Genomic DNA, 106,986 nt, shown 5'->3' with positions numbered 1-106,986 from the left:
ACGACCTAGACTGGTGAATGAAACATCCATGTAAACACATTTTGATGTGCCGATCAGAGTTGCATAGATCAACATCAACATGGAAAATACGTTCTTATATCCTGTGGCATGGTAGGGATAAACCAAAGTACGATCTGGGACTGATCTAATCCAATCAAATTCATGATGACCTTGTGAACATCTCTTGATTGATCAACTCTGTTTCTCTGAAGTTTCGAAGTTTCCATATGATCGACGCAATTAAAGATAGAATTGTATCGAGAACGAAGCACAAACAAATCTACAGTTAAAAAAGATCAAAAGGGACATGCATATGTTTTAAGCCTAATGACTCTCTCTCTCTCATCGCTAATGACGAAGATCAACTCAGAGCCACAGGGCTCCTGCCTGCTTCAAGACCGGCACGAGCTCGCCGGCCATGTGCATGGCCATGAGCCGATCGAGCCCGCCCACCAGCCTCCCGCCGATGAACACCGCCGGGAATGCCACCGCCGCTCCGCCGCCTCCGTCGCCCGCCGCAGCCTTGTCGCCGCCGTCCTTGCGCCGGCGGGCCTGCAGCGCGGCGTCGACGAGCGCCGCCGGGTCGGCGTCGTCGCCGACCTCGAGCACCGCCGGGTTCGCGCCCTGCCCCAGCAGCAGGCGCCGCGCGACGTGCGCCATGCAGCACCCGCGCCGCCCCACCACCACAACCGGCTTCTCCTCCACCGCCCTCCGCACCTCCCTCTCCTCGTCGGCCGCCGCCGCCGCCATCGCCGCCGCCGACCTTGCTCCTTGCATTTGGGAGCGAGGAGGGGATCGATCGCGCGCGCGCGGGGCGGCGAGTGATCAGGGCGGTGGTCTACTTGTCGAGGTGTGAACGCGTCGTGGACCGAAGCGACCGCTCAGATATGGAGCCACGGATGGTTAACTTGGTTAGGTCAGCCTCCTTGTCTTGGTATGCACCAATGCACATAAAACATGGAAATCATTTGTTTACTCCTTAATTTCTGCTCGATCTGCTTCATTGGAAATTTTTTTTGGAATATATGCTATTATCTGGAAATCCGGCCATTAAACGTTGAAAACACGGAAAGTCATTAAAGAAAAAGATATCACGTTGTGAGAATGATTTGCTAGATTGATGGACATTATCACACAGGTTTTGTATTTGGGTTGAATATGTATGCATTTTCTTTCTTTTTTTTAAAAAAAAAAGAATGTGAGATTCAATTGTACAAGTCGATACTACGATGGTCAGGTGCTACTTGGTTCAAAAACAAATGGAATTGCCTAGTTGTACTACATATGCAAGGTCAGCAAAACTGTTGCCACCGAGCACCAGGGTGTTAGCAATCGTCACTGCCATCATCATCAGTTGAAAACTCCTCGTCGTCTACTCGTCTTCGCTCGGCTTGCCTCGGTGATATCCATGTACAGTATGTGTGGTGTGTGTCACATGTGCGTAATTATGTACTACTAGTCCATTCGTTTCGTCATCAGTGATGCGTTCCGATCCATCTCGTACTTAATGACGAACATGTCGTCTTGACTCCACTAGACCCAAAGTACAGATCAGCAGGACCACGTAGATCAATACGTAGACTCTACTTCCAAACCTGAGTACATAATTAGTACTTTTTTTCTCTCTCAAACCCATACCGGCCAGTTCAAGCTATGGTACAATAAACGCATGTAAAATGTTTGGCAAGTCAATCTTTTTTTTTCCGAGTTTGGGTCGTGGCAACTAATGAGCAATTACACATTTCCTTGCATAGCTAGAAGTTGATTTTTTTTTAATAGAGGGAGTAGCTAGTTTGGTAGCGAAGTCGTTCTTAAATTTCGTTCCCTCCCAACGTGCGCATAACAACATCTTCAATAGCATTTTCAAATCAGACTCTCCAAACACTCATATAGCTAACTCCCCATCTGATTTAGCTAGTCAAACTAGATACTCACTCCAACAGATCAATGCTCTCCAAAATAACAACGGACCCACATGTCAGCCTCTACTCTTCTTCCTCTCTCTCCCATTCTTCCTTATGTTTCCTTCTTTTCCCCTTTCCTTCCTTCCCGTCGATCACATTGTTGCCGACGACGGCCGACGCATGGCGCATGGTGGTGCAGCGACGCGGGAGGTGGAAGGCAGAAGGCGGCGCGGGGAAGTGGGAGGCGGCGCTGGGAGGCGGACGGCGGTTCACCAACGCCGACGCTGCCGAGGTGGTCCCCCTCTCCCCGCCGACCACTCCCCGCAGCTGAGCGCCGTTGAGCTCCCCTCGGGTTGCCAGATCTAGAGGCCGCCGCCGCGAGGTGTTTTGGCTGGCCAAATCTAGCTAGCCAGCGAGCGAGTTTGGCCATCCGGTTGGTCAGTCTGTTGGATCTCTTTTTTGTGCTTGAATGGCCAAAATTTGGCTGGAGAGACTGTTGGAGATGCCCTAAGGTCGTCTGGTCCTTGGCATGTGATGTGCACTAGGGTTTCCGATCTTTCAAAAGGTTCTGATAAACAACGATTTGGGCGGAGTCGTAACAAAAATCGATCCAGCTTCTTGAATGCGCACGCTCTTGAGCCTCGCAATCGTAGCACCACGTCTCCTCTGGTTATCACCCGTGTCGAAACGCGGATGACCTCGCTGAGAAGGCTAATCCCTGTTTGCCAATCGAAGAACACAAACAAGAACGAGATAGAAAACAACCAAAATTGCAGATGAATGATTAAGCTCACGAGTTGGGGTCTTACAAACCGATCTAGCGACGAAACTGTTCTCGACAGAATAATCTAAGCAAAACCCAAAAACCTAAAGATGGCGGCGGGTACTGATATATAGAGTTTAGGGTCGTGCAATCCCCTCTCGACGCAACCCTAATGGGTTCCAACACGATACACGGGCCAAAGGCCCAAATACGGTGACGCAGCACCAGGACAGATTCTGGACGTCAACTTGTTCGGTCAATTCCCATTGACCCGGAGAGAATTTGGACGTGGGACCAAAACCATTGGAAAGGTTATCTTCTTAGCTTTCCATCCATATAAAGAACGCCCCAATCCGAGCATGTATGCGACCTGAGCGTCCGTTTTAGTGCAGACTAGTCCTGGACTCCGAATTGCACTCGACGTCGACTTGGTTTGGGCCTCCACCTTGACTTAGACGTCCTTGATGATCCTCCATGGCTCTAAGTCCTTCTCCAAGTGTCTTCTTGTCTCCTCCATTATTTCTAAGCACAATATAATCATTAGGTAACAATCTATTCTCGAATTCATACAAAGAAGAACATAGGAGCGAGCTCGTCTCTAAATTCAATTGTCGCGCACGAGCTCTTGTTATCGGTTCTTGAATGACCGTTGGAGGATTGTTGTGTGTATTCGAGGTAATGATGTCCGCAGCAGCATGTGACAGCCAATGCAAAATACAGTGCTTTATTCTCGATTCATCTCTTCAGTCAATCTCTAATTATACGAGACTGAATAAATGTGTTGGTCGTGCAAAAGCGGCCAAGAGCAGGGTGGTGTAGTTCGCCTATTGCGCGTTCCGCGGGGTGTACACGTCTCAATAGGGATGGAGCTATCGTCCGGCTAGCCCAGACAATCGCCCCGGCTCACCGGTGAAAATTCCATTAAATATTACTAATACTTTTGAATAAACTGATCAGGAAATTTCTATAGCAAATGTAGCTATAGTGAAATTTGCCCCGTTTCAAAAGTTTTTCTAACTCCGCCACAGGTCTCAGTCAATGTGCGCGTCTGTGGCAAACTGGCAATGTGGCATGCATGCAGCTGGAGGACGACGACGATGACGAGGAAGCGCGCGTGATGCGCGGCGCGCCGCACGTCGTCAGGGCCCGGATGATCGATGCAGCGTGATGCAGAGTGCAGGGTGCGCGCCGACGATGGCGAGCGCTCACCTACCTAGCTACCGTGTGTTTCGTACGCATATGTGGCTACCTACGTACGTCGTCGTCGGTCGCTGGCGTACGGTGTGTGCGTGTGTGCATCTCGCATGTGGCGCGTAGGCTGGCGTCGGGTCTTTATCTGTACACATAGGCGCGGCGCTGGCGAAGAATGAAGCGGCCATCGATGGGGATCGATCGATCGAGCTGTAGGCTGGAGCCTGCAGGATGCATACATGCGTGCAGTGCACACATGGGGAGCGACTTGCGGACGGTCGGCATCGATGGTTAAGAGGCAGCATGCAAGCGAAGGACCGAATTAAGGGGCCCCGTATGGAAATTTTGTTGCTTTGGTTGGATTTGATCATCTGCTCTGTTTTAATTTGCCGGACAGAATGTGCTGTTAATTCTTGGATCCCCACCTGGACTCCTGGAGAAAAGGAGTCCGGTCCAACAATTCGGCCCTGTCGTCGTTGCTGGCGAATTTTCAGTGAAGCTCATGAGCTGATGTACGTTGGGGTGTGGGTGATGGTGTTGTCATTCAGTATTTCAGTGTGCCCGTTGGTTTTGCGTACGCCTACATATACATTGGTTTTGGCTTGTTTGCCTCCATCGTTTTTCTCTCAACTTTTGTTATTGCTGGTCCAATAAAACCAGTATCTCTATACAGAGTGCCATGTTAGAACGTAGAAAAGGGTTCTCCAAAAATTTCTCAGGACAGTACATATAAATTATAAGAAAAAATAATTCAACCAGGGTCCCGTAGCTCAGTTGGTTAGAGCGTTGGTCTTATGAGCCGAAGGTCGCGGGTTCGAGCCCCGCCGGGACCAATTTTTGCTGAAAATAAATGCAAATCATAATATTGTTAAATACATTTTTTTTGCTGAAAATAAATGCAAATCATAAACATCTGTATGAAGTTTTTTTTATTATTTAATGCAAATTAAAATAAGTTTTTGCTGAAAACGATTGCAAATCACAAACATCTGTATAAAGTAACTTCTAAAAGTATTTAATGCAAATTGCGACCAAATTTTGCTGAAAATGAAAACAAACCATAAACATCTCGGGTGTAGCTGCTTGCCTCTTCGGCGAACTATGGCAGCGAGGTCGAGGAAAGAATATTGTTAAATGCAATTTTTGCTGAAAATAAATGCAAATCATAATATTGTTAAATGCATTTTTTTGCTGAAAATAAATGCAAATCATAAACATCTGTATGAAGTTTTTTTTATTATTTAATGCAAATTAGAATAAGTTTTTGCTGAAAACGATTGCAAATCACAAACATCTGTATAAAGTAACTTCTAAAAGTATTTAATGCAAATTGCGACCAAATTTTGCTGAAAATGAAAACAAACCATAAACATCTCGGGTGCAGCCGCTTGTCTTATCGGCGAACTATGGCAGCGAGGTCGAGGAAAGGCGGCGGCACATGTAGGGAGGGGAGCACCGTCATCGGACGCCTCTCTGCCCTGGTTGCTATTGCCAGGATGGAAGCCACCGGCTTCAAGGGCTAAATTGACACAGCGGTAGTGCAGTGGAGGAAGGGAGAAAGAGGTCGCGGTGAAAAGGGAGGATAGAGGACTACTAACGGTAAAATTTGGCATATTCTATTGAGTAAGGAGAAAGCGCAGAGCGGTATTGATGGCGTGATTTTGGGATCCAAAGTTAGAAGATTGCATCAGCTAAAGCGTATCGGCGGCAGAGTTATGAAAGTTGCCGATAGGACATGGACGATAACCAGGAATCGACCCCTTGTCGGACTCGGTATGGGAAGATTTGGTGACGTTACCAAGGGGAGGTCGAGTTCTCGATAAGGATACAACATCTTAACTTATTTATTAAATAGATTGAGTTAGTTATTTCCTTTTATGTTTTAGGAAAGTTTGTTTTATAGTTCGATTGGGCTTGTAAATTTTTTACTTTATCCTTAGGAAAATTTGAGTTATATCCGATAATAACTAGTATTTACTTATGGTATAAATATATACATACAGAGTCTTTGTAAAAAACAACAGTTCAATAATCACTTTTCGGCGCATTCCTACCCTAGTTTACAAGGTTTTCATCTCAACGAGTTCTTATATTCGAGTTGAACTGTATCGGCTTAGTCCGATCTCCGACAAGAGGTGAGTTCCGTCAATAGTTTGCTTGTATCGGCGAGGCTAGGGCTTCCATCGATTAAGTTCGATACTCTAAATCAGTCGATACAAGCGCTAATTTATCATATACATTGTTCAATCTAAATTAAACAATGTTATTTACCCATATCAGGTAGTTCAACTCAGGGCCACCTTCTATTGTCTAAATTACTCTTGTAAGGTTTTTTTAGATCTTACGATTTCTATCACAGCTTGGTGCTGCATCAGTTAGTTTTGACCTACTAAGTTGTACTTGAAATTGTAAGAACTAATTTGCTCTTTGATTGTCGATAGGGTCACCGGGGTTTCATTCGGTCTTACCTGATATAACTATTCTGATTTACTGTCTTTGCTTAATATATTATATCTATCATCTTATCTAAGACTATCAAACATTCAAATCTATTAAGCTTGTAATTGGTCCCGCAACATATCAGTTAAGTCCGATATGTTGGGATTAAGACTTGTTTAGTATATTTAACTGGAAACATGATATCTGTTGTATCAGAGTTCTAGCTGATATGTTATCTCTAAGAACCTAAGTTACTTCATCAGCTATGATATAAATTCATATATTAATTTATTTCCTCTTGAGTACAAGCAACTAATATTGTCTCGGTTAGGTCCGATCTATCTCGATTGCTCGTATTTAAGGCAAAGATCGAATTAGTAATTGCATGATAATTACCTCTACCGCCGATTGCAAGTAATTTAGGTCTAATCCACAAACATATGTTCATCGACTAGTTATTTCAGTTATAAAATTATTCTATGATTGACTTTAACTTTATTAATTTTATGCTATATAAATTGTGTTTGACATATATTATTGATTTTTCTAAGAAAAAGTTATTTATAATTATATGTAATCTAGATCTAGCTTATGAACAAGTATCCTTCATATTTATAGCCAATTCATTTGTACAATAGTTTACGCGATACAACATCGGCCTATCGGCTGATTGGCTATCATTTACTAATTTTTGCTATTGTCTATCTTATTAATTGCAGGATCACACCAACCGGCACGCCTTTAAACCAGTAGTTTTAGACCTGCATTAAAGTTAAGCAATTTTTTCAGAGCATCGTGTTTTGCATCAATGAGGACACGGAACGTGCAAGGACACGTGAGCTTAGAGCGGTGCCAGCGACAATGCTCCAGTTCCATTCATGTCTTCTTGGGCTATGGCGGCAGAAACGAGGGAGCTCAGCAGCATTGGGCGCCGCCGATCCCATTCTACTGGACTGCTGCCACTGCCGGGCATGACCATCCCTGTGCTCCTTCTGAACGGTTGAAGCTCGAGCATTGTTGTCAGCTAAATATTTCCTAACTACCCTACCTAAGCATTGTTGCCACGTCATCAAATACCGTCTACAATACTGTTATAGAAGTCAATCTGTACCGGTTTTAATAATTTGAGTCTTCCATCCCGATTTTATGGTTACATTTTAAGGGAGTTAAAGTGGACTTTTTTCTAAATAAAAATACACACCAATTGCCTATTGGGCCTGTCCCTAGAATGGGCTCAGTGGGCTCGCTGCGAGCAGTTACAAAACGGGAGAAAAATTGGCGAGCACGGCGCCTCCGCTTCATCCTTTTCCACCTCTCGGCCGGCGTCGCCAAGGTTTGCTGCGACTGCGAGGCACCCCGGAGCCACAAATCCTCCCCGCCTTCGCGCGAGCTCGCCGGGGGGAGAGATGCTGCTGGACGAGCCCCTCGACTTCGAGAAGGAGGATCCGCTCCTCCCTAAGGCGCGCCCCGCCAAGAGGTGGCAATCCGTCCCCATTCTACTCCGCTTTCTTTTTTTTTGGGTGCCGATTGATTTGAGGGGTTGGAGTGGATGTCAGGTTTTGAGTTCCATTTTTGGGCAATTATATTTCTGGCGCGTATGGTCGGGTCTCGAGTAATCGGGGTGGGTGTGATTTCGCTGGTTGCGGGGGTTCCCTTCTTCTGATTTTTCTAGGGTTTTAGGGGATAAAGTGAAACTGCAATGTCGTTGCTTTGGCTGGTTTATGTTTGGTAGTAGGATTGAAGTAGTAGCAGTAGCACTCAGTCGATGAATCCGTGGTGTTTGCAGAAGATTCGTTTGATGAGTGGTCACTGGTTAGCTGACAAGATGTGTAGTGATGATATATATTGTTAGTTACCATTGGAATCGTTTGCCCTCAAGGTGTGTAAATGTGTTAATAACAGTTTGGTGTAGGTAGTACGACCATTTTAGAGACATATTTAATTTACCACTGCCCATTTTCTTTTCAGGAAGAAGGTTATTGGGTTGGACGATCTTTTAGAGGATTTCTTTGCAAGTGGTAAGGATGACCTTAAAGCTTATGGTATTGAGTCCAAGCATGGATCCAAAGGATATAATTCAGATGATGAAGACAAGAAAGTGAAGGAGAAGGAGATTAAGTTTCGCAAATTTGTTGAGGAGTATGAGGAGCAGGTAGTTTTCAAACAAACATCTGTTCATAAAACTTTTACATTTTCTATGTATATTCCTGTCTCTAAGATATTATTGAATTTACAGTCGAAAGAGTTGGATGCTGGTGATGATGTGCCCCAATGGGGTCAGAGAGTTTTTGGTTGCCAGGTTAAATGGCCCTACATTTATTCAGTTAATGTTGAGTGCGACAGCTAAGTGATTTTTTCTATTTTTTAAAACTAAATATCCTTATGTACTGTGCCTGCAGAAATCCCCTTCTGTTCTTACTGTCACAGGAGTTGAAAATTGTCAACTTCTGAAATCATTCTGTGCAAATGAGCATTTAGGTTTTGATCTAAACATTGAACAAGGTTAGTTCTGTTACGAGTGTCTAAGTATCTGACTTGCAAAAAAAGATGATATTATTTGACTTGTCTTTGTTTCTACTTGAGCTTTTCTTCTTCTCGACTGTACCACTATGGCATAATATTCTTTTATCAGTCACTTCAACATTTCTCTATTGCTATTTGTGTAGGAGAAGGGTTTCTAGAAGGCTTGTTGGTGGATGGATGGCTTTTGAAGTTGGTCCTCTTGCATGGCTCTGTTGAAGATTCTATAGCATCTTGGGCACTAACCAAATGTAAGAATTGATATATGTGTGTTTTTCCAGTTATTATTGTTTGATTAAACTGTACTGTATGCTTAACACCACTAGCTACCAGTGTTGTACTCGTGTAATAAGAAGTTTCGAGTTGCTGCATCTGACTTTTGGGACAGTGTTCTTTCCCTAAATGAGGTAACGTATTTATAAGCAAATGTATGGTTTGTGTTATACTTTGAAGATTCTGCATGTAAATTTTTATTCGTTACAGGCTGACAAACTCTCAGTTGACATTGGACACTTTCCAAGCTACTCTGTTCTAAAGAGTGCCATACTCAACTATGGATATATATTTGATAATTGCACTGAAGTTTCCACCTCTGAAAGTGTGATTGCAGGTTGGTTCCATCCAAATTGTTCTTCCTTTATTTACAGTTTACTCAATTTTTAATTCACTAATTTTCAGCCTCGTGATTATGAGCATTCATGAAAAATTCATGTTTATTTCGTTATTTCTGAATTAGTACCCAGTAGTTTGGACATTCTGAAAATTAAGCTTTTCCTATTTATTATTTGATACTTCAGATGATGGCCCACCTCAAAACATCATTGAATGGTTAAAAATTACATCTGCTTGCTGCAAAATCAGGTAAGTGGAAGCTTCTGAAGCTATTATACAGAGATTACATTGCCTTAGGTGTTTCTACTTTTCTGTCATTCACAAAGTCTAAAACAAAAGACACTATTACACACTAACAATTTAACATCAACTGATCTCTGTAACTTCATATTTGCTTGTTAGTTTCAACAGAGTTATTTTGTGTTGTAATCTCTCAAGTTTTGGCTAAAACAAAATAATCAGTATAAATTTGTGTGTTATTGCTTATATAGATGATAGCTCATAGTTATATTATATTAGGACTGGATGTTTCTAGCTCTGTCTGTAATACTGATGTTATCCCAGTATGATGCAAAATTCTGCCCAAATCTGCGGTCACTATATTTTGCGATGATAACATTCTAGAATTGTTCTACTGCTACTTAAGGGACATTTTAGTTTCATGATTCTGTCCTGTTCTGATGTTCAGGCTTCCAGTGTGGCTTTGTTGTTCCACTATTTGTGATAGCGATGTCTTTTTGTATGGTGAATGTAAATCTCTGTATTCATTTAATCCTTCTAAAACAATAAATATTATGATATTAACCAGTGTTTCAGTAATTCTGCTATTCTTTTTGTACCAAGTTAATTCTATTTGAATATTTATTTGATTTACAGAAATGTGCATTCCATATTCTCATCTTCCGAGGCAGAAGAACTCCTTGTTATTGTTATTTCCTTATTTTTGGACCGACAACTTGAGGGCCTGCTGCTTATTTTGGGAGACTGTCTGAGTTCACTTATCTTGTACTTCAATTCAAGTGAATGGGAAAGTAGCTGTCTAATAGTGGCTCAGTCCATTTCCCAGAGGTAAATTTTTTCAAAACGTCTTATTTTTAAGACGAGATCTGTATTGGTGATTTGTAACCATTTACCATTTCATGGTATACTGATGCCCAATTGAACAAGTGCTCGAGTAATTTATGGGTGAATACATTAGTTAGATATTGACTAGGATGCAATAATGCTTTCTCAACAAGATATGTCGGCGATGAACCTTGTTATGCCGTTTGCTCTACGTTGAGGACTTTAGCTTCTGTACAATTCTATTCCATCTCTTGCAATGTTTCGTGTACAGTAACTCATGGTATTTTGTTAAAGAATAGCTCACATGGCTTTTGCTTACGATATTTGCCCATCTGAAATCAACTTCATAACATTGCAGAGTCACAATGGACCTGAATTGTTTAAGGATTGTTGACTGTATCACTGGGACTGATTACCGTAGCAAATTCTTAAGGAGCCAGCTGGCCCTACAATTCCTCAAAGTTAGCTTTGGCCTTAAGGTAAGCATGATTGATGAGCATGTCTCTTCAATATACCTTTTGGTATGGTTGTGCTAGCCCATAAATTTTTGTGTGTTCTGCGTATTCAGGTGGCAAATGTTGAGAAGATCTTGAAGTCAGTCATGTCCATAAATGTGAAGGATAAAGATTGCAACTTTTTCAGTCTGTACGTATACCTAGTTTTGATGGATAACTTACTCTTCTCAAGTGATGCCTTTAGAGATAAGCATGCGATCATTAATTCTTGGCGTAATTATCTGCGGAATTGTTCAACCCAAATAGGATGCACAGACTGGAGATTATATGCCTCAAAGGTACTAAAACATTGCATTCTTTCAGTTGGTTTTTACCCATTTCTCCATCTTGGTTATACCGGACCATTTTGTTTCATCCAGGTTCGGAACAAGGCTTCTTATCTTCTGCAAGGTGCGGTCTTGAGAAGATCTGCTGGCGGTGCTAGCTTACCCGTTCAGTAATTTGAACTTACTGAACTGGATCAAATGGTGCTGTTGACAGTATCTATATTTAAACTACTAGCACCAAAAACTGCATGGCAGGGCAAACTTTCAGGTTCTTATATTTGCTTTAGGAATTGTAGGCCATCTTTTGTAGACAGGGGCAAAATGCTGGCAGCTTGTTTATGGTATCATGGCTGACAGCACATTTGGCCCATGTATAGCTTGTTCCAGTATGTGGAACCTTTCAAGATTTTGAGACACTTGTAGCTGATTAGTGATTACCCCTTACCGTCGGTTTTGGGATTTGCCATCCGGTATGGAGTGCACGTGCAGCTTCATCAGATAGAGTCTCCTCGACTGATCGCTGGAATTGGTCAGATTTTGCGTGAAGCGTGGAATTCATCAAATGTTTACCACTCATATTTATGAAATATTGTCAGCATTCAATGAATCTGTGTTAAACAGGTCATACTAACTAATCTTTAAACGAGTCTATTACAACGTCCTTGTTTGGCTGAACCGATCTTAATTGTCAGTTTCTCCCGTTCAATTAAATGGCTCGTATCTCGATGAGTCCATGTTACGTTCTGCTGCTGCAGCTGGTGCTTAACATGGCACAAAAATACGGCGAGTCGGCCGCAATCGGTGCCGATTCGAGTTTGCTTGATCATATTCATATCTGACATCTGATGATGCGTACTGTATGCTGTTTGTCATTGGATCTCTCGTGTTATCGGCGCCGAACTGTCCAGATTCCAAACATTGTTTTTGGACTTGCCTGCTGGTAGCCAGAAACCGGCACATGGGGATTGGCCGGACAACCAGAGGTATGCGTCGCCTTGCTCTCCTGCTATGCTAGTATCAGCCAAAAACTCCTGAACAATGGTTAGGAATAGCAACATTTTCACTTGAATCGTTGCGTTTCCTGATCCAAGGCCCCAGAATTTTGCTATATTGGCAGTAACATGGATATAAAATTCCCTTTTTGGTCAAGATTGCCTTGCTCTCCTGCTATGATATCAGCCAAAAACTCCTGACCAGTGGTTAGTAACAGCAATATTTTCATTATGTTGCCTGATCCAAGGCCTCAGAATTTTGCTATATTGGCAGTAACATTGATATAAAATTATCTTTTTTTTGTCGAGATTATATACTACTCACGTTGGCTCCCTTGGAACCTCTGAATTCTGCAACAATTTCGTAGGAAATGAAACATCCACCCTTACTAGTTACTAGGATAGTTACAAGCAGTGGTGTTCCAAACAAAATTTGTGCGAGAATTCATGAGTTCCAAATGGAGCCTCTCAGCATTATAGATTGTAAATCCTTTCATTTGGGTATTAACAAAAAGAATAGGGCGGTTGCCGCCATATTATTCATAGATCAACCAAAGGAGGATATATAAAGAAAAACAAAAGGTGGGAAGAGCACTGAACATCTACCTAGATGGAGTATCACCCTCTTGGATTGGAATGGAATTTGCAGGCGAAAGTAACAAAACTCAACTACTGAAATGGTAGTAGTATCATCGAGTTGGTGCTTCTGGTTTCCGCGGTAAAAAAAAAAAAAACTCGTGTGATCGTGTGTCTGGTCCGGTCGACGCCATGTATCGATCCGATTTTAACACTCTTGTCGGACGTTGCACGCCACGGCCTGCGCCCACATCCGAAGCTGGTCCTTCATCTCCGCCGCCGACCTCGCGTCCGCCTGCTGCAGCCTCATCGCCGCCGCCGCCGGTGATCGGGGCGCCGGCCGCCGCACGTGGTACCATGCCTCCGACAGGTACGGCCGCCGCACGGCGGCGACGGCGTCGCTGCCGGTGGCGGTTGTGGCTGTGTTTGCGTCGTCGTTGTCGCTGGCGGAGCCGGAGCCGGTGGGGGTGGGCTTGCCGCGGAGGCCAGGGAGGACGTCGGCGAGGCTCTCGCGGAGCTCCTCCTGGTCGAACACGAAGCCCAGGTCCCTGAACCCCTGCACCTCGATCGACTCCAGGTCGCTCGAGCTCTTCCACTTCTTGTCGTGGAACAGGCTCTGGTGCCGGACGAGCGGCTGCTGGTTCGCGCTGAACGACCGCAGCTCTCGCCGCGGTGGCTGCCTCCGATGGCCGCCGTCGCCGCCGCCCGACGTTCTCGGCGTCCGGTCAGCCTGCAAGGATCAATGGGTTAAACTCGATCAATCATCATCCATGGCGGTCAATGGCGTTTGGGGGTGGGCGGTGCGTACCTTGGTGGTGGGCGTGTGCGAGCGGCAGTGTCTCTCCAGCGTGCTGTGGGCGTGCCTGAGCCTGGACATGCCCGGCGTCGTGGACCCGGTGGCGGCCGCCGCCGTATCCTCGCGGCGGGCGTCGTCGTCGCGCCCCGTCGCGGACGACGTGACGGGCATCGACGGCGCGCGCCGCAGCGCCGACCTGACACCTTCCTCGGCGATCCTGGTGCGGAGCACGCCCTCGTATATCGAGCTCCAGTTCAGGTCGTCGTCCTCCGCGTCGGCTTCCTGATCGCCACCACCGCCCGCCGCCGCCGGGGCCTCCTCGACGACCTCCTCGTCCTCCTTGGCGATCTCCATCCCGACGCGCGGCGACGGGAGCGACGGCGTCCGGAGGAGCCTCCGCCCCGCGGACGCGAACAGCCTCGACGTCCCCACCGCCTCCACACCTTTCCCCGGCCGCCCACCACCACCACTCACCGTCGACGGCGACCTGGGCAGCATCGGCGGCCTACCCCCGCCGCCGCCGCCGCCGCCATGCCTCCCGTTCTTCCCCAGCGTGTTGCTAAAGAACCAGTACTCATCCAGCAGCTCCAACGCCGGCGCCGTCCCCTCGCCGCCGCCGCCGCCATGCCCCGTCAAGCTCATGCCCGCCTGCTGCGTGGCTGCCCGGCGACTCCGGATTGGCCTCAAAGCCGGGGTGGGTGGTGGGGTGGCGTGGCGTGGCGTGGCGCGGCGCGACGCTGAGCTGATCGAGAGCGATGCGAGGACGCCGCTTTCTTGTCCGTTTTCACTCGCTCGAGTGGCTCCGGTTTTGTTGCGAGGCGAGGCGACGGGGTGGGGCCCGCTTGCGGCGGTGGGCCAGCCACATGCATATGCCAGATGACAATGCATCATTCATCGCATCGCTCATTATTGATTGGATCAGTAATTGATAAGCTTGATATATGTACAACCACTGCTATCTCCCTTTCATATTATACGTGATTTTGATTTTTTTTCTAGTAAAACTCCTTTAAATTTGATTAATTTGTAAATGATATAGCAATATTTTTTATACAAAACAAATATATTATCGAAATATATTCAGCGTTATATTTAATGAAACTAAATTGATATAGTAGATGCTACTAAATTTTTTTTATAAATTTGATCAAACCTAAAGGATTTTGATTAGAAAAAAATCGAAACAACATACTAATATAAAGTGGAGGGAGTGGCTAACAATAGCCTAATACTACCAATAATTTCATTTCGTTTTCTTCCGGTTAGTTCCATCTCTCGTGCAGTAGTACCACAGCCAGATGACGTGACACATATGATAGTTGCTAATTGATTTGTTGAAAGTTTTGAATGCTGGTTACTTCGGCGAGAAGAACCGAATCCGGTATAGCAACGGGGAATTCAGTGAAACGTACAGATGCAGGGAATATATGTTTCTCGAGATGTGTCATTTAGGGTGCCATTTGTTTACGGTTCAGGCTGCGACCAAATACATCGCAATCGAGAATCGACCACGCTCGCCATCACGTACGGGTTAATCACCACGTCATTGGTTAGCATCTCTAGAGAAGTCGCCGTCTACCATGATCACTCGTGATAAACATGTACACACATGTGTCACGAAACCTAGCGATCGCAACACGGTGCGAGCGCTATCGAATAATCGATCGATCCCATATTCCCACCACGTACAACGTCACCTATTACGAACTCCCTCATCCCAAAATATAATACTCCCTCCGTCCTAAGATATACTTTCTCCGTTTCACAATGTAAGTCATTCTAGCATTTCATATATTCATATTGATATTAATGAATGTAGACAGTCATTAACATCACTATGAATGTGAGAAATGCTAAAATGACTTATATTGTGAAACGGAGGGAGTAACAACTTTCAACCCTCAGAAAATATAACTACTTCTCCATCAGCATTATTTTTCCAACCAATCACAACCCTCCACTAGTTACTTTTCCCACCTACCTCCACTGATCATCCAATCACAACTCCTAATATAAGGGATTTTGATATTTAGTGCAAGCAACTCCTAATATAAGGGATTTTGATATTTTGCTTGCACTGTTTGACCACTCGTCTTATTAAAAAAATTATGCAAATATAAAAAACGAAAAGTTGTGCTTAAAGTACTTTGGGTAATAAATAATAAAGTAAGTCACAAATAAAATAAATAATAATTTTAAAATTTTTTGAATAAAACGAATGATCAAACAGTGCAAGCAAAATGTCAAAATCTCTTACATTAGAGAACGGATGGAGTACCTACTTTCTTAATATCGTGTCTAACTCTAAAACTTATAATATTCTGGGACGGATGGAGTAATAATTTAAAATCAGATGAGACATATCTGGACTCCTGTGCAGATACATTGTACAGAAAATATATCTCGTTTGATTCTATATTATTATGTTTTGGGACGAAGGTAGTATTACGTACGTTGGAAGTTGAGAAAAAAAAGATGGGATAAAAGAAACACGGCCGTATCAAGTCGATCATTTGCTAGCTATACAAGCTAGCTCATCTCGCATCACCCAAGCAGTTGATTAATCCGGTCGCAATCATGCTTAGCGTCGGTTGGGTGTGCTGATTAGGCTCGCCTGGTTTGGTTGGCTGGCTAGCCAGCCGATGCTGTGTTGGTCAATTTAATTTTATTGGCTTCTTTTTTTTTTCTTTTAGTAGCTGATCAATTGGACGACGAGATGTGTGTGTACATGAGCTGCAAAATGAAAAACTTGAGCTGAGCTGAGCTCGTGGAAGTTATGACTTAGCGCGAGAAACGGCATGTGGGGGAGAGCTGGCTCTCCATGTGCGGTGGGCCCCATGGGAAAACTCGGGGCGTTTCCAGTGATCGATCGATTGATTGATTGGTTTGTGCTGCCGTTGCCGAAGCCGTTTGGATGGATCGGTGGCCGTCAAAAGGGGGGGCCATATGCCCACGGGTTGGTGGGATCTGACGGCGGGGATATCCGCGGGCGAAAGCTGGTACTGAGATCCAGTCGTCCAGAGATTTGTGGACAGGGTAGATGACACAACAAGCTAGTCGTAGGTCATCCACGCACGTAGGTACAGTAGTAGGGGTAGTAGGGTTCATGCTCCACATTGGGTGATTTGGTTAATTACCTTTTTAGGGCACTAAAACTTTGCACCCATACTCCAACAAAGGAGTTTAGGCCTCTTTAGATTAGAGGATTTTCATGGAAATTTCGGAGAATAGTACTACTAAGGATTACTCCCTCCTTCCCAAATTAATTATCATGTAATGAAATTTAAAATTTCTCAAATTGATCATCATATAACTATATGGACACGGATTTCATCGGAATACAATCAATGCAGAATGGGAGAATATGTGTGCATGCTAGGGGTATAATTGACACGGTGTTCTAATCGATACATGTATTATGGGAGAACGTGTACATGGTGTCTTGATTGATGTGATTTAAATTATCATTGGTCTTGGTACATAAACATATATGATGATCAATTTGAGATGGAGGGAGTATAATTCTATATGGTTATTTGGGTTTAAGGAAAAGGCTTAAGGAAAATAAGAGAGCTCATGTTTTTGTTTCCTTTGCTAAGTCCAATGCAGCTCTCCCTTTCTCTCTCTACTTCCTCTCTCTTCTACAAGTGATTCCTATAAAATTCATGTGATCTATTTCCTGTGAACCATCCAAAGGCACTAGCTCAAATATTATGTGTTTTAAGATCCATCAATATTCAAAAGAGCATGACAATTCATTACTACGTTTTTCTTATTATATTTTTTTAGTATCTTGCATTTCAAAGGAGGCCTTAAAGAGGTATGATAAGAAAATTATCGAAGAATTCATTGTCACTCGATAAAGAGAAAACAATTGATCAAAATTTTGACTAGAATGTGCGCAAAGGTTCTACTCCAACATCACCAGATGAGGCGTGAAATTCGAGTTGAAAGCATGAAGTCGCCAAGTGATAAAAAAGTTTATGTTCCAAATCTATCAACCGTAGCTATATTTGATTGAAGTTATACATAATTGTTTCAAGATTTTGAATTGGTGAAGGAGGTTGTAGGTTCTATTGTACAATGAATATTCTTGATACGATAAGGATTAGAAACGGGAGGTCCATACTATAAAAGGAGGTAGGATAATATAGTGAAATGGTAATGGTGCCAGATAGCCGGGGGTAGCAAGAACAACTGCAGGTAGCCAATATTTGTGCACGGCTAGTTCTTATGGGTGGGTGGAGAAGGTAGAGCCAAAAGCATAGCAAGCATAGACAGTCCTAGAGTGTTTGATGCCACAAGTATAAACAAGACAGAGTGGATATACCGATGGGTATTTATCTAGCTGAAAAGGACTCGAAGATGCGAGAGGTGTAAAGGTTTCAATTGGGTCTATGGGCTATGGAATCTTATAAAAAATTGGGTGTATAGTAAGTTTCCATCTTTATATTAATTGTATCGGTCTAGTTTATACTTCATATAACTATAAATTTTCTTGTTAACGTATTCTATTGTAGATATATTGGACAAAAACAAAGCTTTAGGTATAACGCGTGAACTGTTCGCAAAACAACATCATTAAATCATGCTCAAACCGAACTATGACAATTCGAACCATAGAATAAAACATACATGTATCTGAAATAATATAAAACTAAGACCAATATACTAATGCGAAAGAGAGGTAAAGTGGGGGAGAAAACATGGATATTATGTTGGTTTTAATATCAACTCTTAGCCCAAGATAAAAAGAAATGTTGCTGCCTGAGGCTGGCCGGTGAACTAATTAACGAGATGAAGAGCTTTTAATAATCTACAGTCTCACCTGTTGACTGTTGTAAGGGATAATCTATCGATGACGTGTACTGCTTTAGCTGTAATAACAAGCTCAATTATTATACTTGTCCTAAATACATACTCCCCCGCTTCATAATATAAGTCATTCGAATATTTCCCACATTTATATGGATGTTAGTGAATAATAACTAAATATCTCGTAAAAAATATAATATGTAGACGTTTAGCTCCGATGAGCAAAAGATCGAAGACAGTAGCCACTGGCGAGTATGGCCCTGCACCTTGGACCTTGGAACAAAAGAGTTGCACGCGTACTTGTTGTTCCGGATCATCCTGGGCCGACGCGCCACCAAGCGCTCAGTTTTGGAGTGGAATCAACGGAAACTAATCAATCCTAAGGTTGGCGCCACACCCACATGCATCGGTCGCGCTCCTGCCAGTCCGGACCCGTGTCCCAGCCGCGTCGGCCCGGGCGCGCGGCACACACGTACGCGGGCTTCGTACGAGGCATCCAGCCCTCTAGCTCAATCGGCGCAGTCCTCCACCCAAAGTCCTAAGGAAACCCATCGGTCGCCGTCTCGCCGAGAGCCCACCAAGACGTACGGTCTCGGTGCGGTCTCAGAAGGCAGGCACACGGTGCTATCGTTGAGTCGTTGCCACACGCGCGCTTGCGCTCGGTCCCCGTGCGGCGCGCGCCAGTAGCTGTGTAGCACGCGATCGCAGGCGGGGCTCCCTCCGCGCGGGTGATGTGCTCGCGTTTGCATGGCCTTGCTGGCTTGCTGCGCCCAGTATACGTGCACTAATCGGTCGGCCGAGCTGGTTTCTTGGGTTCTTTACAAATGTTGGGGAGCGCTATAGCTTTCCACGAAATCTTTAGCTCCCCAAATAATTTGGATTGTCACATATATTCTGGGAATACAGTTGTAGAATTCAAAAAGAATGAACTAGAAATCAGAAACTGAAAATCTTAACTTCTCCAAATTCTACGAGCTGACATTTTACCGTGATCGACCGATCAATAGTTTACACAACAGTGCGTGTTTGTCTCGTTGAAAAGGACAAGGAAGGATGGATGTTCCCTTCTTCTGAAACACAATATATATGAACATAAATATGTACACTTTACCGTTACAAGCACATTTAAAGACTGTACCGACGTAAATAGATTAATAAAATCATCGTATATGTCGATATGTTAACGGATATATCGCCTACAAAGAAAATAATTAACTGTAAATATGAACACATATGTCATACCTAGAATTTGATCTTGAATAATCAGATTCCACCACAATGAATCTAACTAGTTAAATTACGCTATTAGGATCCCCGTACCTATATTGTTTTCATCTAATTTATGTCCTCTATATGTGTAACCGAACTATATTTATATTTTGGTATAGTTGTTTTATTGCATAGATATTTGTTAACATGTGTTGGACAACATAAATTAACTTTACCAACTGATATTCTTACTTTTATGAAAAAAATATATGTGGCGTTATTTGTAAAACCGATCGAGGTACTAGTACTGATTAAGGTACCCCAGTTCCCCTCCAGGCCTGGAAAAAAAGGGTTGTGCTAAAAAAAAACTGTTGACAGTTTTTTGTTGGGAAAACTTTCGATTTTCTAGCCATTAGATGCGCTCTAGGATTCGTGCAACATATAAAGCCAGAATAAAAAAAAATCGCATGGGCAAGGCAGTCATCGAACATGTTAAGCTAAGCCATGCAACTTCTTATTAGCAATAACTCTTTTTTATTTTATATCACTTACACCCTAGTTATATATCACTTACATCTTAATTATAGAGTAGTTACATAACACTTATACCCTAATTACAGAGTAATTACATGATAGTTATAGGGTAGTTACATTGTATAAAATTATGATTTGCAATTTTTTTAGGAGCACATATTACTTTTGAATTTGAAAATTTTTTCCCTTCTACATGTAAGCCAATTTCTTGTTGTTCAATCAGCTTGGACACTAAAATTTATGGTTTGTACTAGTGTGGATTGTCCCCCTATAACCATTGATGACAAATCCTGTAGTCAAAAAAGTTTTGGACCTCAAAAATTGTCGACAACTCCCTGGCTAGTCCCGGAAAAAAAAAATCCTTCAGCAGTTCAGTTCAGCTCTAAATCATTTACTATTCAGAACGAACAACAGCAGCAAAATTTGAACCCGTAGTCCCGTACGTAGCATAAAACCGTAAGTAACGTGCGTATGTTTAGCGTGCGCTAAGCGAAAGACCAAAGTACAGTATAGCCCTGTAGCCGAAACTATAGTCCTGCGCCTCGGTACACGATACGATGCCCACAGAGAATTCCGTATCAATCTGGGGCTGGCACGCAACACGCGTCCAATTTTCACCCACGCGAGGAGTGGTGGTGTGGGCGCGCGCGGGCGCGCGGTGCATCGATCGGTCGCGCGCTCCTGCATGCCGGCCGACCCGTTTCGCGGCCTCCCCGCGCGCGACGTTAACTCGGCACACCGCGCACACGCACACGCACACGCAGACGTATGGGTTTCTAACAAGTTACGACGATCGTAGTCGTACTCGTACACCCAACACCCAGTCTCGGCGCACCGACGCGATCGAGCTACCGCGCGCGCGCGCGCGCGGAGAGGAGCGGAGAGGGGGCGCAGAGTGCTCGCTCGCTCTCGCTGCCGCGCAGACGCGTTTGCTCCCGTGCGGCGCGAGCCCGTAGCAGCACGCAATGCGCGGCTCGAATGCACGACCCGTGCTCGCGCGCCGTTGCTGCTGCTGCTGGCCTTGCCGCGCCAAGTACGTGTGCACTGCTCGATTACGGACGGTTTCCTGGATTTTTTTTCGTTTTATACGGTACGGAGATGGATAGCAAAAAGACTCCACACATGCACACGTCGGCTGCTGTCTGCTGATAGTCTGACACATCTACTGAATCAGCAGTCAGTCACTACGACCATCTCCAATTACACACAGCTGAGTACGGGCGCAGCGCAAACTTGTACTTGTTGGAATAATCACAAGCTGTTTCTATCTGGATCAAATCTGATGATCAAATCCAATCCAGGCGGTCCTCGAATTTCCTCCCTTGTTTGCACCGTCGACGCGTTCCCGCTGGTTTCCGTTTGTTGATCAAGATGCACCAAGTATTATTCAGTACAGCGACAGTCCAAGATTAAAACAATGCACAGACCTTGTTTTCCTCACCCGACCGTCTGCAAGTTTGCTTCCAAGACCAGCCAATTATCCGTGCAAGTACACGCTTATGAGAAAATGGACATTTTACCATCTTCAAAACTAGGTTTCGCTATTATGCCATCTTCAAAACGTGATTCGATAAAATGCCAATCTCAAGCCTACGCTACTCGTTGGATTGTCATTTTCTCATTTTCTTTTATTTCCGGAATCTTTTGCCTCTTCCTCATGGTGATCGGACGAAAATGCCCCTGGGGCCATTGGTGGAGGTCAAGTTGGAGGGAATTTTCGTCAAGTTAGATGGAAGGCCACCGGGGCTGCTCCCGGAGGCGCAGTTCGCGGCGTTCGTGCGACGGCACTGGCGGGAGTACTCTGGACCAGAGGAGTACGCGTGGCGGCTGCGCGTGTTCGCCGCCAACCTCACCCGCACCGCGGCACACCAAGTGCTCGACCCGACTGCGCGCCACAGCATCACCCCTTCTCCGACCTCATCCGGGAAGAGTTCGAGGCGCGGTTCACGGGCCTCGCTGCCAACGGCGACGACGAGGCGGCCGATGCCGGCCACGGAGGAGGTGGCCGTCCTCCCTGCTAGCTTCGATTTGGCGCGACAGGGGCGCCGTGACCGACGTCAAGATGCAGGGCACATGCGCCTCCTGCTGGGCCTTTAGCACCACCGGCGCCGTCGAGGGCGACAACTTCCTCGCCAGCGGCAACCTCCGCAACCTCCTCAACCTCAGCGAGCAGCAGCTCGTCAACTGCGACCACACGGTACATCACATTCACATCACACTCACGCCACTCCTAATCTCATCTTTGAACTAATCGAGCTATTGCTTGCCGTCCTCATCTTTGAACTAATCGAGCTATTGCAATGCAGAGAAGAAGACGGAGTGCGGCTGCGGCGGCGGGCTGATGACAAACGCCTACGCCTACCTAATGAGCTCGGGAAGGTTGATGGAGCATTTTCCAATGGCCATAGGGGCATTTTTGTCTGATCACCACGAGAAAGAGGCAAAAAGTTTTTGAAAATAAGAAAAAAATGAGAAAATGGCAATCCAGCGAGTAGCGTAGGCTTGAGGTTGGCATTTTATCGAATCACGTTTTGAAGATGGCATTGTAGCGAAACCTGGTTTTGAAGATGGCCAAATGTCTATTTTCTCAGCTTATTATATATAGATGATGTGTTTGTTCCCGGCAACGAGACCTGCAAGGAGGAGAAAAAAGAAGGCGCCGTAGTCAAATTATTCCATAGAAACAGAAACGATATACTCTCCCTCTGTTCAGTTTTGACAGAGTTTGCTCATGCTATTTTTTTCATGCCTAAATGTAGCTTACAGTGCTGTCCATTTCGCTCTTCATTTTTTTTAACCCTTTTAATTGGTAAGCAGTCAAGCATCAGTAATAATGAAGCATATATACACAATGAAGGGAGTAGAATGGTGAATGATTAATTGTTTAACACTCACCAACTTATCATCTTCGTCCCATATTTTTATTACTTCTAAAAAACAAAAAAAAAACAGAATGTTAAATACAGTATCTCTTTTCACCGCCAAAATAAAAAAAGTCAGAATATTCTTATCTTTTTTTTTTCAAAAGAGCAGAATCTTTTTATCATCCGGCTACTCCTGAGGCATGGACAATATGACAGTTTGCCCAATATTAGTTGGATACTTAAATGTCAGATGCCGCCCCTACAAATACCACAATAGGATCCTTAATCCCGTGGCATCAGTTTGCTCAAACGAGTGGTTTAACCACAAAAGGTGAACATATTTAGCATGGAAGAAAATCATGTTGAGAGTTGAGACCCATCCGCTCTATCTGCCCACACTGGCTAGTCTGAACTTAAAACCATACTACCAAATGAAAAGATAGAGACTGGAACTCATAACATCTTTATACCATGGATTTCAATGACATCGTCAAGAAGCCTGGATTCTAAGGCTTTTCCTCAACATATGATCCTTACCTAATTTAAGAGCCAGAGAACATATGATCCTTACCTAATCTAAGAGCCAGAGAAGCCTAGCTTTCTGAATGTTGATCAAGAACTAGAACTCTGCATATTCTGAATTGCTCTGACTTGTTTTCATACTCGTTGTCTGTCCATTGTCCACTAGCTAGTCCCTGATATTGGGGACTGTAGAGATACAAGTCATTTAGTCAATAAGAGAGAACTAAAACTTCTTGAACATATCTGAATGAAATGGATGTATTCCTAATTCAGGACTGTGCTATTGAGGTGATCTGAAGTTCTGAACAACTAGCCATCCGTTCCCCAAAGCTGCTTGAATAAGAGAAAGCTCTACTTGTTTAAGGCCAAGATCTTCAAAATTTAAAATCCTGGGAGAAAAGAGTAGAAATCTACGGGTGGATATAGATTTCTTCAACAGAAAGATCAAAAGCTGCAATTCATAGTGACACCAATTGAAGTATCTGAACTGTGCCTCCTCAAGCTTATCCAGGCCAACCTTTGGATGCGTTTCCTACAGCGAGCCAGGGAAATCCTCTTCAAAACGTATATCACTGTCATGGATTGTTCGGTCCTGCAATTACGAACAAATAAGAAGAAAATCACAAAAAATGCAGATACGGATTCAGATGTAACAAGATGGCAAACCGATCGCTGAAAAATTAAAATGCAATTCAGAGTGGGTTTGCTGGTATCAACCGTCACAAGGAACTTCTTCAGATTAGGGCGATGACAACTCTTGAGGAACACAAAGATGTTGCCGAGGCCAACGGCCTTGAATTCAAGCATGGTTAATTCTAGCATTGTCAGACTCTGGAAGTTATCGAGGATGGCCATATCAAGATTCGCTCCAGGATGCCGCAAGAAAGACACGACCTAAACAATAGTGTTAAATGATCAAAATCCATGAATCGATCGAGCTAAATGAAATGTTGGAAATCCAATATATACCTGAAGGGTATTGCTACAGATGGAGAGGGAGGTGATGTTGGAGAGAAAAGGTAGATTGTTCCTGAACCATTCTCTCAACACTTGATGACCAAGTATCGGGGGATTGAAGCAGAAGAGGAGGTCGGTAAGCAAGCGGGCGCCGCCGGAGAGGTTGAACGGCGAAAGGGGGCTCCCCATGCAATGGAAGTTGTGGAGGGGAGAATCCGGCATGACGACCACGCCGCGGACGTTGTTGCACTCCACGATAATGAGGCTACTCAGCTTCCGTGATGATGCAATGATCATGGCGAGGGGGCCATTGCAGTAGAACAACGTGAGGACGCGGAGACTGGGGGAGAGGATGACCATGCGGCGCAAGGCCTCGTCGGTGATTCTGACGTCGTTGAGGTGGATCTTCGCAAGGCAGGACATGGGATGGACAACGGCGAACATGGGGACGTTGAGGTTGAGCCAGCACAGCGTGAGGCTGGTGAGGTAGATACAAGGCGAATCAAAGACCATTCAACAACAGACCATGCGAATGAAAAGCAATTACATGAAACAACGCATATGATTCTCTATTCTCCTATCCTGTAACATATGATCCTTACCTAATCAAATAGAGTAGCTATAGAAGTTAAGCTCTGAATCTGATTAAGAACTCAGACTCAGCATATTCTGGATCACTCTGTTTATTGTCCACTAGCTAGTCCATAATGCTAAAGACTAGAACTCTAAATTTTCCATTAGGTAGTCCACCGGAACTCAAACTCAACTACTCTGAATTGCTCTATTTATTGTCCACTAGTTGATCTTTAACTAACGACTAAAACATCTTGTAGATCTTTGAATGAATTGAACGGTACGCAGAATAATGATCTTTCAAGATACCGATAACAGTGACACGTAGTTGGCCACTAGTTAAATCTTCTTGGATACGAGAAATGTTTTCTTGCTGAAGATCAAGCACCGACGACGGCATCCTGACGGAATCCTTCTAGGAGAAACAAGCAACAGTCTATGGTTGCGGCTAGCCTTCTTCAACAGAAAGATCATGAACTTCAGCTCGTGCCGACACCAATTGAAGTTCACAATCTTTACCACCTCAAGATTAGCTAGGCCATCCTCTAGCGGGTTTTGCCTCTGCTCGCCACACCTCAAGATTAGCCAAGCCATCCTCTAGCGGGTTTTGCCTCTGCTCATCAATTGGATCATATTCAAAGAGACCATGATCACTGGTTGTTGGGAGCTGCAATGCAAGCATGAACCATGATTTGTTCAGAAGTCTAGAACGATCAAGGTGAAATCAAGATGCAGATACAAATAATGGAATCAGACGCAACAAAACAGGAAAACACATTACTACAAAATACAATTCAGAATGGATTGGCACCTACACAAAGAGCTCCGTCAGATTGGGGCGGGTATGTCCTGAGGAACTCATATATGTTATCAAGGTCGACGGCCTTCAATTCAAACATGAGAAACTGTAGCACTCTCAGGCTCTGGAAGTTGGCAACCTTAGCACCACGCAAGGAAGACAAAATCTAAAGAGAGAACAACGTTAACGAAAAATCCATCATCGATGAGCAAACGAAATAGCAACAAATTAAGCGAAATGAAATGGTGGAACGGGGCGAAGAGATCGATCCAGCATGCATACTGACGGAGCGTGGGGCTCCTCACCGGGAGACCGCGCGGGCCCCCCTTTGCCGGTTCGGCCGGGGGCGCTAAGTGAGCTTCTAAACCCTTGATCTGTGGAATGGTTCGCGAGAGAGCAAACGCACAAGACACGGGCGATGTAGACAGGTTCGGGCCGCTGAGAAGCGTAATACCCTACTCCTGTGTTCTGGCGGATCTGTCTCTGAAGGAGTTACAAAGAGCTGGAAAGCAAGAGCCTTCTAACTCTAGAGACGCTCTCCCTACTCTTTTTCCCCGTCCTTTCTACGAGCTTCCCTTTCTCCTTCTTTCTTTTTTTCCCCTTTTTCTTGGTAGGCATGGTCCTCCTTTTATATCTCAAGGGGATACCACATATACCATTTCTACCTACCCTTCTTTTGGGTGGGGACCCATCCTACTTTGAGCAAGATTTGGCTCGTACTTTTATCTGACACCGGGATAGCCCTGTCCTCCCTCATTAATGGGCGGAGATTTGCAATGGCTGCTGTTTGAATGACCCTCCGATGGGATGGGTCATACCAACCTCCACTCCGTCGGAAGCAGGTGCAACGTGGAAGCACGGTTGTTTGCCGATGACATGACAGGCGTGTGACCAGTCACAGACCGGTCACTCTCGTCCACCACGCGTCAGTTTGGCAAGCTGCATGTCTGCCCTTCTTCATACAATGACTTCCTTACAATGGTTGGGATGAAGCCTGGCATATATCTGACCGGGACCGACGTGCCATCTTCAGGAGCTGGCACGCCGTCTCCGGCTAGGGACAAGTGCCTGGAGGCTCTCATCAATCCGACGGGACGGGGCGAGGCGTGTAACAGGCCACCTGCCACCACCTAACCCGCGATCTGACCGGTCTGTGACCGGTCACACGCTGCGCCCGGTCACGGACCGGATAAGCGAGCGCGCTGAGCTGCATTACATGCGGCGTGACGCGCTCATCCAACCCGCAATATATGCGGTTAGGTGAGCCCCGCTGTGCTCACCTAACCCATATACGTGGCGCCAAACCCACAGGGGGTCGGGGCGCCCCGGCCCTCGGGGTCGAAACGGGAGCAGTCCGACCCCTCGGGGAGACAAAGGGAGGGGCGGCCACATCACCCTCGGGCCCGACCCCCCCGAGGGGGTCAGGCCACGTGGGTGATCGCGGCTGCCCAAGCCTCTAGTCATGATACTCCCGGTCCCATGTCACCGACAGTAGCCCCCGGCGTTATGCCAGGGCGATCGCCCCCCCCCCCCCCGAAGGAAGCGCTCGGGCGTGACGCCACTCCTTAGGCCTGGTGACAGGTGGGGCCGGTCTCTACAGGCGGGCAGAAACCCAGCGGTCGCAAATCGCGCACATCGGCAACGGAAAACCGACTGTCTATAATGAGCGGTCTCTTCAAGACCGCTACATTACTCGAGTAGCACGCGAATCGGGACGAGCCGGTTCGTTTTGCCTGGAGATATGATGATGGCGCTTCGGTCGGCGAGCGTAGTTAACGCGCGCACGATATGTTCCATCTCAACTGCCACAGCCGCGCATCCACCTCGTGCGCCGCAAACGGGCGAGCGGAATTAGTGGCGACGTGGGCGCGAGAAACGAGGGGGCGAGATAGTGGGCGCGGGAAGCGAGGAGCCGGGCATAGCGTTGGCAAGGGTATAAAGACGCCGAGGAAGAGATTCGCTTCCTTCCTCTCGTCATTATTCCCCTTGCCTTCGCCGCTTGCGCCCTAACTCCTTGTTTCCTGTGCCCTACCCTCGCCGCACTCACTCGTTTTCAAGCTCCTTCTCCGCCGGCGTCATGGCACGGGGCTCCGCACCGCTCGACGGTAGCGTGCTGCCGCCTTCCCGCATCGTGAGCGAGAGGCAGGCCGGGCTGCCGCGCCGATTCATGCCGGCATCTGCCGCCGGCCGGGAGGTGGTCGAGCTGGGCGAGGGACGCCCGGCACCACACTACCCGAGGCGGTCCGTCTTCTTCCTCCCTTTCGCAATGGCAGGGCTGGTCCCGCCATTCTCTTCTTTCTTCATGGATGTTCTGGAGTTTTATGACCTCCAGATGGCGCACCTTACCCCCAACGCGATAATGACGTTGGCCATCTTCGCGCACCTGTGCGAGATGTTTATCGAGGTGCACCCATCTCTTCGGCTGTCTCGGTGGTTCTTCACCGTACAGCCAGTGTCGCCGCCGTCGGTAGTTGGTGGCTGCTACTTCCAGCCGCGGGGGCCGGCGCTGAGCCGCTACATTCCCTGCGTCCTCCGCAAGAAGTGGGACGACTGGAAGAGTGACTGGTTCTACACCCCCCTCGCCGACGAAGCGCGCCTCCAACTTCCGAGCCAGCCCCCAGCGCAGGAGAAACAAACGCGTCGCAATCTGGAAGGTGCCAGCGCCGAGAGGGCCGCACTGGATCAGCGGGCCGCTGAGCTCGAGGCACGGGCAAGGGAGCTGGATGCGAGGGCGCGTAGCGGCGGGGCGGCCACGGGCGACGGCGATCTAGCCGCCCGCCTCGCAGCTGCCGAACACACCATCGCCGAGCTGCAGGGCGCGCTGGACTCGTCCGCCGGGGAGGTCGAGGCCCTCCGCTTGGCAGGCGAGGTAGGGCCCGGCATGCTTCGGGACGCCGTCTCCCGTCTAGACCGCGCCGGGCGGCAGGCGGGCCTCTGGGGCGGGCGGATCGCGAAATATGCCGCCAACCAGGGGGGCCTCGCCCAGCGCCTCTCAGAGATGGCCGGGACTCTCCAGCGGCTCCCCGAGGAGCTCGAGGAGACGATCAAGTCATCCTCGAGAGACCTCGCCCGGGGGGCAGTGGAGCTTGTACTGGCAAGCTACCAGGCCAGGGACCCGGACTTCTCCCCGTGGGCGGCGCTGGACGAGTTCCCTCCCGGAACCGAGGACGACGCGCGCGCGCAGGTCCGGGACGCCGCCGACCACATCGTCCACAGCTTCGAGGGTACGGCCCCTCGGCTCGCGTTCGCCCTCGACTCCGACGTGGAGGGCGGCGACGGTGGTGTGGACGACAGCAACGACGAGGCCGGCGACCCGGGAGCCTCGAAGTGAGCCCCCAGGCCCCCGCCAATCTTAAATAGTTTTTCCTTTCTTCTTCCGAGGCCTTCGGGCCCCCTTCTTGTACAAACTAATTTAATCTGCAATCAAATAAAGAGGAAATTTTTGTGTCAGCTCTGTTTGTTGTGTGTATGAGACGAGGATGGTCTGTGCCGTGGTCCTTCTGTGTCTTGGTTTGAACGAGGGCTCATGCCCAGGTCCCAGCCTCAAATGGCGCGGGTCGGGGCTAGTGCCTGGGGAGATCCACGTGTCGAGACTGGCCAGGCCGGGAACGTGGTGACCGAGGGTTATGGATGACCCGATTGTGGGCCTTTGCCGATTCCCCCCCGGAGTTCACCACGCCCCGGGGCACGGCTCGGTTCTGGGCCCCGTTTGGCGATTTCCGCCGGCCCGGGCCACCGAGGGCAGGGTCGAGCACGAGCATGCTAATTCAAGCCAAGACTCTTTGAAAGGAAACAATGGCACAGACACAGTCCTTAGGAAATCGAAAATGCTTTTATTGAAATACGGAAGAGAAAAAAGATAAGTATATGCATGTGGTAGCCCCCGGCCAACCCTGCACGCCCAGGGGGGGTGCGGGGTTGGCCCGAGCACGAGACCTGACACCCGACCCCTACTAGGGGTAGAAACGACGAAGGTGTTCGATGTTCCACGGGTTAGGCAGCTCTGTGCCGTCGCCCGTGGCCAGCCGAACGGAGCCCGGCCGGGGGACGCCGATCACTCGATACGGACCCTCCCACATTGGTGAGAGCTTGCTCAGTCCAGCACGCGTTTGGACGCGGCGTAGGACGAGGTCGTCGACGCAGAGTGATCGGGCCCGGACGTGGCGCTGATGGTAGCGCCGCAGGCTCTGCTGGTAGCGCGCGGCTCGGAGGGCCGCGCGCCGCCTTCGCTCTTCCAAGTAGTCGAGGTCATCTCTGCGAAGCTGATCTTGATCAGCCTCGCAGTACTTGGTGGCCCGAGGGGACCTCAGGGTGAGCTCGGATGGGAGAACCGCCTCCGCGCCGTAGACGAGGAAGAAAGGCGTTTCCCCGGTTGCTCGGCTTGGCGTGGTTCGGTTCGCCCAGAGAACCGCTGGCAACTCCTCGATCCACGAGTCGCCGTGCTTCTTGAGGATGTTGAAGGTCTTGGTTTTGAGGCCCTTGAGGATTTCCGCGTTGGCGCGCTCCACTTGGCCATTGCTTCTGGGGTGGGCGGGGGAGGCGAAGCAGAGTTTGATGCCCATGTCTTCGCAGTAGTCACCGAAGAGTTCACTAGTGAATTGGGTGCCGTTATCCGTAATAATACGGTTAGGCACCCCAAACCGGGCTGTGATGCCCTTGATGAATTTAAGTGCGGAGTGCTTATCGATCTTGATGACCGGATAAGCCTCGGGCCACTTAGTGAACTTGTCGATAGCGACATACAGATACTCGAACCCGCCCGGGGCCCGTCTAAACGGACCCAGGATATCGAGCCCCCAGACGGCGAACGGCCATGAAAGAGGTATTGTCTGCAGGGCCTGGGCCGGCTGATGGGTTTGCTTGGCGTGGAACTGGCACGCCCTGCACCGCCGGACCAGGTCGACCGCATCGTTGAGAGCCGTCGGCCAATAGAAACCCTGGCGAAAGGCCTTGCCAACCAAGGTGCGTGAGGCAGAGTGGGCTCCGCACTCGCCTTCATGGATATCGGCAAGAAGCTCGACGCCTTGTTCCCGAGGAATGCACTTCAGGAGGACTCCGTTAGCCGCGCGCCGATAGAGGGTCCCTTCCACCAGTACGTAGCGCTTGGAGATGCACTGGACGCGTTCACTCCCTTCGCGGTCCTCGGGTAGAGTCTTATCTGCGAGGTACGCCTGGATCTCAGCGATCCAAGCAATCAATCTAAGGGAGCTGGGAGCGCTCCCCTCGGGTCCCGAGGCCTGGACTCCGACGGGCCTCGGGGGCCGTTCAGGCGCGTCCGTCTCCCCTAGGGGGTCGGGTCGCGCCGATGGCTGGGCAAGCCTTTCTTAAAAGGCGCCCGGTGGGGTCTGGGCTCACGAGGAGGCGAGCCTTGAGAGTTCGTCGGCGACCGTGTTATCCCGTCTGGGCACGTGCCGAAGCTCTATCCCGTCAAAATGGCGCTCCATACGCCGCACATGGCGCACGTAAGCATCCATCTGCGGGTCAGAGCACTGGTACTCCTTGGAGACCTGGTTAACGACCAACTGAGAGTCGCCTAACACCAGGAGGCGGCGGATCCCCAGTCCAGCCGCCACTCTGAGTCCCGCAAGGAGTCCCTCGTACTCTGCCATATTTGTTGGTTGCCCGAAAGTCGAGGCGGACCAGGTATTTGAGGACATCTCCGCTCGGCGAGGTCAACGTGACCCCCGCACCGGCGCCCTGAAGAGACAGGGAGCCGTCGAACTGCATCACCCAATAGGCGGTGTGAGGCAGCTGCGAGGGGCCCGAGCTGGCCTCGGGGACGGAGATGGGCTCAGGGGCCGGGGTCCACTCTGCCACAAAGTCGGCGAGGGCCTGGCTCTTGACTGCGTGGCGTGGTTCAAAGCGCAAATCGAACTCAGAGAGTTCGATTGCCCATTTCACCACCCGTCCAGTACCCTCTCGGTTATGCAAGATTTGGCCGAGGGGGTAAGACGTAACCACCGTGACCCGATGCGCCTGAAAATAATGGCGCAACTTCCTCGAAGCCATCAGAATAGCGTAAAGCATCTTCTGGGCCTGAGGGTATCGAGTCTTAGCGTCCCGGAGGGCCTCGCTAACGAAGTAGACGGGCCGCTGCACCTTTCGGCGGGGCCGATCTTCTTCACTAGGGGCCGTATCTCCAGGGCGCTCTTCGTCCGAGAGGCCTCGCGGGGCGCACTCGGCTTCTGTGCCGACGACCTCGGGGTCGGAGGGCGATAGGCGCGGCCTTCCCGCAGTGGCCCCGGAGCCATCCTAGGGGTCGGGGGCGCCTGGCACCGTCGGACAAGCGGGCGGAGGGCCAGCTCCGGCCGTCGGGGTCCTTGGGCCACCGTTCGGCTCGGGGGCCTCTCCTCCCTGCTCTCTCCCGGGTCGAGTCGACACAAGGTGGGGATGCGCGGAGCGAGGGTCGTCCTCGTCACGCTCCGAGAGGCCGCGCGGGGCGCACTCGGCTTCTGTGCCGACGACCTCGGGGTCAGAAGGCGACATGCGCGGCCTTCCCGCAGTGGCCCCGTGGCCATCCTGGGGGTCGGGGGCGCCTGGCACCTTCGGACAAGCGGGCGGAGGGCCAGCTCCGGCCGTCGGGGGCCTTGGTCCACCGTTCGGCTCGGGGGCCTCTCCTCCCTGCTCTCTCCCGGGTCGAGTTGACACAGGGTGGGGATGCGCGGAGCGAGGGTCGTCCTCGTCGCGCTCCACGACCAACGCCGCGCTGACCACCTGCGGGGTTGCCGCCAGGTAAAGTAGCAACGGCTCATCTAGCTCCGGGGCGATCAGGACTGGGGGAGAACTGAGGTACGCCTTCAACTGAGTGAGGGCCCGTTCAGCCTCCTCCGTCCAGATAAACGGCCCGGAGCGTTTGAGAAGCTTAAATAGGGGTAGCGCCTTCTCTCCCAGCCTCGATATGAATCGACTGAGGGCGGCCATACAGCCAGTGACACATTGCACATCCCTAAGCTTGCTGGGGGGGCACATCCGCTCTATAGCTCGTACCTTCTCGGGGTTGGCCTCAATGCCTCGGGCAGAGACCAAGAACCCGAGAAGCTTGCCCGCAGGCACGCCGAACACGCACTTGTCGGGGTTCAGCTTTATGCGGGCGGTGCGGAGACTTTCGAAAGTTTCCGCTAGATCCGAGAGTAAGGTCTCTTGGTTGCATGTTTTCACAACCAAGTCATCAACATAGGCCTCAACATTACGTCCTATTTGGCTACCCAAAGAAATTCGAGTAGTACGTTGAAAAGTAGGACCTGCATTCTTTAACCCGAAAGGCATTGTCGTATAACAATAAGTTCCTATGGGGGTAATGAATGCAGTTTTTTCCTCATCCTCCCTAGCCATGCGAATCTGATGATAACCAGAGTATGCATCTAGAAAACACAAAAGGTCGCACCCCGCGGTGGAGTCGACAATCTGATCTATGCGTGGCAGGGGGTAAGGGTCCTTAGGACATGCCTTGTTAAGGTCGGTGTAGTCGATGCACATCCGAAGCTTGCCGTTCGCCTTGGGAACGACGACCGGGTTCGCCAACCACTCCGGATGGATAACCTCTCGGATGAATCCGGCCTCCAGAAGTCGCGCCACCTCCTCGCGGATGAAGGCTTGACGTTCCGGGGCCTGCCGCCGCACTTTCTGACGGACCGGCCTTGCGCCCGGCCGTACGGCGAGACGGTGCTCAATCACCTCCCTGGGGACCCCGGGCATGTCCGCCGGTCTCCATGCAAAGACGTCAGCGTTTGCCCGCAGGAAGGAGACGAGCGCGTCTTCCTATTTGCCGTCCAGCAGACCACCGATTCGTGTGGTCTTGGACGGGCCGTCGCCCAGGGCAACCTCCTTGACCGGGACCTCGTCGCACGTGGCCATCCGCTGCCTCGGGGCGGCGGGGACGGAGGTGCCGAGCCTCTCGTCGCCACCCTCGGGCTTGGACGCGGCGGCGAGGTGGTCCGCGCGCTGCTCCATACAAGCAAGCGCGACTTTGAGGTCGCCATGGACAGAGATGGGGCCAACGGGGCCCGGCATCTTCATCTGGAGGTAGGCGTAGTGGACCGCCGCCATGAACTTCACCAACGCGGGCCTCCCCAGGACCGCGTTGTAGGGCAGACTGAGGTCCGCCACATCGAAGTTCACCCGCTCCGTGCGGAAGTTGGCGGATCCACCGAAGGTGACCGGGAGGTCGATATGACCTAGCGGCCAAGTGTGCCCCGGCGTCACACCGATAATCGGCTGGGACGGCCGGAGCACCATCCCCGGGGCCTTGATGGCGTCAAAGGCTGTGGGGGAAAGGATGTTGAGGGCTGCTCCCCCGTCTATGAGGACACGCCCCAACTTCACGTTGCAAACGGTGGGGGAAACCACCATCGCGATCTGTCCTCCCCGGGCAACGCACGGCGGGTGGTCGGTCTGGTCGAAGGTGAGGGCAACCTCCGACCACCGCGCCCGCCGCATCGCCTCATGGGTAGGGGCCGCGGCCAGAAGCTCTCGCTTCATGGCCTTGAGGCTCCGGCGAGAAACGTGAGCGCATGCTCCCCCATCGACGGTGGCGATGGTGGCCCCAGGCTCCTGGAACCCTAGGTCATCGTCGCCATCGTCAATGTCCTCGGCGGGGGCCTTCTGCTTGGCCTCACTTCGCCGGTTGCCAGAGGGAGCCGCTGGGGCCTTGCCCTCACGGCGCTCCTGCCTCCTCTCCTCCTCCCACTTCCTCGTTCGCTCAGCCAAACTTTTGACCGCGCGGCAGTCCACGAGGTCGTGGAGGGAGGTGTTGTGCACGGTGCACCACTTGCCGGTCGGGCGCTCCCTGCTGGGAGCGCCGGCCTCCTTCTTTTTGTCGCTCGCAGGCCTCCCCTTTCGGGTGGCCCGCGAAGCGCCCTCGATGGCGAGGACGTGACCCTCGTCGTCGGAATGGGCCGACCTCTTCTTCCTCCTCCCGTCCCGCCGCCCTGACCGAGCGGCGGATCCGGGGGCGGCTGAAGCTGCCACACCGGAACCGGTGGAGTTCCAGGTCCATGCCTCCTCCTTGCGAGCCACACGGTCCGCGAGCTGAAAAAGCTCCGCAGTGGTCTGGGGCTCCTTGGAGGCGATCTTCTCGAGCATGCGGTTGTGCCGCACGCCCCCCCTGAACGCGTAGATCACCGCGTGTGCAGGGATACATGGTATGGTGTTGCGGACTTGACAAAACCGCTGAATGTACGAGCGAAGAGACTCATCGTCCCCTCGCTGTACCGCGTGCAAGTCCGCTTCTTCACCTGGGCGCGGATATGTGCCCTGGAAGTTCATGGTGAACTGCTGGCACAAATCCTCCCAAGAGTGGACCGACGCGGGTGGCAAGTTCATTAGCCAACCCCGCGCCTGTCCTCTCAGGGCCATGGGGAAGAAATTCGCCATGACCCTGTCGTCACCCCTGGCGGCCTCGATCCCAGTCATGTAGATCTGGAGAAACTCGGCGGGGTTGACGCTTCCGTCGTATATTTCGGTGATGGTGGGCCGGAACCTTGGGGGCCAACGGACGTTCCGAAGGCTCGCCACAAAGGCTCGACAGCCGGCACCGCCAACCGGGGACACGGGGGGCTGGCCTCCGTGCCCGGACCGAAGTGGCGCTCCGGACGAGGAAGCGCCCTCCGATGCGTGGGCAGCACGGCGATCATTGCGCCGGCGCTCGATATTGAGGCGGGCATCCGGCCCCTCACGCACATCTTCTTGGGTCGGAGGCATTGACGAGGGAATGGCGGACGAACGGCGGGCAACGGCCGCCGCTCGCCGCGCCCTCCGCCTCGACGATACGGAGCCGGCAGTAGCAGCACCAGTGGCCTTGGTGGCGGAGGACCGCCCGCCGGCGCCTAAACGCTGCTGCGCCGTCATGACCAAGTTGGCCACGTCATCTAGCCAACGTCGAGTTGGAGTCTCTGGATCAGGGACGACGGGCGGGTGACGCAGGAGCGCGCCCGCAGCCTGGAGCGCGCCCTGGGGCGTCGTGCCATCACCGTAGATGAGGAGACGACGCTCCCCGTCTCGCCGTCCTTCTCCATCGCTCGTGGACGGCGAAGTCGCGGATCTTTCGACCCCCTCGAGCGCCTCCTCCCGCCTAAGACTTCGGCGAGAGGGGGCGGCGGAGTACGAGCTCGACGACGCGGGTTCTGCTCGCTGTCGTCACCGCTAGCGCTCGGAGAGAGGTTGTGCGCTTTTGCTCGTTCGGCCATTGGGCTGAACGGGAAAAGCTTGGCGCACACGAAAGAGGATGAGAGCTTAGAAAAACACACGCGCCCCCTACCTGGCGCGCCAGATGACGGAGCGTGGGGCTCCTCACCGGGAGACCGCGCGGGCCCCCCTTTGCCGGTTCGGCCGGGGGCGCTAAGTGAGCTTCTAAACTCTTGATCTGTGGAATGGTTCGCGAGAGAGCAAACGCTCAAGACACGGGCGATGTAGACAGGTTCGGGCCGCTGAGAAGCGTAATACCCTACTCCTGTGTTCTGGCGGATCTGTCTCTGAAGGAGTTACAAAGAGCTGGAAAGCAAGAGCCTTCTAACTCTAGAGACCCTCTCCCTACTCTTTTTCCCCGTCCTTTCTACGAGCTCCCCTTTCTCCTTCTTTCTTTTTTTCCCCTTTTTCTTGGTAGGCATGGTCCTCCTTTTATATCTCAAGGGGATACTACATATACCATTTCTACCTACCCTTCTTTTGGGTGGGGACCCATCCTACTTTGAGCAAGATTTGGCTCGTACTTTTATCTGACACCGGGATAGCCCTGTCCTCCCTCATTAATGGGCGGAGATTTGCAATGGCTGCTGTTTGAATGACCCTCCGATGGGATGGGTCATACCAACCTCCACTCCGTCGGAAGCAGGTGCAACGTGGAAGCACGGTTGTTTGCCGATGACATGACAGGCGTGTGACCAGTCACAGACCGGTCACTCTCGTCCACCACGCGTCAGTTTAGCAAGCTGCATATCTGCCCTTCTTCATACAATGACTTCCTTGCAATGGTTGGGATGAAGCCTGGCATATATCTGACCGGGACCGACGTGCCATCTTCAGGAGCTGGCACGCCGTCTCCGGCTAGGGACAAGTGCCTGGAGGCTCTCATCAATCCGACGGGACGGGGCGAGGCGTGTAACAGGCCACCTGCCACCACCTAACCCGCGATCTGACCGGTCTGTGACCGGTCACACGCTGCGCCCGGTCACGGACCGGATAAGCGAGCGCGCTGCGCTGCATTACATGTGGCGTGACGCGCTCGTCCAACCCGCAATAAATGCGGTTAGGTGAGCCCCGCTGTGCTCACCTAACCCATATACGTGGCGCCAAACCCACAGGGGGTCGGGGCGCCCTGGCCCTCGGGGTCGAAACGGGAGCAGTCCGACCCCTCGGGGAGACAAAGGGAGGGGCGGCCACATCACCCTCGGGCCCGACCCCCCCGAGGGGGTCAGGCCACGTGGGTGATCGCGGCTGCCCAAGCCTCTAGTCATGATACTCCCGGTCCCATGTCACCGACACATACCTTCAGGGAATTTCCGCAGATGGTGAGGGCAGTGATGTTGGAGAGGATAGGCAGGGCACTACAGATGTAAAGGCCGGTGAGCCTACCGGCGCCGGCAGGAATGTAGAACGAGCTAGGGCTGCCGCCGTAGTGGTAGGAGCGGAGGCGATTGCGTTGTAGGAGAACCAATCTCGAGATCTTCACACTCCACTATGGTGAAGAACCGCTGCGTTGGTGCCCAGATGGAGACATCGCGAAGTCTGTGCAGTAGAGCACCTTGAGGACGCGGAGAACGGGCCGACAAAAGGAGACCATGCCAACGAGCAATTCGTCGGTGATGCGGATGGAGTTGAGGTGGATAGTCGTGAGGTGGGCGAAGGGCGGGGGGCGGGGAGACCCAATAGAACAATCGAGCGGAGAAGTTGATCTCGCGGAGCGTGTGGCTCTGAAGGAGCGGATTCAGATAGTGGAAGGAGAAGGTGATCCTGTCCCTCGCCGAACTGCTGCGTAGGTGGATGTAGAGGTGTTTGACAGTGGACTGCTCGGCGCCGACGAGGAAGCGCCAGACGAACTCGCCTCTCGTCAGGCTTATGTAGTGGTCGACGACAAGGAAGAAGATCTTGAGGTGCCTCGCCGACCGCTCCACCAGGCACTTGAGCTTCTCCAACTGGGTGTCGGGGGCTGAACTCGACTTGCACAGAGTGCCCCACCAACCGCCGCTGCACGGCGTCACGCCACTACGGGGAGAGCACCGACGTGTGGATGACATCGTCAAGCGGAGGAGATCAAGTATCTGCTCGTGCATTCCCGCCGGAATCCTCTCGAAGTGGTTCACTGGACATCAGAAACCTTGCACACCGTCGATGATTCTAATCCATTGCCGTACCGCCCCTGGTTGCCGACCACCTCCCGCTCCGCCACTCTCTCCCTTTTCCATCTTCTCAATGAAACTACACGTAATGAAATTGTGTGTTGTCCATTTTGCTTTCGAAGCAGAGGCCACAGGGGATTAGGCCATTTAAATGGCTGGCGACTGGAGAGGATGTGCCTTGCCAGCTACGCAAAATGGACCTGGAGCTTTGACCGGGTGATGACTGCTGGGCCCACCTGCAAGTGAAAGATAGCAAATGAGATACAAAGGTTGCGTTCGAATATTATAAGATTCACATTAAATACATGCACGTAAAATAAGAAATCTATCAGCGTATAATTAATTGACTTTTAATTACTACAAGGAAAATGCTTTACATACGACCACGAGCGTCCGACTCTCGTACAACCACGGCGACGGCATATGTGACATCCGCGAGCTGACCTATTAGGTTGTGATCCGAATCTCAATCTCATTGGGCCTTCCAAAAGCCTAGTCACAACCGTGGCTAATTACGATGTCTGGCCGGGTCCCTGGAATCAGCAACAATACTACCAACAGATTCCTCGTGTGCGTGGAAATCACCGTCTTACATGAGCTTTTAATGGATCTTCTTCATGTGCTAATTTTCAATTCTTTTCTTAGTTTCTTCTATTCATCATTACATTGTACAAGTCTGTCCAGATAATTTGTTTGTATGTTACGGCTGTGAGAGTATAAGTGGGTTTTCACATGCTATTGGAATGCTTATGGCCCTCAGTTAATTGTGCATAGCTTAATTGTTTGACATAAGCACAATCGATAATTGGTAAGCTAGTTATATGAACTGATCTTGGTGGTTATAGTATATAAAAGAGTAAAAAAAGAACTTGCTTTACCTAGTTATATGAACTGATATTGGTAACATCTACTACACTGAAAATAATACTAGAATGTTGAGATCAAGTTGACAGTTAGTGGATTCAGCATTTCAGATTGACCTAAAGCTCCGGCAGAAGCAGCGTGTGACCATGTTGACATGATATGGTGGTTTGGACTTGTACATGGGCCTATGTATATGATATGAGAGTGTTATGGGCTTGTGGCGTAGGTCCAATCTACAGCATCACTTTACGCCGTCGCCGTTTCAGTCGTACGCTAGTCGTATAACTTCATCGGATTATATAGGTCACTTATTACAAACTTGAAAATGGATATATTTGATATTTTAAAACAACTTTCATATAGAAAGTATTCACATAAAACACATCGTTTAATAGTTTGATAAGCGTGCTAGTGGAAACCAAGATAAAATCTTTATCTTCATATTGTCACAGGTAACCAACACAAACAAAATTTTAGCATAGTTTAATCCTTAAGATATTATTTAAGATATACTTTCTCAGTCTCAAAATAAACCAACCTCGTAGGTACGAGATTGGTTCATGACGGAGGGAGTATTAACAAGATACTATAATGACTTGGTAAAGTGGAAAAATATCTCGATCATGTCAACGATAACAATGACTTATGGCACCCGCAATGGTTATCTATAGGCTCTCTACAAGAGATCCATGTCAGCATATTTTTCTACTTGGAAGAGATTAAATGAAGAGAAAGAGTAAAGCTATCTACTAACTTAGAGATAGTCTATAGAGAAAAACGAGGCAATGGATGAGATAGCTATAGATACCCATGTAGACATACTATTGAGGTGGTTTACTATTAATCTAGTCTATTGCTGAGATATAAATGTTTTATAGAGAGCACCTTACTTTACCATTGCGGGTGCTCTTAGTTCATGTCCAAAATTTTTTGAAACAAATGCATGCGTTGTGTAAAAGATTTTAAAAAAAACTCGATGTTACAAACAAAATTTCAGAGCTTTTCTTGGAGTGTCCATGGCGGAGCGCATAAATTGGCTTTTTCCCGTGATATTCACGCAAGCAGAAATTTGTTAGACACATACACAAGTTGCCAATTTTGAGCATGCAGTACCACAAACCATAATCAAGAGGAGCATAACATGAGGGCATAGTAAAACTGCAGAGTTAAATTAACATAAGGGTCAAAACAGTTTGCCTTCAACAGTAATACCGTTCACACAAGTAAAGCAATTCATCGCCCCTCACAAAAAACTTAAATTAAGACATCACGGACAGGAATAAGCAAACACTGCAGCCATTCTCAAGAGGGAGGCGAAGAACATTCCAAATGCCAACGGGCTATCAGTCACAAGGACCCACTCTAGGCTCCTTTGGGATCAGACGGCAGCGAAGTCGGCGATGCAGATGGCACTCCATCATTCACACCATTGGCAGCACCTTCCTGGGACAGACCTTCAATCAATGGAAACATAAGTTTTTGAACATAATGGAAATGGAAACATAAGTTAGTCAAAATTCTGAACAATATGTAATCGATTTGGTAAAAACTAGCTAGCCTGTTGTTATGCATTGGAGAAAATGAAGTAGAACTTAACTAAGGGGTAAAACTGTCATAGATCACCTGCTGGCGATTTTCATTTCACAAAGATTCTATGGTAAAACAAAACTTATCAAGTATTTGTGAGAACTTACCAAACTAGAAATGTATAGTAAAACAAAACTTATCAAGTACTAGTACTTTCTCAAACTTTCCTGGGGAATATATGGACATAAAACAGCAAAACAGGTAAACAAAAATGGCAAATGCAAAAGTCAAAACAGGTAAACATCCAAAAAAAATTTTGTAGCTCTGCTTGCGCAAGAGATGTGCACATAAGTGTCAAAAATGCCAAATCCAAAAGTCAAGATATATAGAAGATGGTCACTATACATTCTAGACCAAAATTTGTCCAAATCTATCGAACTCTAGGAACCAAACAGCCAAGCAAGCAACTCAAATGAACGCCGTTCCGCTGAGAATTCACAACTGCATAGTTATCATGAAAAACATAGGCATTACACACATGCCACATACACACGACACACCAATCAACATGACACATCAAACACACGAATTAACCGATCAAGCCATGACATTGAACGCAAAAGCAGATATAATTGATGATATAATCTGTAGCTGCTCAACACTGACACGAGCAATTGGATCCGTACTGCAAACCAGAACATTGACAGGAAAATGTGAAGCTTGCGGAATCGCATTACCTGCGGAGAGCGCGGGTGGGAGTTTCCATGGAAGAACGCTTTCAGAAGAGTCGCGGGCCTCGTACTCCACGACCTTCCTCGCGCGCACGTCGACGCCCAAGATATGCTTCTTCAGGAAGAAGTACAGCACGTCCGGGTTCATGGGGTGGACGAACGCGTTCCTGAGTTGAGGGGCCTTCTCCGGCAGCTCGGTCGCCTTGTAGCTCTCGCTGGCCCAGATGTCGGCGAAGCTCACCGTGTACTCAGGCGCCCACTCCGCGGTCTCTGGATTAACCAGCGTGCGCATGGAGACCTCGGGAGCGGCGCCGTGGCTTGGAGAGCTCACCTCCACACACCTGAACTTGCCGTCGATCAGCTGCACGATGCGGCCGGTGGCGAGCACTCTCTCGGCGCAGTAGCCGCAGCCATCGTCATCGTCTTCGTCTTCAGATTGGAGGTCGTCCTCCTTGTCCTCCAGTGGAACGTACTTCATGTCCGGCTCATCGGCGAACGGATCGCACAAGAGGAGGCCCGCCGCGGTGTCCACCCACCAGAGCTTGCCGTCGTGACAGATGATGTCATAGAAGGTCCAGATCCAGCTCGGCAGTGGGTTGCCGACGTCCTTCTCCTCCCACTCGCCGGTCACGGACGAGAAGCAGAGCAGGGTGGCCTCGTCATCGCCGACGATGGTCTGGAGCTCGACGACCATGTAGTTCCCCCGGCCTCCTCCTGGCGCGGCGATGACACCGAGGTCGTTGTTGAAGATGAGGCGCTCCGGGTCGGGGACGTGGGAGGCGGTGGCGGCGGCGACGTCGCAGACGAAGTAGAGCGGGCGCGGGATGAGGCTGACGCGGAACGTGCGCTCGTTGCCGTCGCGGTCGGTCCAGGACCGCAGGTCGCCGGAGTCGTCGGGGGACGGTGGCGGCGGCGCGACGAGGAGGACGAGCCCCGCGGAGGGGTCGAGCGCGAGGACGAAGGGGGACTTGCACCTGGCGCAGGGGTCCACCTCGGCCGGCGAGACGCGCCGGGACACCGAGAGCACCGCGACGCGCGGCGGCGCGGCGAGGGAGAGGGCGACGTCGGCTCCCTGCGGCAGGACGGGGTCGTCGCCGCCGCCGCACACCCGCGGCTCGCAGCTCAGGATCACCCACGACGGAGGCGCCATTCGGGCTTGGTGCGAGTTGGAGAGCGGCGAGCCGGCGATCGATGAGGAGGAGTACTAGTAGAAGCTAGGGTTTGAGGAGGGGATGAGATGAGCAAATCGAATCAATGGGAAAGATTGGTGGGACGAGTTTGAATCAATCCTTGGTTTTTGTGGCGTGGCGGAGACCAGAAATGCAGAGCTGGAGCCTGGAGGATGCATGGGTGATCTTCCTTTTTTCTTTTGGCACTTGCCGTTTCGGTGTGTGCGGGGAGGGGCAGCTCGGGGAAAAGGCAGACGAGCCGCATCGACGTGAACGGAAATATTCGCCGCAAGCTCCGGACCACTGCCCGTGTCTACTACGCATATCATCACAGGTCGTAACCTCATGACACGAACATGGTGTCGTCGTCCTCCCCGTCGTCGCCTAATACTGGCTTGAACTCGACCACCATGTAGTTCCCCCCGCCTCCTGGGCCCTGGCGCGGCGATGACGCCGAGGTCATCGTTCAAGGTGGGCTCCCCCGGTAGGGGACGCGGGTGGCGGTGCCGGCGGCGACGTCCAAGACGAACTGACGAAGTAGTACTAGTACGGGACCCAGGGCATGCAGCGGCTCGTCGGAGTCCGGAGGGGATGGGGGCTTGGACGAGGACAAGCCCCGCGGAGGGGTCGAGCGCGCGAGGACGGAGCGAGACACGCGGGGACACGGTGAGCACCGACTCGCGCGGCGAGCTCGAGGGAGACGTCGGCGGCGCGCTGCATTCGTGCGTGCGTGAGCCGAGCGAGACGTGACTCGTGTAGCAACGTGAGCTTTGCTGCTGCCGGCGTGCCGAGCTAGTCGGCGTACGTGAGTCGGACGTCGCGCGCGGCAGCACCACCGCCACGCCAGCGGCCGCGCTGCTTCGACCAGCTGAACACAAATGAGCAGCGCACGAAACCTTCCGCTAGGTTTTAGGTCCACGAGCCAGTGAGAGAGATTAGGGTAAGAAAAGAAACAAAATGCCAAAAGAGATGCACGTCGTCGCATGCAACATGACGCGAACAAAATACTTTCTACTAGGCATAGCATAGCTTAACCCTTGAGATTTCTTAACAACATACTAGAACGATAATTACTTCACAATGTGAAAAAAATTGATTCACCGGATACAATAAGCACTCCAGAAAAATTCAAACAAATGCATGCCTTGGTGAACAATCTAATGATTTCGTAATCTGTGTTTAGGAGCGTTTAGTATTTTTTTAAAAAAAAACAGAACAATTTAATCCCTTTTCGTCAAGATGTAGATTGAATTTATGGCTTGCAATTTTTTTTCTAAACTACTACACGGGAACCCGCCTTGATGGGGATCAAAAAGAAGAGCAGCAAATGGAGACCAGGTGTGCAGGCAGGGCAACTTGACAAGTACTGTGTGATTTTCACTCAAAGTTGATTCCAGGTTCCAACTTTGAGGATGCAGCAGCAGAAACAATAATCAAGAGGAGCATAAAAAAAGGCAAATTAAACCTGCAAAGTTAATTTAATTATCCAGGCATGCGATCAACATACTACTCGAGTACTAGCGCAATAAGTGCAACAGTACTATCCGACATAAGCACAACAAATCATGAAAAGGAATAGCAGCATTCTACAGTCATTCTCAAGAGGCAGGCGAAGAGAACTCCAAAATGCCAACATTTGAAAGATCCAATGCAAAATGCCTACATCCAACTGGTTATCACACGCACAGGTAGCTTCTTCACTTGAGCTTTGTGGTTCCCTGGACGAAACAAGAACAACCCACTCTAGGATCCATTGGGATCAGATGGCGGGGAAGCCAGTGACGCAGATCTCACACCACTCGAATTATTGGCAGCACCCTCCTTAGACAAACCTTCAATCAAAGAAAACACAAGTTTGTCAAATACTAACGAACATGCATGTTTGAGTGACAGGAAGTGGTACTAATAATCTTGCCCTAAAAGTGCATTTGCATGGTTTGATAAAAACTAGACAAATTTCTGTTATTATAGGATAAAATGAAGAGGAAGCGATAACTGATAGAACAACTTGATTTGAGTGACAGGAATTGAAGTGGTAATAATCTTGCCCTAAAAAGTGCTATATGGTTGTCAATATTCACATATATGAATAAGAGAATATGAAGAGCAAGAGGAAATAATAATCTGAGACTGCAGCAAGAAGTTGGTGCAAATGTTAGGAATAACAACATACAGCAAAATAAACTACTAGCAGTAACGTTTAAGTGATGAATGAAAAAGAAAACATGAATTGATGTTTGTAGATGTATCCATCTTCAATACAATGTGTACAATTGTGTATATTGTTCTCAATGATAGGTCTTTGTGTCTTAACACCTTATTAGTACATTCAGAAAAATTCAGGGCAACATAAATGTTCTTTACATGAACAAAAATGAATGTATTGCAATTTCAGCGTATGGATGCAAGATGTGTAATTATACATGACACATATCACACGGTTCATGCAGTCACTTTCAGTAGATAGTGGGTATGAATTAAGCAGCAGAACTGAACTTTTTATCATACTGAGTAATGCATATTTATGTGCAAATTAATGTTTGTGAAAACGAACACCATAAATAAAGTTCTAGACATTGTCAAAATTTAATGAATTTCAGGAACCATCAAGATCAACATATGAATGGCCAAATAGATATGCAAGAAACTCAAATGAACACCAATCAACATGGAACACTGAACACAAAAACTAACTAATCAAACCATGAGATTATAAACGCGCGCAAAACGGACAAAATAGCTAGAACATACTGCTAGTAGTATAAAATTCATCAATACTGTCACTACACGACCAATAGGAGCAATACTTTGAAACCGCAGTACCATGTCCCGTTCTAATTAGCAGATTCGAGAACATTGACAAGACGAGCACTAGTAATATCAAGGAAGTGTCGAGCGCACAGAACAATTACCTGCGGAGAGCGCGGGCGGGAGCTCCATTGGAAGAAGGCCGTAAGAAAACACACGGGCGTTCTCCGGCACGGTCATCTTGTGTGTCTCGTACTCCAGGACCTCCTTCGCGCGCAGGTCGACGCCGACGAGCTGGTCCTTCACGAAGAAGTACACCATGTCGGGGTTCTTGGGGTGGACGAGCGCGAGCACCGGGGCCTTCTCCGGCAGCCCAGCCGCCTTGTAGCTCTCGCTGGCCCAGATGTCGGCGAAGCTCACGGCGTACTCAAGCGTCCACACCTTGGTCCCTGGATCAACCAGCGTGTGCATGGTGACCTTGGTAGTAGCACCGTCGCTTGCAGGAGCCCATGTCCACGCACCTGAACTTGCCGTCGCTCAGCTGCACGTAGCGGCGGGAGGCAAGCGCTCTCTCGGCGCAGTAGCCGCAGCCGCGGCAGTCTCCATTGTGTTCTGGCGGGAGGTCGACCCTGGGGAGCGGGACGTACTCCATGTGCGGCTCGTCGACGAATGGGTCGCAGAAGAGGAGGCCCGCCGCGGTGTCCACCCAGCAGAGCTTGCCGGCGTGGGAAACGACGTCGAAGAATCTCCAGATCCAGCGCGGCAGGGGGTTGTTGACGCGCTTCTTCTCCCACAGGCCGGTCTCGGACGAGAAGCGGAGGAGGGTGGCCTCGTCGCCGCTAACGATGAACTGGAACTCGACGACCATGTAGCTCCCCCGGCCTCCTCCTGGCGCGGCGATGACGCCGAGGTCGTTGTTGAAGATGAGGCGCTCCGGGTCGGGGACGTGGGAGGCGGTGGCGGCGGCGACGTCGCAGACGAAGTAGAGCGGGCGCGGGATGAGGCTGACACGGAACGTGCGCTCGTTGCCGTCGCGGTCTGTCCAGGACCGCAGGTCGCCGGAGTCGTCGGGGGACGGTGGCGGCGGCGCGACGAGGAGGACGAGCCCCGCGGAGGGGTCGAGCGCGAGGACGAAGGGGGACTTGCACCTGGCGCAGGGGTCCACCTCGGCCGGCGAGACGCGCCGGGACACCGAGAGCACCGCGACACGCGGCGGCGCGGCGAGGGAGAGGGCGACGTCGGCGCCCTGCGGCAGGACGGTGTCGTCGCCGCACACCCGCGGCTCGCAGCTCAGGATCACCCACGACGGAGGCGCCATTCGGGCCCGGTGCGAGTTCGAGAGCGGCGATCGATGAGGAGTACTAGTAGAAGCTAGGGTTTGAGACAAGCAAATCGAATCAATGGGAAAGATTGGTGGGACGAGTTTGAATCAATCCTTGGGTTTTGTCGCGTGGTGGAGACCAGAAACGCAGAGCTGGAGGATGGGTGATCTTAAATTTACCCTTTTTCTTTTGACAGTTGCCGTTTCGGTGTGTGCGGGGAGGGGCAGGTCGGGGAAAAGGCAGACGAGCCGCATCGACGTGAACGGAAATATTCGCCGCAAGCGCCGGACCTGCCCGTGTCTAGTCTACTACGCAGTCTACGTTGCCGCGACGCGATGCAACCGATCGATGTCTGGTGCGTGGTAGCGTTGGGGAGCGTGGACCGGTGAGCTCGTGAGGATCGAGGAGCGAGACGCCCCCCGCGCCGAGAATTGCACGAAACCCATCCGCCGGGGCGGGGAGCTAACGCGGGGGAAAGTGTGGTGCATGCGTTGCTCATATTGCGAGTTCGTTCTATCGTGTGCACGCGCGACGTGCCACGTACTCACTTGCTTTGGTTCTGCCTTGCCCCTTGCTCACTTTTTTTTGAGAATTTTGCCTTGTTCACTTGAGCTTGGTTCTGCATTGCCTTGCTCACGGGGCGCGCGACGTGTCACGTGAGCTGCTTCCTGCGACCAAGTCGGCCGTCGCAGCAGCCATCCTTCACCCTCGCGAGTCGCACCCGCCCCGAAGCCCAGCAGAACACAAGGGCTGCCATTTTTAGCATTTTAGGCCTGTTTAGATCCTTGTCAAAATTTTACACCATGTCACATCGAATATTTGTACATATATGTGGAGTCTTAGATATAGAAAAAAATAATTACACAGATTGCGCGTAAATTGCGAGATGAATCTTTCAAGCCTAATTACACCATGATTAGACAATGTAGTGCTATAGTAAACATTTGATAATGATGGGTTAGGCTCTGTTCGTTTGTTTGGGTTGGAAACCCATCCCTCCGGCACGGAAAACGAAGCAGTTCATTAGTGCGTGATTAATTAATTGTTTGCTAATTTTTTTTCAAAAAGGATCAATATGATTTTTTTAAGCAACTTTCGTATATAAACTTTTTCCAAAATATGCACCGTTTAGCAGTTTGAAAAGCGTGCGCGTGAAAAACGAGGAGGGGGAGTTGGGAACCTTGAAATAAGAATTAGGCTTAATAAATTCATCTCGCGATTTACAGACGGATTTGTATTATTGAACTACGTTTAATATTTTAAATGTGTAATCCGTATATCCGATGTGACACGCCAAAACTTTACACCCCTCATCTAAACACAGCCTTAGCATCATAGGTCATAACTGCATGACACGAACAAAATTGTTGCTGCTGGAATAGGTGTTTAGATCCAGGAATGTAAAGTTTGATGTGTCGCATGGGATGTTTGGGCACTAATAGAAAAACTAATTACAGAATCCGTCAGTAAACCGCGAGACGAATTTATTAAGCTTAATTAATCCGTCACTAGTAAATGTTTACTGTAGCACCACATTGTTAAATCATAGAGCAATTAGTAGGGATGACAATGGGTCGGGTCAGGCACGGGTAGAGCAAAACCATGCCTGACCTGATGCCCAACATTGCCCGCCCAAACCCTACCCACAAGAGTTAGTGGGCAAAACTTCGTGCACGTACCCATGCCCAGCGGGCGCGGGTATATCCGGCGGGTACCCAATGGATCTCATATGAATAATAACTTGAAAGATATAATTTAACAAAGATAAATAAAATCAATAATTACCAAATTATCGGTTATCAACAATAATTTAAATTACATCACAACTTAGTATTTGTTAGCATCACAAATGAACCGAGATAAATGGTATAATATTTAAGAAATGAGTCAAAATTAGCTAATACATATGTATCGCGTCGGGCATGGGTTACCCATGGGTAAAAAATGAAACCCGCCTATTGCCCATAACGTCTTCGGGTCTCGAGCGGGAGTGCCCATGGGTAAAAAGTCACACCCACACCCGTGCCCATCGGGTCGGGTATCCACGGATACCCGGACCCATGGGTAAAATTGCCATCCCTAGCAATTAGGCTTAAAAGGTTCGTCTCGCAAATTAGTCGTAATCTGTGTAATTAATTATTTTTTTAGGTTATATTTAATACTTTATATAGGTGTATCATAAAAATTTTGGGTGGGATCTAAACACCCCCTAGCATAGTTTAAGCTTTTAAGACTTCTAGCAAAAGATACTATAAGGACTTTGTAATGTGAAAAAAAAAAGTGTCAGAACCGCTCCAATAAAAGAAACAAACAGATACCTGCCTTGTGTTAAATAAAACAAACAGCATGTAGGGGACAAACTCTTGTTTTCATATTCTATGTTTTGCAGGGTTCTACTTCTCAGAAGAACTAGATGAAACTCCGTACGGTGCTGCAGGAGTTTATTATGATATTAGAAGAAATAATAGTTACACTTGTATAACTTTTAACTCTAATCAACTATTTAAAAAAAGCTATAAATAATTAAGATGGTGAGGTTTAAAGCAATTTAAATCATATAGTATTGGTCGTTGAAAAGTAAAACAAAGGTGGTTTGATATTGCTCGGGACATGAGATACTTTCAGTACGTAGTATTCTAAGATTAATCTTTACATATAGATAAATGATGGAAGTGTCTAGTAAATTGAAATTGCATTTGCTCAAAAGGAATCGGTGGGTCTACTGCATATATATGCATTTAGATTAAACCAATATAAAACCAATCATTTGCCATATTGAACAAATAACCTCTTAAATGGCGTTGGCTCTGTTCAGTTACATGCATGTGATTATTGAATAATCTGGAAGAATTAAGAGAGATTTAGGAGGAGAATAAATGGCATTAACCATGGTCCATTGCCTCTAATCATAAACGCACTGCTCAATATCTCACCCGTACATGCATGCGTTACATGCATTACAAATTAACACATGCATAAACGAATTGCTCAACATCTCGCTCGAGGACCTTCACATCCAACGATTCATATGCGATCTCATCCACCAATCAAACGGCTGAGAATTAACGATGACGTGGAACACTGAGATTTCAGTTTTAGGTCTTAACTTTATAGGAAGAAAGGATTTATCTTTTTTTAATGTAGAGTTAATTGAATGGCTCACGCGGATTACGCGGCTATTTTTTCTCACATAATAGCATATGTATTTTCACATATTATTATGAAATATATTAAAATACCAAAATAGTTTTAAATTATGTACTAACTGGACCAAACTAACCAATATGTAATATTTATATTGTATTGTGTATAGGTGATAGTTATTAATTATTTTTTAATTCCAAATTTCAGTTATTTATAAATTCTATTCCTATATAAACGTTAGACTCACTTTCTCAACTTCTCATCTCTCGTTTTTCACGCGTATGCTTCACGAAATACTAAACGATGTGTTTTTTTAAAAAAATAGAAAAATATTTTGAAAAATCATATTAATCTGCATTAAGTAGAATTTATACTTAAGTTTGTGTGCACGTGTGTTCCCTTATAGTACCATCACGACAGCGATGTGTCTATGGTGACTTCATAAATCTAAAGTATTTGTTGGTCCAGTCTTCGAGAATGCTCATAGGGATAGAATTTGCGAGCGTGCCTTCATCGAGGTGAGTGTAAGTGTATTGTGAGTATCTGCATTGTACTATGGCCCTGTTTGGGAGATTAGCCCAGGGCTAATTTTGAGAGCTAATGTTTAGTCATGAATTGGTAGGCTAAACATTAGCCTAGGGTGATATGTTTGAATCTATGGGCTAATTCAAGGCTAAAAGGTGGAGAGAGTAGAAAGAGAGGAGAGAGAATGAGAGAGAGCTGTTTTTTTATGGTCCCCACACAAAATTAGCCCCATTAGCACCCCTTGGAGGGGCTAATGTTTTGAGGGGGGCTAATTCACATTAGCTTAAAATTAGCCCACCTGTTTGGATCCGTAAGGGCTAATTTGAGGCTAAAATGTGAGGGCTAAACATTAGCCCATCGAATCAAACAAGGCCTATGTATTTTAAAATAACAAATTCTAACTCATCAACCCATTATTTCCCTTTTTTTTCGGACAAACCATCATTAATTCGTTACAAAGCAATACGTAGTAGTAGTACTAAAATAACAAAAGATTGAGGTGCTTTGCTTATTCTACAGGTAGGTGAGCGAAATCATTCGACTTGCAGCTTGGCGATCCCGCGGGCTGCGTTCCTGGCCTCCCGCCGCCGCCTCCGCTCCGCGACCTCCCCTTGGTGGCTGTTGTAGCAGGCCATGGAGCAGTGTGAGGAGTGCTGGATTCCGATATGGCGGCGGCAGTGCGCGCAGCCGCCCGGCGGCCTCGTCAGTATCGGCAGTAGCTCGTAGTACTCCCCGCGCTCGTCCTCGCCCTCGTGCACCGGGTCGCCGAGGACGCTCTCCAGGTAAGGGAGCCACCAATCGGAGCCCGTCGACCGCACGCAGCGCCGCCCGCCGCCCTCCTCGATTCGGAGGACGGAGTCGGGGACCGGGTCGTCGTCGCCGTTCCGGTGGTGGTCGTAGTGGTGGTGGCAGGAGGCGGCGCAGAAGGCGACCTGGCAGCTCGCGCAGTAGGCGTCCCTGGGGAGCCGCGTGGCGTAGTCGTGCGAGACGATGGCGTCGGCGATGACGCGCGGGAACATCCTGTGCCCCTCCGCGTCGCGGTTTTGGAAGGTTGGCCGGCCGGTGGCGGCGTCGACGGTGACCGGCACGACAATGTGGTGGTGCCCCGGCCACAGGTGATGCGAGGAGCAGCAGTGGGAGCAGAAGGCGCGGGCGCAGCTGACGCAGTACCGGTCCCTCCGGCAAGTCTGCGTCAGGTCCTCCAACGGCAGCCGCTGCTTGGCGAAGTACATCTTGCTGTCCTGCACCCACGACAGCGGCATCGGCGGCGACATCTCCAGTAATACAAGGCTTTTTTTTTTTTTTGGAGTCCTGCGAGTCTGCAGCGATTGAGAAAGAGAGCGGAGGGGACTGAATTTATCCATGCTCCACACGACACAGCTTCCGACTCTGAATTCTGAAACGTATGCCTCGCTCCGATTCGGCTTCTAAGGTCATGCCCTCGTTTAGTTAAAATTTTTTCTTCAAACTTCTAACTTTTCTATCACATCAAAACTTTTCTACACACACAAACTTCTAACTTTTTCGTCACATCATTCCAATTTCAACTAAACTTCTAATTTTGACGTGAACTTCCAATGTTTAGTTCACAAAATTTTACACATGTCACATCGAATGTTTTGATACATGCATAGAATAATAAATATTGAAAAAAATAACTAATTACACAGATTACGTGTAAATTGCGAGACAAATCTTTTAAGTCTAAGTGCGCATGATTTGGCAATATAGTGCTACAGTAAATATTTACTAATGATGGATTAATTAGGTTTAATAATAAATAAAAAATATACGGGACTCTCGCGTCGCCCCTCCCCTTGGGCGACACGGGAGGCAACGCCCCCGCCGGCGCACGTTTCCCCACCCCCCCTCCTCCACCTCGCCGCCGTCCGAGCAGCCGCCGGCAAAGCCGCGCGGCGCAAGGACGGCGGCGGCGGGGCTTCGTCTTCGCGCCACGCTCGGGTAGAGGGGGATTGCCCGGGGCGGCAAAAATCGTCCAGATCCGTGCCTCCCGGCCGGATCTGGCGTGGAGACAATTGGCGGCGGTGGGGCCGAGCGGTCGTCCTGGCGGCGGCGGTTGAAGGTGTGGCGACGGTGGTCGGAGGTGGGGCGGCGACGGAGGTGACCTCCAGATCCGCCTGGATCTGGTGGGGTGGTGGCCGGCGACGGCGTCCACTGGTGGGGGCGTCGGCGGCGGCGCCTGGTGGTGGCGGCGGCGGTGTGCGGCCGGACGATGGCCGACCTGGCTGGCGATGGCGATTGTCAACGGCGGCGGCGGTGGCTCGATGGCGACTGCCGACGGCGGCGGTGGCAGCAGCTGGCGGCGGCAGTTGCTGGAGATGGCGACAGCCGACAGCGGCGGCGCAGCTGCTGTCGGCGATGGTGGCTGGCGACGGCGGCAGCGGCTGGATGGCGACTGCCGATGACGGCGGCGACAGCAGCAGCTGGCGGCTGCGCTGGCTGGCAATGGTGACTTGTGATGGCGGTGGGTGGAGGCACGGTAGTGACCGTGGCTGCGGAGGGAGGAGGCACGGTGTTGGCGACCGTGCCTGAGGTGGGAGGAGGCAAGGCGGCCTTGGGCGGCTAGCCAAGGGCGTGGTAGACGGCTGCATTTGACCGGCGTGGCGGCGTTTGGAGGAGAGGTCGGAGTCCGGCTTGGTGTACAGAGGCACAGCCGATGGCAGCGGAGGCCGGCTCAATGTGAGAGGCGCGGGCGGCGGAGATGGAGGCCGGCTTGGCGCGAGAGGCGCGGCCGATGAAGGGAGGCCGACTGGCGCGAGAGGCGCGTCCGGTGGAGAAGGCCGGCTTGGCGCGAGAGGCGCGACCGGCGGTGGAAGAGGCGACCTCGGTGCGTGGTGGACTTGTTGGTTGGTGTGGTGCGGTCTTCGGCGCACAAAGGCTGGCCGACGGGGGGCGTCGGTGCAAGGGCCCCACATGTCGGCAGAGTTTGAGTGGTGGGCGAGCATCGGTGCGTCAACCGTCGATTCGCAGGTGGTGAGCGGCGGGTGAAAACCCAGCTCGGCCTTGGCCGGACCGACAACGATGGTTAATTCCCCCTTCTGAGGGCGTTGCCGTGCTGTCTCACCCCTCAAGTGTGGTTGCCGGGCGAAAGCCCAGTCTTGGCTCTCAGCCTGACGGACGGCGGCGACTGTTTTTCCGTCGCTTCTCTTCTTGAAGACGTCGTTTTGGCACCCCCTTGCTGTAGGGCGATCTCGTCTGTGTTCCGTTGTTGGTCTAGCGACAGCTGGTCATGCTTAGCGGCAGCCGGTCCGGTGCTAACCTTCTCCGGTCGTGTGTATTGGCGCTGTCGGTGTGTGGGTTGGTGGTTTTTATTTTCCTTTTTTTTAGTTACGACCCTCTAAGGTTGTAATCTTGTAATTTTTTCCTGCTCTATCAATAGAATTTCGCACCGTCTTGTGCGAGTCGTTCAAAAAAAATAGGTTTAATAAATTCGTCTCGCGGTTTACAGGCGGATTCTGTAATTTGTTTTGTTATTAGATTACGTTTAATACTTTAAATGTGTGTCCATATATCGGATGTGACACGCTAAAACTTTACACCCTTCGATCTAAACACACCCTAAACTTCGAAATTAATCTGCCTGAAAAGACTAGTGCATATTAATAGCCCGAGAGTTTAAAAGAAAAAAGAATGGGAACCTATACAGGCTTGTCATGCAGCTGATATTATGAGTCAAAATTTTATTACTCTAATAACTCAACAGGAAACTCCTTTTGGCATGCATTCCAATCAAGACGACAATAGCAATATCTTAAATGAACCTATTGCTCATATCCCTCTACCTGCAGGTATTAGATGTTACAGTGATGCTTCATGGAAAGACAATAAAGTGAATGAATTTAGTAGAAAAGTACTGTATCGGATTTGAACCACTGACTCACGTCTTACCGCGGCATTACTCTACCACTAAGTAAAAAAAGCCCTTTATCGGATTTGAACCGATGACTTATGCCTTACCATGGCATTACTCTACCACTGAGTTAAAAGGGCTTCTTATTCAATTCCAAAATTAGCCACTTTCATTTCCCATTATAGGTCTACTCCATAATGTACATTATATCTGTATATATCGAGATATATAAGTCTATTCATGGTCAGGTTCAAAAAAATCTTAAGAAAATCAAGAAAAATAGGAAAATCTTTCATATTCTCTCTTATCACTTGCACAAAGTATAGGGTTTTTTATCTTTAGGCTATTGACTTTTCACATGCTCAGAACGGTCTGAAAAATTAGGGACTTTTTTCTTCTATTGGCTGATCTTATCATGAAAACTTTCTCCATTTATGTTTTATTTCCTCTAATTGGGTGGGGTATAAACGAATTCGCGCCCTTCATATACCCATATGGCTGGGTATTAATTTTCAGTGATATACTTCTTGTCTGTTTTGGTGAGAGGTTGAAACAATTTTTAACAGGCATCCCTTGGAAAAACCTTCGAGTTCAAAACTTTGCAATTTTTCTTAAGCGGATTTGTTGAAGCGATTTTCAGCAGGTACCTCTTCTCTTAGAAATATCTTAGAAATAGGGTACTTGAATATTCTCAAGGGATTCTGATTGGTGCATTTTGAACAAACTGTAGTGGAGTTTTATCACCAATTTTCTTGTAAAAGGCGGGCAGTAGAATTTATACTGCTCCTGGTTCAGGGTTTTCCGTTTCCGAAAACTAGCAAAAAAGGAGGGTTCTGGAACCCTTAAGGTTCGATGGTATATGGATATGGAAAATCCAACATGCCCCATCCTAATAGGAAAAGGAAGGGAACAGATACCCAATATGATTATTGGGAAGAACTTTTGGTAATGGTCTCGGGCCTATATGCTCTTTTTTGTGTGTTCTTAGTTCTATTCATCTTCTTTGATTCTTTTAAACAAGAATCTAATAAACTAGAATTGAGTGGAAAAGAAGAGAAGAAAAAGTTAAACGGAGAGAATCGACTAAGCAGAGACATTCAGAATCTTCTTTACATCAAGTAAATCCTTCGGCTCCTATGTGCCTTTTTCTTTAAGTTATTTATTGTTTCTCTCAAGCCATAGGGAAAGTGTCTATGATAAATAAAAAAAACATCTCACTCTTTCTCTATGGCCCAGATTTCATGATAAGTGGGGGAAGATGTTTTCTTCCCCAAATTCTTTGTTCAATTCTGAACAAAAAAGAAAGTAAAGGAAAGGCCCGCGATCGAAGTACCAACCGCTAACTGTGAGGAACCTTCTCTGTTTCATTAACTAAGAGGGAATTAGCATCTTTCTCGAATGGCTACCCTTGACAAAGGGTAGCGTTGGTATCAGAATTTACATGTAGCGGGTATAGTTTAGTGGTAAAAGTGTGATTCGTTCTATTAATAACTGAATTTGAAATGATATACTTAAGGCGTCCTTAAGGTTTTTTATATTCCGATGAAAACTTTAGTTCTTAGAAAGGATTTACTCCTTTTTCTCTCAATAGCATATTGAGGAAGAATATGCATTTTCGCGATTTGTACCCAAAGACTAATTGAAATTGCATCCAAAAAACAAATAGGATTTGGATTATGAGTACAGAGTCGCGAAGCATAATTTTGCATTGGATTAAGGATTCCAATTTTTTAAATATGAGTAAAGGATCTATGGATGAAGATACAAAAAAATTTATTTCCAATCGTAACTAAATCTTCTTTTGTTAAAAAAGGAAATGGAAGCCAAATAGCTAAAAAACGGTAGTTTTGGTTTACTAGAACCATCAGCATATTGTTTCAGCTCGGTGGAAACCCAATTCTTTTCCTCAGGATCTCTTAAATGAAATTAGGGAACGAAGTAATTAGATTAGATAGATTTAGGCAAATTTCTATCTCCTACTCTTTAGGGATCATCTAGAAAGCAGAGAGCCTTGGTTCCATTCAGACAAAAAAGCTGACTTAGATGTTAAGTGGTGAGAATACCCATAAAGGAGCCGAATGAAATCAAAATTTCATGTTCGGTTTTGAATTAGAGACGTTAATAATAATCAACCAACGTCGACTATAACCCCTAGCCTTCCAAGCTAACGATGCGGGTTCGATTCCCGCTACCCGCTCCATTCTGTATAAAATAACTATTCTATTTGTCTAGACATGGTAGAGGCCTGTATTCAACCTTTTTCGTCCACCGGTTTCCAGCGCTCCAGAGCGGAGTAGAGCAGTTTGGTAGCTCACGAGGCTCATAACCTTGAGGTCACGGGTTCGATTCCCGTCTCCGCACTTAGCAGTCTGTATAAAATAACTATTCTATTTGTCTAGACATGGTAGAGGGCTGGGTGGTTGGGCGGTATCCAACCCTTTTTATTCATTAGTTCCCGACCCTATAAGGCCAAATTGAGCAGGTTGCGAAGTAACTTGCTACCACAAGAGGAACTCTCAAGGCCCCCTCCCTACCTTGCAGAAAAGAAAAAATAAATGAAAGAAAGGCACAGTCTATCTCCCTTCCCTTTAAAAGCTGTTTGCTGGTTGTTTGTTTCGGTGAATCCCCGGTTTAGGGAACCCTGTTGCCGAGTTCGATTCCCGCCGCTGTAGTGCTCTTTTTTTGAGTCTCAGGGTTTGGGATTTTCATTCATAATCATCAAAATCATATGGGCGTGTTTGTTCAAGGTTTCTCTCACAAATTTACTTCTCCCTTTCAAGCTGAACTTGCCGGTATCATATTTTGGGCTTCCATGTTCGTGCAAGACTTCAGATGCAGGACCCTATCCTAATTTCAGACAATCAAAGTCTAATCAAGGCTATACAAGATTAATCTTTCATGCAAAAGCCACCTCACTGGTCCTTTTTCAACTAAAGTTTCTATTGCAGGGTCAAACAAATAAATTTCGGTGGGTCCCAAGAAAAGAAAACAAAATGGCAGATTATTTATGAAAACAAGCAAGTGCATTTGTTGCCAATGTACAGGTTCACAAAATATGCCAAAATATCACTCATACCTGTCATCCTTCAACGTCTTGTCCTACAATGGAGATGTTATTCTCCAATCCCTTTGGAGATGCTTCTAGTTTAATAAAGTTGTTAAGTTCTAAAAAAAAACACGCTCTCCACACGCTCGCTGATTTTGAGTCACGTCGACTGCTACAATCAATCACCCAGGAGTGAGTGTATAATATAAGACATTTTGAGTTTTCGTTTGTATTGTTTGACCACTCGTCTTATTCAGAAAATTTATGCAAATATAAAAAACGAAAAGTTATGCTTAAAGTACCTTAGATAATAAAGTAAGTAAAATAAATAAATAATAATTCTAAAATTTTTTGAATAAGACGAGTGGTCAAACAGTGCAAGCAAAAACTCAAAATCTCTTATATTATTAGACGGAGGGAGTAGTAATCAAGAGTATTAGCGGTCACCGAACAGGGCAAATCAATCAATATACTCCGCATAGTACTCCTGGAGAACTAGAGACTGGGCATCTCCAATGTTTATGATCATAAGTAGCATTAAGGTGGGTCCCACTATTCTTATGGTTATTACCACAATGTTTGAAGCAAGAGTAAACTTTAAGATGGGTCCCACAATGTACTATTCTAGTACTTCTTTTATCAGCCATGCAAATTTTTCATCCTCACATTCATTTTACCCTATTATTTTATTGCTTGTGGTCAAGCCATAAGGTTAAAGCTTTCTTTTGCATTTAATGCCTTATGGCTTTGTTTCACAATGTATATGGTCACTATAAAACCTTATGGCCTCTTCTTATGGCCATATTGTGGCTGCCCTGCAAAAAGGAAATTAATACGAGGAAGAGCACAGATGAGCAATAGAAGTATCAGGGGTGTCAATAGTCACACAGCACTAACACTAGACTGCCAACTAGCAGTTCAGGTGATCACTGATCAGAGATAGCACCAAATAAAAGGTCTATCGAAGGAGTACATCATACTAGTTCAGGTGATCTTCTCCATAGAAGCAAAAGCCCTCATGTCTGGTGGTAAAGTGCCAGCTTACAGGAGAGGGAACAATCCAAAACCATGTCAGCTGACACCCTGTACTGACACTGACGGCACCTGGCTGTGCTGGGGCAACGTATCGTGATGATACGGTGACCTGGTGCTACTGCTGGATCGGTGCAATACTGAAAAGTGAAAAGAATCAAGACATGCACAGAGTGAGACGATAAACCAAAAAAAGACACCAGTACTAGATTAGTATAGCTAACTCCAGTTACCTGAACGGCATTCAGGCCCGTAAGTATCCACGACGAGGCCACCATGGTGGCCACCATGTAAGCACACACGGAGCCAAGTGTGCCCATGATGATGGCCACACACCGCTGAGGAGAAACCCCTGGCACAATCAAAACAAAATGCGTCTCTGTAGTGTCGCTCCTCGGAGACCGCGACTGCCTCGTCATCCATCAACTGTGTTTTGTCACAAGTTAGGTTTGGTTTAGTTCCCTAACTTTTTTTTAGAAAAAACATTACATCGAATCTTTGGGCACATGCATAGAGCATTAAATATAGATAAAAGTAAAAACTAATTGCACAATTTGCATGGAAATCGCGAGACAAATCTTCTGAGTCTAATTAATCTATAATTAGCCATAAGTGCTACAATAACCCACATGTGCTAATAACAGCTTAATTAGGCTCAAAGGATTCGTCTCGCGGTTTCCAGGCGAGTTATTCCCCCCGTCCCAAAATATAAGCATTTTTAGCATAGTGACAAGTCAAATATTTTTAACTTTAACTATTAATAGCAAAAGAAATTAAAAAGATCAAACATCTAAAATTAATGTTACTAGATTTATCATTAAACAAAGTATCATAATATGCAATTTTTTTTATTTAAAACATCTTACTTTTATAGATATTGTTGGTCAAAGTTGCATATCGGAAACCGTGTTAGACTCTAAAAATGCTTATATTTTGGGACGGAGGGAGTATGAAATTAGTTTTTTTCATTCATGTCCGAAAACCCGTTCCGACATCTGGTCAAACATCTGATGTGACACTCGAAAATTTTCTTTTCGCGAACTAAACACACCCTCATTAGTGATCTAAGGCCTGGTTTAGCTCCCAATTTTCTTTTTCCCAAAAACATCGCATCGAATCTTTGGACACATGCATGGAGTATTAAATATAGACAAAAACAAAAAATAATTGTTTAAATTTACATGGAAATCGCGAGACGAATCTTTTGAGCCTAATTAGTCCATGATTAGCCATAAATGCTACAGTAACCCACATATGCTAATGACGGTTTAATTAGGCTCAAAAGATTCATCTAGCGGTTTCCAAGCGAGTTATGAAATTAGTTTTTTTTCATATCCGAAAACCCCTTTCAACATCTAGTCAAACATCTGATGTGACATCTAAAAATTATTTCTCGCGAACTAAAATGTGCCTAAGCAAGCAGCACACGAATTGAATGGTAAGTAGTAATGAACAAACCTGTAGGCTACGAAGGCACGCGTGATCCGCCGAGGCGACGTCACCCTTGCAGATCGTACAGACTCCCCTACAGCGCCCGCCGTCTGGGTCACTGACGTGGCGAATCACTGTGCGGCCGTCGCTGTCGATCACGCGGCCGGTGGTGAACCTCGAGTTCTTGCTGCCGAATGTCCCAGGCGCGCAGGAATGGTGGCTACCACAGCAAAGACCACAGCAAAACCCAGCAAACACGGTCGAACCTCTCGCATGGCACAGCAAAATCGTCCAGTAGGAGGTCCTGCGCCCAACGGTGTCCGGCGACCTCGCCAGAGCGCGCCTTGCACTGGAACGTGCAAAACAGCGCGCTCTCGGCGGCTACCAGCACGTCCGCACACGTCTTGCAGCGCCGCCCGCTCGGTGGACGCAGGGGGACCAGCTTCCCCTTGCCCTTCTCTACTGGAATGGACTGAAAAGAACACATCGAAATGGTCAAGATTAACTGAACTTCGAAGATCAAACAATCAACAATTCAGACAGGAACAAGCAATGAACAACTTGCATCCGGCGTACCTCGATCCCGCCAACAAACCAGCTCCAAGGCTCATCCCCAATCACACGAAGATAACCTCCACCTCCTCCGCCTAAGAACCTAATGAGCAACGTGTCGTGTCCAGCCGCGTGGGTCTGGTGGTCTTCCTCGACGCCAGATCGGCACTCCGGTGCCACGCAGTAGAATAAGCTCTCGGCCTCCTCCTCCTCCTCCTCCTCCTCCTCATCGAAGAGGCCGTACACGTTGGCCTTCCTCTCAACGAGGGAAACGTCAGAAAAGATCGTCGTGCACCATGGCAGCAATCTGCATTGAACCAAACCAATCAGAGATTCAGCAAGAAACGCAATCTAATGATTCCCAACAAAATTCGATCCCGAATCCCAAATTTTTGTACCGCAATTGAACCAAGAACCCGATCTTTTCTCACAATTCCATCCAGAAACCCTCACCCAATCAAGAACCACACAAAAAGATGAACCCAATCTCACAACTCCATCCAGAAACCCTCACCCAATCAAGAACCACACAAAAAGATGAACCCAATGTCTCCAAGGGTCCAAGAACAGGGGGAAAACTCACCTCTTCCCGAGACTTGGGGCCCTCGAGCAGGTGCTCGACTCGCCGACCTTGCTGCTCTCGGAGTAATCGGCTGCACGTGAGCGCCGCCGTGCGCCGTCTGCCGCCGGGATGCAGGTCGATGAGGGCGCATTGCCGTGCGTGTGCGCCGCGCGCCGCTCTGCGTCTTCGTCGGCCTTCCCTATAGGTGGGGCGGAGATGGAAGTGGAGGCGCGTGCAGCGGCGCGCGCTTTGCGGCGCGCGTCCGTCGGAGGAGAGCACATGATCCGGCAAGAACTGCTCGCCGGAAACCAGAAGCGAGGAGGAAGAAGAGGAGGAAGACGAAGGAGAAGGAGAGGGAGAAGGAGGGAGGGTGTTTTTTCTTTTCTTGCGACGGATTCAGGAGGGACAGAATAAATAGGACGCCCGCCGAGTTGCTTCGCTTCGAACAATCACTTCTTTACGTCTTCCTTCGTGGCTTCGCGTATTCTTGTTTTACGTTTTTACCCTTTTTTTTTCTTTTTTTTTCTTTTTTCCTTGTGACACATTCTCCCCGTTTTAGGGGGCGGGCCCACTGTGTGTACATAGGTATTTTAGATGAATACGTAAGTTTTAGTTTGACAAAAAAAACATATATGTAATGTATAATACATATATACATAGGAAAAGACAAAAAGTAATAAGGGTATATTGAACCAAAGAGGCTAAAATGCCAGATTTCAGACTTCCTGGGCATAGCTCTCCTCCTTGCATGCGTAATGGGCCGAGCCAATTGAGCAAATCCAATCCCCATACCCCTTTGCGTCTGATGAACTAAATTTTAAAATATACCGTTCATTTTTTTTTTAAATATTCGGGATGCAAAATTTTTTGAAGAAATATATCGTCGATCTTGCATAATCTTGCACGAAAATAACGTAAACGTGACGTGGTGGATGGACGCACGATAAAAGTGCGAGACAGCGCAGTCTCGCCAAATCAATCGGCGACACCATCCAACGGTAATAGTACTGTAAATACGGCTCCATTTGATTAGAGATTAAATTATCTAATTAACTATTAACTAATAATAATTAGTGAATAACTTAATTAATCACTAATCAAGATAATTAACCATTAATTAAATCGACATGGCTCCGTATCACTGTTTGGTTCGGCAAGACCATTCTGTCTCGCACGAGACCATGCGGTCTCGCGCTGCTGGTGTGCGAGACCGCGTGATACTGCCCGTGACATCGCGCTCACATCGTTTTCGCGTAATGGTTGTGCGAGACCGACGATATATTTCTAAAAAAATTTTGTATCCCGTGTATTCCTGAAAAAATTGATTGAACATTGTATTTTTCAAATTTAATTCTGCTCCCCACAACGGCATGACCACACCTCCGGCAGGCTGCAGCCTGCAGCCGATTCGTTGCCCTTGTCGCAACCGCACCCATCCGTGGCAATGTGGGTCTTCCTCTCCTCAGAATCATGCATCCACCTCCTCCGCCGCTCCTCCACCTCCTGTTTGACCCCAATGCACTTCCAATACCTAGTCTCCAAGTGCGACCTCTCGCCGGTTGCGCCTGCCAAGGGCGTCCCGCGATTCGTACACTAGACTCCACATCCAGGCCCAACGATGCGCCGCAAGCGCCGGACCAGCCCGTGTTTAGTCTACTACGCTGCCGCGACGCGATGCAACCGATCGATGTTTGGTGCGTGGTAGCGTTGGGGAGCGTGGACCGGTGAGCTCGTGAGGATCGAGGAGCGAGACGCCCGCGCCGAGAATTGCACGAAACCCATCCGCCGGGGCGGGGAGCGCGGGGGGAAAGCATTGCTCACTGCCGAGTTCTAGCAATCGTGCGCGACGTGTCATGCGAGCTTGGTGGCTCTGCTTCCTGCGGACCGAGTGTGCCGTCGCAGTAACCACCCCGGCCTTCTTCAACCCAGCCGAACACAAGGGCTGCTGCCATTTTAGCATTGGGGTAATTGCAAATTTACCACTACTTTAAATAGTTATTGCAAAACTGTCACTAGAAAATTACAAAAATACCACTGGAACTATCATTCGAGTGGCATCCTTGCAAAATTAAAAAAACCAGTGGCAAATTTGCAAATGCCCCTTTAGCATTCGATAGCCTCTGGGCCCACATGCAAGCGAGAGAGGTTAGGGTAAATGAAAAACGAGACGCATATCATCACAGGTCGTAACCGCATGAGACGAACATGGTGTCGTCGTCCTCCCCGTCGTTGCCTAGTACTGGCTTGAACTCGACGACCATGTAGTTCCCCCGTCTCCCCCGGGTAGGGGACGCGGGAGTTGGTGCCGGCGGCGATGTCGCAGACAAAGTAGTACGGGGCCCAAGGTAGCGGCTCGTCGGAGTCCGGAGGGGATGGGGGCTTAGACGAGGACGAGCCCAGCGGAGGGGTCGAGCGCGAGGACGGAGACGTCACCGAGCAAGACGCGCGGGGACACGGTGAGCACCGACTCGCGTGGCGGCGCGGCGAGCTCAAGGGAGACGTCGTCGGCGCCCTGCAGCAGGACGGGCTCGCTATCGCCGCCTTCGCCGCCGCACACGCACGCCTTGCGGTTCAGGAACACCCACGTCGGCGACGACGGAGGAGGCGTCATACGAGCTCGATCGGTCGTCGACGACGACGTGCGCACTGTTAGAGTAGATGGTAGATAAAGATATATTAGAATATGATTAATTTGTGTGGATTCCTTCCTTACATGTAATCCTTCCTTATCTCTACCCATGTATCTTCTATATATATCGGCCCCCGAGGCTCGATACAACATGTCCAATATTCGCAGTATTCCTCTCTCCCTACACTATCCAACATGCAAGTACGGGAGTAAAGGGAGGAGTAGAAGTACCTCCGTCCCATAAAAAATCCATTCCTAACATCCCAAAGAGAGATTAGTGAAGAGTAAAAATGACTAAAATATTCCTCATTATTAGAAAAAGTAGTAATATCGATAGGTAGATAAGGGGTGTTTAATAGAGAAAACTTCTTAATTTATGTACCGATGTTAGATAGGATGGTAGTTAGTTTTTTGTGGGACAAAATTCAAACTCTAGAAATTACTCTTAAGTTTTTTTTGGACGGAGGGAGTAGAAGCTAGTTTTGAGGAGAGAAGGGGATGAGGATGTCAGCTCTGCTGGAGTACCTGATCTGCTACAGGGTGCTGCTCTGAAGGAGGGTGTCAAGCAGACTTCCAAGGATAGGCCAGCAAGAATGATTAAACGTAACCCAAGGGTGTTTGGGCCAGAGTGGGCTTAAGGCCCAGGCCAGCTGTAAGGGTGTGAGTTGCGTGTGGAGTGTGAATTGGTGAGAGAGCGATATAACTAACTCTGTAATATTCTGTTTCATTCGGCAAGAAAGAAGGTGGCGATGGCGGCGGCGGTGCCAATCCTGTCGGATTGGTAGACGATATCGAGTTCTTGAGAAAGTTTGTGTGTTCTTAGTTAGAGTAGCTAACAAATCTGGTATCAAAGCCGAGCTGAAAATTTTTTCTCTCAATTCGTTCTAATTTTGCGATAATTCCTGGGCGAGGTGGGGATTGTTGCCTTGTGCGACGAATCCCACAAAAGCTTCGGCTCCCTCAACTAGGTCCGCAAGATTTGAGCGTTTTGCCACCACGGCTCTTTACGAGAAGCCCCGCTACGTCACCAAGCAGGCCGCGAAGCTCATGGATCACGACGGCAAGCTTGATCTTCTTCTTCGCAAGATGGAGGAGACGGAGAAGAAACGGGAAGAAAGCGACAAGCGTCTGGAGAAATTGGAGGAGCAAAGCAGGGCAGAGTTCTTAGCCCTCAAGCTGGCGGTTGAGTCGCGGATCCCAGCGGTGGAGAAGCATGTGGATCTCCTACACGGCTCGGTGGTGGATCTGCAAGAGAAGATGGAGAAATTGCAGTCCGTGGTTCAGGATCCTTCCCGTGAATGTTCTCCTGCTCCGGATGCTTCTGGTCAAACCTTCAGTACTCCCTCTCCTACCTCTCCCAATCATGATTCTGATGTTTTGGATCCTACTTTGGGGAATTGGGCTAGTGCTGGCAATACATCTGGAATTGGGGGATCAGTACCACCTATGTCCTGTCCACAGTTTGACGGTGATAATCCTCAAATGTGGAAGTGCAATTGCGAAGAATATTTTGAGGTCTATGGGATTAATCCAAAGCACTGGGTTAGAGTGGCTGGCTTGAATTTCACTGGTAATGCAGCTTTCTGGCTCCAGTCTATGCGCTCTAAGCTTGTGGAGGTTTCATGGGGAGAATTTACTGAACATGTTTGCCTTCGATTCACTAAGGACAGGCAGGAAGTGTTGATTCGTCAGTGGTTTCATATGATTCAGGATTCTTCCGTTTCTGCATATGTGGAGAAGTTTGATAGTGTAATGCATCAGTTGTTGGCTTATAATAGTTCACTGCCTCTCAATTATTTTGTCACCAAGTTCGTGGAGGGATTAAAAAAGGAGATTCGTTCCGGTGTGCTTATGCAGAAACCACAGGATCTGGACTCAGCTTGTTCTTTGGCCTTATTACAAGAGGAAATTCTTGAAGGAGTTCCTTCTGTTTCTTTAAAACGAGTGGATTCTGCTTCTTTTGTTAAACAGTTTCCTAGACAGTTCTCTCTAGGCCCTTCTACTCCCAAGCCTGTTTCAGTTATGTCTCCTGAATCTCAGTCTGCTTTTAAAGTCAGAGCTGATAAGTTGGCTGCATTGAAATCGTATCGCAGATCTAAGGGTCTTTGTTTCACCTGTGGAGAGAGATGGAGCAGGGAGCACAAATGCAGTCCATCAGTTCAATTACACATTGTTCAGGAGTTATTGGAGGCTCTACAACAGGATGATTCACATCAGGAACTTGCTGACTCTGATTCTGTTGAGACAGTTGTGATGGCTTTGTCACAGCAAGCTTTCTCTGGCACTGAATCTGTCACTTCTTTCAGATTAAGAGGTTGGGTTCAGGGTATTGAGGTTCTGATGTTAGTAGACTCTGGGAGTTCTCATTCCTTTTTGGATGTTTCTCTGACCTCCAAACTAAAAGGGATTAGACCTTTACTCAAATCGGTATCTGTCAAAGTTGCTGATGGTGGCATTTTGTCCTGTTCTTCTTTTATCCCAGCTTGTACTTGGTGTACTCAAGGCCAATATTATCAAACTGAATTCAAGATACTTCCATTGGGGGCTTATGATGTGATTTTAGGCATGGACTGGTTAGCTTCCTTGGGGCAAATGCATGTTGACTGGTTTGCTAAATGGATGGAATTTGTTAAAGATGGCCATCCAGTTAAATTATAGGGTATTCAGGCTCTTACTGATCAATGCCATTCTATCCAGGGAGATCAGTTACAGGGGATGCTTAAGTTGGGCTCTATTATGCATGTTCTTCAAATTCATCAAGTAATTCCTTCTCCTGCAGTCTCTTCTGTTCCTGGTTTGCAGTCTGTGTTGCAGGAATTTCAGTCTGTCTTTGAAGAACCCACTACCTTACCCCCCAGGCGAGCTTGTGATCATCACATTCCTCTTCTCCCTCATTTTAAGCCTGTTTTTATTCGACCTTATCGGCATAACCCTGCTCAAAAAGATGAGATTGAGAAACAGGTTAAAGATATGTTGCTTTCTGGTGTTATTCAACCTAGTAACAGTGCTTACTCATCTCCTGCTCTGTTAGTGAAAAAGAAAGATGGAACTTGGAGGCTTTGTATTGATTATAGGAAGTTGAATGCTATTACTGTTAAAGGGAAATTTCCATTGCCTGTGATTGATGAACTCTTAGATGAATTGTCTGGGTCAAAGTTCTTTTCTAAGTTGGATCTCAGGGCAGGTTATCACCAGATTAGATTGGTTGCCGGAGATGAACATAAAACTGCTTTTCAGACTCATTCTGGTCATTATGAATATAGAGTGATGTCTTTTGGTCTCACTGGGGCTCCTGCCACTTTTCAGGGAGCTATGAATGATACTTTAGCTCCTGTATTGAGGAAATTTGCCTTGGTCTTCTTCGATGATATATTGGTTTACAGCCCTGATCTTTCCTCTCATTTGAGCCATCTCAGGCAAGTGCTGCAATTACTTTGTCAGCATCAATGGAAAGTTAAACTCTCTAAGTGCTCTTTTGCTCAGCCTCAGCTTTCTTACTTAGGTCACATCATCAGTGACAAGGGAGTTACTACTGATCAGTCTAAGATTGAAGAGGTTGTCAATTGGAAAGTGCCCACAACTGTTAAGAAATTAAGGGGTTTCTTGGGTTTAGCTGGGTATTACAGAAAATTTGTTAAAAATTTTGGCATCATTAGTAAGCCCTTAACTCAACTGCTGAGAAAGGATGTTCCCTTTGTTTGGTCCCCTGCAGCTGACCAGGCTTTTCTGTCCTTGAAGCAAGCTTTAGTTTCAGCACCTGTCCTAGCCTTGCCAGATTTCTCTTTGCCTTTCATTGTGGAGACAGATGCTAGTGATGGGGGCATTGGGGTAGTTTTATCTCAGCAGGGTCATCCAATTGCTTTTGTTAGCAAGGCTTTGGGTGTTAAGACTAAAGGATTATCTGCCTATGAGAAAGAGTATTTGGCTATTTTACTGGCTGTTGATCATTGGAGATCTTATCTGCAGCAAGGTGAATTTGTTATATTAACTGATCACCATAGCCTTATGCATCTCAATGAACAAAGATTAAATACTCCTTGGTAACACAAAGCTTTTACTAAACTGTTAGGGTTGCAGTTTAAGATTTGTTATAGGAAAGGGTCCAGCAATTCAGCAGCTGATGCCCTTTCTAGGAAATATAATGATGACTCCAGTGAATTGCAATTGGTTTCTAGCTGTGCTCCTGTGTGGCTTAAGGAAGTCACTGATGGTTATCTTGAGGATAACTTCTCTGCCCAACTTTTGACTGATCTTTCTCTGAAGGCCAATGCTCGACCACCTTTTTCTTTATGCAATGGTGTGTTGAAATATAAAGGCAGGGTATGGCTGGGTAACAATCTTGAGATGCAAAATAAAGTTATTGCTGCTCTTCATCACAGTCCTATGGGTGGTCATTCTGGCTTTCCTATTACTTATCAGCGGATCAAAGCTTTGTTTGCTTGGCCTCGCATGAAACAACAGATTCAGCGTTCGATTAAAGGCTGTCAAATCTGTTTGCAAGCTAAACCTGACAGATCCAAGTATCCAGGTTTATTACAACCTCTTCCAGTCCCTGATGGTGCATGGCAAATTATTTCTATGGATTTTATAGAAGGTTTACCTAAATCTGGTCGATTTGACTGTATTTTGGTGGTGGTTGATAAGTTCTCCAAGTACTCTCACTTTGTTCCTCTATCTCATCCATTTTCTGCTGTGGATGTGTCCCAAGCTTTTATGTGTAATGTGTATAAGTTGCATGGTTTGCCTTCTGTGATAATTTCTGATAGAGATAAGATCTTCACCAGTCAGTTTTGGGATTAGTTATTTACTCGTTCTGGTACTCAGTTGCATCTCAGTACGGCTTATCACCCACAAACAGATGGTCAAATGGAACGTGTGAATCAATGTCTGGAAATTTATTTACGCTGTTTTGTTCATGTTGTGCCTACCAAATGGAGCTCTTGGTTATATCTTGCTGAGTTCTGGTTTAATACTTCTTATCATTCAGCTTTGTCAAAGACCCCTTTTGAAGTGTTGTATGGCTATCCTCCTGGTCATTTTGGTATTCGTGAAGATGCTTGTAGTATCCCTGATTTGACTGAATGGCTCACAGAGCGAAGGTTGATGACTCAATTGTTGAAGCAGCACTTGGGCAGAGCTCAACAACAAATGAAACAGTATGCCGACAAGAAGAGAAGCTTTTGGGAATTTTCAGTGGGTGATTGGGTTTTTCTCAAGCTTCAGCCTTATGTGCAATCTTCAGTCGCTAGGAGAGCTAATCACAAGTTGTGCTTTCGTTATTTTGGGCCTTTCCAGATCCTGAGTAAAGTTGGGTTAGTGGCATACAAGTTACAGTTACCTCCTGATAGCACCATTCATCCTGTTTTTCATGTTTCTCAACTTAAATCTGCTGTTGGATTCTCTCCTTCTGTTCAACCTCAGCTTCCTGCCTTATCTCATCTGAAGGTGCCGGTGGCTGTGCTTGACAGTCGTCAGTCTCATCGAGGTAACTCTGTGGTTCCACAAGTTTTAGTTCGATGGTCTGGTGATGTTGCTGGACAGGAAACCTTGGAAGATCATGTGGAGCTGCAACAGCGTTTTCCTGGTGCTCCGGCTTGGGGGCAAGCCTTGTCTCAAGGGGAGGGGATTGTCAGCTCTGCTGGAGTACCTGATCTGCTACAAGGTGCTGCTCTGAAGGAGGGTGTCAAGCAGACTTCCAAGGACAGGCCAGCAAGAATGATTAAACGTAATCCAAGGGTGTTTGGACCAAAGTGGGCTTAAGGCCCAGGCCAGCTGTAAGGGTGTGAGTTGCATGTGGAGTGTGAATTGGTGAGAGAGCGATATAACTAACTCTGTAATATTCTGTTTCACTCGGTAAGAAAGAAGGCGGTGATGGCGGCGGCGGTGCCAATCCTGTCGGATTAGTAGACGATATCAGTTCTTGAGAAAGTTTGTGTGTTCTTAGTTAGAGTAGCTAACAGAGGAAATCGATTCGACGAAGAGAGATGGCGAGGAGGATTGGTAATACGAGTTTGAATCAATCCGCGTGGGTTTTTCTCGCGTGGTGCTGTGGAGAGGGTAGAGAGGCCGGCGTGCAGCGCTGGAGAGGAGGATTGGTGATCGTTCTCTTTTTCTTTTTGGCAGTTGCCGTTTTGGTGTCTGCAGAGAAAGCAAGTCGTCGAAAGGCAGCGGCGAAACGCCCGACCAGCTCGTGTCTACGCTACGCTCCTGCGCGCGATGCAACCTAGTCCGACCGGTGTGTGGCAGCGTGGGGAATCAGGCGCGTCGGGGCGGTGCGAAAAGAGTTCGTTCGTTCGTTCGATCGTGCATTCGTGCGTGCGTGAGCCGAGCGAGACGTGACTCGTGTAGCCACATGAGCTTTGCCGGTGCCGGCGTGCCGAGCTGCTTCCTGCGCACCGAGCTAGTCGGCTACGTGAGTGGGACGTCGCGGCAGGCAGCAACACTGCCACGCCAGCGGCCGCTCTGCTTCGACCAGCTGAACACAAATGAGCAGCGCACGAAAGCTTCCGCTAGCTAGGTCCACGAACAAAAACCAAATGAGATGCATGTGGTCGCAGGCAACGTGACACGAACAAAATACTTTCTACTAGGCAGTAGGCATAGCATAGCTTAACCCTTAAGATTTCTTAATAACATACTGCAATGAGAATTACTTCGTACTCCCTCCGTCCCACAATATAAGGGATTTTGAGTTTTTACTTGTTACGTTTGATCACTCGTCTTATTCAAAATTTTTTTAAATATAAAAAATGAAAAGTTGTGCTTAAAATACTGTGGATAATAAAGTAAGTCATAAATAAAATAAATAATAATTTCAAAAAATTTTGAATAAGATGAGTGGTCAAACGTTGCAAACAAAAACTTAAAAATCTCTTATATTATGGGACGGAGGGAGTATGATATGAAAAATACTTCTTCACCGGATACAATAACCACTCCAGAAAAATTCAAACAAATGCATGCCTTAGTGAACAATCTAATGTTTTCGTAATCTGTTTTTTAGGAGCGTTTAGTATTTTTTTTAAAAAAAAATCAGAACAGTTTATCTCTTATTGTCAAGATGTAGATTGATGAATTTGTGGCTTGCAATTTTTTTTCTGAACTACACGGGAACCTGCCTTGTTGGGGATCAAAAAGAAGAGCTGGAAATGGAGACCATGTGTGCAGGCAGGGCAACTTGACAAGTACTGAGTGATTTTCACTCAAAGTTGATTCCAGGTTCCAACTTTGAGGATGCAACAGCAGAAACAATAATCAAGAGGAGCATAACAAAAAGACAAATTAAACCTGCAAAGTTAATTTAATTATCCAGGCATGCTATTAACATACTACTCGAGTACTACCGCAATAAGTGCAACATTATCCGACATAAGCATAACAAATCATGAAAAGGAATAGCAGCATTCTACAGTCATTCTCAAGAGGCAGGCGAAGAGAACTCCAAAATGCGAACATTTGAAAGATCCAAAATGCCTACATCCAACTGGTTATCACACGCAGAGGTAGCACCCTCCTTAGACAAACCTTTAATCAAAGAAAACACAAGTTAGTCAAAATACTAACGAACATGCATGTTTGAGTGACAGGAAGTGGTACTAATAATCTTGCCCTAAAAGTGCATTTGCATGGTTTGATAAAAACTACACAAATTTCTGTTATTATAGGATAAAAAGAAGAGGAAGCGATAACTGATAGAACAACTTGATTTGAGTGATAGGAATTGAAGTGGTAATAATCTTGCCCTAAAAAGTGCCATATGGTTATCAGGAAATAATATTCACATATATGAATAAGAGAATATGAAGAGCAAGAGGAAATAATAATCTGAGACTGCTGCAAGAAGTTGGTGCAAATGTCAGGAATAACAGGATACAGCAAAAGAAACTACTAGCAGGAAGGTTTAAGTGATGAATGTAAAAGAAAACATGAATTGATGTTTTTATATGTATCCATCTTCAATACCATGTGTACAATTGTGCATATTGCTCTCAGTGATAGGTCTTAGTGTCTTACCACCTTGTTAGTACATTCAGAAAAATTCAGGGCAACATAAATGTTCTTTACATGAACAAAATGAATGTATTGCAATTTCAGCGTATGGATGCAAGATGCGTAATTATACATGACACATATTACACGGTTCATGCGGACAGTGGGTATGAATTAAGCAGCAGAACTGAACTTTTTATCATACCGAGTAATGCATATATATATGTGCAAATGTTTATGCAAACAAACACCATAAATAAAAGTTCTAGACCAAATTTGTCAAAATTTAATGAATTTCAGGAACCATCAAGATCAACATATGAATGGCCAAATAGGTAGGCAAGAAACTCAAATGAACTCCAATTATTTGGGATTAAACGCAAACTGAACACACCAATTCATCAAAATTTACTGAACGCGCATACTGCTCAGAATTCACAACAGGTCGGTACCATGAAAAGCAGTCTTATATACACACGGCACAGACACATCAATCAACATGGAACACTGAACACAAAAACTAGCCAATCAAACCATGAGATCAAATGCGCGCAAAGCGGACATAATAGCTAGGACATACTGGTATAAAGTTGCTCAATACTGTCACTACACGACCAATAGGAGCAGTACTTGAAAGTTGAAACCACACTACCCTAGTACTATGTCCCGTTCTAATTAGCAGATTTAAGAACATTGACAAGATGAGCACTAGTAGTATCAAGGAAGTGTTGAGCGCACGAAACAATTACCTGCGGAGAGCGCGGGCGGGAGCACCATTGGAAGAAGGCCGTAAGGAAACACACGGGCGTTCTCCGGCACGGTCATCTTGTGGGTCTCATACTCCAGGACCTCCTTCGCGCGCAGGTCGACGCCGACGAGCGGAAGAAAATTTGGTGAGACTGAAGTCTTACGCTCCCGCGAAAAACTTAATCTCTTGTGCGACACGTGTTCTGTTACAATCTCAAAGCAGATAACTCCCTCAAACCCTCTTAACGATACAACCTAACGCCGTTAGCACGCGAGAAGACAGACGCAGCGCGCGCGGCTACGGGGAGATGGACGAGCGCGGCGCGGGAGATGAACCGGTGCTCCTCCATGGAGTGCTGGCGGCCCGGCGCCGATGAGTTAGAACCATTTTGAGTTTTCACTTTGTCAGACACAAGCATCAGCTTCTCTGCAAGTTCTGTTGTCTTGTTATTTTGTGTTTTTGCATATGGATATTATAAGACATCTTCTAATCTAATCTGATGAAATTCTGAACTGAGTGCTCAAGTTTGTTCTTCTTGTTCTACTTCACTGTTGGAGCTTGTTATCTTAATTCCCAATTTATATAATCACCAATAGTCAAGTTTATTATCGGAGCTTCAATAGTAGAGCTCTGTACTTAATTTATCTAATCACCATATGAGCTCACTGTATGTATGGTGCAGATGCAACTGTTAGGAATCATTGCCGTATCGTTCAATGTCTTAGGCCGCTGCCGCAGCCGCGGCATATGCCACCATGCACTGTCCCTCAGGCATCGCCGGCGTGGGAGCTTCAGCCTCATGTCGCTACCCTAGCTACCGCAGGGCCACCGGCGTCGGGGCTTTCACCGCCACCACTATTGTTCCTCAGGCATCACCGGCGTCGGGCCGTCAGCACTCCATCGAGGAGTCATATCTCTCATCGTGCTCGTCCATCTCCCCGCAGCTGCGCCATGCCCGTCGTCTTCTCGTGTGCTAAGTGCTAACGACGACGTGCCGTATCGTTAAGGAGGTTTGAGGGAGTTATCTGCTTTGAGATTGTGACAGGACACGTGTCGCACAAGAGATTAAGTCTTTCGCAGGAGCGTAAGACTTCAGTCTTACCAAATTTTCTTCCCCGACGAGCTGGTCCTCCACGAAGAAGTACACCACGTCGGGGTTCTTGGGGTGGACGAGCGCGAGCACCGGGGCCTTCTCCGGCAGCCCAGCCGCCTTGTAGCTCTCGCTGGCCCAGAGGTCGGCGAAGCTCACGGCGTACTCAAGCGTCCACACCTTGGTCCCTGCCTCCCTGGATCAACCAGCGTGTGCATGGAGACCTTGGTAGTAGCACCGGCACCGTCGCTTGCAGAGCCTATGTCCACGCACCTGAACTTGCCGTCGCTCAGCCGCACGCAGCGGCGGGAGACGAACGCTCTCTCGGCGCAGTAGTCGCAGCCGTGGCAGTCCTCGTCGTGTTCTGGCGGGAGCTCGACCCTGGGGAGCGGGACGTACTCCATGTGCGGCTCGTCGACGAACGGGTCGCAGAAGAGGAGGCCCGCCGCGGTGTCCACCCAGTAGAGCTTGCCGGCGTAGGAACCGACGTCGAAGCATCTCCAGATCCAGCGGGGCAGGGGGTTGTTGACGGGCTTCTTCTCCCACAGGCCGGTCTCGGACGAGAAGCAGAGGAGGGTGGCCTTGTCGCCGCCAACGATGAACTTGAACTCGACGACCAGGTACTTTCCCCCACCTCCTGGCGCGGCGATGATGCTCAGATCGTTGTTGAAGACGCATCCCTCAGGGTCGGGGAGGTAGTAGGCGGTGCGGGCGGCGATGTCGCAGACGAAGTAGCGCTGGGTCGGCATGGTGGTGACGTGGTACGTGTGCACCTTGCCGTCGGCGTCGGTGAAGGACCGCAGCTCACCGGGACCAGGTCCTGGGGGCGGCGGCGCGAGGAGGAGGACGAGCCCCGCAGAGGGGTCGATCGCGATGACGAAGGACTTCCACTTGGCAAAGGGGCTCACCTTGGCCGGCGTGATGCGCCGGGACACGGCGAGCTTCGAGACGCGCGGCGGCGCGGCGAGCTCGAGGGCGAGGTCGGCGCCCTCCGGTAGGGGGATCCCGCCGCCGCCGCCGTCGCCGTCGCCGCACGCGTACACCTCCCGGCTCAGGATCACCCACGACGTCGACGGCAGAAGAGGAGGCCCCATTCGAGCTCGCTCAGATGACGCCGCACAGCTGCTTGGTGCGAGCTCCGGGAGATGGGGGGAGAGAGAGAGAGAGAGAGAGAGAGGAGAGGAGAGGACTAGGACTAGTAGAAGAGGCGGAGGAGCTAGGGTTTTTGAGGAGAGAAGGCCAGGAGGAGGAGCGGTGACCGGCGAGCTTTCGCGATTGCCGTTTCGTGGCTGCGTGCGGAGAGGGGCGGAGAGCCGAAGAGGAGAAAGGGAGGCGACGTGAACGGAAAGATTCGCGGCGAAAGGTGTGGCAGGCTCGCCGCAGCCTTTGTCAGTTGGTGATTGAACGCGCCCAACCAATCCGCGTCGTCTACCACACTACTACTCCTGCGATGCGATGCGAGCAAGGCCCGGCGCTGCGTGCGCCCGGTGCATCAGTGCATGGCAGCGAGAGGACCGTGGACCGGTGAAGAGCGAGCGAGACGCTCGCGACTCGCGAGTGCACGAATTCGCAGGGGAAAGGCGCGCGATGCGGGGAGTTCGTGCGCGCGCGCGGGCGGGAGAGGCTGTCGCGGTCTCAGCTAGCTCCGCGGCATGCGTGATCGCCTGCTCGGCCCAGTAGAAATCTTCCCCCAGTTCTGGACCTCGTGTCAGGACACCGGTGGCCATTGTGGTGGCCCATACAACATGGCCCGCATGGCGTTCTGGATCAATCTCAGCCCAACGCCGAACAGACACGGCCCATGTTCAACGAGCAGCCCACACCACAACGCCTTCTCGGTTCCGCAGCGGCGCCAAGCACAACAGATTCGCCGAGAGACAGCACGGCGTGCCACGGAGACTTCAGGGTCACTCCAGCACGGGCTCCTACACCGAACCAAACCCATCCCAAGCATCTGGAACACCAGAGACCCCAGATGGCATCGTAGAAACAACAGCTCAAAACACGGTCGCAACACAACACTGCTCTGGTTTCCATCTCCACATGACCTCTTCGATGCGAACAACTCGAAATCCAACCTCCAAAGCGCCTGAACCGAAAGGCGACGCGCTGGCCGAGACAAACCCCCCATACACTTGCTGCTGTCCAATCTAATCACTCCAGTAAACAAAACCCTCGTGCCACTGTCGTATCCATCGCGCAACCGACAGCAGCGAGCCCCATTGATGAGCGCCCGCGCATTGAAAACGCATAGAAGCTCTTGACACGGCGCCAAACCCGGCTCCTGTGAGATTCGAACAGCTTGCCAAATGCCAATCCAAACTGCGACGTGTACTGTAATGGTACAGCAACGGGCAGCATGGAGTAGTCGAATGATTGATCCGTATAAAAATGGCGCATCATTTTTGTTGAGGATAAAAGGTTCAGAAGCAAACAGCAAACATGGATTAGTACTAGTAGTACTCGTAATAAAGAGGTCAGATTCATTCATTCACTCGTTTGCATTAGTATTTCCATCTCTCCTGCTGAGTTGAAGAGCAGGAAATACTTGATCCAACCACCCCATGGGCCATCACCATGAGCCTTGAACAATACTCCTAGCTTATCTCAGGAGAAAAGGCAAAGTAGCAGTACTAATTACAGTACACACCTACATTTGATTCCGTCACAGACTTTTCTTCTCTCGATGGACAGCAGACGAGCGATCTGCCCTACCGGCATCAATGGCACGGTCCACATACAGCAAGGACAACCAAGAACACCGGGCACCCACCAGCTTACTGTCCTCCATTGCCGGACTGGAGTGCACAGCTCCAGAGTTAACCGTGCTGTCGGAGGCCGGCGTCGGCGGCGAGCAAATTCAGCGCTCAAAATCAGCAACTATAGAATTTTGGACACGACTGGGTTATGATTGCAGCTTTCCTACCTAGCTACAGCTCTACAAGCCATGGGAGAAGATTCATGGAAGCAGCTATTGGCCTATTGTCATCTTCTTCTCTTTTGGGGGTTTTTACCTTTACACGCTGCTCCCTTGATCGGAGGTGTCCTCGTAGTAGTATGGCGACAGCTTGCCGTCCTTCTCCAGCCTTGGCCTTGTGGCCTCGGCGCGCACTTCTTGCAGCATCTTGACCACCCTGCGCATCGCCGGGCGGTTGATCGGTAGGGAGCTCGAGCAGAGGAGGGCGATGTTCAGCACCCTGTTGATCTCATCCTTGAAGGTCATGTCGAGTTTGCTGTCGAGGACATGTTCTACCCCCTTCTGATCAATTGTGCTGCACACCCACTTCACCAGGTCCTTCTCGCCGAACTCTGGATCGACTGGCGGTTTCCCTGTCACGAGCTCAAGAAGAACCACTCCGAAGCTGTATATGTCGCTCTTCTCATTGACGCGGAGTGTGTATGCATACTCTGCACAAAACAAGTACATCAGATTCACAATTCTAAAGGACTAACTGAAACTTACATCTAAAATAATTAGTGAGACTTACCAGGTGCAATGTAACCACATGAACCCGCGATCACTGACATCGACTTGGGGCCCCGGACAGTGGCTTCTACCACTTTGGCAACCCCAAAGTCTGCAACACGGGCACCGAATTCAGCATCCAAGAGGATGTTGTTCGACTTGACATCCCTATGGACGATCGCAGGGACGTAGTCATGGTGAAGATAGGATAACCCCTCCGCTGCATCCAGAGCAATCTTGTACCGCGTCGACCAATCCAGCAAACCAGCCTTGCTGCTGTGTAGCACATCTCCTAGGCTACCATTGGGCATGTACTCGTACACCAGCAACTTGGTGTCATTGTGCGTGCAGCTACACCAGAGCTTGACAATGTTCTTGTGGCGAATCTTGCCAAGAGTCTTCACCTCCGCCTCAAAGCTGTTGTCAGCTGTGGATCCTTCACCCCCGTTCTCAACATCCGTCCCCTTCTTTAACCCCCAAAGCTTCTTAACGGCAACCACCTCACCATTGCTGAGCACTGCCTTATACACTTTCCCGGATGCGCCACTACCAATCACATTATCCTCATCAAGACAATCCAGGATCTCATACTCGCTGAATGAGAGCTTGTGGAATGATGTCAATGACCATTTCGAACGGTCGGCACTTAGCTTAGAATTGTTGAAGCTCCGGTACCTCCAGTAGAACCACGCAACTCCAGCAACCAGAACAACAGCCGCAAATATGAAAATTGAGCGCATCATCCAGGCGAAGCCAGCGCGGGATCTAGGACCTCCCTGTGAATTGGCACATAGACCGGCATTATCTCCACATAACCCCGGGTTGCCCAAGAAGCTGCTTCGATATGCCGCCGTCGCATACTGTGGCGGAAGCGCGCCACTGAGCTGGTTATTGGAGACATTGAACTGGTTCAGCTTCAGATTCTCCAATTGCATTGGTACCTCACCGGTGAGACGGTTGCCGGAGAGGTCAAGGTAGTTCAGCACCGGCAAATCGCCGAGCTCTGCTGGAATTGCTCCGGTAAAGCCATTGTCGGCGAGGTTGAGCTCACTAAGCTTCTTCCAAGAATTGATTCCCCGGAGCAGCTGACCTGACAACGAGTTGTTCCGGAGAACAAGCCGGCCGAGCTCTTCGAGGCCGCCAAGAGACCCAGGGAGCGGGCCGGAGAGCATGTTGCCGTCGGCGGAGAGCTCGTACAGCTTCGAGGCCGAGCCAATTTCCGGCGGGATGCTACCAGTTAGCCGGTTATTGGACAGCACCAGCTTGGACAGGTTGGCCGCGCCGCCGATGACCGGAGAGATCACTCCGGTGAGCTGGTTGTCGTTGAGCTCGAGCAGCGACATGTGCGGCAGGCCCCAGACCGCGGCGGGCACGTCGCCGTCGAGCCTGTTGTTCGACAGCCGCACCCGCCGCAGCCTCCGGCAACGCCCGAGCCCGTCGGGGATGCGACCGGAGAGCTTATTGTCGAGCATAAGAAGCTCCTCGAGCTCGCCGCGGTCGCATATCGCCGGCGGGATCTCGCCGGAGATGGAGTTGTCGGACATGTCCACGCACACCAGAGGGCTGTTCTTGCCGAGGTCGGCCGGCAGCGTGCCGTTCAGCCGGTTGGCGAACAGCCGCAGCTCGACGAGCGACGCCGCCTTCGCCACCGACTCCGGCACGGGCCCCGTCAGCGAGTTGGCGTACAGGTGCACGCTCTCCAGCTTCGGCGCCTCGAAGAAGTCATCCGGGATGGCGCCGTTGAGCCTGTTCATGGCGAGGTCCACGCCCTGGAGCTCCGCGAGCTTGCCGAACCCCACGGGAATCGGCCCAGTGAGCGAGTTGTTGTACAGCTCGATCTGCACGACGCTCGTCAGCCGCGTAATCTCCGGCGGTATCGAGCCGGTGAGCGCGTTCGTCGACAAGTCGAGGTCCGTGAGGTTGCCGAGCCTGCCGAGAGACGCCGGGATGGCGCCGATGAGGTTGCAGCCGGCGAGCCAGAGCACGCGCAGAGCGGAGAGGTTGCCGAGCTCGGCGGGCACGGGCCCCGCCACGAACGGGTTGTAGGACAGGTTGAGCTCCCGGAGCGTGGACACGCCGCCGAGGAACGGCGGGACCTCGCCGCCGAGCAGGTTGTAGACGAGGGAGAGCGACTCGAGCTTCTTGAACCGGCCGAACGACTCCGGTATCGGGCCGGAGAAGTTGTTGCTGTCGAGCTTGAGGTACACGAGCTCCGGGAGGGCCGCGAGCGCGTCGGGGAGCGGGCCGACGAGCGCGTTCATCGACAGGTCGAGCCGCCGGAGCGCCTTGCACGGCGCGACGGCGTCGGAGCTCAGGTTGGGGCCGATGTAGTTGTAGCTCAGGTCGATGCTCGCGACGCGCGGGAGGCGGCACAACGCCGCCGGGAACGACCCGGTGAGGTTGAGGCCCGCGAGGGAGATCCCCGTCACGGCGCCGCCGCCGACGCCGGCGTCGCAGGAGACGCCCGTCCAGCTGCAGGGCGTGGCGTCGCGCGCGTTCCAGTCCGCCAGCGCGCCATCCGGGGCGGCGAGCGCGCGCCTCGCGTCGAGCAGGGACAGCCCGTCCTGGTTCACCGCCACCCCGACATTGACGACGACGAGCACCAGCAAGAGGGAGAGGAGGAGTGAGCCAGACCCCATGGTTAACTTCTCGACGCGGTTTCCGGCGGCAGCAAGACGGGGGTTCAGACGAGGTGCGGCGGTGGCGAGGCCGTGGAGGCCGGCATTGGCGGCGGCGATGGGAGGAGAGGCTGAGTTGGTGGGTGCTCTTATGGAGAGGAGAAGCAGCGGAAGCAAGTGGGAGAGTAGAGTAGCTGATGAGCTGAGTAGAGAGTGGGAGTGGATGGGTCGAAACAATTTTTTTTTTTACTTTTTACGAGAAGAATAGATTAATGGGATCGGTGAAACATGGGGGAGACCAAGGTTTGACCTGTTGTGTTGGGGCTCTGGTTGCGGTACGGCTGCTTTTGGCTGTGTGTTGAGCCACTGGGTTGTGGGCCCGGTTGCTTCTGTAGCGATCAAACCGCCGCGGATTCAAGTCACTCAACCGTGGAGGATGATCGTACTGTAGTACTGAATTGTCGCGGAAGTTTTTGAACAAGTTTACCTCTTGACTTTTACGTTTAGGAAACATAATTTTGTGCTATGGTTTTCCTTCACGTTTACATTTTACAAACTAGTATTTTTTAATTACACAAAATATGTGCATGTACATAAAACATATCGTTTCTAACCTTACATGTTGTTGTGTCATCCAACATTGTGCCCGCATACAAACAATAGCGTAGCATGATGACGTGGCATACTGTAACACTACATCTAGTAAAGTATGTGTGATATGAGGCTCGGTTTATCAAATAATGATAAGGGCGCTAACGAAATTATATTTCTTTGATAATTTCGAATGTTGTCATTGTACATATTGGATCTCTAGTGATTATAGCAAACCGATAGGTTACATTAAAATTTACACTTCTCTAAAATTTACTCTTGTATAAAAATATTCCTCTCCAAAAAAAGAGAATAATCAAATGGCTCAAATATGAAGAGGTCTAGTAATATTTACAAACTTCGCTACCGATCAAGATCAAAGTTACAAGTGGGAGTGAGAATCAGCACAAGTGATTATCCATGCATGCTATCAATTTGCACGTCAGTATCCAAAAGAAACATTATCTTCTACCCATTTCCAGAATTAACAGAAAACGACAATATGTGCAGTAACAACGACTACCCTCTGCATAATTGCATCAAAAAAGAAAGAAAAAACCGGTAACTGTACAGTGCACACACATATTCGCATGTGCAGAGGAGGGTTTGCGTGGGCGGCCGGATGGAAAGGAAAGGTATGTTTTGAGGAGGAGGAGGCCTGCACTGCACTGCACTGCATCTGCATGCGCATGCGGCTAGCGAGGCTGGTCCATCTCCATCCTATCCATGCGTTGATGCGTACCACCTCGACGGAACGGAATTAATCCTCGGTCGATTTCAATGGGAGCGTGCTGCTGCAAGGTGGCTTCGGAATCAGGGCATCACGTACCCAAACGCCCCAACCCAACCCAACCGTTTGGGCGCTTGCTTGCTTGGTCGGTCGGTTGGTCCCGGTGGGTTTGTTTCCTCTCGATCGCTTCTCTCCGGGCATCGGCGTTGTACTTTGTACGGTGGTCGGACACGGCGGGTGTACGGACAGTTGGCGCTGTACTAGTACAGTACTTGTATAGAACTATAGTATGGCAACCGAACATGCCGGGTACGATAGTTCCAATTTGTTGTCGACGAGGTAAAAGTATCATGTTAGGAACGGTTACTAATACGGTTGTGGTGATTGTCACTTATAAGTTACTGCAGAAATCAAAAATTGTTTCGAGATTCCATCTTTATACTTTTATTTGTAGTAGTCCGATTTTTTTCCATGGAAAATAAAAAGAGATAAATGAGCAGTAAAATTCAAAATGGTGGCTCAAACAATTACTAGTATTCTATCCGTCCAAAAAAAAAAAAAGAAACTAGATGTGACATATCTAATCCTATATTGGTTTTTTTTTACGGAGGGATTAGGGCAGAATGCTATACATGTCAGCTGGAGTATCAGCTATGTACAGCCATACACATCACTATATTTCAACATGTCAGCTATCTGCTACTAGTATGTACAGCCATACACATCACCTTTTGCATTACCACAGTCTATGGATTCTAACATCTGTCTTCATCTCCTGGGCGGCTGAATAATTGACATCCTGTACAATCAAATTGCCTCCTTCCTTGTTGCCTCTTGATTTTTTTTTAATTTTACTAGAAGAAAATACCCGTGCATTGCACAGGTGAAGGCTATTTTAATCTTATCATTATTATATGGTTTAGATAAGATGAAATTCACTGTTAAATTCGCTTGGATATATATTTTGATAGAAAATCATGAGCTGCAATTAGGAGTTCGATCGTCTCAAGTTAGGATGCGAGATTTTTTAAAGCGATTTTCTATACAATTCCTTTTGTATTTTCAAAAGCGAACAAACTTAAAAACCAACTCAAGTACGGATATGTATTTTCAAAAACGAATGAACTTAAAAACCGACTCAAATACGGATATGTATTTCCAAAAACGAACGAACTTAAAACCAACTCATACATTGATAACGTACCAAAATACCAGCAAAAAACATCTTCAATTTTTATAATAGTAGATACTAATAGATATTTCTGAAAAATGAACATTTTGCCACTGCCACGCCAGCCACGGTGGCGTGACAAAGTTATTTGGCCACGACAGGCGGGCTGGCGTGGCCAAAAGTTTCAGACTTAAAAATATTTTTTGGAAAGATCTATTAATAAAACTAAAAAAAATAAAAAAATTATTGCCTCTTCCCGCCATGCTTTCTAACATCATCCGTTTGTTGGAGGTGTACCCTTCTCTCTCTCTCTCTCTCTCTGCGCCAGCCACAGGATTATTAATCCCCTAATCCTAATTATAACCAGAATATTCGGCAATAATATAGTGACAGAGCAGGGTGTTAACTGAAAACACGGCACTAAATCACATAATTCCATTCGCAATCCCATAATCCACATGGCCGGCCGGTAGATACATATGTACACAGTATGATATATGTCTGCGTATATTCCGATCACATGGGGTGTGTATGGCACGGTGCCACGGTCGGTAGCACAGCAGAAGTTGGGAACCAATTGGCAGATTGGATGAATGTGCAGGTGATGATTTGGGAGAATATTTGTCACTGTACAACTAGGATTGTGTCGCACATAACACATGGATTTTCGCCGAAGGTACGCGTGTACGTACATGAAGTTTTTTCCCCCCCTTCCCAGCAGGTGGTAATTAATTAGAAAATCAGTGGTAATTAAGCACGTGAACATCCGAGAACTAACAACTTAAAACGATCCTTTAAGGGTATTTTTTTTCTTTTTCACATTTTTGTGCCTTCTTTTAAAAGAACAAATGGTTATTTCCAAATCTGATTTTTCTTTTTGCCATATATCAGGAACAATAACTATATGGTTGCAGCTCCTATTGAAGCAAAGGGCAGATTTTATCATTACGTAAAAAAAGCACGATAACGATACCAATACCGTGGCAGTGTTTGTTGTACAAAACAAATATGTTGCGGCAAGCTTTCAGCTATGGTGCCGAGAGCCATTTTGAAGAAAAAAACTAAACAACATTTTTTTCCTTACTATTTTGAAATGCGTTTTTGGAAATATTTTTAAAAAATTTATTGTATGTATTTTTTTATTGATTCTCCAGGTAAATTTAACTTGTACAGTGGGTTACTTGTTACTCGTTGTTTGCTAGTAGCAGAGAGAATCATCATGTATTGGCTTAATCAGCTATTCGAAAAGACAATACCGGAGGAACTAGCAACCTAGCAGTGCCAGAACAGGTTTTTATGTTGCTGCTGGTGGGTGGGTGGACGGTCAGCTTCGTGGAGGTGTCATTTGAATTCCACATGCATCGGTTGGGTTGGAAGCAATTAGCTTAGCAAAGCAAATATTCATCTAGCATATATCCATTTATGCTAACCACCGGCAACTAACTATATAAATATACCTCCAAATCGATCACCAATGTGACATCCGTACATTCCTATCATGGCCGTTACTTGACCTGATAGATACGCATCGAATTATTATCTCTTTCTTATGCTCTTTATTTTGTTCCTTTGAGAAATGTGTAATATTACAGTGAAATTCTTCAAATTCATTAGGAGTAATTTGGCTGTTTTAATTTCATACGAGCATTCTTAAAAGGTCCTAATCCGAGCTTGGACAAGCTGTAGCTATTAACTAAGCAAAAAATATCATGTAATTGATATAACCAATTTACTAACCAGATCATTAATAATTTGGGTTGTGTGACGTGTGTCCTCTTTGTAGGTTTCTGTTTGGGAAGGCATGCAGCTGGAGCCGTTGATTCAGGATGGGGAGACGGGCTAGTGCGATCGCCGCTTGTCCCTCGCCGTAAAGGCGCAGATCACGCATGGATTAGCATCCAGCTTTATTAAAAACGCAAAGTCTCAAACTGGTGGTACTAAACTAGCTGGGATCCTTAAACCGTCCAGAATATTCTAAGCATGATAACAAAGTACTAATTAAAAAGATAAAGTAATATCTCTAGTATGATAGAGTAAAGAAGGCCAGGAGATAATAAACATGGTGAACTTTGCTTCCTGTAACTTGTCTCGGAGAGAATGGAAGCTCTCTCTGCTAATTGTTTGACAAAGAGTTGTTTTGATCAACACACAAGGATTTTGAGCAAAATGCAAGTTAAATTTGCAGTTAAATGAGTTGATATATTACACGACGAAACTACCACAATTTCACATTTTTCATCTCTCGGGGAATGATTGAGCCGATCGATTCATCAATTTTGTCATGTCAGATATGATTCGACCATGAGAGGTGTCGGGAGAAAAGGGGTACGCACATCTATCTATACACCTACATACGGCTTCCTGTCATGCGTGGCCAATCGTATCATTCGAAAAGGAGAGGTAAAGAGATCGATCAGGAACCCTTTATTCCGTCTCTGCAAATGCGATTGTAATCAAAATGGCATGGCCAGCCTTCTAGCAATCATCATCGCTAGCCCCCCACAAAAGCTCATCTCATCACAATATCTAAGTTACTACAGTACGGTGAGTGATCTGCTTGGGCCACAATGATCTGCCTCTTTTTTTTCCTTTTCATAGCCAGATATGAGAGAGTACTGTTCACTTCCATCTTATCTGAATTTTGCCAGGACACGCGGCTTATGAAAATCCGAATGGTGCCAGGACAGCCGAGAGAGATCACTGTTCAAATTCAGACGTACCCCCTTCGACCCAAAATAAGCGCAACCATTAGTTTCTGTGTCCAACTTTAATCGTCTGTCTGATTTAAATTTTTTAAAAAAACTAAAAAACATAAGTCACGCGTAAAGTACTATAATCATAAAAAGTAATATAAAAAAGTTCAAATAAGACGGACGATCAAAGTTAGACACGGAAATTCATAGTTGCGTTTATTTTGGGACGAAGGGAGTAGCAGAATGGCATAATAAATGAAAACATGTCACATGTGGAACAGTGTTTAAATGGTGCCGACCAGGGTTTCCTTTACCGCCGGTAACCGCGCGGTTACTGCGGTTACCAGGCTTACCGCGGGGGTACGGTAATATAAATACTGCGGTAACCTCCTTAAATTCAAATAAATTTAAAAAATAATTTATTTTTGATAAATTTTGCACGGTTTTTTACGGTTACCACAGTTACCACGCGGTAACCGCGCTTACCGCCAGGGCGCGGTAACCCCGGGCCCAGCGGTTTGGGAAACTCTGGTGCCGACATGGCGATATCGTTGTTTGAGGTCCCAAATGCTAGGTTCTTAAGGCCTGGTTTAGTTCCTAACTTTTTCTTCAAATTTCCAACTTTTCTATTACATCAAAACTTTCGATCACACACAAACTTTCAACTTTTCCATCACATCGTTCCAATTTTAACCAAACTTTTAATTTTAGCGTGAACTAAACACACCCTAAATTCCAAACAAACAAAAGAAAAAAAAACTAAGTTCTACAGCCCATCCAATAAAAGATACTTAACATTTGAACTTTTTCACGGTATTTGAAGGTGTGGTTTCGACTATAAATTTGTTTTAAACGAGTTTATGAGATGATGATAGTAGTATTTTCCAAGACACACCTAAAAATTGCTGATATTTAAAGTTTGACCAGATCTTGATCAAAACACTAGGTACTTAAGGTCTGTTTAGTAGAGCTTTAGCTTCAGCTCCACCTAAAAAGGATCATAGCGGGCTCGAACACTCTCACAAAGTTAATTAGAGAGCTAGAGTGGGGTTTGGCTACTCCACTTTACTTCAGACTCTCAGAGTTAAATTTAGAAATTAGAACTTTTTTTTAAAAAAAAACCCTTAGTATCGGAGACGGAGAGAGTAGTTTAGAGATATTGGCATTGGTACGGTGAATTCTAAGCTACAAAACTGTAAATATCGTGGATTAAATATTTCATCTAAAATCTTTTTTTTTTTGAAGAAAAAACTAAATGTAGTTGCAACTCAACTAACCCTACTGCTCTTTAAAAAGAACCACTCAGTTCTCCTTTTTGAATCGAGAGGGATTCAAAATTCAACACAGTATACCTCCAATGGCTCAATTTCACAGTCAATCTCAAAAGAGATTACTCCAATCCACAAAGAAAGCCTTGTTGGGGTTGGTGTGCTAACCAATCTAACCTGAGGGGTGGTGATCGATGCTCAGGTTAGTGCTTCGCTTTAAAGGTTAGCCGGCCTGGATATTAAAACGATTCCAAAAGGTTTGGCTTTTTAGCCTTTGGAGCACGCTTAAAAGCAACGAGAGATCGATCGAATCGTAGGCAAACCACTGTGCTGCAGCTAGCCAGCAAACATCGCTGATGGGCCACGGTTCGCAACAGAGTTTGTGAGGAGTTTGTGCGTGAGACGACGTGATGCTAAAGAAAGGAATCATACAGCATTGTACTCTCTATGCGTTGCTACTCCCTCCATCCCAATATTTAAGAACTTAGAATCGGATGAGACATTTTCTAGTACTACGAATCCGTCCCAATATATAATATGCTGCTTGTCCAGATTCGTAGTAATAGAAAATGTCCCATCCGGTTCTAGATTCTTATATATTGGGACGGAGGGAGTACTTATTAACAGGGATTAATTAGAGTACGAGGTATTCGGTGCTGAGAATGGTTGCGTGCATACATACTCCTACTTGATGCGGAGGCCAAAGACACGTACCACAAGTACAGTTTACTGGATCATAAAAACAGTTTAAGGCGTCTGAACCAACTAGGGATATATTATGTTCATGTTCGTATATAAAAGTTGGATTATTTTGAGATGATGAAGTGCTGAAAGTCATAGTGCCTCTTCTTTATTCGTGTAATACAAAGCTATTTAGGCCTAGTTATTTTCCTTTTACGAATTAGGCACGATTTATAAGCTCCTAAATGATGAATTTTTTTCCCAAAACCCTGATCTGTTATTAGTTTGTTTGAAAACTTAATGAAAATAAACCTTTTTAAACGTTGTAATGTGTTAATTCGTTATGTACCTCGTATATTATCGCAAAATCAGATAACTCATCATCCGTTAAGTACTTTTGAAATAGCTCTTAGTGTAATAAATGAACAATTAATGACCAAAGTTGAGAAGAAATTATCGTCACATGTAGTAATACTAGAGTGCTGACAAGCCGTGAATAAAAAAACGAACAACTCATTCAAAAATAATTTACAGTAAATTTTTTTTTGTATTCTTAGCAAAAGTCAATATTGAAAAAAATAAACTACGACAACTAGTTTCTCAAAATCAAATATGAAATTAAAATTTAAAATTTTAATTTGGTTATGACTTACCCAATAAACCCACGATAAAGTTCTAAGCAAAAGCCAATATTAAAAAGATACACTTGATATTACAGTGGCAATGTGTGTGTGATTTAAACCTTGAGGTCTCGTGTTTAATTCCAGCCACACTCATAATTTCTTCTTAAAAGTTTATTTGGAGGGACGTCTCTTCCTTCTAATATCGTATTTTAAAAGTCAATATTAAAAAAAAACTACGATAACTAATTTCTTAAAATCAAATATGAATTTAAATTTTAGTTGTGACTGATAAGCCTATAAACCCACAGTAAAGTTCTAGCGCATCAACTCAAGACATGAATGGAATATCACAGGTTTCTCCAGGCCGGTGCCCATCACGCATGCTTAATCAGCAGCTCCATCTCTCCACTTTGGAACGTTCCAAAATTTTCCAATGTGGTCGAGTGGGTTGGTCTGAGAGAAGTGGACAGGAGAATAATTAGGGCCCCCAATTAGATCAACCCTTCCCTTGACTCCAAATTAAGGCAAAGCTAGTCATCCCTAATCTTTTTCTTTAGGACAAGACTAGTAGATAGAGAGAACAAAAAGGCCGGACTTGGCGTCAACGCTGGCATCCTCCGTTTTTATTTTTATTTTTGTTCTCTTTTGTGTGTTTGTGTAGGTTGCCGTGGTGGCTGAATGGCCATCGCCATCGGACGCAGACGTAGCGGCAGTGTTTGGCACTATGCCTAACGATGCCACTACAACGACGGCGACGGCGGCAATATTGTGAAATGTTCTTTTATTCTTCTTTTTGTTATGAAGGATGCTCTTCATATATAGATATATATAGAGAGAGAAGAACACAAGTTGTGGCTGTCCACAGTTTTTTCTTCAAAAGTTGCTGCGGTATGAAATATGGAACAAGTATTAATTTGGAATATGAATTATGGAACAAGCATTAGTTTGGAGTATGAAATATGGAACAAACTTTTTTGAGCATTTTGAAGAAAAAGTTTGGTGTTTTGTAGAATTTCTTTGAGGAATGGCACTACACCTGGGTAGTTAGTGGATGCATAGGATCCAACTAGGCACCAAGGCTCGTTCTTTTCTGATTTTAACTTGGTTCCTGTTAACATTTTTTTAAAAAAATTATTAAACGGTGTTTTCTTAAAAAAATTATAAAGAAGCTACTTCAAAATATTAGATAAATATGCCTTTTAAATTTAAAATAATTAAAACTCAATTAATTATACATCAATAATTTTTCTCGTTTTCGTACTTTTAAACTTTGAACAGGCCCAAGTAATATAAGATTATTCTACGTTCAGTGATAATATTGCTTGCATAATGGGTTACTGTATATCGTTTTTTCCCCTAATATGCTACACTTCACTCGTATTTCGGAGAAACAAGTAGAGCAAAAAAATCAACAAAAAATGACGAGCAAACGAGGCAGCCAACCAGGGAGACCACAGGTGGAACTCTCAAGTCTCGATCACTCAAACAAACACACACTAGGCCAGACACAACACAACAGTGAGGAGTCAGTGGATACCCACGATTCACTAGCCGGCCGTGGACGCGACGTGATTCGCTCGTGTGAAACGGCCGCGTCGAGGAGGTCAAGATCGGCGGCTCGCGGCAGCGGCACGTGTGCTGTAAAAAAAGAAAAGGGTGTCATGTGTGGCACACCTTAGCGACTGTCTTGTGGGCCCTCCTGTTACCATCGGACGGCTCGAATTGCTCCGGCCGGTCACGGCGGCGCGCAACGTCGCCGGCAAGAAGTTCTCGTCGTCGACGACTACCCTGCGTCAAGTCCTTCCATTTTCTTTTTCAATTCTGCCTCTGTTCTTTGTCTACTGTAAGGTAAATATACAACAGGTACATATAAGATGTACATATTTTTTAGCTGGATTTTCGTTAGTACGTTTTCTAAATTATTAAATAGTATATTCCGTGTAAGAAAATTTTATATATAAATTGTTTAAAATATTACATAAATCCATTTTTAAAAATTTAATAATTAAAGTTTATTATATACAAATCATTTTTTTCGTTTTCCATGCCTTACTTTATCCTCATTCTAATCTATCTCTAACACCAACACAACATGTGCACTCACTCAGAAGAAGAGAGCTGAGCCGTTGGTTTCTCCGGTTTGGATGGCCCAGATTGAGACAGCGAGAGACCGAAAGAACCAGAATGAATATATACTCCCTCCGTTTCAAAATGTTTGACACCGTTAACTTTTTAGCACATGTTTGACCGTTCGTCTTATTAAAAAAATTTGTAAAATATGTAAAACTATATGGGTACATGAAAGTATATTTAACAATGAATCAAATGATATAAAAAGAATAAATAATTACTTAAATTTTTTGAATAAGACGAATGGTCAAACATATACTTAAAAAGTCAATGGTGTCAAATATTTTAAAACGGAGGGAGTATATGCGATGATACCTCGGTTTGGTTTTACTTTTATCCTTGATCCTGAGAAGGGAGCGAAAATTGATGCGATTCTTCGTCATTTGTCAAAAGTAATTGCTTGGCAGAATACGGTGTGATCGCATCAAGTGCAAGTGGCATAAGCGCTGTTCGTCTAGATGAGCACCGTACTTACAACTAAAGTGGAGTCCTAACCATGATTAGTCGCGTCATTAGCCTTAATGACTTTCAGAAAAAGGACGAACCCCGAATATACATCCACTGTATTGTTAAGCCCTGGTTTCCAAAATTTTCAACAGGCGCGAAGTGAGCATAACTCAACTGGTTAGGTTCCTTATGGTGAAATCAGCCCACCCAGATTCAAATTCTAGATTTAGCACGGATGCTCGCATTTACAGCTATTTTTTCTTTTAGTGGTAGGCGACGTGCCTGTCGATAGCGAGACGCCTGTGGTGACTTCATCAATCTCAAGATATGCCGGCCAGTCTTCCGGAGGTGCTCATAGGGGTATGGTGTGTGTGCGTTCATAGGGGAGGTGCTCATAGGGGTATGGTATGCGTGTGTGCGTTCATAGGGGTGAGTGTGTGTACGTTGTGAGGGCCTGCGTTTGTACTGTGTTTCTCAAAAAGAAATGAGTATAGGGGTATGGTATGCGTGTGTGCGTTCATAGGGGTGAGTGTGCGTACGTTGTGAGTGCCTGCATTTGTACTGTGTTTCTCAAAAAGAAATGAGTGCTTGTGTTTGTACTGTATTTCTAGCCGGCCAGTCTTCCGGAGGTGCTCATAGGGGTATGGTGTGCGTGTGTGTTTCTCAAAAAGAAATGAGTGCATGTGTTTGTACTGTATTTCTAGCCGGCCAGTCTTCCGGAGGTGCTCATAGAGGTATGGTGTGCGTGTGTGCGTTCATAGGGGAGGTGCTCATAGGGGTATGGTATGCGTGTGTGTGTTTATAGGGGTGAGTGTGTGTACGTTATGAGTGCCTGCGTTTATACTGTGTTTCTCAAAAAGAAATGGGTGCCTGCGTTTGTACTGTGTTTCTAGAAAAAAAATCAACAGGCATGTGAACCATGGACCTGAATGGTGAAGAATCGCACCTTGTAGGTACTCTGCAACTTTCAGAAAAAAAGAATCAAGCTTGCGTTTCTTTTCATCATCTGTTCAGCATCATTTCTTCAGCATCTGAAACCAACATTTTCTTCAGAGCATTTGGAGAGGAAACATCTCCCCCTAAGGCTGTGTTTAGTTCCTTTCAAAATTAGAAGTTTTGGTTGAAATTAGTACGATGTGACTGAAAAGTTGTGTGTATATGACATGTTAATATGATGAAAAAATTTAAAAATTTGGATCCAAAGTCTGGATCTAAACACAACCTAAACATCACTCTCTCATTTTACCCAGTTCGGCCATCAGAGTACCAATACTTAAGCAAATTAATCACTTGCTGCTTCTAGTTGGTTGTGCGTGGCTGGATGATGATGTACTGTAGTGGTTGCGTTGCCGGCCTCCCTGTCGGAAGTTTCGCCGGGGCAAAGCCGGGAGGTGAGGTGGCCCCCATGATGAACGGATTTGATTAGGCTCAGCTTGCAGAAAAGCTGTCGGAGCTGCTTGGACCAGCCAGTCAACTCACTGTCAAACCTGCATCTGCTCCATCTACAGAATGCAGAAAGAGAATTCAGAAAGCTGCCACTGCAGGTAGCAACATCGACAATGGACTCGGCACTTCGGCAGAGGCGTGTCACACACGGGGAAAAAAATTGGTGCAGACCTGACCGGGTGCACAACATCACTGCACATATTCGATGGATTATACTGTACAGGATAAACCAAAGAAGATGTCATTTTTGGATGATCAATCATCAGCTGGTTGATTCAAACAAAAGAAATTAAAAAGGTGCACTAAACACGGTCAGCTGGATGATCACACATCGCCATAATGGCGAGCTTTGGACAGGCTAATTACTAGAGTATTAGACCACCACAGATTGATGATACTCACCAGTTACTATGTTACATCGATCCATGGATCACCCATCCAAGTTAGGCAGGCGGACCACCCTGCTCTGTTCGATCAATTTAATTTACAAACGACATTGCTCTGTCGAGCTACTACATCACTGGGCCAGTGTGGCTCGAGACGTGTAGACCGAGTGCCCGACAGGGACATCACGAATGTTACCTTGGATTGGAAAGCCTCGTTTGATTACCTACAAATGTACAGGTTGGACCATAATTAAATCCTGACTCCCTTGTTCCAAACCTGGTCCTTGTATGAGATAATGAGAGGGACAGAAAACCAAACACAGATAAAAGATGCAAATGATTCAAATATTTAAAATTTCCGTGAATTTTATAGGAATTCTGGGTAAGATTATCCCGAGATATGCGGGGATTTGGAGGGGGGGGGGGGGAATCATGTTCAGGAGCTGTGCATACCACACATGCCGCTGTCACGGGCACTGAAGGGGGATTTTTTTAGATGATAACTGGAGGAGGATTAGATTGAGATGCGTGAATTCAAGCCCATGCTCACTGAGAACGAACCATGTCACGACCATCCATCAGATGATCATGCCCATCATTTTGAGTAGTACAAAAATGCAGCTTTGGGCCTCCATCTCGTCGGCCTGGGCACGTCCGTCTCCTAAAATGGAGACCAGGAGAGCTAAAGAAGTTCCTCTCCAATAATGTAGTCACTGACGTAGAGCCTGTTTGGGGAGCTTAAGATTTCAAGAAAAACTGATTGGTAGTCAACTTTTAAGAATCTGGAAGAGCTAGGTTTTTCAGCTACTGACTTCTAATTTATTTTCTGGATTCTACAACTACAACTTCTTAGAATATGGACTGTTTGGGGGGAGAAGTTGCAGCAGCTAGAAGCTCTCCAAATAAGGCATATATACTCCCTTAATCTAAAACAAGCAAATATAGAATTAGATGTGATATATCATACTATAGCGAATCTGAACAAAAGCATGTTTAGATTCATTTTATTAGGATATGTCACATCTAGTTTTAAATTTATTTTTTGTGATAAAGGGATTGACTTCACATATCAACAACCACTTCTCTATGGTAGTATGTCAGAGGATATCATTCCCTTATTTGGACCATAGAACCATAAAATAAAGAGAAAATTCCTTGGGTGGCATATAAGTTATTCTAGTGTTTCTCTAAGAGGAACACCGGAATAACTTGTTTGCATGTCCAAAAGAAAAATATCAGAACTGACAGCACGAAGGGAAATGTGGTCAAATAGGTTTATTTAAAAATTTAAAGAAAGATATTTTTTTAATTTTTTTCTGAAAAATATAATTTACCATGGTCTCGATGCTTTTAAGTTACGATGAAAAGAAGGATAAAAAACTCATCAGAAATTAAATGGTCACGTGTTATGTGGGCTAAGGAGTGTGACAAGGAACATCAATAATAGGCCTCCCACCATGCGACGAGATCCTTGGGGCTTGGGCCATCCCATCGTAAAATCAAGGCCGGACTGGGCTGTGAACTGAAACGGAGCAGGAGTTTCTCGCATGGGCTGGATTCTAAACAGATTATATTCGGCCGGAAAAAGTACACCGAAAGTCCCTCAACTTATCATCCAGTTACAACATCATCCTCAAACTGTAAATATCTCGCGTCCATTGACTAATCAAAACCGGTCACACTAGATCATTTGATGGTTTTGATCCCGGGTTTGTCATACGTGGCTGCTGAGTCAGCGTGGGAACCACGTGGTCCTACATGTCAACATGTCCAGGTCAGTCTCCTCTCTCTTACCCTTCTTATCTCGCTGCGTACGATGACGTTGTCTATGCAAACAAGATTTATCGAGCCTGCGCTGGTGATGGAGACACGGCGAGCCGGATCGGGCTTGTCTTCATCGATGTGGCGGTCGTGCGTCATTGCCTCCTCCGGCAGCGGGATGTAGCTGAAGCTTCGCAGGTTGTTGGTGTCGATGAGGCGTATGTCGTTGTACAAGTCGACGCAGCGCAGGTAGCGGCTGTGCAGGGTGAGCACGACGTCGTTCACCCATCGCTGAGCTGCTTCTTGCTGTGACCGATCTTGCACGCCGAGGCGTGATGCATCTCAAGACGCTGGATCCTCCATTGCTCCGGCGACGGCGACGGCGAGCTGGCATGGTGGTTGAAGATGCAGAGCTCGAGGGAATCACCGTGGTAGTTCCTGATGTCCGCCACCATGAACTCGTGGCCGCCGTCGCCAGAGTAGGAGAGGAAGCCGATGTTCTCGTCTAGCATGATCTGTTGTCGCTGGAGTTGGTACGGCTTGTAGTATTCGTCCTCGACCGGGTCGGAGAAGCCGTCGATGAAGCAACGGGGAAGCTGCGTGAGCGACGGGGGAGAGGCGGCGGTGGCGCCGGCGGTGTAGACGAAGCAGTCGACGGGAAAGTGTCCGGGCGCGACGAAGTCCGGGTCGGCAAAGGGGACGCGGGTCCGGAAGAGGATGGAGCCGTGGTGGGCGGCGACGACCTCGGCGTGTCGGAGGTCGTAAGTGTCCGGCCATGGTTGGTTGTCGGTGTCGAGGAGGTGGATCGTGGATGTAGAGGCGGGAGACGGCCGGCGGGTCGTCGACGTGGAGGGAGACGCGGATGCGGCGGCCGCTGCAGGTGTGGGCGATCTTCGATGCCGTCACGTGGTCGCCGCTGCTGCCGCCGCCATGTCGCCTGCCGCCGGACCTCCTCTCCCGCCTCGCCCCGTCGGTCTCCTCCCCACCCGTCGGCGACAGCGCCATCCTGCCCAGAGCACCAGAGAGAAGAGTGTGAGAGAGATAAGAGGAAGGGAGAGAAGAGGGGAAAGAGAGAGGAGACTGGACAGGCTGATATGTGGGGTCCGCGTGGGTTCCACGCTGATTCAGCAGCCCCGTAGGACAGAACCAGGATCAAAACCACCGAGGGACATATTGTTGACCGGTTTTGATTAGTTAAAAGACGTGAGATATCTGGTTTTGCGGTTTGAGGATGATTTGCAACTCGATGACAAGTTGAGGGACCTACGGTGTACTTTTTCCTTTTCGGCTAGATAATCCTGACTCCGAATCCCAACTTCCCAACCACGCAGTTGTGCTGCAAGTTGTGCAGCAAAATAAACCATATCAAATTTTAGCAATGTTAAAATTTTGACAAATTAGCAAGATTGTCAAAATTTTGACAGGATTTCTATATTTACCAAAGTTTGGCAACAAACTAAACGTAAGCACTTTTTTCTTTTTAACAACTTAAAAAAATAGTATGGTTAAAAATGACATCAATCTAAATAGCCCTATACTATCAACCAATATATGAGATGCTGACAGCCACGGCTCGGCCCTGATGCGGGTACGACACGAGCAATGAGATGTTGTACCGTGTGCTAGATCACTGCAGCATTAGTGTGTGTTCGCTACTCCAGTTTCCTAACGTGTACGGTAAACACGGAAAACGGAACGGTCCATTAGCACGTGATTAATTAAGTATTTGCTTTTTTTAAAAAAATATATTAATTTATTTTTTAAGCAACTTTCGTATAGAAACTTTTTTTAAAAAAATCATCATTTAACAGTTTGAAAAGCGTGCACGTGAAAAACGAGGGAGATGTATTGGGAAAAAGGGGTTGCAAACACATCCAAGTATTGACCGGCTGGTGCAAGATGTGCGGAAGAAAATACATAGGTGCTACAGTACCCTGCATTAGTTCATGCTTCGATGCGTTAGATCTTCCTGAAACGACGTAAAATCGGGCACTATGCTAATGCAAATCCTTGTTACGCAAGACTCAGATCACTGTGCAAATGGTGTTCCCTGCCATTACTACAGATAATCTGCATCCCAAGCTGTGCATCTATTCAAGCCCCTCAGAAAAATTACGGATCCCAAATCTATGAGTAGTAATAATCAAAGCAAATTAATGTATAAAAAAAGTAGATTCCACAAGTAGGAAAAATCGACACAACTTCTATTTTTCTATTGGACTGTGTATCTCCAGCTCTTCCTTTTACATGTTAGTATGTTACCAGGACGCCGCTAGAGCACGAGGAAACTTGAAGTCACCGAGTCAATCTACTGGAGCCATGGAATGAGCGAGACAATATATTTATAAATGAAAAGTAATTTTTAATAAAATTTTTATGTGCGTCCTCTTAGCGATCTAAAAACAAATGTTGAAAATTAAACTTTGATGAAAAACTTTAAAATCAACTCCAAATTTAACATTGAAAATTTAAATTTTGACCGATAAACATAAGCATAAGCGAAAACATGATTGTTTCTATTCACACTGTTGTTAAAAGGTCCATTATTATGTGTTCCCATGAAGACCCCTAATTTCCAGCTATGACCATGACAATAGTGCCCATTTCATAAAAAAAAAACGAACGGATATTCCAAACAGTAACTTCAGGTGATCCTGATACCACTTTGAACCCCGACAAATTTCACACAAAAATCAAAACAAAAACCGTCGTGCTCTCCAAATAACAAAATATACTCCTCGAATTTCCCCTCCTTTTCCATGTCACCCGGTCCGCCCATTCCACTCCTCTTCCCCTCCCCTCCACTCTCCACTTGGCCACTTCACGGTTCACCTTCCCCTTTCCCACCTCTCAAAAATATCGCGACAACTAACCACAAAAACCCCTTTCCGCTCGCCTCGCCTCGCCTTGCCTCGCTGCGTCACCAACCTTGACGGCGACGTGCTCCCTTCCCCTTCCGCTCGCGGCGCACGGCGAGGCGGGGAGGTCCACTCTATCCGCCCCGAGCTCGCCTCCGCCACCCAAATCCCTCCCCCTCCACCCCCCAACGCCGCGCGCCTCCCACTCCCACCCATAAACTTATCCGCAAACCCTCCTCTCCATCTTCACCTCCACAGCCTCCCCACGCTACCCTCCCAATGCCGGCGCTCGGGACGCTCTCCGGCGGCGCCGCCGGCGTGGCCGGCCTCCTCCGCCTCCGCCGCGCCACGCCTTCCCCCGCCGTCGCTACTCCCTTCCCCGCCGCGGCCGCCGCCAGGTGCGCAGCCGCAGCCGCCGCCGTCGTCCCCGATGGAGGCCAGCTCGTGTGGGGCAGGCAGCTCCGCCCTGCGCTGCTCCTCCCCGCCGCTGGAGGCCTTCTGCAGCCGCCGACGTCGCCGTCGTCGTCGCAGGCCGGCAGGAGGCAGGCGCTCCGCCCGCCCGCCGCCGCCACCTCAGGGTGAGTGCCCTCTACGCTCTGGAAACTTCTAGAACCAGCTGGAGCCCGGGTGCTCCTCCTCCCACTTTGTTAGTGTCGAATCTCGCGTCGCGTCGCGCCCGCACCCACCCACCCACGAGCGCGGGTGTGAAAAAACAAACGCCCCAGTTGCGCCGCTGCTCGTGCTCGGCCGCCTCCGCCGCCGCCCCCGTATCGCTCGCGGTTGCTTGCTGCATTTCGCTTTCTATTTTTAAATTTCGCGGCGGAGAAGCTTCTTCGGTTTCGAATGGAAGAAACCCCCGAATGCCGGCCCCACCTGCAGCCACAAATAATCATTCTGATCGATGGGGCTCACTCGATAACCCACTGTTCCACTGGAGTGTGATATGCTTATGGTTAATCGGAATCAGCTCAGAGATTATTAATTTATTATTTGATGATTTTTGTTTTTTTGATTTGGTTTTGCTAGGGAAGCGAAGCCAGCGGGGTTCCTGGAGAAGTACCCTGCCTTGATCACCGGCTTCTTCTTCTTCATGTGGTATGGTTTTCTGCCACAATAATCGCGTGACCTACACCTCTGCGTTGTTTATTGAATTGAATTGATTTCACAGCGATTATTCAGCTGTTTGAAGATTGCCATTTTGTGCAAGTGATCTTGTAGGTACTTCTTGAACGTTATATTCAACATCCTCAATAAGAAGATATACAACTACTTCCCCTATCCATAGTAAGTGTATTATTGTTCTTCCCCCCTTGCTTTGCAACAGTGAGCATCAGCAAGCTGCGTGATCTTGCATTCCATTTTGTAGCTGGGTTACGACATAGTATGAACAATCGTACTGCTTGCTGCAGCTTTGTGTCGGTGATCCATCTGCTTGTTGGTGTCGTGTACTGCCTCGTGAGCTGGACCGTCGGGCTCCCAAAGCGTGCGGTAATTTCTACCTCCTTCCATTGTGATGTTATTTCCTTGACGGCTCTTGCAGTGGTCGTCGTAAACATTGAAACTAAGATGGAGCTTCACAATCCATCTTTCATGCATCAAAAGAAACTAAAACATTTTTTCTTGAATTATCAGTTTCTACTCATCCAAGACAATGCATCTAATGTGGAAATTACCAACAAATTGACAAAAAAGAACCTTGTCTTTTTGTAGCCTATCAATTCGACACTCTTGAAGCTGCTCTTTCCAGTTGCGTTGTGCCATGCTCTTGGTCATGTCACTAGCAATGTATCGTTTGCTACTGTTGCAGTTTCATTTGCCCACACCATTAAAGGTGCCATTTTTTGTGCATATTTAATTCTTGAATTTCGACCTTCTTTTGTTTTATATGCTAATGTTTTTGTGTTGCCCAATTGCAATGCAGCTCTGGAGCCCTTCTTCAATGCAGCGGCTACCCAGTTTGTCCTTGGACAGCAAGTTCCCCTGCCTCTTTGGTTGTCTCTTGCCCCTGTCGTGCTTGGTAATTCCTTAATTAAGACTTCACATTAATTTAGCAGTAAACTAAAAGGATTAAAAATATATTGATCAATTTAATTTGACCATGCTTTCTTTGTTATGATTCCATTATTTCATTGTATTTCACTCGTGCTACTGAGTATTTGAAGATTCTTTCAATTCTGTAATGTCTGCCACATGCTTTTGTGCATTTTTGTTTCAACCTATTTAACCACATTAAGATTACCAGGTGTTTCAATGGCATCACTGACTGAACTTTCATTTAACTGGACGGGCTTCATCAATGCTATGATCTCTAACATCTCATTCACTTACCGGAGCATTTATTCCAAGAAAGCTATGGTTTGTGCCTCTTTTGTGCTAATCTGTTGATTCATCACCTTTTTTTTTTTGCCTCATGGGATTTTGCGTTGATTCCTGATTCTGTCCTTTCTGACGTTAAAAAACCATTTTCACTGTTGCAGACTGATATGGATAGCACCAATGTGTATGCTTATATCTCAATAATTGCCCTTATTGTGTGCATTCCACCAGCAGTGATCGTAAGTGTGATAAATTTGGTCCAAGAAGTATAATATTATTCGTGCATTATGCTTACTGTTGGTGTTCCTCTTTCCATGACCAACTTGCAGATCGAGGGACCTCAACTATTGCAGCATGGTTTTAACGATGCAATTGCAAAAGTAGGCTTGACAAAGTTCGTTTCTGACCTTTTCTTCGTGGGACTGTTCTACCACCTCTATAACCAGGTAACCCGTTTTCATGCCATGCAAAACCACCAAATTCATCGTATTTTTGTGCTTCACAGGATGTACCTAAGTTTCATTCTTATGTAAACAAATTCCAATTTTTTCATTGACTACCTTTCATCTACTAGAACATCACTAATGCAATCATGTCATGCAGGTTGCTACAAACACTCTGGAGCGAGTGGCCCCTCTGACGCATGCCGTTGGCAATGTGTTGAAAAGGGTTTTCGTCATTGGATTCTCCATCATTGTTTTTGGTAAGTAATTTTTCCCCCATGCCTTTACGAATTGAAAATTACAAATTTGTTATGTTCGTTGCATTTTTTGTTTGATGTGTTTATGCCTAGCCTAACACTTGGTAAATCATATGTTAAACAGGCAACAGAATTACCACACAGACTGGAATTGGTACTTGCATTGCCATAGCTGGTGTTGCCATCTACTCGTACATCAAGGCTAAGATCGAAGAGGAGAAAAGGGTAAGTTCATTACAATATCTCCTACATGTGAATACATGTATAAAAAAAATGTTATGATTGTTTTTTTTTTATTGCAAATTTGCAATATAGCTGCAATTGCACATAATTGATGGCACTAAGTTTCTAAAAATAACTGAAATAATTTTGAAAGCCTATTATGTAAACACTTTGTTGGTTGCTTTGGTAGTCCAATTTTTACTGCACTTTGGATACTGAGACATGGTTTATCCAACAGACCAACATTAAAGGAAAACTAAAGTAGCATTCCACCCTTAGATTGAATATTTGTTGAATTTTTGAATGCCAACATTTTTCCCAGTTACCACATAAAAGACAGCTATTCCTGTTTAGAAATGAAAGTAACAATTGTATGATTGTCTGATTGACAGCCTCTGACCCTCAGTACATCATGGTTATAAAGAAACCAAACATGGAGTTATTTTTTGTGCACTATTCCATGTATTCATGATATTTTAACCCTCAAGCTCAAGGGGATTCAACAATACAGAATGGACATGGATTTGATAGTAGTTCTATAATTGAATATATTTATCAGAGTAAGAAGTAAACTGGGCATGAGAAAAGTGTTTATCATTTTAATTGCTTATCTTGATTTGGTACAGGCGAAGAGTGCATGATGAGGTGGTTTCTGTGAATATGGCAAGGTGGCTGCGGTGCGTGCGTTAGTTTTACTCGCCTCAGGGACAACATGGGCGAGGATCATGGCGTCTTCTTCTTGCGTATCTTGTTTTTGCTTTTGGGGTTATTTGGTCAAATTGTTCCTAGTCTGGTGTTGAACAGCATATTGCGGTGGTAAGATTGGTTATCATCAGTTGATTGTCGAGAGAGCCCAAATGTGTAGAAATAAACGCTCATACTTGGAAAAGCTTTTCATTTTGTATGTAATAACCGAGAATGTTATTCGTGTCTGTGACCTTGTCTTTGTTGGCTCTGAGGAAGTGAGGATGTTGTGTTTTTGGAAATGGAAATCGTCAGTAGTGCCGATGTGGCGTGAACCTAACCTGTTGCCACTAGTTACTCCGTCCCCACAAGTTTAACTCGATATACTTTTGAGTTTAAAAACAAACTCTATATACTTTTGTATTTCTGCCCTCGAGTATAGGATTCATCCGCTTCTTTAGCCAAATGACATCGTACTTTAGAACTGTGATTTGCGTAAAGCCGGTTACACATAGCTTTGATACAACGATCAAGGAAAACATACTTTTCAACTTGCCTGCCCGTGACGCCGACGGTTCTCATACAAATCCAAAGAACTGATTTTAAGTTATAACCTAACATTTCCGAAGATTTTTGCGTTCGCGAAAAAAAATTCCCAAGATATTTATCAGGGATCGAACTCATCTTCTCACGGTAGGACCTAGATAACTCCAAAAGAAAACTCTGAATTTCGGCAAACCACGAGACAAGCTAAAATTTTCTAAAAACTAGGGCAGCACGGCAGGAGTAAAATTTCCTCTGAGGCTAACATTTTGGAGCGCACAATTTTTTCCCCTGATTCATATGGGAAATCAACATATTTCTATAAAAATTCTAAAAACAGCCTGCGATTCAAAGGAGGCATAACCCTTGCCAGACTCAAGAGCGGTGCCTACTTGCAATGCATGATTTTACAGGATTCATATGGAAGCAGTAATTGCCTCAAGAAATATATTTTAAAGAAAAAAAACAGGTTCCAAATGGAGCCTCACCTTGTGTAGTTGTGTGTACCCTGCAACCCGCAGGTAGCCAAGAGGAAGAGCAATCAAAAAGCCATAGCATGGTATAGCACATGTCAAACCATCAGTAAATTATGGGGATAAAAAACAACATAACAACCTATTACTGATATGTTATGAAATCATCTTTCTTTTTTCTAACTTCTTGCCTTTTGTCCCCCAGAACCAATAGAAATCTACCTCGCTAGGTACCGCCAATATTCACAGTCACTTTTACGAAATTCGTTCAAACAGGCTCAAGAACCCAAGAGCCTTTTGAACCCTGCTTTTTGATCAGATGTCAACCTGGAAGGGAACCTGATGTTGAATTTAATCTTCAGATCTCCCTTCTTATTGGGCCCTTTTGGATTAGGCATGCCTTCTCCAGGGACCACCTCCACATAGTCAGGATGGATGACTGAATTAATGGGCACTGACAGACTTCGCGCATCAAGTGTAATGATACGTGCAGTATACCCAGTAAGCGCTTCCACCAAAGATATTTTCTCCGTTATAACAAGATCATTTCCCTCCCTGGTGAAAATGTCATGGGGCTTCTCCTCAATTATGAAAACAATATCAGCAGGTTTCATGTTTGGAGCTTGATTCCCCTTCTCTTCAAAAGTGATCTTTGTCCCCCTCTTCCAACCTGGCTTTACTTCTATCTGCAAAATTTCCTCCTGCTGTGAAACTCTCCTGTTACAAATAGTGAAATTAGCATGCAGACAAGTACAAATAATTAACATAAGGTACCCATAAAGAAGTCAAAGATGTTATGTAAAATCAGTTTCACTGAAGAATAAAATGAAAAGTAGGAATATCACCCCCTGAAAATTGAAAACATGTGTCGTAAACAACAGGGGGAAACAATATCAGCTAATCATGTAGCAGAAAATCAAAAGGGAATGTAGTTTTAAATGCTTAGTTTTGCTGCACTTCTGTGCTTTGGAAAGCAGAGCTAAAAGGAATTATTACACTTCACAAATTTATAAACTAATTACAGGATAACCCAATATGTCAGAAACACCTTTTCAAAGCCACGTCACAGCCATAAGAAGACAACTAAAATTTTTTTCGCACGTAAATCTCAAGTAACAATTCCTTTTAATGTCACTAATTTGTTCATGTCTCTGTATCCAGTAAAACATCACGTCAACAATGCTTAGCAAAAATATGAGTTACATTGATTGGCTACACAAAATAGGACAGCCTTTACGCTAGCATGAATCTAGAGGTTGCCAACTTGGTGCTTTGCGCTCTGATATAATTGTTTAATAAATTTACTTATTAGCAATGGCCAGACTATTTGGACATCACTAGAAAGTGTTAAGAAGGTAAAGATGATAAAGGTGTACTAAAAAAGGAAATACGGAACTGCAGTCTGTGTAGTTACAACAGTATATGTCACAAATGATGTGTCATTGCTATTTACAGGTTTATGCACAAACATCGCATGGTAAAACTGGTTGTGTTTTTGTTCCTTAATGATCATGGATCATTCCCATCTCAATGACATAAAAGCTAATTTTATAGGACGAAGAACCACTATACTTGACACTAGAATAATGAGAAAATTTAAAAAATACCATCATGGAGATACACGAATTGGAAAATACCATCGTATGTGGCACATGTCAATGATATATACAATGGTATTTTTCAACTCTGAGATTTTTTGTGATGGTACCAAAAAAAATAGGAATGCAAGTAGACCTCTTAAAGGTGTGGCAGAAGAGGCAACTAGGATGTTCAACTTAGGCCCTGTATCTTTCAACTTGGGATTATTATAATCCAGATTATTGGGAGTAAGCTGAAAGAAACAAATAACTTATTGAAGTAGCTTATTATAATCTGGAGCCCAGCTTATTATAATCTGATAAGCTCATTTAGGTGAGCTTTTTCCAGATTATTGGGTGAAAAATTACCCACCATGCCACCCCACTCCCTCTTTAGACTTGCAAACCCAATAATCTAGGCTTTAATAATCTAGGAAAGAAACAACTAACCGCTTATTCTACTACAGATTATAACAATCTAGCTTATAGTAATCTGACTCAATAATCTAGATTATAATAATCCCAAGCTGAAAGAAACAGGGCCTTAAGTGCTTTCATAGGAATGCCTCAGTGTTTCGTACACTAATATGACCCTTTCGACCTTGTTTGGATTAAGTGCTTTCATAGGAATGCCTCAAAGTTTCGTACACTAATATGACCCTTTCGACCTTGTTTGGATGGATCCAAATCCATTCCCTTGCACGTGTATGTGCCAGGAATTTGGCCATTGATTCCAAAATTCCAAACACGCGTATGTGCCAGGAATTTGGAGTTGTTGCAAATGAGGCCTCAAATCCTCAATGCTTCCAAAATCCAAACCTAAAGTGCAATAGCTTAGAACTGTTGAACATGAGATCCCTGTTTGCAAGCCATCAACTTATACATTTTCGGGTTGCAGGTTCTTGTCACCCTATGCAAATGTCTAATCGAGCCAGCTTGCAGATGTGAGCTACCAAGTAATCAACAATACTTGGCGAACGCAGATAAGATCAAGGAAGGCGAATCAAGAAAGGAAGACGTATTAAAAGGGAGACTGGGAGAGGACAATATCAAGGTCGTTTAGGGGTCAGGATGTGATGTGCTATCATGAGCCTCACATATCAGTAAACTTGAACACTGCATGCTGTTGTTGCATTTTCTATACAAGTTCTAGTACAATAGAAATTATATGATGAAACCTGGACAATTCTCCATATATAAGGAGATCATGTTCCCAACAGAGAACTGCCTAGTAAATTTCCTTCTTCATTTTAAAAAAAATGTAAAATGATGTCAATGTGATAGAATGCCCGATACAGCTTCAAATCTCTGACATGTTACCACAAATATCATGGCAATGCTCCAAGGCTTACAAACTACAATATGATCAGCAAACAGTATTAAGCTCCAAAATCTAAACTACTTGATTGTCACATCAAGTGTTAAACCAAGGAAAACACACCATTATGCACGATAGAAGCAGGATATTTTCCAGGAACGATAAGCTTTCATTTTTCCCAAAATAAGGATATATTGATTAGTAGGTGATTCTTATCTATGAAAGTTAATGTAGCCATTTATAGTAGCTCAATAGCAACGAAGTAATCCATTGCAACAACAATGAAATAATGAATACGTGATTGGCAAACATGAGTAAACAATCTTGCTCCTACGAAACTTATAGTGCTACCAGTTCACTCTGGAAGAAGTTTGACCATACAAAACAAAATTGTATAGGCAAGTTGTTTAGTACTAAGTTTTAAAGTCATCGAAAAGTAATGGAGGCTTACCCGTTGAAGTCTATAATCTCTCTTGAGATCTTCATCTTTTTTGTTACACCCTTGTACAGATCTGCAAGGCTGACTGGAAGCCGGTTCTCAATGGGCGGAGGTTTCGCTAGTTGGTGTGACGGCTGATGCATACTGGTGGAACCCTCACCACCAAAGCGTGAAGAGAAATATTCATTGCCAAACCCTGGGAACCTTGGGTCCCCTCTCATGCCTCCACTTACACTTGGCATGCCACCCATGCTAGAGAAAGGACCACGGAATCCAAAGAACTCGGCAAAAATGTCGTCTGCACTCCTTGGGTTGAAGTGAAAAGAGTTGGAATGGGCACCACCAGGGTAGAAGGGAGATGCTCCAGGACCTCCCGCACCAGGGGGCGGCTGCCCCTTGAGCCCTTCTTCCCCTACCTGATCATAGATTGTGCGTTTCTGGGGATCACTAAGGACCTAAAAGGTAAAAAAAAATAGCATTAATAACAGATCAAAAAATATCAACAACGGACGGATAATTTTCAATCACTGCAAGGACTGGATTGAAATAAACTAAGCTGTTATATTGCACTAAAAGAAAATACCAACCATGGAATGAGAATCGCAACTCAACAATGTGTATTCTGGAAAATGAAAGATACCGAATGGCTGGGTTACATTTTGGATCAGCAGATCTTTTTTACTTTACTTGAAATAATTGTGTACCTAGCATTAGCCTCATACCAATACCTTCGAACGTGGATAAAGAATCATTCAGAATGTATAACATAAATTATGATATGAGTATATGACATGCCCTTAGCACCATAGGCTCTGCTTGGCTGCGATTTTTGCGGATGCAGCTGCCGCTTCGCCTAGTGGTTCTGGCTGCGGCCCCGCACACGTGGCTACTGGCGGTAGCCACATCTACAAAAATGATGGCCGAACAAGGCCATAATCTAAGTATTGTAAAAGGGATATAGTATTCGCTATTTACTCATCGAAAAATTTAGCGCGCCAAATAAGGTCGGTTCGCCTCTATTCCTTATTTAGACATAAGAAAAACTTTAGAGCGCCCGCTAAATCGCAGTAAACATTGAAGCTAGAACGATTCCAACACGAATAACATGACAAAGAAATTCTTCCCCTCCATACGGACTAAGGGTAACAACCAATACGAGGTATGATCGTGTCAGATATATTAATACCCTAGATTTGCCTGGAGGAATCAAAATATGATCTTTGTAAGATTGATGATGATGTAGGTTTCCAATGGCCTTGATTACTTCTTCCGCAAAGAAAGAACATCATTCTTCAAACCGCCGAGATAACGGATCGAGCCGCTACAATGAACCACGAAAAACTAATCTTCGCAGGAATATGAGGAGGGGGAGATGCGGGGGGTGTGAGGGCAACCTCGTAGGCCTCGGAGATCTGCTTGAACTTGGCCTCGGCCTCCTTCTTGTTGTTGGTGGGGTTCTTGTCGGGGTGCCACCGCATGGCGAGCTTGTGGTAGGCCTTCTTGAGGTCGTCGTCCCCGGCGCCGCGGTCGACGCCGAGGACCTTGTAGTAGTCGACCCCCATCTCCCCCCGCGGAGGCGGTGGCGGTGGCGGCGGCGGCGGCGGGGGCGCCTCCCTGCGCCGGCAGCGGCCGGGCCGCGCGGCGGAAGAAGACGACGACGACGAGGCTGGCGCCCTCCGCTTGGCTCCGCCGGCCTCTCGAATCTTGCCTGCCTTGTGCTGTCCCCCGCCTCGTCCCCCTCGCTCCGCCGCCGCGACGGTGGGTGAGAAGAAGGGAGACGCAGCCGGCGGCGGGTGGCTGGGTCTCGCGTCGAGCCGCGAGGAGAGGAGGAAGGAAGGGGGTTGGCTAGGCTAGGCTAGGGCGCTTAGGCTATTGGCTTAGGCTAAGAAGCGTGGGAGTGGAAGGTTCGAGAAGGAGTGGTGGTGTTGGTGTTGGGTTCGGGGTGGGCTCTGCGTCCGCGGCGTGGGCCGTGCGTGCGTTCGCCGGTGGACGTCGGCGAGTCGGAGTTGGAATAAGTTCATATGAGGTCCCTTAACTTTACACCGAGTCCGATTTTCGTCCCTGAATCATAATACCAGATACCATGGGTCCCTCAACTGTCAAAACCGATGTAGATGAGGTCCCTCAGCGGTTTAGATGGCGGTTTTGACTGATGTGGCGCTGATGTGGCTAGTTTGACTTAGTCCTCATCGTATGTGGCGGTGATGTGGCACTTGGAAGCAAAATAAAAGGTCGGACCCACATGTCAGTCATTAAAAATAGTGGGACCCACCCTGCTCTCTATCTCCCCCGCCCCGTCGTCCTTGTCCCTTCTCCCTCCCGGCCATTCTTCATCCTTCCTCGAGCTCCCTAGCCGGCCGGCGAGCGCGCGCGGAGAGGGAGAAGGGCGCCAGCCATCGGGTAGGGAGGCCGGCGAGCGTGCGTAGAGAGGGAGTAGGCGGGGAGGCCAACGAGCGGAACGGGTAGGCCGGCGAGCGCGCGGCGGCAGGCGAGAGAGCGGCGGCCGGAGCTGCACGACCTCGCCCCCCCTCCTCCGGCGCCGCCGCATCGATCTGCACGAGTTGCGGCGACGGCGAGCTCACAGCCGCGGGACACGGTCAGCGTGGCGCTAACGGGGCCCG

At 47.3% G+C, this 106,986-nt stretch overlaps 11 protein-coding genes, 4 non-coding genes and 1 pseudogene across 15 annotated transcripts; 6 read left to right on the top strand and 10 right to left on the bottom strand.

Annotated features, from left to right (window-relative positions):
• Nucleotides 1-166: 166 nt before the first annotated feature.
• Nucleotides 167-1,064, bottom strand: LOC4327691 (monothiol glutaredoxin-S3-like). Its single transcript, NM_001409237.1, has one exon. It carries the CDS (start codon nt 775-777, stop codon nt 367-369), a length of 411 nt encoding a protein of 136 aa, NP_001396166.1. The 5' UTR covers nt 778-1,064; the 3' UTR covers nt 167-366.
• Nucleotides 1,065-4,617: 3,553 nt separating this feature from the next.
• Nucleotides 4,618-4,691, top strand: TRNAI-UAU (transfer RNA isoleucine (anticodon UAU)). The gene has a single exon. It is a non-coding gene; the product is annotated as a tRNA-Ile (tRNA).
• Nucleotides 4,692-7,586: 2,895 nt separating this feature from the next.
• Nucleotides 7,587-11,950, top strand: LOC4327689 (uncharacterized). Its single transcript, XM_015771598.3, has 12 exons — nt 7,587-7,774; nt 8,266-8,449; nt 8,534-8,596; nt 8,697-8,799; nt 8,964-9,068; nt 9,151-9,224; nt 9,301-9,427; nt 9,615-9,678; nt 10,306-10,497; nt 10,853-10,973; nt 11,063-11,287; nt 11,369-11,950. Exons 1-12 carry the CDS (start codon nt 7,704-7,706, stop codon nt 11,447-11,449), a joined length of 1,410 nt encoding a protein of 469 aa, XP_015627084.1. The 5' UTR covers nt 7,587-7,703; the 3' UTR covers nt 11,450-11,950.
• A 765-nt stretch (nt 11,951-12,715) lies between these two features.
• On the bottom strand, nt 12,716-14,419 carry LOC4327688 (uncharacterized). Its single transcript, XM_015772338.3, has 2 exons — nt 13,652-14,419; nt 12,716-13,573 (listed from the first exon to the last, which is right to left on the bottom strand). Exons 1-2 carry the CDS (start codon nt 14,279-14,281, stop codon nt 13,052-13,054), a joined length of 1,152 nt encoding a protein of 383 aa, XP_015627824.1. The 5' UTR covers nt 14,282-14,419; the 3' UTR covers nt 12,716-13,051.
• A 7,452-nt stretch (nt 14,420-21,871) lies between these two features.
• Nucleotides 21,872-22,787, top strand: LOC4326372 (cysteine protease RD19A-like; annotated as a pseudogene).
• Nucleotides 22,788-40,252: 17,465 nt separating this feature from the next.
• On the bottom strand, nt 40,253-42,629 carry LOC4326371 (uncharacterized). Its single transcript, XM_015781598.3, has 2 exons — nt 41,373-42,629; nt 40,253-40,562 (listed from the first exon to the last, which is right to left on the bottom strand). Exons 1-2 carry the CDS (start codon nt 42,514-42,516, stop codon nt 40,471-40,473), a joined length of 1,236 nt encoding a protein of 411 aa, XP_015637084.1. The 5' UTR covers nt 42,517-42,629; the 3' UTR covers nt 40,253-40,470.
• A 1,516-nt stretch (nt 42,630-44,145) lies between these two features.
• LOC107277056 (uncharacterized) lies at nt 44,146-46,670 on the bottom strand. The gene is given in 3 exon segments (XM_026022555.2): nt 44,146-44,367; nt 45,448-45,738; nt 45,740-46,670. Coding segments are annotated over 3 exon segments (1,242 nt in total). The 5' UTR covers nt 46,602-46,670; the 3' UTR covers nt 44,146-44,278.
• A 7,543-nt stretch (nt 46,671-54,213) lies between these two features.
• Nucleotides 54,214-54,285, bottom strand: TRNAT-GGU (transfer RNA threonine (anticodon GGU)). Its single transcript has one exon. It is a non-coding gene; the product is annotated as a tRNA-Thr (tRNA).
• Nucleotides 54,286-56,432: 2,147 nt separating this feature from the next.
• Nucleotides 56,433-56,506, top strand: TRNAM-CAU (transfer RNA methionine (anticodon CAU)). The gene has a single exon. It is a non-coding gene; the product is annotated as a tRNA-Met (tRNA).
• A 1,577-nt stretch (nt 56,507-58,083) lies between these two features.
• LOC112937641 (uncharacterized) lies at nt 58,084-60,513 on the bottom strand. The gene is made up of 4 exons (XR_010738939.1): nt 60,231-60,513; nt 59,682-60,126; nt 58,457-58,649; nt 58,084-58,363 (listed from the first exon to the last, which is right to left on the bottom strand). It is a non-coding gene; the product is annotated as an uncharacterized protein (transcript).
• Nucleotides 60,514-64,146: 3,633 nt separating this feature from the next.
• LOC136354938 (uncharacterized) lies at nt 64,147-69,271 on the top strand. The gene is made up of 4 exons (XM_066306835.1): nt 64,147-64,178; nt 64,366-64,733; nt 67,110-67,225; nt 68,198-69,271. Exons 1-4 carry the CDS (start codon nt 64,147-64,149, stop codon nt 69,155-69,157), a joined length of 1,476 nt encoding a protein of 491 aa, XP_066162932.1. The 3' UTR covers nt 69,158-69,271.
• A 3,732-nt stretch (nt 69,272-73,003) lies between these two features.
• LOC107280821 (uncharacterized) lies at nt 73,004-74,410 on the bottom strand. The gene has a single exon (XM_066309051.1). It carries the CDS (start codon nt 74,316-74,318, stop codon nt 73,380-73,382), a length of 939 nt encoding a protein of 312 aa, XP_066165148.1. The 5' UTR covers nt 74,319-74,410; the 3' UTR covers nt 73,004-73,379.
• Nucleotides 74,411-75,684: 1,274 nt separating this feature from the next.
• On the bottom strand, nt 75,685-79,487 carry LOC4326367 (receptor-like protein kinase HSL1). The gene is made up of 2 exons (XM_015763222.3): nt 76,713-79,487; nt 75,685-76,632 (listed from the first exon to the last, which is right to left on the bottom strand). The coding sequence occupies exons 1-2, from the start codon at nt 79,327-79,329 to the stop codon at nt 76,241-76,243; spliced, it is 3,009 nt and encodes a 1,002-aa protein (XP_015618708.1). The 5' UTR covers nt 79,330-79,487; the 3' UTR covers nt 75,685-76,240.
• A 13,537-nt stretch (nt 79,488-93,024) lies between these two features.
• Nucleotides 93,025-94,302, bottom strand: LOC9271557 (uncharacterized). Its single transcript, XM_026024270.2, has one exon. The coding sequence runs from the start codon at nt 94,238-94,240 to the stop codon at nt 93,659-93,661; it is 582 nt and encodes a 193-aa protein (XP_025880055.1). The 5' UTR covers nt 94,241-94,302; the 3' UTR covers nt 93,025-93,658.
• Nucleotides 94,303-96,109: 1,807 nt separating this feature from the next.
• On the top strand, nt 96,110-100,317 carry LOC4326365 (triose phosphate/phosphate translocator TPT, chloroplastic-like). The gene is made up of 12 exons (NM_001397946.1): nt 96,110-96,671; nt 97,120-97,188; nt 97,312-97,377; nt 97,503-97,581; nt 97,804-97,924; nt 98,015-98,110; nt 98,336-98,448; nt 98,571-98,648; nt 98,739-98,855; nt 99,013-99,112; nt 99,234-99,334; nt 99,958-100,317. The coding sequence occupies exons 1-12, from the start codon at nt 96,373-96,375 to the stop codon at nt 99,970-99,972; spliced, it is 1,254 nt and encodes a 417-aa protein (NP_001384875.1). The 5' UTR covers nt 96,110-96,372; the 3' UTR covers nt 99,973-100,317.
• A 777-nt stretch (nt 100,318-101,094) lies between these two features.
• On the bottom strand, nt 101,095-106,222 carry LOC4326364 (uncharacterized). The gene is made up of 3 exons (XM_015763605.3): nt 105,760-106,222; nt 104,378-104,820; nt 101,095-101,748 (listed from the first exon to the last, which is right to left on the bottom strand). The coding sequence occupies exons 1-3, from the start codon at nt 105,925-105,927 to the stop codon at nt 101,310-101,312; spliced, it is 1,050 nt and encodes a 349-aa protein (XP_015619091.1). The 5' UTR covers nt 105,928-106,222; the 3' UTR covers nt 101,095-101,309.
• Between the last annotated feature and the right edge of the window lie 764 nt (nt 106,223-106,986).

The sequence above is a fragment of the Oryza sativa genome, chromosome 1 (assembly GCF_034140825.1).
Source record: "Oryza sativa Japonica Group chromosome 1, ASM3414082v1".
NCBI classification, from domain to species: Eukaryota; Viridiplantae; Streptophyta; class Magnoliopsida; order Poales; family Poaceae; genus Oryza; species Oryza sativa.
Note: the sequence above shows the minus strand (reverse complement) of the source record. Positions and strands in the feature narration are given on the sequence as shown.

Coding starts and splice junctions, on each gene's coding strand:
- LOC4327691 (NM_001409237.1), bottom strand. CDS start 777: ATGCAAGGAGCAAGGTCGGCGGCGGCGATGGCGGCGGCGGCGGCCGAC.
- LOC4327689 (XM_015771598.3), top strand. CDS start 7,704: ATGCTGCTGGACGAGCCCCTCGACTTCGAGAAGGAGGATCCGCTCCTC. Junction 10,498..10,852: donor GCTCAGTCCATTTCCCAGAG/GTAAATTTTTTC, acceptor ATAACATTGCAG/AGTCACAATGGACCTGAATT. Junction 11,288..11,368: donor GGAGATTATATGCCTCAAAG/GTACTAAAACAT, acceptor TGTTTCATCCAG/GTTCGGAACAAGGCTTCTTA.
- LOC4327688 (XM_015772338.3), bottom strand. CDS start 14,281: ATGAGCTTGACGGGGCATGGCGGCGGCGGCGGCGAGGGGACGGCGCCG. Junction 13,574..13,651: donor CGCACACGCCCACCACCAAG/GTACGCACCGCC, acceptor TGATCCTTGCAG/GCTGACCGGACGCCGAGAAC.
- LOC4326371 (XM_015781598.3), bottom strand. CDS start 42,516: ATGGCGCCTCCGTCGTGGGTGATCCTGAGCTGCGAGCCGCGGGTGTGC. Junction 40,563..41,372: donor CCCACCCGCGCTCTCCGCAG/GTAATGCGATTC, acceptor CATTGATTGAAG/GTCTGTCCCAGGAAGGTGCT.
- LOC136354938 (XM_066306835.1), top strand. CDS start 64,147: ATGGCGGCGGCGGTGCCAATCCTGTCGGATTG. Junction 64,734..67,109: donor TGCTTCTGGTCAAACCTTCA/GTACTCCCTCTC, acceptor GGTCCCCTGCAG/CTGACCAGGCTTTTCTGTCC. Junction 67,226..68,197: donor CTAGTGATGGGGGCATTGGG/GTAGTTTTATCT, acceptor TTTTGGGATTAG/TTATTTACTCGTTCTGGTAC.
- LOC107280821 (XM_066309051.1), bottom strand. CDS start 74,318: ATGGGGCCTCCTCTTCTGCCGTCGACGTCGTGGGTGATCCTGAGCCGG.
- LOC4326367 (XM_015763222.3), bottom strand. CDS start 79,329: ATGGGGTCTGGCTCACTCCTCCTCTCCCTCTTGCTGGTGCTCGTCGTC. Junction 76,633..76,712: donor ATGTGGTTACATTGCACCTG/GTAAGTCTCACT, acceptor TGTTTTGTGCAG/AGTATGCATACACACTCCGC.
- LOC9271557 (XM_026024270.2), bottom strand. CDS start 94,240: ATGGCGCTGTCGCCGACGGGTGGGGAGGAGACCGACGGGGCGAGGCGG.
- LOC4326365 (NM_001397946.1), top strand. CDS start 96,373: ATGCCGGCGCTCGGGACGCTCTCCGGCGGCGCCGCCGGCGTGGCCGGC. Junction 97,189..97,311: donor GGCTTCTTCTTCTTCATGTG/GTATGGTTTTCT, acceptor GTGATCTTGTAG/GTACTTCTTGAACGTTATAT. Junction 97,925..98,014: donor ATTTGCCCACACCATTAAAG/GTGCCATTTTTT, acceptor ATTGCAATGCAG/CTCTGGAGCCCTTCTTCAAT.
- LOC4326364 (XM_015763605.3), bottom strand. CDS start 105,927: ATGGGGGTCGACTACTACAAGGTCCTCGGCGTCGACCGCGGCGCCGGG. Junction 104,821..105,759: donor AGATCTCCGAGGCCTACGAG/GTTGCCCTCACA, acceptor TTTACCTTTTAG/GTCCTTAGTGATCCCCAGAA. Junction 101,749..104,377: donor GAGATTATAGACTTCAACGG/GTAAGCCTCCAT, acceptor TATTTGTAACAG/GAGAGTTTCACAGCAGGAGG.